This window comes from Ahaetulla prasina, chromosome 5 (assembly GCF_028640845.1).
Source record: "Ahaetulla prasina isolate Xishuangbanna chromosome 5, ASM2864084v1, whole genome shotgun sequence".
Taxonomy (NCBI): Eukaryota; Metazoa; Chordata; class Lepidosauria; order Squamata; family Colubridae; genus Ahaetulla; species Ahaetulla prasina.
Window position 1 is genome coordinate 139,254,647 of NC_080543.1, and position 113,109 is coordinate 139,367,755.

The 113,109-nt window shown below is 44.3% G+C and overlaps 2 protein-coding genes across 6 annotated transcripts; one reads left to right on the forward strand and one right to left on the reverse strand.

Annotated features, from left to right (window-relative positions):
• The first annotated feature begins 16,749 nt into the window (after nucleotides 1-16,749).
• DRGX (dorsal root ganglia homeobox) lies at nucleotides 16,750-40,107 on the forward strand. Its single transcript, XM_058186006.1, has 6 exons — nucleotides 16,750-16,783; nucleotides 18,541-18,638; nucleotides 18,743-18,844; nucleotides 21,939-22,111; nucleotides 23,943-24,055; nucleotides 39,836-40,107. Exons 1-6 carry the CDS (start codon nucleotides 16,750-16,752, stop codon nucleotides 40,105-40,107), a joined length of 792 nt encoding a protein of 263 aa, XP_058041989.1.
• Nucleotides 40,108-45,835: 5,728 nt separating this feature from the next.
• On the reverse strand, nucleotides 45,836-93,567 carry C5H10orf71 (chromosome 5 C10orf71 homolog). Of its 5 annotated transcripts, XM_058185718.1 has the most exons (5): nucleotides 93,092-93,567; nucleotides 88,674-88,799; nucleotides 73,997-74,179; nucleotides 67,302-67,456; nucleotides 45,836-52,337 (listed from the first exon to the last, which is right to left on the reverse strand). In XM_058185718.1, exon 5 carries the CDS (start codon nucleotides 52,200-52,202, stop codon nucleotides 47,940-47,942), a length of 4,263 nt encoding a protein of 1,420 aa, XP_058041701.1. In that variant the 5' UTR covers nucleotides 52,203-52,337; nucleotides 67,302-67,456; nucleotides 73,997-74,179; nucleotides 88,674-88,799; nucleotides 93,092-93,567; the 3' UTR covers nucleotides 45,836-47,939. The 5 variants fall into 5 exon arrangements, with proteins under 5 accessions (XP_058041701.1, XP_058041699.1, XP_058041702.1 ...); XM_058185716.1 differs by lacking the exons at nucleotides 73,997-74,179; nucleotides 88,674-88,799 and adding an exon at nucleotides 67,104-67,184; XM_058185719.1 differs by lacking the exon at nucleotides 88,674-88,799.
• Nucleotides 93,568-113,109: the final 19,542 nt, after the last annotated feature.

The following is a 113,109-nucleotide window of genomic DNA, read 5'->3' on the forward strand; positions in this document are numbered from 1 at the left end:
TGTAGTTTCAGGCCATCTTTTCCTTGGCCCTTTTCCCACCTTCTCAGTTGTGGCATCTAATGAATGATTCAAGCTCCCGAGTCGACCGGGAGAGTTTCTGCTGGCTCCTGGGTTGTGGACGCCTCTCCTTGCCGAAGTTTTTACCTAGCTGGGTTTGCCAGCCATTCACTCACTCTGTATGGCTACATGTCTCAAGCAAGTGGGCAGCCTACAAGACTTAGGCAGCACAATGGACAGTTGGCAGCTGAGGCAGGGCCGGCACATGACACGAAGTGCTGCAAAGGCTCCCTGGGGGGCGGCGGGGGCCTCCTGAATTGCACACCAGTTCTGTAAGGCCCCCCTCCAGGACAAGAGATGGGAGTCCTAGAACCCAAAGCCCTCCCACCTTACTAGGATTGAATGGCCCTGTTCTGCCCCATCCAGACCACTGCAGCCACCAGGCAGAACGGCCACAGCAAGACCCTGGAAGGCCCAGGGTGAAGATGGAAGGGGGCCCTCATCGGCACATTTAGCATCGCCATAAATACCATCAAGTTTTATTTAGAAGGATTTTTTTTACAAGAGGTAGCCTTTACCGGAGGGAACCTTAAAAAATGATTACGTTACATTCTCATTCAGTGCAGTAGTTTAAGCTGTAAACCTATAAAATACAACAAGCTTCTCTTCTTTTGATTCCAATTTTCCCTTAGCCACCTTCATATTAAGACTTACAGGAATTTTCTCCTCCAGGCAGATATGCGATGTTGAAGTCATTATCTTGATATGTTTTTCACCCACCTAAAGAAAATTCCAGAATGCCTGCTAAGAAAGCGGAAAAGAAAAGGAGACCACTCTCTCCTCTAGGCAGCCCTCTGCTTTTCTGTGCTGCGCAGATAAAATGAAGGCCCAGACAGAAGCCAGGCAGTTTTATCCCTGAGATTAGCGCTGCCAGTTAAATGACTTGGGACGGAGGTGATAGCAATTTTGAATGACACGACAGACGATTCGCATCTCTTTTCATCTTCATGCAGCTGGGGATTTGAGAATAACAAGGATTTCATTAAGAAAAGTCTTAGCTAAGTCACATAGATTTTGCAAAACGGGGACGAGCAGCAAGAAGTCTTCACATCTTGTGTTTGCAGGCATTCAGCTGAGGAAGATGAAGTGATACGCCTAAATGTTCTCTAATTCACTTTCTTTGGGGGTCTTCCTTTCTATTCTTATTTTATCAAATTTCTATATTGACCATCACACTTGTGTGCCTCTGGGTGGTTTACAGATAAACTAGTAAAATTACATATAAGCTATATAGTTAAAAACCAAGTTAGAAACAGATTAAAGTTAAAGAGAACAATTGCAAAGTTAAAAGGCAGAGGGAGTGCTTTCAGCCCACAAATGACACCCCCCTCCAGGGATGCGTGGTACTCTTGGACCCCTCAGGCCAATTGGCAGGGCCAGGTCTTTGCCCAGAGAGTGGGCACCTGCCTTCTGAATCTGACACAGCTCTTTCCAAAAAAGCATGAAATCCTGTATTATTGTGGTTGGTGACACAGTCACCCAGACTTTTGGAGTGAGAACCCTCGGTTGACAAGACAAGACGTCTAACGATGAAGCCTCCATAATGTTTATATTCAACTTACTGATAAGGTTCCCTGCCTCGGCGCACACACATTTAAACCTGAATAAGTTCCTGTTTTATGAAAATAAAAATAATAAAGGAAGGATGTAAATAACTGAAACACTCATCAAATGGTTCCTCCTGGATCCAAGGAGGCCTGCCACAGGATTTGGCCTTGAGCCCAAGCCGCCTCTATATTTGTATTAATGGCTTGAATGAAGGAGTAAAGAAATACCAGCCAAATCTGTTGCTGACCTAAAATTGGGTCTGATACAAGACAGAATTATTCAAAATTCCTTCAGTCGGTGAAAAATACCGGGTGCAAATAACAGGATTAAATTCAGTGGGGAAAAGGGTACAATTGTCCCTGAGGGAATCAAAAGGAAGCAGAGACTTCGGCTCGGGAGGCCTTACTCAGGAGCCTCCGTGAAAAGGCTCAGAAGCCGGGCGTGAGTCTACAGGGTGAAAACAGTGTGTAATCAAGGATAATGTGCAATTAACAATGGGGCCGTGTTTAATCAAGGATGATTTGTAATTGGCATCAATGGGATCAAATGTAATTAAGGACTGTATGTGACGAGAGTGTATTTACACGGCCAAGTCGGAGGAGAGAAGAAGAAGAGGAGGAAGGACTGGTTCAGCTGAAAGGCAAGAGGGGCCTGGAGACCCCCAGGGGCCGGAGGAGGAGGCTCTTCCCACCCACCAAGCCGACTGCGGTCATTTAAACCCTGCAAGGAAGGCTTCCAGCTCTGCATCACCACCACCACCCCCTTCCTTTTGTCCGAGTGGCCGTAGAGTTTGCCTTGTAAAGGGACTTAGTAGTGTGTGCAGTGCGGCCCCTGGAAATGGGTTTACGACTGCACAAGTAGTCCTCGGCTAATGACCACAGTGGAGGCCAGGATGCCTGTGGTTAAACAAGGTGGTTGTTAAGTGAGTCACTCCCAGGTTTATGATCTTTTTTGTCCTGGTTGTTAAGCGAATTCCATTTCCTTGTTGAAGGAAGTTGGCCAGGAAGGTTGCAAAGGACGGTTTCTTGAGCACCTCCCCACACACCCGGGGTGGAGGCTGCGGCTGCCCTAAAAACACCTGCGGGTGGCCCAGCGCTCCAAACTCTGATGAGGTGACTGCGGGGGATGCCGCAACAATTGTGAGGGCGAGTCACTTTTGTCAGTGCCCGTGGTACCTTTGAATACTAACGGTCACTAATCAATGGGTTGTAAGTTGAGGACTAGCTGTGCACACTTTGCTTTTAATTCTGTTGGACTCCAGTTCCTGTATTGGAACAGGGAAAAACACCTGATGTAACCGAGGAAGGATTGAATCCTGTCGTTCCTGGTGTTCTTCCCCCTGGATGTCCTCCAATGAAGTGTGTGAAATGTCAGATAAAATGTCACCCAGACAATGAGAAGTGGGACTTCTCGGAGGAGGCCCCTGTTTTATTTTGCCTTCTCGGTTTCTGGCTCTTCGGCCCACACGATCAGGCCCTCGGAAATCCAATCACAGCATTTGGAAAAGGAAGCCTGGCATTAAGGCGGTGAGGTGCCTGTGGCCTGGAGGAGACGGTAAGCAGGCCCTGTTTGCCTTTCGGTGAGCCTGGAGTTCGTTTAATGAAGGTTGGTTTGAAATACAGTCTAAGAGTTCCTTCAACAGGAACTATGACTTTACACCTTTAGGAAGTTAAATCTTTACACCTTTAGGAAGTGACTTTAAACTATAACAAGAACCTTTAGGAAGTGACTTTAGTGGGGTTTGCTTGGTTGTTTGAGGCGTGGCATCTGCAATTTGTGATATTTTATAATTAAATAGACTTACAGGTTCTGTTCCGGTAGGTGGCAATAATAGGGCTTATGGGCATCTTCCTTCACAAAAAAAATCGGAAGGGAATTAAAGGTGGATGAAACTTTCAGGATCGGTGCTGGGAGGCATGGCAGGTGCTTCTGATTTGTAACAGGAATTTGTTGGTGGGGTTCAAGAGAAGGAAAAGGGGAGAGTGACTGAGTCAAGTAAAATAACGAAATCTCTGGCCATGGTCCTGCCTGCCTCAATCCACTGTTCTCAGAAAAGTTACAGAATTGCTGCACCTGACGTATTCTTGATGTAATTTAAGGTTTCGTGAAAAGCTGAAACTCAGCACCAGATAGAGTTGCGGTGTGGAATGGCATTTCCGGAGAGTTATAAAAAACCCTTTCAAAATCTTTGCAGTAAACACTGCCTATATTTACTAGGACTGCAAGAAACTTTAATTCCGAGATTCAATTTAAAACCAATTTGGTTGAAGTTCTAAATTGAATCTGTTCTCCTAATTGAATTGGGAAGTCGAATTGAAGGCTGTATTAAAGGAGGTGCCCTCAATCCGAGTCAGTGATTGGGAAGGGTCTGGTCAACGTTTGTCAGTTATTTGGATCAAAGAATCAAATTAAATGCCTCCATTTTCCTAATTGATTTGAATGCTTAAATTGGATTAGATTGATGATCAACAATCAACAATTGGATTCAGATCGGAGCAAATTCATGCCTTCCAATATTTAATTACAGAGTAAGACTCCTCCCAAGTTGCTTTTTCCTAAAAGCTTAAGCATTAGGTGAATAATTCTGCTTTCTCAGTGCATCAGGAGCATCATATGTATAATTATTATGTTTAATAATCTTTTTGTGGATTCCTCCCCCTGTCTATCTTCCAACCAACTATTCTCTGCACTGCAATTCAGAAGAGGAGGTTTCAGGAGGACAGAAGATGTTAAGAGGAGAAAGTATTTCAAGAACTTCACAAAATTATGATGTATTTCTGGGTCAAACCGCCCAAACCTTCTTGATGTTGTCTATCTAGTTACATTTTTTTTCTGCCACAGGAGCATCTCTTATATCTTAAAATTAAGCAAAGTAGTATGATACAAGACTTGTCAGCTCACAAGTTAGTCCAGATAAGAAGTGAATCCAGAAGCACTAACTCTACCGTAAGGTTACAAGAATAGGATCTTAATGTACATCTGAACGTCCATCTCTCTCACGCTTGTCTTTGCAGCCCAAGAAACCAGGAAGGGTCCCTTCTGAAGTATTTGTCCTGCCCCATTCCTGCTGTGGTTCTTCTGCCTGTCTCCTAAGGCCCCATTCCCACATACCCTTACAGATCTGAAGCCGAGCTCTCTCCTCCTAATTGTATACTGCCTGCTGCTGCAGGAAGACACCCTATTAACAGTTGGTGAAAGGCAGCGTCCCTTCTTTCAGTTTAATTTCAGCCTGGTGGGGCTGTACAGCCAGCAGCAATGCTTCACAGCCCCATTCCAGGGGCTCATTAAGAACACAAGGTGTGAGGGGAGCAGCAAGATTTACCTTGACCTTCACCAGGGGTGAAATGCTCCCAGTTCAGACCGGATCAGTGATGGCAGCAGGGGGTTGTTGTTGTTTTTTTGCATTTATATCCCGCCCTTCTCCGAAGACTCAGGGCAGCTTACACTATGTCAAGCAATCGTCTTCATCCATTTGTATATTATATACAAAGTCAACTTATTGCCCCCAACAATCTGGCTCCTCATTTTACTTACCATAAAGGATGGAAGGCTGAGTCAACCTTGGGCCTGGTGGGACTTGAACCTGCAGTAATTGCAGGCAGCTGCTGTTAATAACAGACTGTCTTAGCAGTCTGAGCCACTCAAGGACCCACTCAAGGTTTGGAGTGCCGGTAGCAAAAATATGAGTTAAATGGGTCCCTGGGTTTAAAAGATAAAGGGAACCCCTCCCCCCCTTGATTTCTTCTCTTCAAGGTATAGATTAGACCAAAGTATGTTATTCTCTCTTCACACAGTTCTTCTATTTCAAAAACTATCCACGTGGCCATTCTTGGATAGCAATGATAGCATCCTTTGGCATCATCCATTCTTTGCTTCCAAGGCAAATGTGTTCATTTTTCTTATTAGTGTATCAATGGGATGAAAATTACTCAACATTCTGCTGATGTTGAAGATCTCTAACAGCATCTCCTCCTGAACTGAGATCTTCAGCATTTACCTGAATTGCTCTATTATTATTATTATTGTCTCTGAACCAGATCGGGAGGGGGGGGCATGAAGCAAAGCCCCCCCTCCCAAACTAATACAACCACTTTATACGTGTGGATCTTTGAATGTTGGTTTCCAGGGGAAGGGCCTTCTCTGTGGGGGCTCCCACCCTCTGGAACGAACTACCCCCCGGACTTCGTCAGCTTGCGGACCTTCGGACCTTCCGCCGCGGGCTTAAAACACACTTATTTAATTGCGCAGGACTGAGCTAGATTTTAAATTTATGGGTTTTAAATTGGGTTTTATTTCTATATTTTTAATTTTTGGGGCTTTTAGAATAAGTTTTTTAATTGTTTTTATATTGTATTTATGTGTTTATGTGTTTTTTAAGTGCCTGTAAACCGCCCTGAGTCCTTCGGGAGATAGGGCGGTATATAAATACGATCAAATAAATAAATAAATAAATAAATAAAATGACATAAAAATTAGACTTTTTAAAATCATTTGAGAGTGATATAATGACATAGAATGGCAGGTCTGGCTTCATGTACTGTACTTTAGTTTTGCTTCAGGTTTGCTAAAGCCTAAATTCCCAAGGTAATAAATGTCTGTCTTGGCAAAAAAACTTCCCTCTGCAGCAGTGCAGGGTGCTTCCTGCAACCGGCCTTTTTCCTTCTAGCGCAGGGCTGTCTAACTCAATTTCATTAAAGGCTGCATCACGGTTGTGTTTGCCCTCAGGGGGCTGGGGACCGTGGCCAGGGTGGGCCTGGCCAGCTCAATCATTGTTTTTGGCCGTGGTGACCTCCTGCAGCCCTCTGCCAGCAAAAACGGAGCTCGGTGAGCCACATGTGCCCCCCCTCCCAGCTCCAACTGCGCTGGCAGAGCCACCGTGGGCCGGTCCTTCACTGTTTCCAGGGCAGCCCAGTGGGCCAGATCTAAGCACCCCGTGGGCCTCATCAGGCCCTGGGTCTTGAGTTTGACACCCTGTTCTACGGTGGATTTTTACAGGGACTTCATTGTCTACTGCAAAGCTATGAGTAGAGGAATGAGGAAAATAGGTGCAATTAAGGTATAATACATGTTGATTATAAATATATTATTATAGAAGCACTTGCTTGCCCACTCTAGGCAAAATATTCACGGCCAAGTTCCAACCTTCAACAGCACACTGTAAATTACCATTTTTCCATGCACCACACAGCATCATCTCAATATGCCCCATTAAACACTAATAATTAAAACAAAATATATTGGAATTGTTTATCCTGAACTGTGTAAGGAAATGAAGTCCATAATAATGGTGGAGTGGGGTGAAAAACATTCCACCTAAATTTCCACCAGTCCAGCTATTTATAAGTTTCAGCAGGCTGGCTCTGCAGCCCAAGGAACAAAATAAAACAAGGTGATTAATTCACAGCCAAGTTCCAAGGAACAAACTCCTGCAAAGTGGAAGGAACCAGTTTGGAAGTTTTTAGGAAAGTGCAGATAGGAAAAATTAAAGAGGAAATACATTTTTTAAAATTGGGATAGAACATGACTAAAAAAGAAAAGGAAGAAGAGAACCAAAAACTTAGAAAATTGAAGGTGGTTGGGGGGAAATTCAAAAGGAAGGTGAGAGGTGACCTATTCGTTGGGGCTTTCTAATACATGGACATGGTAACGTGTCTTCTTTCCGGTTGGTATTTAGCTAACTCCGATAGGTTCACCCTTGTTAGAAACTTCATTTTCCTTTGGCTAATAAAACGGAGGCAGATATTCCAGGAAGGCCCTTTCCCCTTCTTTATTGAGCCTGGAGAGCTGTGGAAAGGTCACCGGAAGCTGCTCCAGGTGGGATTAGCCCAGCAGTGTCTTCCTTCCAAATAGCAATCCAGTGTCTTGGCTTGGCATTCAACTTCATTAGCAGCTCTGTCTTCTGTCTTTCTCATATTCTGGAACTATTTCGGTATGAGAAACCTATTTTTGGTCTAATGAATTGATTTAGCACAGTTTTTAATCCATTTTCCTTGGTAGGATTATCATCATGGAATAAATCTCTAACAGAATCCCTTTTCAGTTCCTTACTTTCCCCATTCTCTTCATTGCCATGTAAGTCAATTATTCCTATAAAAGCAAAATAAAGTCAATTGCAAGAACAAAAGCAGAGAACTCCAAAGGAGAATGGAGGGCACCTGTTTCAATTGCTGGCCAGGGCAAAATTCAGTCAGGATAATTATCACCATATTCCTCAAATGAAAAATCTCTAGAAATTACTGTAAATTGGGAAGAACGTGTTTCTATTATGCAACTAGCTGATTTAAAAAAAAAAACTTTGGTTTTTTTTGAAATCTATGTAAGTTGTCCAATGTGTTTTGTTATTTATTAACTTTAGACTGTACTGAAGATAAAGAGTTGTTTTTTTAAAAAAAGCCTGCTTAGCATATGCCAGCATTTTTGTAGAAGCTCTAGAAAGTAAAATATAGTTTCTTTCCTTTCTGTACAGTATAGGCGGTCCTTGACTGTGGTTGTAACCACAATAGAACCCAAAATTTATGTTGCTAAGCAAGACAGTTGCTAAGTAAGTTTTGCCCCATTTTACAACCTTTTTGTCGCATTTGTTAAATGAGTCACTTCAGTTAAGTTAATAACCTGGTTGTTCAGTGAATCCAGCCTCCCCATTGACTTTGCTCATCAGAAGGTCACAAAAGTGGATCATGTGACCTCGGGACACGACAACCATCATAAATATGAACCAGTTGCCAAGCATCCAAATTTTGATCACCTGACCCCGGGATGCTGTATAGGTTGTAACTGTGAAAAAGAGCCCTAAGCCCCTTTTTTCAGTGCCGTTGTAACTTTCAAAGGTCACTAAGTGAACAGTTGTAAGTCGAGGACTACCTATTGACTTGACTATTGGATTATAATTCCAAGGCAACGAGTGACACAGAATAATGTCTTGATCATAACTATCCCAGTTTAGTTTTATTTCAGTTGGATTCATTTAAAAAAAACCAAATTACCAACAACTTGTTTTTTCTTGGTGCAGATGGATCCTACGGGGCAGGTGAGGCTCTAGAGCTCCCCACGGATCCCCCAGAGGGCTCTCTGGCAAGGCAGACGAGCTCCGCCTGGTTCTCCTGCATCTCAGGCCCTTCGGCTGCGGAGCTCCTCCTCCTGCTAGAATAGAATAGAATAGAATAGAATAGAATAGAATAGAATAGAATAGAATAGAATAGAATAGGAATTTTTTATTAGCCAAATGTGATTGGACACACAAGGAATTTGTCTTGGTGCATACGCTCTCAGTGTACATAAAAGAAAAGATACCTTCATCAAGGTACAACACTTACAACACTTAATGATAGTCATAGGGTTCAAATTTAACACTTAATGATACAACACTTAATGATAGTCATAGGCTACAAATAAACAATCAGGAAACAATATCAGTATAAATTGTAAGGATACAAGCAACAAAGAGGAGGTTTTTCACCTTGGCTCCCAGTGGTTTCCGTTCTGCAAGGATGCATTGACTGCATCTCCTCCCCGTAACATCGTTAGGGATGGTCAATGGGATTGCAGCCTTTGGTGGCCTCTAACCCCAGGCTGAAAGGCTGCCCATTTGGCGGCTCCTCCATTGGTGGGAGGTGGTCAAGGCCTGGAGGCTTTGCTTGCTCAGTTTGGGCAATGTTGATTTTTTCTAGTTATGCTGAATGTTAGCACGGCATTACCTGAACGCAGCCAGTTCTGGATTCCATCTGGAGAGCATAATGGACAAAGGCTTCCATGCCGGCTGATGTGGGCCACTGAGAGAATGACAGCCCAAAAAAGGATTAAAACTGGTGGGTGGATCAAAACTAGACAGAAGCTGCTTAGAGCTGGTCACAATGGCTTTGTGCCTGTGGGCAGTTGGGATATTTCCACCACCTCTCTCAATTCAGAGAGAGAATGGAATGGACCTGTTTTCTATGATTTATTGCAGTCTATTATCTGATACAAATAACCAACGTATCAATTGGTCGTTATGAATATTTAATGAAATTTTATCACTTGGAGCTCCGCTTTCCATGCATCTGACAACCCTTATATTTTAGTATAGCTACAGCTCAGGGCATGAACAGCTGAGCTGAGGGCTAGCGGTGGGCAGTGTAGACGTTTCCCAACCTCAGCAACTTTAAGGCCGACTCTTGAAGCCCACCCTGCTCAAAGTCGCTAAGATCCAGAAACTCGGCTTTAGAGCCTTTCTTTCACAGAGGGGTTGTTATCTCTCCTATGAAGAGATCACTTGTCAGTCACCCGTGATCTCCTGGGGCATCCGGATCCTTTCAGAAAGATTCACAGAAAGGGAAACAGATTTAAAGAAAAGCGATGGCAGAGAGGCAAAGGAAGTTTTGCCTTGAGAGGAGAAAAAGGAGAGATAGGATAGGGGTGACAGGGATCATGGAATCCCTAAAGACAAAGGCCAGAAATGATCCCGGTTGTCCCACAGGGAGGAAAAAGAACAATGGAACAAAAGGACACATGAAAGCAAATAAACATTGAGAAAAGCTCCTTAATAATAAGGGCCATTTAATGGTAGCGCCCATTCCTTGGGAATAACCCTTTCATTTCAAGCACACATTGGAAAGACTTTTTAGGCAAATGAATAACTTCCAGGGGCTTCAGTTCCATGTCCAGAATGTCAGGATCCCCCTGACTCCAGGAGGATTCAATATTCCCTCAGGATATCAGTCCAAAATACAAAGGGGAGCCTAAGCCCACTGAATTTCTTTCCTGGGGGGTGGGGGTAGTGCCGTCACCCTGACCAAGGTTGAAAGCAGCACGGTAACTCTTCTTCACCTTGGCTTCTCTGCTTCCCTTCTTCTATTCCAATTTTCTTTTTCTTCTTATATTTGCACATTTCCCATTGATCTGCTCTTCATCTCCCCACCCCAGAAATCATTGCAGTAGTGCTCATTTGTCTCCTAATGGTTTATTTGATCAAGATTCCATTATTTTATTTTATCTTATATAAAGCCATATTTTTGTAGTCCACTTTACAGTCCATTTCCCCCCTCCCAAATTAGAGTTCTTTGATATAAAATAATAGTAAAAAAATCTTTAACTACATCATCCTAATAAAAATAATCCAATAAACATTTCCTAATAATACAAGAAATAAATTAAACTCAGTATCCAAAACTTGGATGCATCATCAATGCAGCAATAAATCAGGATCCTGAAGAACTGGATTGGGTAAGGAGGAAAGTCTCAGATGCCAGAGGGGAAGGAGAATGTTCCTGAATTCTTCCTCTTGATGAGAAGGTTATTCATGTTGTTTCATTTGAATAGAACAGAATAACAGAGTTGGAAGGGACCCTGGAGGTCTTCTAGTCCAACCGCCTGCTCAGGCAGGAGACCCTATACCATTTCAGACAAATGACTGTCCAGTCTCTTCTTGAAAACTTCTAGTGATGGAGCAGCCACAACTTCTAGAGGGAAACCGTTCAACTGATTAATTGTTCTCACAGGAAATTTCTCCTTAGTTTTAGGTTGCTTCTCTCCTTGATGAGTTTCCAATCCGTTGCTTCTTGTCCTGCCCTCAAGTGCTTTGGAGAATAGATGGACCCCTTCTTCTTTGGGGCAACCCCTCAGTTATTGGAACACTGCAATCATGTTCACCCCTAGTCCTTCTTTTCATTAAACTTGACCTACCTAATTCCAGCAACTGCTCTTCATATGTTTTAGATCATGGCCCCTAATCATCTTGGTTGCTCTTCTCTGCAGTTTTTCCAAAGTCTCAACATCTTTTTTATATTGTGGTGACATTTTCTTTTTGTGTGTGTATAAGTGTAGCATTGATGTCTCCCATTAATTGCTCTTAATGTTAGAAAGAATGCAATTTCTAGATTTTAACTGATTTTTCTTTGTGTCACTGAATTTCACAGCTAAATTTATTTGACAAACATTACTGATGAGTCTTACAGCATTCATTGTCTTGATACTAAAAGTGCCCCTGTTTTAGGAGTCATATACCAAAAAAACTGAGCCAGGACAACAGTTAAATTGCATTTTTTTACATTTCACAAAAGTTAAATATAGTCAGTATGATTGCTCTTCAATTATATTTTGAATAATTCTTCCTTCTGTCTTCATAGGTATTACATTTTGATGACTATATTTGGAGGTGGCAGAGTTTTCAAGTTTGTCCCTGATTCTGAAGCCATTTCCATTAATTCTATTGCAAGGGTGTTTGGGAGGACAGCCCTGGTGGCCGAGTCCTTTCAGATTGGTTCTGGCATAAATGCTACAGGTTTAGAATTTTTTTCTACAGTAAATGTGCAATAGCATGTTTACTCAGAAGAGATATCTCGGTATTTGATAAGTGAAGTTGATTAACCTTATTTTCTTCTTTTTTGCCCAATTCACTGCTGCCATCACCAATAACAATCAGGTGAGGTGGGCTTGTGATAGGGAGTAATTGACACAGAGGGGAATCCATAGTTGAGGAGGGTCTTTGGACTGTCTTCCAGTTGAGTTACAGTGCCTTCTCCTCCATGCCTTTTTCAATATATAGGTCTTACTCCAGATCATTTGAAGAAAATAATGGTGTGTGGATGTTTACAACAATAAAATAATCTTCCACTACTAAGGCTCCCTTGCTATCATGGTGACTTAGATTTCTTCTGCTGAGTGCATTCCTATATCTTCCCAAAATTTTAGATCTAAATAAATAGATGTAATAATACTTGGAGATGTGAAAAGGCTCATCTCTGACTCAGTGAGGGAACAAATATTTTGTCTGCCTGCTGCCTTTGATCCTGCCTTTCTTCCTAAGAGATGGAGGGTTCCCGAAAGCAAAGAAGAGTCAGGCAATAATTGCCAGGGGCACTTTAAATAAACACATTTTGTTTGCAACTGGGAACATTGTTTGGTCACTGTCCTCCCAGGAGAGGCTACAAGGTAGGCCACAATCAAGACTGCTCTTCTTCTGAAAATTAGCAGAAGCTGAGATACTAAGTGCAGGGAGCATTTTTATTCCAGTGGCTTCATTCTATTATGGCAATGCCTTACTTGGGTTACTGTCTCTTACATTTCAGCATCTCTTGGCTGAGATGAAAAAGAAAGTCATCCTCCCTACTTTAACCTGAAACCAAAGAATGTTGTGGGCTGGTGTTTTCTTCTTCTTCTTCTTCTTCTTCTTCTTCTTCTTCTTCTTCTTCTTCTTCTTCTTCTTCTTCTTCTTCTTCTTCTTCTTCTTCTTCTTCTTCTTCTTCTTCTTCTTCTTCTTCTTCTTCTTCTTCTTCTTCTTCTTCTTCTTCTTCTCCTCCTCCTCCTCCTCCTCCTCCTCCTCCTCCTCCTCCTCCTCCTCCTCCTTCTTCTTCTTCTTCAGGGCCGGACTTGTTCATCCCCGCTGGCCTACTGGCTCAAGGCCCGGCGGCTCTTTTTGGGGCGGGGAAGGGCGGTAGAGGGGGAGGGAGGAAGACGGGAGGAAGCGCCTCGCAGCCCCTCTGCCTCTCTCCAACCGCCATCCAGGGCACCCAGGAAGCGCACGTCACCCTGGCTGCGCTGTGTTTGGAGCTGGGCTGCTGGGGTCCCGCTTCTTCCCCTTCCTTTCCGCCGCCGCCCCGGAGCCCCCCAAGAGGTCTTTGGCGCTTTTAATTTGGGGACTTGTTCCATTCGTCATTAAAGCCCAGGCTGTTCAGGCAGAGGGTCATAAAGAATAAAACATAGGATTGATTCCTTCATTAAACTGATGATCCGTACATGAAGCCAATTAACATTATGAGTCTGGTGAACATCAAGTGTAAAAAAGGTTAGAGAAAATGAAGAACAGTCACCTTGGTCTTTAGAGAAAGAAAGAACATCTTTCTCTTATAAATTATAAGCGAGTCCAAGCGGGGCAAATCTGCAAATTTGACTAATTGGAAAATATATTTTACTGCGCACGAATCAGGATAAAATACAAATGCTTTGTTACTAGTTCTGGCGGTCAACGACGCTGCTAAATAATAGGAAAATAAAAGCCGCAATAAAAGCCCTAAATAATAGCCGTCGTAAACAATCCGCGTCTCCGCCAGACTCGATCGGCCGGCGACCGAGTCAGCAGCAGAAGAATCGGCCGGTCTCGTAACGAGACTTTGGAGCTTAGTTTGCGACTTCTGGGACCAGAGCGCCCCCCTCCCTCGGGAAGCCTCTTAATCATCCCGGCTGCAACGGCGCTCCCGGAGCCGAAGGCTTCGGAGGGGCCCCTTTGCAGCGCCCGAGGCAAGGGGTCCATTTGCCTGCCCCTCCCCACGCGCGCCCTGTCTTCTACCCATCAAGTTCAGCTGCGCCCCAACTGTTGCCGCACATTTTTTTGTCCCCGCTCTCGCTTCCCCTCCCTCTTCCCTCCGCCCCCGAGAGCAGGGGCCAAGGACTGGACAGGGAGCTGGGCCAAGCGGCCTGCGCGGAGACCGGGACTGGTTAGAGGAGCCCCCGCTCTCCACGCCCCCCCGACCGAATTGTTACAGTTTAGCAGACGCGGCGGGGGGACGCGACGTCCGAAAGGCGCTTTAACAGTGCCGGGTCCAGCGGAAGCTTCGTCTGGGGCAATTTGTCCCACAAGTCCTTGAGCGGAGAAGGGTCTCAAAGGCGCCTTGGGAAGGGCCGGGACCCCAAGCCGAGCCCTGGGTCGGCTCTCCAGAGGCGGGAAAGCGCCGGGATTCGTTCGGCCCCTTCGCGGCTAAGCCTTAATTCCGCCTGCCCGGAAGCCTCCCGCGGCTTCTGTCCTTGGTGCTGAATCCGGAGAGGGAGTGGGGAGGCTGCTGGGCCTCCCGCAGCCCCGCAGTTTGCAACCAGCTCGGAGAAGCTTCTCTGAAGGTCCCCCTCCGGGAGCCGATGGCTTTCCCTGGCCTAAACGTCCCGCCCGAGCCCGGGGCCCTAGCCAGGCCTCTTCCCGGAGGAGGCCAGCGGAGCCCCGCGCGGAATCCGCTCAACATGCGGCCCCTCCAAGCTGCGAGCCGCGAAGGGCAAAAGTGAGACGGGGAAGCGGACCAGGAATCCCTTCCTCGCCTCCCTCTGGACGGGAGCCCGCCCGGAGAGCGCCCCAAGGAAGTGATAGCATCCACCTGCCTCCGCCAGAGAAGGGACGGGAGCTTCTCTCCCTGGCAGGGGCGCCCGTCCAGGGAGGCATCGGGGAAAAGGAGCCCCAGGCTTTGCTGAGCCAAACGGGATCCGTTCTGACCGCCCCTCCCCCAATTCTGGCGGTGGTGATACAGAGGAGCCAGTTCTAGCCTAAACCACCTGCTACTTGTCGGGCGGCGAGTCAAGAGCAAAACTGTCTTTCTCGTTCAGTTTTTGTGGGAAGCTGCGAGGACAGAAACCGGCATCCAGGAGCAGTTCTAGCAAAAGCGGGGTGGGGGGGATTTCACGTCTAATTTTTTGGCTGCCCTCCGCCGATTCTGATTAAGAGAGTGGAAGGAAGAGCTGCTTCTCCTCCTCCTCCTCCTTCTTCATTTCCTAAGCCTCCCGAGTGTTAAATCTCGGCTTTCCGACGCCCCTGTCCTTCCTCTTCTCGTTCCGGGGTGAAAATTAGGCTTTAAATTCTGTGTTTCAGAATCCCGTTTTTTGCGGCACGTCTCGCCTTTCTAACTTTTCCGAAAGGGGATTGTTCCCAATCAAGGAGGCTAGTCAGATACATTTATCAACAGTTGTTTGACTTGCATCGTCTAATGCATCTTGAAAGGGTCAAAAAACCAACTTTATTTTCAGTGGTGCATAAATTAATTACATGCATTTAATAACCCAAATATCATTAGATCCCCTTTCACATCGTAAAGGCTTTGCGCCAGGGAAGCTCTTAATAGGGCGGGGGGCCATCAGCAGCCGTTATCTTGGTGTGCCGCTATTATGGAGCCTATTATGTCCCCCATCCCCTTCCCCCACTCCTCCGTTTGATGTCTTTTCATCCAATCCGGCGCCCCCCGAATTCACATGTTCAGCTGGAGGCTTCCGAGCCTCATTTTCACCCAGGCTTCGGGGTTGAGCCATCTCTCTCGCCGCCGAGTCTCCAATGCGTTTTAAAAGTAATTGCGGAAGGTCCCACCGCCTCTCATTTGCAGACGGGAAGCGAGCTTCAATCCGGAGACCCCTCGCTGCGAACAAAATCAAACCTCGCCACGGAAAGGAGGCGGCTCCTGGAAAGCCCACCGAATGGCCCATTAGCGCTCCCGGGAAGGAGCGCGCCAGCCAAGCACAAGTGCCAACGCCGACCCCCGCCAGGAAAGGGGTGGGGGCGGGCCGGGAGGGACCCGCGGGCCCTGGAGCCTCGTGCGCGTCGAAGAGGCCTGGGCTAGCATGGGGCGGCGGAATTGGCCTCCCTTCCCCTCCCCTCCCTCCCACGGCTGGTGCTCGGGGTGCTGACTGAGAAATGACGTCGGTCCCCCCCCCTCGCCACGCACCACGTGGGTCATTGGGAAGGCCCACTAGACCTATCCAAGTTCCTCACTCCTCGCACCGCCGGCAATAATCAGATTAAGGCCAATTACGCGTGAGATTATAAAAGCGAGTGCGGGGAGGCTGAGCGGGCTGGAAAGAGTTTCGCAAAGGCAGCTGCCCCTTGGCACGGCTCCGCCAAGGCCCGCGGCTGCCCCGACGCCGGCAGCTGCCGCCGCGCCTCTCCGCGCTGGTTAGTAGGGCCTTTTGGCCGGGTCCCTGCCTTGGCTGCATCCGGCAGCGCCGACGGAGCTGGGGCCCATTCCATTCGCCCACGAGGCCCGGGGCGCGGCTGGGGGGGGGGGGCTCTGTAGGAGGCGCTTCCCCTGGCCTCCGTTCTGGAAGAGCCTCAGGCTGGGAGGGCTGAAGCCGGATGGGCGGCGCCTCGGACTGCTCAGTTCAGCCGATCCCGGGCAGGTTAGAGAAGCCGTCGGGGCGAGAAGGCCAAGCCTTCCCCCGCCCCTCCTTTCCCCTGCTTCGGCTGTCGGGCCACTTTTTCCGGAACGAGGGCTTGGCAGAAGCAAGGCGGAACGGGCGCGAGGGGCAAGGAGCTGCGGGGAACGGGACTCCCTCTGCTGCCGGCGGGGTCCGTCCGCCTTGCCGAGCGCGCCTGGCCCGCAAGGAGCGGCGCCGTCCGGTGGGCCAACCTCCCTCGTTTGTTCCGCAGCTCCAGCCATTTCGGCCGCCGCCATCGCTGCCGCCTGCAGCGCCCATCCCGGGCCCGGCATGTTCTACTTCCATTGTCCCCCGCCGCTGGAGGGTGAGTGTTCGCGCGCAACCCCGACCGTAAGTAGGCGCGCAACTTTCTCGGGCGGCGGGCGGACGGGCTGGCGAAGCGCTCCTTGGCGGCAGCAGGGCGACAGCAGGCCGGGGCTGCGCTCAGGCTCCCGGGCTCAGAAGGAGGCTCGGCCGCGGCCGCTGAGGAGAAGCGAGTTGGGAAGCTCGGCCCGAGGGCGGCCTGGCGTTGGGGAAGCGAGACTGAACGGGACTCGCCTGCAGCTCCGGCCTGGCTCGCATGTGTCTGGCGGCCGGCGGCCCACCTGCTTCCGCCACAGCCGGAGAGCCGTGCGCGGGCGCTGAGAGGCCAAGCCCGGAGGCTCCTGCCGCCTCCTGCCGCCCAGATGCTCCCGCTTCGCCTGTAATCGGGAGGCGGCGGCGTTGGGGGCGGCTGGCCCGGGGGCGACATAAATCTGCCCTTCTGGAGAGGAGCCGGACCCGGGGAAGGGAGGGAGGCTTCCCGCGGGAGCAAGGCGAGCCCTCCGGCCTCTCTGGCTTTCTCTTCGCGGCAGAGGGACGGGAAATGGTCAGGGTGAAAACTCCTGCCAGCTCGGAAGCCTGGCGGGACAGCAAGGAAAGAGCAGGCGCCCCCCCCCTCTGTCCAGCCATCCCCTTCCAGCGCCTGCTCAGAAAATCCTCACAGGTAGGCAAGGTTGGCGGAGGTCTCCGGGAAGGGGGCTGCAATCCGGCTCTAAGCGCTTCGTCTCCAGAGAGGCGTCCGCTGGAGGAGGGAGTTTTCTCCTTGGAGGGGGCCAACGGCCCTTCTGTTGCTTCGGGACGGCGAGACCCGCGGAGAGAAGGGAGCGTCGGGGCTTGAGGCCAGCCCAGCCGCTCCTTCCGCTTAGATTTGGGGGAGCGAGCGGAGGCCGGACCGGCTGGGCAAATGCGAGCGGGGCCAGCTCTGCGGATTCCCGGAGCAGCTCTGTCCTGGGCCGTCTAAGCGGCCGTTTGGCGAGGCTTTCCCTCCTCCCCGCGGGACGCCTTTGGCCCAGGCCTTCTTCGCAGCCACCCTCGAGCGTCTGCAAAGGAGGCCGGAGGCCGCCCCGAGAATCCCTCCGCACCTTCGGCCGCTGCATGGACGGGAGCGGCGCCTCAAGGGGCGGACAGACCTTCGGGTCCCCTGGAAGAGGCGAAAGAAATCCGGCTCCTCCGCGGTTCGCAGGAGCACAGAACAGACGGGACGGGAGCTGCTCGGATGGGCCCTGCAGGGCATCGTCAGTCTCAACCGGTGCCGTTTCTCGGAACCCGGGCAACAGCCAGGCCCCCTGCGGGAAGTTCCTCTCTGCCTGTGGGATGGGTCGTCGGGGGCCAGGTGGCTTTCTCTCGCACGAAGTACAGGAGGGAGCGGCGCTGGCTTGGACAGGCGGTCCCGGGGCTTCCCTCTCTCCCAACCCGGCTCAAGAGCCGCGGCTCTGCTGAGGGGAAGGGACGTCGACCACCGCCCCAGGGCGTCCAGCCTGGCAGCTCGCCCCTCTCACCCGCGGGCCTTCCCAGTGGCCCTTCACTGGCTCCCCTTGCCCGAGGATCGGCCGCCCCCTCTGGGCCAGAGCGCAGCCCGTCTCGCGGAGCTCCGGCTTCCTTCGCGGGAGATTTCAGCCCTGCCGCCCCTTCCCAAAGGCGCCAACCGCGAAAGGCGAGGCTTCCCTGCCCGGGCCAGAGGCGTCCCGCTAAGTTACGAGCCTTGGAGCCCGACCGGGGCCCCTCGGGCCTCCCTCTGACCAACCCTTTCCCCTGGCTCAGGTGCCACGGCCTTCGGCGGGCCCTCCACGGCGGACTTCGAGGACGGCTTCCTCCGTCGGAAGCAGCGTCGGAACAGGACCACCTTCACGCTCCAGCAGGTACCGGCCCGCTCCATCCTTCCGCGCGCGGGCCGCGGGGGGCCAGGGTCAGTCGGGTGGCCGCCTGGGCGCCGTGCTTGACGGCACTGCTTGTCTCCCCGCAGCTGGAGGCGCTGGAGGCGGTCTTCGCCCAGACTCACTATCCGGACGTCTTCACTCGGGAAGAGCTGGCCATGAAGATCAACCTGACCGAGGCCCGCGTGCAGGTAAAGGAGCTTCGGCCTTTTCGCCTCCCGCTTCGGCCCCTTTTCCTCTCGCCTTCGCCTGCGAGGGGATCCATCGGCACATTTGGCCAAAGAAAATAAATGAAGCCGATCTGTCATTTTCACGATGCACTTTAATAACATCAACATAATGTGGAATATTAGATTAGGTTGATTAATCGGTCATTCATAATTAACCAGTGATAATGTTCTACACTAATTTGTCCGTGTCTCTGAGGCACTAAATTACATCAGCGCCCGTCCATTTCCGTGCATTGGAGGGGTGGGGGTGGGGGCGCGGGAGGGGCGGGGGTCCCCCGGGGAATGTGGGAGGGGGGCAGAGGCTCCCACTGCTCTAGCGAAGCTGCTGGCCGGTGAAGGTGACCGAATGAAAAAAGCCACTTGGCTTGATCTGAATGAAACGGGGCCCAAGAAGGCCTCTTCCTTTCTCGCCAAGCAAGGCTCTCTGGCTCCACTCGGTCCGGAACAAGCTTTAGCGGGAAGAGCCGGTCCATTTCTTGCACATCTGGGGTCCTCTGCTTCCATTCATCCTTTTTGGAAAAGGTGCGAATATTTTTTTTCACACCCAGAAGATACAGAGAAAACGGTGCTGTTTCTCTATTAATTCTGCCAGAAGTTTCCTTGCTTTTCCTCCTTTCTGGATGTCAGAACGAATGGAATGAATTAAAATAGAGCCACGTTTAGCAAAACGTGTCAGTGAGCAGCTTGTCGACTAGTGGAATTCCGCGTTGTTTTTTCGTTGGATTGGCTGCCTTTGGCTGCGATGGACCTGCCGGTTTCTCTCCTGGATGCACGCAGAAGCATTTCTATTAGTAACTAGCATGAAGTCCTTCTTAGGAGCCTCCCTCTGCAGAGACTTGGCGATGTCCTGGGCGACAGGCATAGGCTGAGGTTGTGTGCATGCTTCACTTTAAGTCCTGGGAGGATTTGTATCCGTTGGTTTCTGACTGTCCCGCTCTCAGAAAATCTGGGTGAACAGAAGGGCCCTGTGTCTTTCCAAGGGTCTGTGTGCCAAGCAAGGTATGAGGGGGGAGGAATTGCAGCGGGGGGTGGGGGGTGGGCAAGGGGGGAGAAAGGTTTCATTCATTCAGGTGGGTGGAGCAGAGTCTTACTAGCGAGGAAGCCACAGGTGCGTCCTTGCCTCTGGGTGCCTAATATCGTTTTTTTCCTTAGGGGAAACCAGTGATGGAATTGCAGCTGACACCAAGAACATGGCAGGAAACCCCCCCCCCCCCCGTTTCTTAGTCCAAAGTTCCAGAGTTTGGGTTGCCTCAGGCAGGAGTAGCCTTCCCTTTAAACCACCTGCTTCTGAGATCAAGGAGCCAAGGAGCCCCTTCAGTCCTGAACGCGACCCGTCCTCTGCCTGGGAAGAATTCTCCAGGAGACCCTGCTTTCCTTCCTTTCTTTTTTTGAGGCCAAAAGGGGTAATTTAGCCTTCTCCTTTCTAAGAACTCCTTTCGAGTTGAAAAGACAGAGCCTTGTTTAAAAGGGAGCTCCCGCCCCTTGACACCCATCTGGCTGTGCGGTCTCTCTCAGGGAGGACATCTCCACGTGCAAACAGACCCCGGAAGAGGGAACCAGGTGCTGAATAGCTCCACATCTGTGTGTGTGTGTGTGTGCGTGTGCACCCCCCACACCCCTCTTATTTAGCGAGAGCCAAGTTTTTTTTTTAATGCCCACATATGTTATTTATGGGGCTTTTCCTGCCTGCTGTTTTTGTCTTCTTTTTATGTAGGTGCTTGGGGTTAAGATTATGCAAAGATCTAATTGTAGGAAATATAATAGCTTGCCTCGCCTTCCCCTGGGTCATGTTAGTATCTCTTAAAACCCAATGGCTGAGGAGAGATAATGGAATTCACTGCAGTAAATTGGGGATTGTAAACAAATTATTTCTTCCATAATCAGATTACGCAACCATGATTATTAAATCTGAACATGAATCACTGGTCATGTGCAGGGAAATTAAACTGATTATTATTATTTGGACATTGAAATCTCCCTTTTGCCAGTACATGGGAGCTACGTTGGTTTGAAGTTTTCCCTCCCACCATTTTAGCAATTGGTGCCTAAAGACTGTGCTGCAAATTGAGATAAATGGGACAATTACGGAGCATTCAGAAGATCATAACTTCTCCCTGAAAGGTGCAAGGGCGAGATAGGGGTGGTGACAATTATAGCATTTAGCCTTGTTGTCGAGTCTTATGCAGGCAGACAATGGAGTTGGGGGTCTGCTTTCATGCTGGGACACCCGGAGAAGAAGCTCTGTTTATACTCTTGCCCTCCGCTCATTCAAATATGATTAATGCGCTGAAAGACCCTGCCTTAATCGAAGATGATGTTGTCAAACAAAAACTAAATACGAAAATAAACGACTTCATCAGGCCCTTTCTTCAGAAGCCGGCAAACTGTCATTGCAAAGTCATTAAAATATGATAATGAAAAATAGCTCAATTAAATGTTGTTATAGCTGTGACCTTCATTCAATTAAGGCACAAGGAAGTGTCTGCAATTGGCTTTGCGTTTAACTCCTAAATTTGGAATGCAGATAAAATCATTATTCAGCCTTTGCTGATACATGCAATTAAAAGCAGGCTAAATAAAAATGGAGTGATAATAAGAACAATGATACTCAGCACACTGTAATCATCTTTTAAATGGTGGGTTTCCTCGGCCTGTAACTAAGAAAGCCCCATTGCCACTAATAAAAGCAATAAAAGCACAACCAAGTTAAGCCAAGCTCTCAGTTTAAAATAATCACACTCCGATTTGTAGGACTGGTTCTTTTAGTAGAAAGGAATTCAAACTACATTTCAGCCTGCTTTTTGCAGACATTTTAAGTAATTTTGCAGTTGTGGTGACCTTATAATTGCATAGATACATGTACGTACATACAAGTATATCCAGATATGCTGTTTGTTTTTCTCCTATTCTTTGAAGACTAGAGCACATTAACATGACCTTTTCCTAGAACCTCAGCCTTCTTAGAAGATTGTCAAAAGAAGACAAATCCACATGTATGATTTTTTTTTTAATGTTCACACAAGGATCCTTGGTGTTTCTCTCCAACCTGATTCAGGTCTGGTTCCAGAACAGAAGAGCTAAATGGAGGAAAACAGAGAGAGGATCTTCTGATCAAGAAGGTTCTAAGGAGGCCGTGACAGAAGTGACACCCCCTGGAAGAAATTTAAGCTCCCCCTCCCCTGTTGACCAACCTAGGAATAAGAAGGAGAGCCTGGAGATTCAGCAGAGGTAAGCTTTGGCTTCTAGTTCCTCCTCTAGGCATGGCTACTACGCAGAGCATGAAAGGTGGGGAGCTGTCCAAGGTGCTTCTAGTCTTCCTTGGTCCCAAACATCAAATGAAATCTAACTGAGGTGCCAACTAATGTGAATGAATTGATGTCATGTAGTTTTAAAAGGAGGAGCATCTTATAACAGAGAAGATGTTCAGATGACTCCAACACAAGGTCATACTAAGTAGGCAACATTAATGAAGATAGAACTCTATTGTCTGCTTAGCTTTTTGGTCCTGGAAACATAGAAGAAATTGAAAAGAGCTTCTATGAAGCAAGAGAGTGAATAAGGACATGCAGTGATGCCTAGGGCAGCATTAATGCAAAGAAAGATCTAGACAGAAATGGAACGAGAAGTGGGGTGGGGGATTTGGGAGTTGTGCTCAGGAGGGGGTTTCCAAGCCCTTTCTCCAAGCACCAGGGATGGGTTCTCTCCTGGCTATCCTATAAGACGGCTTGCAGTTGTGGTTGCACAGAGGGAAGAAACTGATGAGGCTCAAAGTACTTTCTCATCCTTCCCATGTTTCTTCATGGGTGGAAAGTGGGAGGCAGGACCACTCCTCCTTCTTCTGTAATATCTTTTAAAGTTGAACTTAATTTTGTTTTCGTTGCTGTTGCTCACCTCCTGACAACAGCCTTCTGTTTCCTTACTTCCCTTGCCAACTGCACTTCTTAAGTCTCCTCATCTATGGTTCTCATAACTGCCATCTCAACTTTTGCGCAGTGCCCATGCCCGCCTCTCTGTCTGTCTTGGAGCATTTGGTGCCTTTGCCGTATCTGGAGGGCTTTCTATCAGCTCACCAAGGGGACAAATTGGATGGATACTTTATGCCCCATGGGAAGGTGCCAAATGCCTATAAAGTACATGGATGCCAAGAGAGGCAGCTGCCACAGGGCCTCATGTAGTTGTCCTAACATAAAAACGGTGGTTTTTACAGCTAATAACCGAGAAGAGATCAGAATGAAAAAATTGCATCTTTCACAGTTGACATAGAACAATAAGTTAATAATATTGCTTGACATAGTGTAAGCCGCCCTGAGTCTTTGGAGAAGGGCGGGATATAAATGCAAATAAAAAAAAAATACCCGTGCTGACTGGGGAATTATGGGAGTTGAAGTCCACAAATTTTAAAGTTGCCAAGTTTGGAGAGCCCTGCTCTAGCTCTCCTGTGCTACAGTTAAACTGCTCTTCCGGACATTTCAGGATGGGAATCTGTCATCCTGTAAATCCAATCCATTACTCCATGTCCCGCACTCTGGAGAAAGAGAGAGCCTCTTAGTAGATCCCCCTACAAAAATATAAATGGGCTGAAAAATTAAGCACTAGATTAGTAGCAACAAGCAACCCAAAGAGGAGGAATTAGCCAGTCATCTTCCAAAAGCTTAATGGAATTGGTAAGTTACCATTTGGCTTTGAAAGAGGCTTGCCTGAAAGTCCAGCTCTTGAAAAGGAGAACATGCCTGTCTGAAGTAATGGGACCTGCAGAAGAACTTAATGATTGGCTGTAAAGCCCAAGAGGAGACCTAATGGAGGCGCTCTGGTTCTGAGCCATTTAGCATTTAAAGGTCAACACTGACACCTTGAATGAAATTCCAACACACACTAGCAGGTGGCTGCTTTAGAACAGGTGTTCAAAGTAATGTGAGGGCCAACATCCGTCCAGGGCAGACAACCATTTCTCAGACTCTTGATGTTCCTGAAGGCGGAGAGATAATGCTGAGACGACAGTGAGTTGATCCATTCTTGAACTGCTTGCTTGTCATCTTCCCTCTCCCCTCCCCCACTACAGCCTCAGCAGAGCTGTTGGTCCTTCTGGATCCTTCTTCCCTTCCTGTCTGCCGGGGACCCTCCTCAATACGGCGACCTATGCCCAAGCCTTGTCCCAAGTAGCATCCCTCAAAGGTAAGAAAGTCTCCTCCGGCAATAAGAAGCAGCCGCCCCTTTGACTGAGCCGGAGTTCACTCGTTGAGTGCCAGGGAGTCGGCTGGGCTTCCTTGGCAGAGCTGGTGTTTTTGAACATCACGTTCTGACTTCATGGTTAAATGTTCAATTTTATTATTGTATGCTTGGGACCCAACTCTAAATGAAATTAAATTTTATTAATTTTTTAAGATGCAATCTTACTGGGAGGAGATACAATTAAAATAGATGGAACTATTCCTTCTGAGTCAACATTCATGCTGTTACTATATTTGGCTAAGTGCCTACAGATAAATGGGTTCTTGGAAACAGTGGCCTGATTTGAGGTGCAACCGGTTAAACCCCAAGCTGAAAAGGAGAAATCCTATAAAGTCTTGGGAGGACAATTCAAGTGTCCCACTGGGCTTAGAATTCTTAGACTATTGTTTAAAATGCGCAGGGAAAGGACAAGTATCAGTGCTGAATTGAAAAAACTGACCGGGCCACTCACTTCTTTAAAATTCATGTTCTACCTCAGATGTAGGGTCTCCTCCTCCTCTTCTTCCCTCTATACTATTCCAGACAAATTCTGTCCAAAGGCAAACTTATATACACATATAAAAAATGTATTTTGGTGATAAAAGTTCTCTGGCAGAGCTAATCTCCCTCTGCCCTGCTGCCCTCTCTTTGGGCAAAACTGAACATGCAGAAGGGCTGGGCTAGCAGAGCACAGGACCCGTGGCATCAAGAGAAACTTTGATTCAGTGAATCATTATTTTTTCCCCTCCTTGCCATGTTTCTGGGCATCTTTCCCCTGCCTCTTTCTTGCTTCTCTTCAAACTGTTTGAAAAATCACCTTTTTGTCATTCTTCTAAAGCAGCATTTCCCAACCCTGCTAATTTTCAGATGTTGGGACTTCAACTTCCGGAATATGCGTATGCCGGCTGGGGAATTCTGGGAACTGAGGTTCCCACAACTTAACATTGACAAGGGCTCTGAGGGGTTTCTCCCAGGAGCTTTATTTCCATCTTAGAATTCACCTGAATCCTTGCCTTTTCCCCTAGCAGGCTTGTACAATAGATTAGTCCCAAAGTCCTCAGTCTCACATAACCTCTGGATATTTTTTGAGTGGCTTCAGGTGGTTTTTTTGGCTAGTGTCAGACAGTTGGGGGAGGCCCCACTGACTCCTAATCTTTTCCCCTGTGGATAGTAGAGGGAAAAAAACAAAAGAAAGTTACAAAATAGAAACAGGGAACTATGGAGCAGCAGCATAAGAAAAGGAAAACAAAATTGAGAGAATTTGAAAGAAAATATGCTGGGAGAGAGGAAAAAATGATGATTTTTAATAGGAAAATGTTTCCTCCCACTCTGATGTTTCAAGAAAATGCTGCCGTTTGTTGAATGAAGGAAAATGTCCTTTGCGGCCGAAGAATAGCTTGCAAAAGATAGAGCTTCTCCGCTCCAGCAATGTTGAGCAGGGATTGCGGCCCCCACCCAGCCCCGGCTGGACAGGCTGGAGGAAGGGCCTGAAGGGAAATGCCCAGATTGGGGGGGGGGTGAAGCCTTAACAACTGTCTTCTTAAGTGGGACCAGAGGGAGCTTCCAGCTTGTTTTAATCAGGAGTGTTTTTCCCCTTGTTTGGTCGATGGAATAAATTGACCTTCTTGTTCCAAAAGTAGCAGAAAGACCATTTTTTTATGAAGGACCAAAAAACCCCCCAAAACCCATAGTCTTAGGGGTTTTTCTCTCTCTCCGTATTGCTGCCAGCTTAGCAACATTCTTGATTGACTTTAATGGAGCTGGGGTGAGGGGGCTGAAAGCTGCCCTCCATCGAAGCCCCTCCGGCTCCCTGAGTCTCCCACCGGCTGCTTCCCCTTTTTAGCCTGGCAAGTGCAGCAGGGGTTCGCCCTGGGGATGCCCCTTCCCTTATTTTATGTCAACAGCCTGCAACACTCTTAGCCACTTTTCTGTGGCTGAGGATGTGAGCTGTATCTTGGATGTAAAAACAGAGGTTTGCAGGGCCTCTTCAGGCCTCGACAGAATGACCGGAACGAGGGCTGCTGTTTCATGCACACTGTATTGTCGGGTTGCCATTTTAACTTCTTTTTATCATACTTTGTGGACAGCTCTGGAGTTCTGGATTTCCTGACTTGCCTTATTTGTTTTTATAATCCTTTGCACATATGATAGATATAGAAAAGAGCTACGTTTGCTCTAGGAAAGAGCTCACTTTTGGTCTCGATGCTTCCTGTATCAGGATGTGACATCAACAGTTTTACCGATAAACATTGGTTTATTAGTTAAAGGTTAGATTAAAGGCATTGCTAAAGTCTGATCAGCTGGGTAGTTGTTTGCATTAAAGTCACTTGTGGATTTGATTCCCTGTTATGCACCCTTTTTGCAAAATTAGAGGGTTTTTTACTTGTGTTCAGACAACGTACCCGCAAGGCATAAATATTCTGATTCAGAGATCTGCTTTCAATTTGAACACCTGACTTGAAATGGCAAAGCGTTAGATCAAATTGGACATGGCTGAATCAATCGAGGTCAGCCTGATCCCGTTGCCTCGGGTGCAGGACAGGTCCATCTGGACCGAGTCAGCTGGATTCAAATGATGTGGTTCAAATTGCCTTCATGAATGGGAGTAGGGAACTTCATCCAGGAAATTCTCTCTCTGGCCTCCAGTCTTGCTTTGGTGCACTCTGGGGATCGGAGTCCAAGCATCGAGTTCCAGGTCTGTAACTCTCCTTAGCTATGCTGGCTCCCTCTGACCATCAATAGACTTTGTTACTGCCCACAATGAGAGAGAAGCCTGGGATTTAGAGAGCGGCTGAATGATGGATGCCAGCAGTGCTAGGAGCTCATGCTGCTTCAAGCTCAAGTCTCTCTCTCTCCCTTTCTGGGTAAATAAATTAAAAGAAAAGTAGAACAGTGTGTGCACACAAGGAAGTCCCAGCATTATATCCATCCTGCGGTTTGTGGGCCCTGTGGCAGTGTACAGCCTTTGCATCAGCCTTCACATTGTACTACAGCAGGGAATGCAGCGTTTGATACCGGCCAGTGTGGCTTTGTAGGATCGTTGTTATCCAATATTGTCATAAAGAAAAAATGGAGAGAGGGATTCAGACGGCACTCTTAGCCAAAGTTTCCCAAAACTGATGCATATGGAACAAAGCTGGTACTTTTAAAATGTAAATATAGATGAAATGATGCTGCAGAGTTGCAGATATATTGCATTTATCTGGCATTTAGCCTGATTAAGCTGAGTGGTGTTTAGCCAGGCAACTTTAGGGGGCACTCGGGGGCCCTGGACCCTCATGGTCACGGGTGGGGGTGAGGATGGGGGCGGAGAGATGGAATCCTGTGGATGGGGCAGATGAGAAGCCGGAGCTGTGTTCAAATGTTGAATATTGAGAAAGAGTTTTAGAAGGCTCCAGAGGGTGAAGAACTCCATGGCCATTTTCCATTAGGTCAGGGCCAGGCCACAGATTCATACCTGTCCAGGAGTGGATTTGATCTTGTTTTAAAAGCTTCGCTTCTGTGGGAGTGGGCAGTCGAGAGCAGGTGGGGGAGGGGGGGGGTCCTGCTTAATCCTTCAACCATCTGCTCTTTCTCTAGGCAGAGGCCCATGGGACTTCCCTCACTGTAGAATGCAAACAGAAGATTTAATAAATGGGCTGCAATCCTTCACTTACTTAGCCACATGCTTTATTGAAAGGGGCTTTCCCCTCTAGAAGACAAGATGCCCTCCTCCTCCCTTGGTGACCATGCCCAGTTCGGGTTTCTCTTCCAAGCTGGGATTAGCCCAATCCTGCTTAGCTTCTGAGACCAGCCAAGGTGTCCAGGGCCACCATTTCAGGGGCATCTGAGCAATGGAGCAAACAAAATCATGATGGCAAATGTGCCTACACAAAGGTTCGCCCTTATGTTGTGTGTGTGTGTGTGTGTGTGTGTGTTCCTTTTTCTCTGTTGCAAAATGGCAGGAGGAATGCCAGTGAAAGTTGGAGCCCCGTGTGAAGTGGTTCAATCCTGTAGGAAGTGTGCATTGGGATCAAATTGCAAAAGGAATATAGGAAGGGAAAGCCTGAGAAAGTGTGCCAGTGCCTGCACCTTGCCCTGTGGGGATTCAAAAGCATGGAAGGCATGGGGAAGGGTCCTGGGGGTGGGGGTCAGCAAGCAAAGCGATGCCCCCTTTTCATATCCGAGACCGCCCATCTCCTCGTCTTAACAGTTGACGTCCTTTTGCATCCCTTCTATGACGTTGCTCCCCCTGGAAAGGACCAGCGTGGCAGAGACAGCAGGTTTGGGTGGATGTGTGGAGCCAAAGGCTTTGCTTTTCTTCACAAAGGGACAGACCCACGTCCACACTCTGCCAAGCAGAGTTGCTGTTGCCTCGACATTTCTCCGCTTCAGCCACTGGAAGACGTGTGGGCTTCAATTCCCAGAGTTCTCTGGCCAAGTGGGCTCCAACTCCACGTGCCCGGAGGTCACTGAGGCTGAGAAACTTTGTCTCACGCCCCTTGTTTTATTGATGCTCTAGGTAGAGACGTGGACTTAGCAGTATAAATGAGCAGGCTTAAAAGCGAGTGCCCAGCGCACTTCCTTAATGGACAGAGGCAATTCATTAATTGCAGAATCTTTAATGGAGGCCAACAGGAACCTTTGGTTTCTCAACTCTCAGAGAATCCCGCTCTCTTCACCTGGAGCAAATTCGAGGGCAAAGCAGAATTCCTTGCTCAGGGCATGACTTGCGCTGCCGTCCCCCCCTTCTCCCCCTCCCCCGTGGTGCTGCTCCCTTTCTTTTCGTGGCTGGTCCTGCCTGGGAAGAGCCTCCTCCTCCACCCCCCCCTCCACCATTGATGGGAAAGTAGCTTTTGCATTATACATCAAAGCAGCCACTGAGATCGATCAGGGCCATTCAGGGCTTGGGAGCTGCTGGGATTGCAGAAGGGCTGCTGTACGCTCAATTGTGGTGTTTCTGAGGGAGAGAAAGGGCTGAGCTGTAAATTACCCCGGATTAATAGAATTTGTCAACTCATCCGACTCTTTACAGGCAGGAATATCATGGGGGGCTCCGAGTGATTTTGGGCAGGCAAACCAAGCAGAAGGTTTTCTTCTGGACTGAGTCTTTATCATCTTCCCGCTGACGTCTCTTTGAAGGCAAATTTATGCCTTCAGAGAAAGGAAATATTTAGTGTTGGCAGTTGTTTCATGAATTCATAGGCCTTCCAGATGCTTTTCATTCACACTCCTTGCTGGTTAATTCAAAACATCTTTAGATCTTCATTATATTTTTGATCGTTATGGAGACACAGTTCTGAAGGGATCCATTTTTCCCAGCAAGTGCTGCTGCGAAAGTCTTTGTATCACAGGCTGCGTGTTCAGGAGTCCCGCTGGAACTACAGAGATATAGAAAGGGAAGTGGGGCCCGTTTAAAGAAACAGTATTTTATGAAGTGTGATGGCTCATCTTTTTGTTTTGTGAAAGAAAGTCAGTTATCATAGCTAGCTAATCCTACCAGAAGTGGAAGCAAATTATAAAAATAGGAAGCCACAAGATGGTTTTCTACATCACACTAAGCCAGCATGTGGCTGCTTTGATTGTGAACATCATGTTTCAACCCAGCTGTTTGAACAGCTGTGCAGCTTCTGGCTTAGTGCAGGCAGAAAAATTTCATTCAAATCAGCTGACTTAAACATGCTATATAAAATTTATAGCATAAAATTTATAATACAAAATTAAATTTTAATTAAAAATTAAAATTTATTTACATGCACATATTTAATTAAGTAAATAGTTGAACGCATTTTGGCCCAGAACTTTCCAGTTCTATATATTGATCTGCATTTCTTTAACTTGGTAGATTTTGTATATTTGGCAGCTACCTTCTTTTGGGTTTTTTAAAAAACATCTTTGCCTTATTTATTCTTTTGATGCAAAATAAAAAAGACACACACACACACACACACACAAAACGTTCAGCCACTTTTAAAAAGAATATGTTACAAATCTTGACATACTAAATGTTATTCACCAGTTGTCTGCTGTGCAGTTTTTTCATTCTGTAATCCCAGATTGAAGATCTGTAATATCCTTTCTACTTTTGACTAATTATCTTCTTTGTTATTCCCTTGCTTGATATTAATTCTTCATACAGTGATGCATTCCAGAGTTTCAGTACGTAATTCAAAAGTACACACACATCTTTGCAATACCATAAAATGTTTATGAATTTCAAACCAAAAAGGGATATTAGTTCAACAAGCTGATATCGTATGTTTTAAGTATTGTCTCATCCACATTGCCCTTCTACAAAATGGTACATTTCAGACATTCTCTGAAAAGTTCAGTAGAGATGGAAGCAGGGGTGGGATTCAGAAATTTTAGCAACCGATTCTCTGCCCGGTTGCTGGGTGGACATGGCCATGATGGGTGTGGCCTACTTGGCCTCCTGCACCAGGGAGGGGAGGGGACTCTTCACCCTCCCCAGGCTCTGGAGGCTTTCCTCAAGCCTCCGGGAGGGCGAAAACGTCCTCCCCCAGGCTCCGGTGGCCCTCCAGAGGCCGGAAATGGACCTGTTTTCAGACTTCCAGTAGGCCTGTTTTTTGCCCTCCCCAGGCTCTAGAGGCTTTCCTGGGTTCCGGAAGCCAACCAGATGCCGGAAACAAGCCTGTTTCCGGACTTCTGGAACTTCCAGTAGGCCCATATTTCGCCCTCTCAGAGCCTCCGCGCGGGCCCTGCACTTATCTGGCATCCAAAATGGGCTGTGTGGAGACTCCTGGGAAGGGAGAAGTGGGGTGGGTGGGGTCAGCCAGTCCTGGACAACTACCGGTTCGGCAAACCAGATTAGAATTAACATCCGGTTCACCTGAACCAGTCCAAACTGGCTGAATCCCACCCCTGCATGGAAGCTTTAGTTGAGTTCGTTACATAATATGCTTCATATTTTAAAAATGTATTGTCCTTAATTTACTTGTACGGAATAATTTATCACCTTATTCCAAAGTTTTAAAAGATAAATAATAATGTATATTATAAAAAGTTTGGATACAACTAAACCACGTTTCTATAGGAACCATAGATGTAGCCAAGGCTTCAGAGCCAAACTCCAATTCAGGAAGGTTTTAATAGAATGTACTGTTATTTGCAGTTTTAGTTCTTCCTGTAATATCCAAAGTGTTTTAAAAACCTGATTCACATTTCATTTCATCTTCAGTGCTGGCCATAGGTGGGAATGAAACAAGAAAGCCAGGAGTCAGAGAATGGTGGGGGTGGGGAAGAGTTTTTGATTACGGTTCTGACTCCTGAGTGGGTGAGCTCCTTGGAGCTCTGGATCTTGAGTGAAGGGAAGGTTGGGTGAGGGGCAGCAGAGTTGGGCCTAATTTAGCATTGCAGAAAATATCCCACTTGGGTGGAATAAGAGCTAATCTTGAGTGAGAAGTCAGATTTGGGAAACTGAGTTTTTCCTCTTGACTAGAAGGAAACATCACAGAAAATTTTCAGAATGGATGAAATTTCCAGGTAGAATGTGGGGAGATGGAACTGGGCCAATATCAGAAAAGGAAGTGGGGGGATTTGGAATTAAGTCTCCAGTGGATGTCTGTTTGCAATAAAGTGAGTGGCAAGTCCTTCTGCTATTACCCTGTGTGCCTGGTGTCAGATGGATAAATACAAGGCGGAGCAACCAGAATTAAATGGTTTTTTTCTAGTAGAGACACCCTGTGGTATGTGGAAGGAACCTGATCTTCTTTATATGATGTGGTTGTAATTGTTTGGGGCACATGATCCTATCACTGGCACGTTTGTGCGGCCAAGTGTTCAATTTCACAGTCCCTAAGCGTGATGGCAGGAGAACCTCTGATCGACTAGGAACTGAAGTGAAAATTGTGTCTTTTGCCATTCTTTTTTTTTTTTTTTAGTAAAAAAGTTTTATTTCATTTTCCAACAACCTATTCAATATACAGTCTCTTATTCAACATTAGTCATTAACTTTCATTTGTTACTTATTCGGACCTGCCCAGTTACCACTTCCTTCCTTAACAAACCTTTCCTCCTCCCTTCTCTACTTTCTTCTACTTTCTTCATCCTTCCTCTCCTTCGCTTTTCTACATCCTCTCCTCCTTCCCTACTCTTCTCTTCCACCCTTTCTAACCCTCTCTCTTTCCCCTTTCTTCTTCCTCTCCTTTCCCCTTTTCTACCTCTCTTTCCTACCTACTTTCTTCCTTCACTCTCCTCTCCTTTCCATTCCTTCTGAAATGGCAGCTGAGCAGCCCGATTTCATTTCAAATTATTTCTATTTCTTAATTACATATCTTCAATCATTCCTTTACATTGATCCTTCATCTCCCCTCTCCCCTTCCCTCCCTCCCTCCCACCCCCGAGACTTCCCAGAACAAAGTACAGGGTATAAGATTAACAATCATAAATTAAAATACAACATAAGTCATAATCCATAGTCACTCCTCTCTCTAAGACCTTAACTCCCCTTCCAGAAACAAAAAAGTACATTCTTCTTCCAGTCCATTATATATCAGTCCATTCCACTCCTAAAATCTTCAGAATCTTCCAATTAAATTAGTATTTCCAGTTCATCAATAAAATACATAGTTTTTAATATCCAATCTTCATCAGTTAACACCAAATATATATCAATCCATTCCACTCCTGAAGTCTTTTTTTTTTTTTTTACATTTATATCCCGCCCTTCTCCGAAGACTCAGGGCGGCTTACAGTGTATAAGGCAATAGTCTCATTCTATTTGTATATTTGCAAAGTCAACTTATTGCCCCCCCAACAATCTGGGTCCTCATTTTACCTACCTTATAAAGGATGGAAGACTGAGTCAACCTTGGGCCGGGCTTGAACCTGCAGTAATTGCAGGCTACTGTGTTCTAATAACAGGCTCCTTACAGCCTGAGCTATTCCGGCCCCTAAGTCTTCAGAATCTTATAGTTTTTAATATCCAATCTTCATCGATCAAGACCAAGACGATATTCCATCTTCCAGTATTCATCAGAAATTCTTTTATAATATACCTTTCTTCCTTAAACAGTCTCCCAAATATAATTCATATTTCCAGCTTAAATTCTTAAATTTTTATCCAATCTCCAAAAATAAACAATATTCTATCTTCTCATATCTTTAATATCACTTACATAAATCAAATAACATTGCTAATATTAATATTTCTTCAATTTACCTTACATCTGTCAAATAACATTATTAAAATTATAACTTATATCCAAAATATATCAATTATAACAATTAAATTCTATTTAACCAAATACCAACATTACATCCATAAATTTTTCTATCTGTCCTCCAAAAGTTAAACAATATTCCATCTTCCCATTCCTTTATACCTCACATATATTAAATAGTAACACCTTATACCCAAAATAAGTCAGTTGTAAAAATTAAACCCTATATATATATATATAAAAATACCATCAAAATCACATCTTAAGCATTCTCCTTCCCCTTGTCTTCTATCTTACACATTTTCCACCATCTGCTCACCAATCAGCTTAACATCTAACAATAAAGAATTTCCAATCTTTAATATATTGGTGTAAAAATCTCTTGTTTAAAAACTTATTAAGAAAAGATAAGCCTCCAAAAGTTCCTATAAAAAAAAAATCTATATTTGAAGTGAAGAAGTTTCCAAGATTTTAGTAGTTAGTTCTGTTTGCTTAAGAGCCATTCTTAAACTGTAAAATCTACCAAAAAGAGGGGAAAAAAATTCAATAAACTTTTCTTCTTAAACATTGTGATAAAGAAAAAGGTAAAAAGAAAAAAAAATCATTAACAGTTCTTATTCATTCCATTTAAAAAGTAGCTTGTTATGTTCTTCTCTTCCTTTGTCCTTTTATAGTTTCACTTTCCTTTGTATATTGCAAACGCCATTTTAAATCCACTCAAGTTGAAAGTTAGTTCAAAGGAAAGCTATTTAAGAGCTGAAGTTAAGATTTATTACTTGCAAATTCTTGCTAGTCCTCCTACTTTGTTCTGTCTGTGTTGAGTTCTCTTTAGAAATAAATCTTGGCACAGAGATGGTTGCGGCTTCTCGTTCTGTATAAACAGAAGCACCCTGGGCACGGAGCTTCATCAGGCTAAAGGGGAGCTCTCACCCTTCAATCCCCTGGTTAAATTCCAGGGGCTCCCGGGGAGCTCTACCCAAACCTGACCACTCTTCCCTCCCCCTTCTCCCGGGGGAGAGAATTCCAAACCGTTTGACAGCCCATTTACGCTGTCAGGGACGGTTTGACGAAACCCAGGGCAGACGATCCCAAAGGAACGTCCACGAAGCCTGCGTTGCCAGCGGAAGTCTCCATTCTTGAGAATGACTCTACAGTCCCTTCAGCTTCCCTCCGAAGAATTTGGCTTCATTTCCTAAGGATGACAGAGCGCTGATCAGAAGCAGCCTGCTTCACCTGGGATTCGGTTCGCTCTTAGGGAACAAAGCAGCATTTGGCTAACTAGCAATCCCGATGAAATAGGTGGGAACCAGTTTGCTTCCTGCCTCTCTATGCGTCACGTGGAAATTGTAAAGCCAGAAGGACTTGCCACTCAAAGCTCACCTTATCTCAAATTGCTTTAGGTCAGAAATGCAAAAATTCCATTGGTTCCTGAACCAGATGGGGGCCGGGATCCCAAACTCATCACTGTATACCCCCTTTAAAAACTCGCCCCACTAAAGCTTCTAGCACCCCTCTTGCCCCCTCTTACCCGCCCCCCCAGCCTTCCCATTTTTTCCTTTTTGAAAGCCAGAAAAGGATTCTATTGTCTTGCAGTTTTGCATCCCTGCCCCAAACTCTTAGGAAGGAGAACTGGGGCACCCGTGAGGTGCCTCTTAAAATCAAGAGCTGATCTGTTCTCCTTGAGTGGTAACTGTATAAATGGGATCTTTTGTGAACCAAACTATAATTCAAGTACGTCGAGTCAAAATGTGCTTTTGGCAGAAATGAGGCAGGACTAATTTAATTTTTCCTGTCAGTCTGTCTGTCGCAGATCAATTAAACTGTCAAGTGGATCAAATATTTCAGACTGTATTTATTACATTAAGTATTTATGTCTGAGCTCTGCCTTTCAAGCATGATGTAATATAGCAACAGTAGGTGCTCCAGATCAATTTTGCAGAATTTGCTCTAACCTAATGGAAAACTAATTGTGTATTTGTAATTTAGAATATAGGAGATGGCAGATTCTTGGAACGGATGAGCAAAGGCCCAGTTAAGAGACTGGGCCTCCAAATACATTTCCTTGCAAGTGTTCCTGGGTGTGTTGAGAAGTTTGGTAGAAGATCTGCCTGCTTATGAGGGGAGCCTCTCAGTTGGGGAGGAGGCATGTAGGAAACGGCCTGCTGGCTTGCAAAGTCATCTCTAGATTAGAGGTCCTAGCACTCTACTTTATGAATAATGTGAGGATATTTGGGATAAAGTTGGATTTTGGTTGTGTCTGTGGCATATTGGCCAGAAGAACCCAAGTGACGGCTTTGTTGCCTTATTCGTAGCAAGGAATGCTGCCTGTGACAAGGATATGACTGAAGCTGCTGGTCTCATTTTGTCTTAATTTAGTAAAACAAAGATTATGTGAACGTCTCAATTGACCAAGGCCGTGGTGGTGGGGGTCCATAGCTGTCAGTCCATCGGTTATAAGGCAATAATAAGAAAACAAAGTTAGGCTGTTATTCTCACCAAAGTGTGTATTTTGTGCGTGGGCTCCTTCAGGTGTGTTTATTTGAAGTGGCAGCACCTTACCAGGACAGCTGAGCTGTACTTATTGCATTATTTTAGTATCCCACTGGGCTTAAAAATGAAATACAAACATTGCTTAGGCTTTGCCTAACATGTGGTAGAATTTGATTTTCTGAATGATTTTCTTGTTTTTTTGTCCCATGTTAACAATTTTCTGAAGTGATACAATAGATCAAATTAACATGCTTTATAATCAGAAATCAACTCTCGAGAGTATCAAATGCATGTCAATAAAAGGCCTCAACACAGGCCAAAAGCAGCGCCTAGAAAGTGGCTGAAATGTGACCCTTCAAGCCAACCAGAGAGGAACCAGCGTTATTATGCCCAAGGGAGGGGAGGGCAGGTGACACATGGCTGCTGTAGCCCAGATGGGTTGGATTTGGGGGAGGAAAATATAGCAGTTCAAGTTGATGGTTGCAGGAGCAGAAGATTTTAAAGATTGGAAAAGCGACTGGTGTCCATATGTCGCTATTTTTCTTGCTCCCCTGTCTGCCTGCACTGAAAGGGACCCCCCCCCTGTTTTTTAGGATCCTCTCATGTACCATGGAAGTTAAAATATGGTATTGTGAGGACGCTGAGTCCCTAGTAGTAATCCTACAGAGCAGAACTGAGGGGTGGGCTCAGACCAAGTGCTACTAAAGCCATGGAAAGAATATATGGGATGTATTCGGAGGCTCACAGGAACTAGCAGGAGCAAAAATGAGGATGAAAAAGATTTAAACAAACCAGTTAAAGAATTAAAATGCATTGGTGAAGAAAGAAAAGAAAGTCCGCCTTAGCAAACCTACCTCTGATGGAAGTGACGTCAAGCAAAGTTGCGATTAGAGGTGTATCAGAAAGCAGCCCACTATGGAGAGAGTGCGCTCTTAGGATGTTAGATGAGGAAGGTAAGGTCAACCTGGCCAGACTCCCTGAGAACAGCACTCCTGGCCTCAGTGCCTAGAGGATATTCCTTGAGAATATCCAGAGAACATCTGGGTCTCAGCAATCCTTCTGTTCCTCTTTCTTGGTCTCCTTTGGACTGGCCAAGATTAAGCATCCGTTTCTTTTCATCCATCCAATTTGTTATTTAAATCGAAATTCAGACAACATACAGTATCCTAAATACTCTGATCGCTGAAGATGCTATCTATCTGTCTGAGTAGATCTGGTTTGTGTTGCTCAGGCAGCAGAATCTCTTTCTGTGATGATATTAACAGGTCTTTTTTTTAATGAAATGTGCAACCAGACACAAAATCTGCCATTACAAGGGCATTTAGTCCCAAGAGTGTTTGGGCATTAATACAAAAGTTTGCTGGGCTAGCACATGGAAAAGAAGTAGCTGATAAACAATGGGAAATTAAAATAATGGTAAATTCCCTGTCTAGTATATGCCAGAGGACAGAGCCCCACAGACCCACCACTGAGCCCACCAGATTCTTCCCCATTGTTTTGAAGATGGAGGAGGAGATTTTCTGCTTTGCGCGCAGGAAGACTCAGTTGGGAAGCCTCTGAAGAGGGGTTGACAGACTCCCCCAGTGTTGCCGTGGCTCAGCACAAGATGGCCAGGATTGAACCTGGAGGGCAGCTCAACAACTGTTATTATTATGAACAGTAGAACCGTTAAGGCCGATTCCCAAATTCAGATCTAGCGCCTATAGGCCTCTATGACGGCAATCTGGCCTTTCATTTCCTACACTCGCTTATGTGCCACAGGGGCCTGTGTACATTTTTTACATTTCAAATTTGGGAATTTGTAGCTACTAGCAGAATCCCAAAGGTATGTTGCTTCTTGGATGAGAAGCAAGACGTTTTCAAAGGGGAAAAAAACCCCATGGAAGTTCTTTTGGAAAAAGCACCTTTGGGTCAAGATGGCACCAAAACCAGGTGATTGAAGCCCCGCCCCTTTATAACTGTCATGACAAGAAGCAAGAGCTTCAGTTGCACAGCTGTGACCGCTGTGCCAAAGGCAGCTTTCTCCATTCCTTCAAAGCAAGATGGAGGGCAGCTTTGCCCCCCCTCTCCTGGCGCATCCCTTGATGCCATATACAGAAAACTGGACATTCACCCCCCCTCATAATCATCAGGCTCAACAGTTCCTAAAACATCTTAGCAGAAAGAGAGAGAGAGAGAGAGAAGGCAGTGAAGTTCTCCCGCTGGCTTTAGTGATCAGCTACATGAGCTCCGATACAAAGGGCTTAACCCTTCATTTAGCAAAGAATAGTTGGCTGATAGACCAAAAGGGCATCTGAAGAACAGGAAAAGAGACATGGAAAGACTCCCGTATTAGCACTTCCAAGACTGGAAGTTGTATAAGGAGATTTATTGGCACACCCCGGTGAAGCTATAGGAGAAGATCTCTTTTGTTCAACCCTATATAAAAGTAAGCCTACGTTTTGTGTAACCCAGTCTTATCCCGGGACTAATCTTCGTGAGGGACCAGGGCAAAGTCATTTGCTTGAGATCACTTTCCCAAAGTTGGAGGTTGACTTTGTTAGCCAGCCGAAGGGCCACCTCGGTCAGTGCTGAAAGGGAGATCAGGACTGAAGGCAAAGGGGCCTCTGGGCATTAAATCGGCCACAACCCACGTTGGCCTTGTCTTCGTGGAGCTACGCCCATGTTCTTCTCCAGAGACCAAAAGCTTTTCTGTAATTCAGTCCGTTAGAGATGAGACTCCATCCAGCACAGACTCCTTGTCTTGGGGATTCTCTCAGGGACTCCGGAAAGGTTTTTATGAGGCCTCCTTAAAACTCACGTCTCCCTCCTCAGTCCGCAAAAGAGGTTTAAATTCACCAAGCAAGATTTATGTTCCACCGTAATGGGTACAAATGTCTATTAAGGGATCATCAGTCTGTACTGTAGGTCTACATAAAAATGAAAAAGTTATTGCTAGAAGAGACCACGGCCTGCCACATCTTCTTCTTCCATGAATCCTTCAGAACAGCTCCTCTTATGTACTGGCTTTTATAGGTACCGTATATGTTTATATATATTCATTTACCATCTTAGTGCGGTTGGTGCCTGATGGTAATGCTTCCTCAGGGGATAGAAATTTCAGCCCTCCTTTTTCCAATTGTTTGTTTATGTACCTTGATGAAGGTATATTTTCTTTTATGTACATTGAGAGCATATGCACCAAGACAAATTCCTTGTGTGTCCAATCACACTTGGCCAATAAAAATTCTATTCTATTCTATTCTATTCTATTCTATTCTATTCTATTCTATTCTATTCTATTCTATTCTATTCTATTCTATTCTATTCTATTCTGTAGTTTTTTGTTTTGAAGTAAAATACATGCATTAGGCCAGTCGGATGCATAATTCACCTTTTTCCCTATTCCAAGAGAGAATGAAACGTTAAATGAATGTTTGTGTTGCCATTATTTATGAGTCTGAAACCAAATTCCAGCAGAGGAATCTTTGGCGTGTCCAAGGGCTTCCAAAATAGGGCTGGGAGTTAGATGTAGTATGTCCCCATCCTCTCCCTCTGCCCTTCTGCACTGGGGGGATTGCGTGCAAGTCACTCCCCTTCCTGCCCCTTTGCTACTCCTGTGGAAGCTGGATAGTTGGGAAGCTGAAGCAGCAATTCAGAAGATAGAACAACTTGGAGGTCTTCTAGTCCACCCTCTGCTTGAGCAGGAGACCCAATACCATTTCAGACAAATAGTTGTCCAGTCTCTTTTTGAAAGCCTCCAGTGATGGAGCACCCATTAACTTCTGGAGGCAAGCTGTTCCACTGGTTGATTGCTCTCACCATTTGGAAATTTCACCTTATGGTGAGAGATTAACTTACTTACTTCTTACTCTTTACTTCTGTCCTAATAAAATTCAGTGGAGAAATCTTGGACTCATGAACTTAAGGCATACTGTGGTTTATTATGAATACTTGTTGTTATTGATTTTTAACTAACATTTCTTCCATTTTAACACTGCTTCTTCTGGCTTGTATCTAGAGACGTGTGCTACGGGCTGAGTCTGCTCTACTCTCGCTTGTGATCCTTCTGGCAGCCGGTGGTTTTGTCTGTTCACCTTTTTCTCTCCCTCAGGTAGCCCTCTGTGCTCCTGCTGTGTCCCTGACCACATGGGCCTCTCCTTCCTCCCCACATACGGCTGTCAGAGCAACCGCACGGCTAGCGTGGCAGCCCTGCGCATGAAGGCACGGGAGCACTCGGAAGCCGTCCTACAGTCGGCCAACCTTCTGGCCTCCGGCAGCCCCAGCCCCAGCCCAGCCTCTGGGCCGAAGTCAACCTCTGAGAATGCCTTGGACAACAAGCCCCCCTTGACCATGGAGCACAAGGAAAGCGAGAAGAACGTTTGAGAGCCCACCTTCCACACACAGGGACCCCTCATGCCCTCCAAAGCCAAAATGAAGTCCAACTCCTTGGGTTGTTCTGCAACTGGGAGAAGACTCGGTTGCTGCAAATTAGCAAGATGTAGGCGCTCACTTGTTTTGGCCATCTCTGATCGATAGCTTCACTTCCCTTAGGTTCCTTATTGCTCTCAGTAAATCTGTCGGCACCTTCTGCTATTAGCTCTGTTGAAAGAAGATTTAGATCAGCGGATCTTCCCTATGGTGGAAGGCAGAAGGACATCTCCCAATGCCTCCTGTACGCGTAGCACCCGTCAGCCTCTTCATTAAGCAAAGGCATGTAGAAACATGCTGGCATCTCAGATGGCAGAACCTGAGATTATGAAAACATGATAATCATGGTTCAGGAGGCTTGAATGTGCCAATTGACCCAGGCACTTGGGCAATGATCGATAATGTGCAGAAAGGGAAGCCGAAATCACATACCTGCTAATAGGCTTAGCCTTATTCTACCGATGATACTGAATTTCTGCCCATGTCCAGGATAGAAGGAGCATACTGAGTCTGCATTATAGGAATCAGAGATACTTTCATGAAACATCTACCTTCCTTTAGAGCCACAAGGGCATCAGCGGTGGCATCTAGTAAGTGTCCAGCCAGTGAACATTTGGGTGATGACCCCAGCCCTTACATTTATAATTCAATCTTTTTGAAAGGTTTTATGGGTCGAGGGGCATTTTTTAAAAAAGTTTGCAACATTTGGAAAAACAAACACCTTAGGCCAGACTGTAAATTATATCTAATTTTGGGTTATTGGCAGTACAATTCTGTAGATGTATTTCCAGAAATAAGTTTCACTGAATTCAGTGGAGTTTCCTTCTAGGTAAATATCTGTAGGATTATAACCAAAAGTGTTTTGCAAATGAATCAGTTCTCAGATCCCCTCTTTGATGAAGAGGGATTGCTCTGTTCTCTTTGTGTGCTTCCCATATCAAGAATCCTTTTTCAATTCAATCTGATTCTTGCTGCGGCAAACTGTAAATTTCACACTAACATATCTAGTTCTGCCTCCAGATCACACTGAGAGGCTTAAGACAACCATCCTTCCTTCATTCCTTGTCTGCAGAGCAGGAGGAAGAAAAGCCACCAGAACCATCACTTTCAACCAAAGTTTGATTCATGATTGTAATTAATTAGAAGCTGTGGTGCTGCAGTTTTTCCAATTCCTGCCTTGTCCCAATTCCTCTCTGGCTGTCTTCTGAAACCAGTTGTGCTTACACACACACACACACACACACCCCTTTTTTGTAGGAGTCACCCATTAATGCGAAGGTGTGCTCCTCTTCTGCCCTGGCAAAGATCCCTGGCTGCCTGGAGGAGCTAATCGGGAGCCTGTGTGTTCACTTAGGGTGGCTTCGCACCTTAGCTACCCATCGCAAGTACAATTAGTGCCCTTCTAATTCCTAGGGCAGTTTAGAGTACAAAAAGCGGAAGTGTGTCTTATTGAGGGCACCTTTAACATGTAGAATTTTAGCCCTGGATATATATACCAGAGATGAAGAGACTCTATCCATAACGGAGATGTTTTCCCAACTGACAGGATACCTGTATTCCTTAAATAGCTTGGTGTCCCGAAAAGTGCCGAATATGTACGAACCACACACACAGAGCATTTCTCCGGGACAAAGGCAGAAGCATCATTCTCAGCTGTCTTCCTTAGGACGATGACAAACAGCCCTGTGGTGGTGTCTTTTTCCAGATGATGGGGCCAGCAATCCCACCTATCCCCCCACTCCTCAAACTACAAAAGGGTTATTTATTCTCTGTACACTTGATCCAGATTGACCTTTCTGTTGATCTCTCTGATTCCCTCGCATTCCCAAAAGAGAAGAGGCAGTAAACACAACTACCCCCCCTCCCCTCCCCTCCCCTCCCCTCCCCGCATTAGCCTGCAGCCAGGCTTCCAACTCCTCTTCACCTCCAGCCATCACGGCGGGTGCATTTATCTGAAGAGCCACGAGAGCTGCTCTTCCTGCCAACGGAGCTGTGCAAACAGTCCGGGAAGAAAGGGAACCCAACCCTGCCTCTTTCCGCCATCACCCCAATCACCACCACGAGATGCTCGGTTTTTAATCCTCTTTCTTTCCAAAAGTTCCGCCATCAAAACGGTTTGCCAAATAGAAGCAATTTTGCTTCCATTGCAGCATAATTACCGATCACTCAGGTGAATTTGCCCATTACATATACTGACTCTTCATTCTAATGGTTTGATTAAACTCATTTTTCCACCAGAAAGGTACATAAATAAGTGAACTGTTGAGCAAATTAAGAACACTTAACAGCATTGCATCTGAAAAGTAGTTATGCTGATTAAATTTTCTGTCCTTGAGGATTTTCAGGAAATTACTTTTGATCGTCAATAACACAATTAAGTAAACTACACACACATTAGCATGAATAATTGATAAGAAATTATGTATTACCACGAAGCACTGATTTAATAATTCATGGTGCGACACTCTAGTGACTGTGCAAAACTGGAGGCCATCACGAAGTCTGTCTGATGGAGCTGCAAAAGCTGCCTGGCAGATTCGCTGTATAATAATATGAAATACTCCGCATGATGGATTTTCTGTTGCTTTAATAAAAAAAAGTACACTCAGAAAAAAAAGGACTCCAAAGACAATTCTGTATTATTTGTAAGTCTGTTTTTCTCTCCGTTCCTCCCTGGCCTGGCTGATTTCATATAGATGTATGCAGGTGTGTGTGTGTGTAAGTTCACAGACAGAGCTGTGTGCCGCAGTCCTTCAGAGCTGCTCCAATGTGATCCTAAAGATCCATTGACCCAAACCACATAAACGATGGGACTTGTGCAGAATCTCAGCTGCATCCCTGTGAAGGAGAGGCTTCACAAAGAGAGGAGAAATATCGAGGGTAAATTGATTCAAGGCATATTTGAGTTTCCGTGTTCTGACAAACTATTAATCTAAGAAGGCAAGTTGGAAAATCTTCACTCTATCCGAATGAATTTCCGGTTTCGAATTGATTCACCCAGTCTTGGGCTGTTTGCTATAATTGACACTAATTCTCCAGGATCTCCGGCAGTGATTTATTTTCCATCTTTCCTCTGTGGGATCCTAGAAACATTAACCGAAGAAAACTTGTCTGGGACTAAGCTAAGCCATGTTTGTATGTTTGCATGTTTGTGGGTGTGCAACAATTACAAAAACGGGAAGGGGGGGGCAATGGTTTAGCTGACTGCCATCAGGTTGGTCCTAGCTAAAAACAATTGCTGTCATGTAGTTTTGGGCAGAAATACACCCAAACCTCTGCACCTGTAATAAACACACTGAACCGTCCCCAACAACCGTCTTCTGGCTGCATGGAATAAGTGTGTCCTGCGATCTCCTTCAGCTTTCCGAAGAAGAAAGATGACTAATTTATTAGTATGAAGAAGCGAGATTGCAGCGAAGGAAGGATTTTGGTTCAAGGTTTCGGCTATTGCAATCCTCTCGGCTTATCAGGATCAGAGCCAGGGATTTGATTTCTTTCACATGCAGATGATGCCCTCAATTTTATTTATTTATTGCTTCTGATTTCCTGATCTGAGTTCTCTCTCTCTCCCTCCCTCCCTCTCCCCCCACCACAGACAAATCTCCTTCTCATTAATAAATTAATAAGTCCAGGATTCAGAAGAGTATTTGAGTCGTATTATGACTGTACTTAGTCCGTGCTAGTGCTGGAATTAGATACAATCAATGCCTGAAGTCAGAAGCTCTCAGAACTTAAATGTTCAACCTGAGAGAAGAGAGAGAGAATAGACTGGGGAGGGAGGAGGAGAAGGAGGGAGGCACTTTTTCACCTTGACCCAGAAGAGGGAGGCAGGGCTTTGAACTGGAAGCAAGAGGGCAAAGGAGACTTTAAGGCTTGCTCATGGACATCATGATTCAGAGACGCTTCCTTGGCAGTGCTGCAGGTAATGTAACATGTAGTTTGACCCTGTGATCCCAACAGGTACAGATGGGAATTACATATTTCATCGTCGGTTCCATACGCCTAACTTTCTTTTCTAATTAAGTTAATTTGCTTTGTCATCTGAACCTGTTTCCCTGTTAATCCTTCTGCCTGTGAATTATTCTTTATTAAATTTCAGCATTCTCTTCCCACCAGAGACTCCCTCTCTTAAATGCAGCTGTAGCCCAAGGATCGATTTCTCCCACCGGCCCAGCAGAGTCTTGGCTCTCTGGAGGTCCTGCCCATAAGGCTGCAAATAAAGATGGAGTTGAACAGCGGGCAGCAGCCCCGGGCCATCCGGCTCACCACTTTGCCCTCCAGAATAGAAACTCCACATCGGGATTCAGTTCACACCATGATGAGCTTGGCTAACCATGGTTTAAAGAATAAATCACAATTTGTTGGAGTTGCATAACATGCTGAGCCATAGCTGTCCTCTTTTAGAGATCCCACTAAATTGAGCAAACCAGATTTTGGGTTAATGCGCTGTGTAAATTTAGTTTATGTTATATATAATATAACATTAAATTATAATTGCAGGTTATAATAAGGATTTATCGATGGCACTATCATATCTTCCCGTTACTCTGTTTTCCCACCTTTAATTTGTTCTACTACACATCTTCGTGAGTTAAGAAATTCTTTAAGACTCTAACATAACTGGCTGGAATATGGGGAAGATACAGAATAGCACAGACGCTGGCTAACTTAGAACAAATGGACTTTTATTAAATAACTAAAATGGGTTTGAAACAGGTTCATTTATTCCTGTAAATTATCTGTATCCACTCAGTTACTAGACTGTCCTGGCCCTAAAATTATTCCTAATCTTGACTGTTTGAAAGGAGGTTTCAAATATATAGTGGCAATCATATAGTTTTATCTGAACTGCTTTTTAGCTAGGTTTGACAAAGGATATGCTAATTTACTATAATTATTTTTAATAATTATTATAACATTATTTTTAATAATTTTAAAATGAAATGAAATTTAAAGGAATGCTTTGCCTTCCATAGAAGACCTGTCTATTGCACAGGTCAGAAGGAGGGCTGAGAGAAGATCTGCAGAGCCCTCACATCCTGGACATAAACGGTTTCAACTCCTCCCCTCAGGGTGGTGCTATAGGGCCACTGCATGCCCTATAAGACAAGTAGGCAGAGGGCAAGTTTCTTCCCTTTAGCCACCGCTCTGCTGGTTTCTAGCCTTAAGCTCTACTACACCGACTCAGATAATGGGAGATAATTTGAAAGCATCCAAACGCGAATAGATAAATAGGTACCCCTTTGGTGGGAAGGCAACAGTGTTCCATGCACCTTTGGCATAGAGCCATGCTGGTCACGTGACCACAGAAATGGTCTTTGGATAACGCAGGCTCCCTCGGCCAAGAAATGGAGATGAGCACCCGGCCCTGGAGTCAGACACAATTGGACAGGGGAACCCTTCACCCCCACTCCTGGCTTCTTCAGGAAGAATAATGAACTGAATGCAGGAACAGACGGTGGTGGTGGTGGGAACGTTGGAGATGGAGATGGGGTCACCATCTCCATCTCCTTCTTCTTCCTTCTCTACTTCTGGGTTGTCAGCCAGATGCAGGGTAACATATTACCTGCATCAGTTCTGCATCTTTGGTTTAAAGTCTATTTTACCCTGTTTCCATAAGCAACAAAACTAACTCTTAAAAATAAAATATGCTTTAATGATATTTTTAAAAAGTAATAGCCATATTGGGCACAAGAAATAAAAATCCCAATTCCATGGAGGCAATACTTTTATTTGGCTTATTGAAGTGTTATAAAATTTGCAAGTTTTTGAAATCCAAGAGCTTTTCACCAGGCAAGATTAGTCAAGAAAAAAGGCAGACAACTGAATGTAGCATTGCTCCATTTGTGAGAAGTCCTGACTGAGCTGTCTGTAGGCTCCCCTTTCTCCCATTGGAGCCTACGATGCCTCTGAGATCAGACCTTCCCTTTTGAAACTTAAAATAAGACATGTGTGCACACATGGAGCTCTCCCAACTTAATGTTTCCTAACAGCTAATAGATATCCAAAATATGATCTACAGCTTTGCTTTGCTGGGGACCAGATTCCTGCGGTGTTCTTCTTTCAAACAACAGAAGGAAAAGAGCAGCTTTTATAGTGTTAATCCTCCCTTACTCCCAAGCTCCTGAACGGCAGCATGCGCTAGTAAGATTCAAACTTGTTTCATCCCGAGACACTTGTATGGAGAATGCTAACTATTCCAGTTAGGTTTAGAAGCAAACTGAGATAATATTTGTGGATATCTTGATTTCACCGCCTGAGGAATCTCATACAGGAAATAAAGACTTGCATAGTTACAAACAAGATTTTCAGTGGGACAGTCAACACTACAAAAAAACACTATTTTTTTCAACTCAACTTTTCTGTTGTTTGAACATCTGGGATGTTCACATCCCAGAAATGTGGCCAACAATTAACGGAAGCTCTGAATGATTATAATGTGGGAGCACATCACAAGAGCTGATTTCAGTCAGGAGCCCCTACTCCCCCACCCCTATACCCAAAGGGACATTGCAGTCCATTCTAGCCTCTTGGAAACTGGCTTTCCTGATCCAGGTATAGGAAGGAGAGCAAACGGAGAGAAGTGGTAGAAGTTCAACAGAGAGAGTTTCAGTCCTCCAGTCCTGTTTCCTGAGATGTATCTTATCTCCATCTTTGGGGGGAAATTAGGCTGGTTAATTATATAAGGAATTTAAACAAGGACACGTGGCGGAGGGAGGAGTTTAATATTCTCCAGTCTTCTTTCCATCTTGCTAGTTTACCCCCTGGCAGAAAAATAATGGTTGCAAAATCTTCAGAGATTTGGGGAAGAAGGGGATTCTTTGGGTAGAAAAACTTAAGATCCAGTTCACAAGATGGTGATGTGAAATGGGCAATTCTAGAATTTTCCTGTGCCCGTATGTATGTGAGTTTACATAAAGTCTACATTAAAGTGACATAGTAGAATTTGTGGGTTTTATTTGCATAAAGTCTATTTTAAGGTGATACGATACAAGCTGTGGATTTCCAGTCTTAAAACAGCCAGAAACCTCACAACCGATTTTTGTCAATGGCCACCGTTAGGCTATTGAGGGCCCCCGTAGCTACCTGTAGCCCACTTCTGCTCTTCTTTCTTAATTTCCAGCTTCATCAGCAGAGGCTGACCATCTAGGGTCCTCCTGGAGTTTTAGATCAAAACCTATAAGATGGCAGATCATGGCCGCTCAAGGTGAGGGTACACAGAGGTTAGCTAGATCTATTACTTTGTCTGGTCTTTCTTTTTTTAAACAGTTTTGCAAATGTACAGATTTTTTTTTTTTAAATGCTAGTTTTTCTTCACCATTGTGTTGCCATCATAATAAGCAATGGAAAAATGTGGACATATTTCATTTCAAATATATTAACCAAATATAATTCAATCACTCAATTTCAAAATCTTATGTTATATTCCAATTCCTCTTCAAATAATATAAAACCTGATGTCTGAACTCAGAATTATGTTTTTGACCATGAATAACTGAGCCGTGAGGTATGACTTCAGATCGCTGCAACCCAACCCTTAGGTAGTCAGTATTTTTGTATTGTACATTAAATGTACAGAAAGGTCATTAATAGATTAGAATTGTTCAGAGTAAACAAAAAAGTGAATTTGCATTAATATATTTTCTTATTCTACATTTGATCTTTGCAAAAAGGCTGAGAAGTGATATTATTTTGTTATAATTGCTGTGCAAGTGGAAACCCTCACCATTTGTGCTTTCAGGTATGCATAGTAATTCTTCTAAAATAAGAGCAAACACCAAAGATTCTCACAAAATGCCTTCAACCGCAAACTCTTCGGCTGAACCCATCGAAACATTCTCTGTAGTAGCCAAGGTGCTCATATCCTTTCCAAAGTTTGAGGGGGATCCATCGACATTTTGGCTATGAATATCAAGCAGAGCTGAATCTGGGCAGGGTGGACCATCTAGAGATCCTGGAGAGGTGGCCTCCGGTTGTTCATCTGAAACCAGCCCTGAGGCCTTCGTAAACGTTTCAGAAAGCTGAGCTGATGATGGGAGGGCTGGAACAGAAGCCACTCTGGGCGGGAGAGTGCTGGGACCCCAGGCACAAGGAGAAAAGAACATTTCTGAAGAGGGTGTTTGAGACAAGTTCCTTTTGGAGGAAGGAACTGACACTTGGATATATCTACCACTTTCTGGGTCATAAAACATCTTTAACCGAAGAGGTAAATCTACCATAAAGTACTCCCCTGAATCTGGATCCTGGAGCAGCTTCCGCTGAGTGGCAGGCAAAGAGGGGGTGGGGCTGACGGAGAGCAGAGGTTGATGCTTTATCAGATCACATTTTGGGGCAGTCAAGAGAGAATCAGGGCAGACAAGAGACCGCAGAGATTGGACTGGTGTCAGGGATGAAGCATCTTCATTCTGGGCTAGATTTTCATCCTGAAGCTTTTTCTGTTGAGCTTCCATTTTTTTCCTCCTACTTGCCAGCTTCTTTGCCCTCCGTAATGCCTTTTCTGTCTTGGGTGGCACCGTTGGGGGTTTGGCTGTTGTCCTTCCCATTTGACCCACCAGCTGGAGTCTTTCATTCGTCCCCAAAGGACTGTCAGCATCTCCAGGGAGCTGACCCGTTTGTTCTGGATCAAATGTGGGTGTGGTGGAAGGTTGATCTAGTCTTCCTGTTGCTTTGTGTAGTGGATAATTTGCTGCTTTTTCAGTCTGCGATATGTTGACGTTTGCAGTTGTATCTGACAATAGACCAATGGAAGCTGATGGCACCACAGTATCTGACCTTGGACTTTGTAGGGCGGAATCTGCTGAATTACTCAATGGAGAAGATGTATATCCGAAGGCATCACTGGAAACAGGAGAACCAGCATAATTCTCTGCTACTATGAGGGACTTTCCCTCTTGGCTTATTATTTTTTTAATGCAAGGACCACCTCTTTGTCTAGTTAAGGCACGGTTCTTCATATAATGTATCCTTTCTCTTATAGGGGACCTTTCCTCACTTTGTCTTGGCTCACTTTCAAAGTCTAGATTTGGCTGAATGGCAGAACTGGACCTCAGTTTTCTAATTCTGATCTTCTCTTTGGAAATAGTTAATTTCTCAGGGCTTTTTAATTCTTTCTCTGGTAACACTGATAAACAATCAGTTTCTTCAGAATCTGCCATCATAGGAAAATGATCTAATCCTTCGCTAAAGCTATAATTTATTGTTAAGCCCCTGTTCCCTTGGAGGGACTCCCACCCGTCCTCCTCCTCCTCCTCCTCCGCATTCTTGGGATTCTCTTGGGCAATTGGAGTGGCTTCTTCACAGGACAAAGACCTGAGCAGAGGCAGCTTGATTGCTTTAGTCACAGGTGGCGACTTAAACGTGTTGTCTTTAATCACGAACAAAGTGGGCTTCAACACACTTGATAGAGTTGGGGTGAGGGGCTCTCCTGGCTTGCTTTCAGCTTCACGGTCTGTGCTGTTCCAGCCGTCTTTTTCCTTCTCCTCCAACACCACCTCTCGCAGGACATTCTCCTTTTCATTCTTCTCCTTGTCTGTTTCATCCATAGCAGAGTCACAGTTGCTAAGAAGGTGGCTATGCATATCTTTTTTCTTGGCTTTCTCTTTCTCTTTGCTACTTTGCTCTTCTCTTCCATCCATGTCGTTTTTCCTTCTCTGGCTCTCCTGGAGACAGGCTTTCTGGAAAAGCTGCATTAAAGAACAGGGTGTGTCATGAAATGGTTGGTCTGCCGTGGTAACAAAAGATTGCTCAGAAGAACTGGGGCTTCTTTTGTCCTTGTGGTCATTTCCAGCTGCATTAGAGGAGCAGGCCTGAGTTCCATGGTTGCTTGTCTTTTCTTCAGCTGGATAAAATAGATTTCTAGAAGCATCATCGGCATCTTGACCCAAAGTGACTTTTTTATATTTATGTTCCTGCACGACCTCTTGCTGTATGGCTGCCACATCTGTCAGGTGAGGTTTGGGTAAAGGAGCAGGTTGAGTTTTACTGTGTTCATGCACAGAAACCATCTCAACGTCCTCTGTGTATACGGAATTGCTTTGCTGCGAATGATTCTTATTTTGGTACTTTAAAATACCTGCCCTTGTCTTAGATAAGCTCAACAGTACATCATCACTGATAAAATTCTCATTTAAACTGGTGAAATTGTCCTTTTCCTGAATGTAATCCATTTGTTCAAATATATTAACTTTATCAGTACCACCAAGTATGTTTTTATTGCTATCATCCAATACACTGGTTGCCATAACAGTTGCTTTCAGATGGACCTGGTGGTCTTTCATCTTGCTTTTGTCTTCCAGGGCTCTCAGGAGAGGAGAGGGGCTGTAAGTGCTTTTCACACGCTTTCGGATGTCCTTCAAGTTAAATAGTAAACGTGGAGCTTTAGACTTGTAATCATTCTGAGAATAAAATGCCCTCTCCTCGGGTTCTTTGGTTGCTCCAGCTTCCAGTATGAATGGAGTCACCACTAGAAGCCGGTTTCCTGGTGATCCTTCATTCTTAGGCTTCAGCGGTGGGACCGGAGTCAAGAGGGCCGAGATGCTGAAGGAAGGATCAGACAAGATCACACCTGACTCGGGCACAGCTGTTTCGATCAAAGGGACGGCCTCGGGGGATTTTCTGTACGTGGAATCTTTTATTTCTAACACGTCGGCTGCTCTGACTTCTGCCAGTTTCATTCTACTGAGAGTAGTCTTTTGTTTCCTCCAAGGTGGTGGGCCACCATTTCCTACCCTAGGTGCAAATTCTGGCTTGGTGGTTTTCTCTGCTAGTTCAGTAATGTGTGGCCTTGCACTTTCCTGCGTATCAGTGCGGTGGAATGCTGCTTCTGGAGGGACAGAGACTTGAGGCAAAGGTGACAGGGGGACTGGTGCCTTGGACACTGGGACTGAGGGGGACATTCTTGGTGGGAAAGCTGTGCTAGATGTGGGGGAGGTTGCAGAAGGACCCTCGTACACAGGTGCAAGTCCCCGGGGTAACTGCTGTTGGGCAACTGTACATTTTGCATCAGCCGGTGAAGGAAAATATACCTCTGCCAGAGGCACCGAAGAGAGGGTGGCTTTGGAGAGAGACTTTGGCGAGGAGTCATCGGAGAAGCTTTCTTCTAGCATGAAGGCACCTATTGGTTTCGGCTCAGAAATGCAAGGCTTGTTAAAGAAAGGCGTTTCCTCAAAGTAACCGAGGCTGTCATCTGTGGGCATCGTCTCTCCCATTTCAATTATTTTTTTATGGTGTGCGTTCCATGACTCAAAAGCACTGTTTTCACTGTGGAGAAAGCTACTTTTCCTGGCAAATTCTTTCGCTTTCCCACTTCTGGTTTTCCCTGTCTTGTTAGAGATGCTGAACTTGGGTGTATTCGAAACGTTTGCCTGAGAAGGATGAGAGACAGGCAGGCTTTGATAGACCAGATCTATTTTGCTATATCCTTTGCGCTTATCGCTTGGATTTGCTTTGCTTGGAGATGGGTCGGGAAGTTCAGAGATCCCCTTTTGGATGTTTAAAATTCTTTTGTCACTCCAGAAAGCCATATTGTCTCCACATATTAATGGACATTCTGTCAAACTATTGTTGACTGGCTGCCTGGCTATCAGTAGTGAGACCTGATTGTCAACCTTATCAAAGGTCTTTATCAAAGAAGACACTTTTGAGATATGTGTACAGTTGTGCAGCTCAGACCGTGGCAAATCCAATTTTCTTCTTATGCTTGGGTTGACTATAGAACACTTTTTATCTTCATGAGTTTTGGAGTTAGTAGAAACTTTGGAAAGTAGGAATGTTGCGTGCTCCTTTTTTGATAGTTGCTTGTGGAAGTTGGTGTTTTTCCTGAGGGCATAATCCCAGGGGCCGTGAAAGAATTTGCTAGAGAACTGATGGGAGATGTTGGGTGGCCCCACAACAGGATCTACATCCGTGTAAGGGGTTTGAAGCTCAGCCACGCACAGACTTTTGAAAGCTCGGTCGGTGAGGCTGCAAACTTCTCTGTCGGCGTCATCCAGCAGACTTCCAATGCTGGAGGAGTCACTCTGCCCTTCTGCTTGTTTCTTATTCCCCTGCATGGTCCATAGGAGTCATTAATGAAATGGGTGGTTGACTTTTGGAGCTAGTGTTTCTTGAGCATTGTTCACAACTTGGGGTTAACTTTTCTTCAATAATCTGCAATTTTATATTCATTTCTCATAAGGAAGCACAGTCTGAAAATGGAACATATATAAGTTTACATTATTGCATTATAATACAATTCAATCCAATCACACATAAACCTTTTCTGTTTAATTTCCTATTGATCCCCAATTTAACCTGATATTCTAGAATTACTTGGTATTAAAATATTTATACATTATATATACTTAAAATAGTTTTGAACTAGAATAGCCCCCAGAAACATAATTAAGAGAGAAATCAAGAGCTTTTAAAAACAGTGCTTAAACTTTCATAACTCTCCTCCCTTTCTCCAAAAATTCTTTTTTAAATGTCAATTTTTCTTTTCCCCTCTGAAAACCAGAGTTGTATTGTTATTAGTCTACTTGGTTTGGCCTTGTAGAATCTTTCTCGTTTGGTTCAGCCATGGGGAGATCCCACAGGTGAAATTCAGCTGGTTCTCACCAGTTTACCCAAACCATTAGTAAATTGCTTAGGCAGTTCAGAGAACCGGTTAAAAATAAACTGCAAGAGAGGTTTTCTCTCTCTCTCTCTCTCTCTCTCCCTTCATTTAATAGTTCCACTTAACAGTTGCAGCTGAAATGCAGCCATACATCTGAATCAAGTCAATAAACAATGGAAACTGACAGGATTAGGGCAGGGAAACCCATCAATCACCCATCTAGGGATGGGATTAACCTCTTCCCTTTAGGAAGAAGGACAAGATTACAAACATCTTCATTAAAAAGAGTATTAAGTAACACTTCTGTGATCAGCTGATACTCCCTGGAGTTTCCCAAGACCTTTTATAGCTGCTACAGTATTGGCTACTTCTTGTTTCTTCCTGGGGGAAAAGATACAGGAGGGGACAATGATGCAGCTTGATCATACAGGCTGTGAATTTAATGCATGTATGGTCCAGCCAGTTGAGGGGCTCCTACAAAAATGAGGGAGTCATCTATTTTCCAAAGCACCAAAAGGCACAACAAGAAACAATGGATGGAAATTAACCAAAAAAAGAAGGACTAAGGAGAAATTTCCTAAGGGTGAGACCAGTCAACCAATGGAGTAGCTTGCCATCACTAGAGGCTTTCAAAAAGAGTGAGGGAAGTACACTCCAAAAGGACAGTGCCAGAAACCACTAAAACAATGCAGAAAACTTAAAACAGCCATTCCCCTTTTTAAAGAAAAGTCAACTCCAAAGCAAATGGAGCAGCTGAGAAGGAAACTAAGAGCAACTGCTCTAATTGAAAGCCTGGGCGTGCTGCCAAAAGCCATTAACCATTTCAATTCTTCCCTCACTCTTTTTGAAAGCCTCTAGTGATGGCAAGCTATTCCATTGGTTGACTGGTCTCACCCTTAGGAAATTTCTCCTTAGTCCTTCTTTCTTTGGTTAATTTCCATCCATTGTTTCTTGTTGTGCCTTTTGGTGCTTTGGAAAATAGATGGACTCTCTCATTTTTGTAGGAGCCCCTCAAATTTCCTGACAGAACAATTAATCAGTGGAACAACTTGCCTCCAGAAGTTGTAAATGCTCCAACACCGGAAGTTTTAAAGAAGAGATTGGATAATCATTTGTCTGAAGTGGTGTAGGGTTTCCTGCCTAAGCAGAGGGTTGTACTAGAAGACCTCCAAGGTCCTTTCCAACTCTGATATTCTATTCTATTCTAAATATTGGAACAGTGCTATTTTATTGTGAGTTGGACTAAGGAGAAATTTCCTAAGGTTGAGACCAATCAAACTGGCCACACCCGCCCAGTCCCATGACCCATTTCCCACAAAAAATACCAGGAGCCACAAAACATGGGTAGGTGTGGCTGGGGGGGATGTCATGTGACTTGGTGGGAGTGACATTGAGTTGGCCATGGCCACCCAGCCATGCCCAGCCACTCACATGACCATCAAGCCACACCCACCAAGCCACACCCACAGAACTGGTAGGGAAATTTTTTGAATTTCACCACTGGGAGAACCCCAGCGGGGTTGCAGAGCCCCGGATGGCCTTTGCAGGTTTCTATTTCTATTTTTATGCTATGGATTCTGTAATGACTCAACAATGATGATGCCATGTCTCCTTTGAATGTCCAATTGCCCCCAGATGCTTGGCCTCTTTCTTTGGGAAAAGTTATTTGTGATTGACATGCTCTGTGTATAATAGAAACCTCCATTCATGAGTCTGCGTAGTTTTGCACCTGAATTTGTTTTTCTTGCATAAAGTGTTCTGTCTTTAATTGTGTATTCTGGATAAGGTGTGGTGGTAAGATAAAGTTGCTGGGACTTGCTAGGAGTTGGGCTCTAATTTAGCAAGTCCATCCAGGTGAAAGAAAGCACGATCTTGAGTGATTGCCTGGGGCAAGTTTGACCCTGTATTTCCTGAAGAAATGGACAAGACACTGAAGTCTGCTAGGTGTCACCTGCTTACCCTCCCCCCACCTGGTTGGTGAACGCCAATCTACTGTTGGATCCAACTAGCTTGACCTGCATGGCCAAGAGAAGAAGGTAATACCACCAGCCTGGATGGAGGGAGGCAGAGTTGCCTCCTTCCTCAAAAGCCTTCGCTGCACTTTGTTTCATTTTAGTTTTTACAGTGGCACACAAACACATCCTTTAGAGGATCTTAAAACTTGGCTCTTTCCCACAGACATTGGGCTGGAGTGCATGTCTGAAACAACTGGTCTATTGTTAGTTTTTCAGATGTTTGTTTATTGTATTATCTATCACATTGATTAAAATGGAATCATGTGGGAAATGCAACGAGAATAAAACTTCATGTTTTCTGCAATGTCCTAAAATTTTGGGGAAAAGTTATTACATATATGAATTTGCCCGAGATATCAGGCTTAATATTTTTGACATCTACATTCTTTGGAACCAGGTACCTACCCTGGGTATGCTGGACAAGAGGAAGAGGATCTCGGGGAAGGGGGGGGCTTCCTGTTGCCCTTTAACACAGGAGAGATAAAATAATGGCCCCCAGTTCCTCAGTGGATCCAAGACCATCTGATGTTACTTTGACTTAAGAATGAGTTGGTTGCAGAGGTAGATTATATATAGATGATTACGGTTACTATAAATATGGCCATCCTTTATTGAAATTGAAATACCAAAATTATATTCATGCATAAGAAGTCCCTACAGGCGTAATTTTTATAATTGATTTCTCTTGCTTTCCTTTCTTTTTCCTTTTGTTATTCTTTTTCCTTTGTTCTGTTTTATAAAGGCAAAACAAACAAACATAAAAAGCCACCACGCCAACATGGGATGCATCGCGAATCTCCATTATCTCCTTTAATATTTAATTTGGTGTTAGAACCCCCGGAGTGTTTAATAAGATGAACTGGTGATGCCCAGGAAAAGCCCAGGCCAGCTTGAACTGGAATACAAATTGCCCCCCTATTCATGTGATACTTGGGTGCTTCTTAAAGAGATTATAAATTTTTTTGATATTTGTTGAAATTGTATAGTTATATGGGAAATATGCTAGGTATACAAAAATCAAACATTATGCCGATTGGCAATAAGGTTCCTAAAGATGTGAACTTTGTGTTTGTTCAAAATCTATTAAATAGTTATTATAATTCCTATGAATTATAATTTTAGAAGATAGAAACAATTTAAACTATGAAAAGAGACATTGAGAGATAGATGAAGATGCACCTATGCTTGTAGGAAAGGAAATATTAAAATATATGTCTGTCTCTGTATCTATATCAATTTTATTTGTTAATCACATTTATATAGTAACCTATCTCACAAAAAGTGACTCCGAGTGACTTTAATAAAATGACAAATACCTATAAATCATTATAAAAATATTTTCAGAACATTACTGGCTTGGTCCCACTTTAAATGTTTTTATCTGACCGGCCAATTAATGATTATTTTCTAATGGAAAGAGCAAAAGCAAGGACTTCTCTTTTCTGGCTAGCTTTGGTTTCAACTCCAGTAAGGGTAGAAATGCTGACTGGGAGTTGAAGTACACAAGTCTTCAGGTTGCCCTGGTTCAGATACGCCCCTCCCCACCACACCCCCACCGGGTCTAAGCAGTTACTGTCTTCAAGAGGAGGAGCTTTACAGGCAAGGCGATCAGTTCAGCCTTTCAATGGATTGCAAGACAATGGAGGGTGCAGACAGAAATAAGAACACAAATGGCTGTTGTCACATTTCAACATTGTATAGGCTCCCTTTGTGTGACATTTGTCTTTATTAAGAATAATCAATAATTGCTGATCTATTAATTTTTGCAATTTATCATTTCCACCCAAGTTCCATTCATTCTCATTCTCATCCTTCCCCATTAGTTTCATGTGCCCTCTTCCTATTGGACTTGTTTCCCATTATTTCAAAATACTCATTTTTAAAATTTTTAATTTTTTATATTTTAATTTTAAATATTACAGTGTAATTTCTCAACTTTACTTCACATTTGTCAATTGTGACTAAGGGTGAAGTACATGGTGCATTATTTCGTCTATTTGCTAAAATTCCTAATTATGCCTCAAATAAGTCTTAAGCAACTTGAAGATATGAGGACTTCAGCTCCCAGAATTCTTCAGTGACCATGGCTAAGGAATTCTGGGAGTTGAAGTCCACACATCCTCCGATTGCCCAGACTGAGAACCGCTGATCCAAGAACCTACATTTACTGGATTCCTCTCCTCCTCCCAGGACTTAGTCATGTTTTTGTTTACTTTCATGTACTTACATGAAAGTACTTACTTAAACTTCAGTACCTGCATTAAATCCCGATGTAATTTTTCTAATTCTAAACTAATAACATCTTGTTTCTCCCTATTTTCAAAATATTTTTGTTTTAAACAGGGATTGTTTAATTGTTAATTGGTTTATTAAACCAGTTAAATCAGTATTATTCTTTATCTGTCATTCATTATACATATGTGTTTATTAACCGCTGTTCTTTTACTTATATCATTCCTTTTATCCATCTGTTTATACCATCTTTTTCCCATCACTATATTAGTACTTGAAGGAACTCACAACCATTCTAACACTTTTCAGTGGTTTTAATGTTTCTTGCAATAATATAGCACATTTACAAGTGAATACACTATTGAAATAACCTGTCATTACCATTTCCTGGCTCTTTTTATTTCCTTAATCAAATTAAATTAAAAGTTGGCGATAGATCTAGTGCATAAAGTGATAGCATTGCTGTAACGAGAGAATAATCTGTATTTTGTTACTTATAAAACATTTTTATTGGATACTGCAGAGAATGTTTCACAATAATTTTTTTTTTTTTGTTTACATTTATACCCCGCCCTTCTCCGAAGACTCAGGGCGGCTTACAGTGTATAAGGCAATAGTCTCATTCTATTTGTATATTTTTACAAAGTCAACTTATTGCCCCCCCAACAATCTGGGTCCTCATTTTACCTACCTTATAAAGGATGGAAGGCTGAGTCAACCTTGGGCCGGGCTCGAACCTGCAGTAATTGCAGGCTACTGTGTTCTTAATAACAGGCTTTACCAGCGTGAGCTAAACCGGCCCAATCCTGCGCAGGCTGCACTGGCTACCTGTGGCCTTCCGGGTGCGCTTCAAAGTTTTGGTAACCACCTTCAAAGCGCTCCATGGCATAGGGCCGGGTTATTTACGGGACCGCCTACTGCTACCGGATACCTCTCACCGACCCGTGCGCTCTCACAGAGAGGGACTCCTCAGGGTGCCGTCAGCTAGGCAGTGTCGTCTGGCGACGCCCAGGGGAAGGGCCTTCTCTGTGGGGGCTCCCACCCTCTGGAACGAACTCCCCCCAGGACTCCATCAACTTCTGGACCTCCGTACCTTCCGTCGCGAGCTCAAGACACATTTATTCATCTGTGCAGGACTGGCTTAGATTTTAAATTTATAGGGGTTTTAAATTGGTTTTAATATTTATATTTCTATTTTTAATAATTGGGCATTAGAATAAGTTTTTTAATGTTTATTTTAATTTGTATATAAGTGTTTTATATGCCTGTGAACCGCCCTGAGTCCTTCGGGAGATAGGGCGGTATACAAATATGAATAATAAATAAATAAATAAATAAATAAATAAATGACTTTTCTTGCTACAGGAAATGGGGTGGGAATGTGAATGCTTACATATACCTCCTCTTTCTACATTTCACTCTGAATTTAAAAGGATTGCCAAAGTGACATTTTCATTTCTTTTCTCTGAGTTGTATCTCCTCTTAACTACAGAAGACAAAGTAGGCTGGGTTGAGAGAGAAGTGAACTTTTGTACAGGGAGGAGATTTTAAACTTGATTCTTCTGGCACCTTCACCCCTTAAGGAGTCTGGTTATAAATATACATACATCCCTTAATGTATTTATTTAAAGGCATTTCAACAATTATTTTTAAAAACAATACCCTGTATTTCTGTTTATTCCAACTTTGAAGGTAGCTTATAACTATAAAAATGCAGAGTATTAAAAAAACCAAAATTAATGCAGTTAAATGAATCATTAAAATAATCAGCAATTAATAGCTTGGTCTAAAAATATTGACAAATTCTGGATAAGTAGGAGTGAACCTTTCTCCCCAGGGGGAGCATGTTCCTATAGTTGAGAGTGAGGTGGGACAAGGCCCTTCTCCGTGACAGTTAAGCCTCGGATGAGGAGCATCTTGAGAGCAGGCTCTCCTGAAGATCTAACCAGGGAGGTTCATAGTGAGAGTGGCTTTCCCACAAATGAGCAGCTCCTGAGCCCTTTAGGGGACAATGCCAGCATCTTAAATTGGCCAGGTAAAAGTTGGTACCCAATGCCAATCTTTCATTGCAGGCCTTCTACAATTCCTGTTCCTTGTTCCATTCAGGAACATTTGCACTTTTTGCCCTGCCTTGTACTTGATGTCCCGCTGTAGGGCCCCCGTTTATATAAAGACACGGGTGCGGACACCTTGAACTCAGTGCCAAGAGGGATCCAGGAAGACTCCCAAAGTTCTGGAATATTTCTGGGCAAATGCAGCCCCATCCAGAAAAACTTCACCACAGACCCAAAGTGCAATGACCTCAGACTTGATTTAATTTGACTTGTACTCCTCAATTATCTCTCCTTACTGAGATCGGAAAATATTTCACTACTTGAAACAATTTAAAAATGATGTGATTTGTTTGCAAGAGACACATATAAAATTATCAGACCAAAAATATTTAGTTAATTCAAAATTGGGTAACCATTTTGTTGCATCAGCTTTGGAAAAGAAGCATGGAATTGTTGTATATATCAGGAAGGATATACCAGCTAAGCTAATTGAGGCAGATATTCAAGGAAGATTTATTGCTATTGAACTGGTGATAGATGCAAAAAAGACTTTGTTGATAGGTATTTATGCACCTAATCAGCAACAAGAAAAGTTTTACAAAATGTTACATGAGAGGTTGACCTCTGGGATTATAGTTCGTTTATTTTATTAGGAGACTGGAATGGAGTAATTGATACAAGAAGGGATAAGAGAACCTCCTCCAAGAAGATACCTATACATGCAAAATTACCAAAATCTTTTTGAAATGATGGAAGACTTTGAGTTTAGAGATATATGGAGGTTACGGAATCCAGATGAGAGAGATTTTACTTTTTTTTCTGATAGGCATCAATCTTTTTCACGCATTGATTTATTTTAATTTCTAATGACTTGCTTTCTAGGGTGAAGAAAACGAAGATATTTTCGAGGTGTTTAACTGACCATAGCCCAGTATGGATGGAATTATTACAAGGGAAAAAAGGTGGTAGAACATGGAGGTTGAATGAAAATCTGTTTAGATATGAGGATAATGTAACTTATTGTAAGAAACAGTTAAAAGAATTTTTTGATTTTAATATGTACAAAGGGACACCTATAGGAACTGTGTGGGAAGCGAGCAAAGCGTTTATAAGAGGGATATTGATTTATTTGGACAACAGGCAAAGGAATAATAAACAAAAGCAGCGTAGATATTTGGAAGAAGAAATTCAAAGGAAGCAACAGTTATTAATTCAAAACCCACAAGATCATAAACTTAAAGAGGCTATAAAAATATTACAGAGTCAATTTAATATGTTAATGGCAGACCAGGTGGCAACGAATATACAATATGCTAAACATAATACCTTTTGTAATGCAAATAAACCTGGGAGATGGTTGGCATATAATTTAAGGAAGAAACAGAAAGCACGTGTCATACAAAAAATAGAATATAAAGGTAAAGAGACATATCAACAGGATAAAATTAAAAGGCATTCTCAGAATTTTATACTGCACTATATGCAAAAGACAAAATATTGATAGGGACATTTATGATTATTTGAAAGATTATAAGGTGAATATTCTAACATTAGAACAGAGGAGGAGCTGAACCGGCCGATAGCTACTGGAGAAATAGTGGAGGCAATTAAACAATTAAAATGGGAAAACCCTGGTACAGATGGTCTTACAGCAACTTATTATAAAAACACAGGATGAAATATTAGGCCCACTTAAAGAATTATTTAATCAGATACAATTAGGAGTGGAATACCCCGTCATGGAAAACATCTTTTATTTCACTGATACCGAAGAGGAGCAAGACTGCTCTAAACCTGGTAACTATAGGCCGATTTCACTTTTAAATAATGATTATAAGATTTTTGTAAAAATAATAGCAAATAGATTAATGTTAGTTTTACAACAAAGAATTCATACTGATCAATCTGGTTTTATAAAAGGGAGGCAGATGAGGAATAATGTTAGACAGATTATTAATATATTGGAATATTTGGAAAAGAAGAATACTTCAGCAGCACTTATTTTTTGGATGCAGAGAAAGCCTTTGATCGATTGCATTGGGATTTTTTATTTAAATTAATAGAGAAAATGCAATTTGGAGACTGTTTTATTAGAATAATTAAAGCGATTTATGGAGAGCAAACAGCACAGATTATAGTAAATGGTAGTTTGACAGAAGTTATTAAGATTGCGAAAGGAACAAGACAGGGATGTCCCTTATCACCATTATTGTTTGTTTTGACTCTGGAACCATTATTAGATAAAATACGACGATTAATGGAAATAGAGGAATTAAGATTAGACAATATGAGTACAAAGTTAGAGCTTTTGCAGATGATGTAGTGGTTACGTTAATGAATCCTATAAATTCAAGTAGATTTTGTTGGAAGTAATTGATAAATATGGAAAGGTATCAGGATTTAAAATAAACCAGAAAAAAACAAAAGTGATAATTAAAAATATGTCTATACAACAGAAACAAAAACTAGAGGAAATGACAGGATTTGAGGTAGTAAAAAAGGTTAAATATTTAGGGGTCTATATTAGCTCATCGAACAAGAAACTTTATAAGAATAATTATGACTTGCTATGGCAAAAAGTTCAGAATGATATGAATGGCTGGAAGAAATTGCAGTTATCCCTATTGGGAAGGATTGCTATTAAAATGAATGTGTTACCTAGATTTTGTTTCTGTTCCAGATGATACCTATAATTAAAAAGGATAAAAATTTGGAAGATTGGCAGAGTGGGATTAATAAATTTATATGGCAGGGTAAAAAGGCGAGGTTAAAATGAAAATAATACAGGATTCACGGAAAGAGGTGGTTTAAGAATGCCTAATTTTAAACTATATTATGAAGCAGTAACCCTTTCAGTAATAAGTGACTGGTTTAACTTAACAGAGGAAAGAATTTTGAATATAGAAGGTTATGACTTGTTATATGGATGGCATGCGATTTATTTTATGGAAAAAAGTGGATAGGGCTTTTAAGAATCATGTGTTGAGAAGTGCTCTTTTGCGGGTCTGGAATAAATATTCCTATAAATTAGATTATAAGATTCCTATATGGGCGAGCCCTAGACATGCAATAGAGAATATAAATATAGAACAGAAACAGGAAATGATTACATATAAAGAACTTTTGTATGCTGAAGGAGGTAGATTGCAATTAAAATCATTACAGGTATTAAATGAAGAAGGGAGGAATTATACTTGGTTTCAATATGGGCAAATAAGTGCTAGATGGAAAGAAGATCAAAAAATTGGTATAATGCAAAGGAGGAAAATTTAATAAAGCAAATTAGAAATCAGACCCACGAGCATATAAAGAGATTGTATAATGTGTTGCTTGAAATAGATTCGGAAAAGGATTTGGTAAAGGATTGTATGATAAAATGGGCACAGAATATTCAGGAACCAATAATGTTGGAAACATGGGAGAAAATTTGGGTTAGAAATGTTAAGTTTACACAAGCACAGAATTTAAGGAAAATTTTATAAGATGTTTTATAGATGGCATTTAGATCCCAAAAAATTATCATGTATGTATCCTAATATCCAAGCGAAATGTTGGAGGTGTGATTGTGATGATGCTACATATTTTCATATTTGGTGGACTTGCAAGAAAATTAAGGTCTTTTGGATAAGAATTTGGTGGATTATTCAAAATGTACTGAAGAAGAAGATAAAGTTCCTGCCACAATTTTTCCTTTTGGGAATTATAATGGATTGTACAGGGATTGAGACTAAACTGATTTTGAACTTAATAACAGCAGCAAGACTGTTGATTGGACAATACTGGAAGAAAGAAGAGATACCTACAATAGAAGAATGGATATTGAAAGTTATTAACTTGGCTGAGATGGCTAAAATCTCAGCGTCTTTAAAAGACAATACGCAGGAAAGAATTTTAATTGAATGGAAAAAATGGATTGATTATCTACAAAACAGATATCAGATTAAGAAATATCAGATTGCCTTTGAATAATTAGAAAGTTATTTTATGTAATGGGGAGGGGGTTGGGAGACGAAAAGCTTTGGATGTGGTTATTTGGATTGGACTTTACCTTGTGATTGACCCGGGAAGCCGGGGGTGGGGGAGGGAGGGGGGTGTTTTGTTTTGTTTTTTTTTTTGGGAGGGAGGGGGAAAAAAGGGGGAAAATGTTTTTGTTTTTTTTAAAACTCTTTCAATAAAAAAAAAAAAAAAAAAATACTCATTTTTAAAATTTTTAATTTTTTATATTTTAATTTTAAATATTACAGTGTAATTTCTCAACTTTACTTCACATTTGTCAATTGTGACTAAGGGTGAAGTACATGGTGCATTATTTCGTCTATTTGCTAAAATTCCTAATTATGCCTCAAATAAGTCTTAAGCAACTTGAAGATATGAGGACTTCAGCTCCCAGAATTCTTCAGTGACCATGGCTAAGGAATTCTGGGAGTTGAAGTCCACACATCCTCCGATTGCCCAGACTGAGAACCGCTGATCCAAGAACCTACATTTACTGGATTCCTCTCCTCCTCCCAGGACTTAGTCATGTTTTTGTTTACTTTCATGTACTTACATGAAAGTACTTACTAAACTTCAGTACCTGCATTAAATCGATGTAATTTTTCTAATTCTAAACTAATAACATCTTGTTTCTCCCTATTTTCAAAATATTTTTGTTTTAAACAGGGATTGTTTAATTGTTAATTGGTTTATTAAACCAGTTAAATCAGTATTATTCTTTATCTGTCATTCATTATACATATGTGTTTATTAACCGCTGTTCTTTTACTTATATCATTCCTTTTATCCATCTGTTTATACCATCTTTTTCCCATCACTATATTAATACTTGAAGGAACTCACAACCATTCTAACACTTTTCAGTGGTTTTAATGTTTCTTGCAATAATATAGCACATTTACAAGTGAATACACTATTGAAATAACCTGTCATTACCATTTCCTGGCTCTTTTTATTTCCTTAATCAAGTTAAATTAAAAGTTGGCGATAGATCTAGTGCATAAAGTGATAGCATTGCTGTAACGAGAGAATAATCTGTATTTTGTTACTTATAAAACATTTTTATTGGATACTGCAGAGAATGTTTCACAATAATTTTTTTTTTTGTTTACATTTTATACCCCGCCTTCTCCGAAGACTCAGGCGGCTTACAGTGTATAAGGCAATAGTCTCATTCTATTTGTATATTTTACAAAGTCAAATTATTGCCCCCAACAATCTGGGTCCTCATTTTACTTACCTTATAAATGATGGAAGGCTGAGTCAACCTTGGGCCGGCACGAACCTGCAGTAATTGCAGGCTACTGTGTTCTTAATAACAGGCTTTACCAGCGTGAGCTAAACCGCCCAATCCTGCGAGGCTGCACTGGCTACCTGTGGCCTTCGGGTGCGCTTCAAAGTTTTGGTAACCACCTTCAAAGCGCCCATGGCATAGGGCCGGGTTATTTACGGGACCGCCTACTGCTACCGGATACCTCTCACCGACCCGTGCGCTCTCACAGAGAGGGACTCTCAGGGTGCCGTCAGCTAGGCAGTGTTGCCTGGCGACGCCCAGGGAAGGGCCTTCTGTGGGGGCTCCCACCCTCTGGAACGAACTCCCCCCAGGACTCCATCAACTTCTGGACCTCCGTACCTTCCGTCGCGAGCTCAAGACACATTTATTCATCTGTGCAGGACTGGCTTAGATTTTAAATTTATAGGGGTTTTAAATTGGTTTTAATATTTATATTTCTATTTTTAATAATTGGGCATTAGAATAAGTTTTTTAATGTTTATTTTAATTTGTATATAAGTGTTTTATATGCCTGTGAACCGCCCTGAGTCCTTCGGGAAATAGGGCGGTATACAAATATGAATAATAAATAAATAAATAAATAAATAAATGACTTTTCTTGCTACAGGAAATGGGGTGGGAATGTGAATGCTTACATATACCTCCTCTTTCTACATTTCACTCTGAATTTAAAAGGATTGCCAAAGTGACATTTTCATTTCTTTTCTCTGAGTTGTATCTCCTCTTAACTACAGAAGACAAAGTAGGCTGGGTTGAGAGAGAAGTGAACTTTTGTACAGGGAGGAGATTTTAAACTTGATTCTTCTGGCACCTTCACCCCTTAAGGAGTCTGGTTATAAATATACATACATCCCTTAATGTATTTATTTAAAGGCATTTCAACAATTATTTTTAAAAACAATACCCTGTATTTCTGTTTATTCCAACTTTGAAGGTAGCTTATAACTATAAAAATGCAGAGTATTAAAAAAACCAAAATTAATGCAGTTAAATGAATCATTAAAATAATCAGCAATTAATAGCTTGGTCTAAAAATATTGACAAATTCTGGATAAGTAGGAGTGAACCTTTCTCCCCAGGGGGAGCATGTTCCTATAGTTGAGAGTGAGGTGGGACAAGGCCCTTCTCCGTGACAGTTAAGCCTCGGATGAGGAGCATCTTGAGAGCAGGCTCTCCTGAAGATCTAACCAGGGAGGTTCATAGTGAGAGTGGCTTTCCCACAAATGAGCAGCTCCTGAGCCCTTTAGGGGACAATGCCAGCATCTTAAATTGGCCAGGTAAAAGTTGGTACCCAATGCCAATCTTTCATTGCAGGCCTTCTACAATTCCTGTTCCTTGTTCCATTCAGGAACATTTGCACTTTTTGCCCTGCCTTGTACTTGATGTCCCGCTGTAGGGCCCCCGTTTATATAAAGACACGGGTGCGGACACCTTCGAACTCAGTGCCAAGAGGGGATCCAGGAAGACTCCCAAAGTTCTGGAATATTTCTGGGCAAATGCAGCCCCATCCAGAAAAAACTTCACCACAGACCCAAAGTGCAATGACCTCAGACTTGATTTAATTTGACTTGTACTCCCTCAATTATCTCTCCTTACTGAGATCGGAAAATATTTAAAGATATTGACGGTGTCTTTAGAGTTGGGCAGCAGGGAGCAGCAGAGCTCAATGTCCTAAGCTTGATGGCTTCATACTCCAAGTTCTGAATTATCTCCCTCAGCAGTTCCTGGCTGTGTTATGGAGCACAGAAGAAGACAATGACCTGGACATTAAACAGTGGACCTCTGGCACCACCTCCTGGGGAAGTCCCAACAGGAAGGGCAAAAGAGGGACTCAGCCTGGAAAGATGAGAGGGCACTGAAAGCTGCTGAGAGGTTGAGAAGAACCATCGAGTCATCCACCAAACAATCACTTTATCCTGAACAAAACCTTGCTTGAAATTGGCCCAGAGACATGCAGATGTACCTGGACCTAAGAGGTCACCCCTTTCTCAGTCAGTTTACTCCAAAACACTTAATACTAGCTTTTAATTAGAAGGAACTTCCAATTTCATGCATAGCACATTTACATATGGAATATTGTATACGGTGGCCACCCTTGAAAAAGGGTATAATAGAGCAGGGAAAATTGCAGCAGAGGCCTGAGAAAATGATCAGGGGCCCCAACAGTTTCTCTAGGAGGCCTCTTTAGCTTGGACCGAAAGCACCTGGCTGGGGACGTGACTGGGGTGGGTGGGGAATAAAATCAGGTATGGCAAAGATGAAGAGAAATAAAACCAGGGCCAGGAGCCGTTCTGGTGATGAAGAACTGAGAGGAGTATTTGAACAGATTGGAGGTGCGGAGGGAGAAGAATTCTTTGGGTGAGCTATTTCAAAGTTACTCTGGCTTTGTCCTTTGAGATTTTCTGAGCAGTTTGTCTAACCTGCTTTTGGGACCATGCTTGAAGGGATCATTCTGACACTTATGATGCCATGACTTTGGCCTCGAAATTCTTTGCAACAAAAGAATGTAATTGTTATCTGGCATAGAACATACGACTGTGACATATTTCCCCCCTTATTACTAATCAGGATAGGCTTAATGAAATGTCCTGTACTCTTTATTCGTATGTCTGGATGTTTTGTTGGATACAGCAAACATGTGCTGGATGGGAATCACACCCAATTCCTAAGCTGGTTTTCGGCCAAGACCAAAGCTGGTAGTAGGAAAGTTTAATAGGAAAAACTGCTAAAATTAATTTCTATAATTGAAAATTAATCTTGCCCACCATGAATTGCTCAGTGCATTTGCTTTGCCATCTGCTTGAAAATGATCCCTGCAGTGAAGGGTTCCTTCCTCGCTTGCCTGCCTAGGAGAAGATCATAGATCAACTTAGCATATTGTTGGGAGAACCCGCCAGTTACCTACAAACTGAGAACTTACAGTTTCCTAGGTAATGTTATGATTCTACCCAGGTTGTTCTTACCTGTTGTGTTAACAGACCCTGTGGAAGTTTTGATCTTCTTGTATTCTGAGTGCCCCTTTGAGGCTCACCAGTAAAGATGAGTGGAAATTATTTTGGGGGAAAGCTTTTCCAAGCTACATATTTCATTATGTTCCGTAGATCCTTTCAGTCTGCAACTGAATAAACAAAGAAAAGAAATAGATGAAGTTGTAGGAAATAAAGACTTGTTATTAAACATACCTTCATTCTTCTTCTCATCCTGCTTTGATTGCCAGCATCTGCCTCGTCTGTTTTCTTAAGTTGTCAATGTGTCTAAGCTTCTTTTTTAAAGCCAGAGATACTCAAAGGAAGCCACTTTTACATAAAAGTCCCATTAACTGTTTTGCAAAGCAACATGGCCACCACAGGAAGCCACAGAGGATGTAGCCATGTCTCTTGCTTTGGCCTGCATCGGTCCCTAGGTCTCCATAAATGGCTGCAAAAGCCAGAGCTTCCTACCCAGCTGCAGTGTTCCCTTCTTAAATGCTCTGAGCCTGGCAAAGTTTGGGAAAGGGCCATGTGAGAAGGTGTTGTGTGGGAGCTGTGGACTGCTGAGTTGAGAATTAGGCCCAGAGGGACAAGAGACTGGAGACCACCTGCACGGCAATTGCATCACCTGGGAGTCTTATCAATCACCCTATAATTAATTCATTCTTTTTTTAAAAGGATCTCTCCCTTTTTTTAAAAAAAAGAGGAGGAGGAAGAAGCGGGAGGGAAGAAGGAAGGAGGAGGAGAAATAACAGAAAAGAAACCAGGGATCCATAAGAGTTTTTCTGTGTTTTGGGGAGGTTTTTCATTTCTAGAAAACCTAGTAAAAGGTAAATTGGAAACCACAGAGACATCAGGAGTGAGAAGTTCATGGTGCCTGCCAGGCATCCCCCTGCAAAGGCTCCCTGCCCAGGCCTTGCCCCATGCTCCATCCAGGTCCGTCTCGGTTATGGCCATAGACCAGCTCAGAGGCGCTGCATACAGGCCCTCAACACCAATCGCATCTTCTGCACAGGTAAAAGAAATGACCCACCAGGGGCTGCTGATCAGGTTGCAGAGCTCTTTCAGTTTTGGGAAAGTTTGAGGGTGCTCCTTGAAGGCTTGGATGGCTGGGCAGAGAGCTTAGAGGTGGGGACCATGCTAGGCAGGCCTGGTCTGGGTTAGGCAAATCTGATTGGGAAAGCTAGATCTGCTCCAGCAGGCCCCATGTCTGTTCCGCCATGAGAGGACAACATGCAGGATTTTGGTTTCACAGGAGGTGGAGACATCCACTGTAGCTACTTGATGTTTGGGGAGGGGGACATTATAGCTGTCCATCTCTGGGGTAGGAAAGGTGAAGGATCAGGGCATCAACCCTCCATCCTTCATTAGGCAGCCTCCTTTTCCTGGCCAAGGGATTTTCAGCCAGAAAATCCTCCCACTGTTTCACCTTCCTTCTGGATCTCTCACTGATTGGTTGCGATGGACTCTGCTTCTACAGAAACCGTAAATGAAACTCATATGACTGTATAAACAGAGAAACAGGTGAACATTGTGGTCTGACCTCTTGGCCCATCTTCATCCTGCATTTTTGTTTCTGATGCTTCTGAGATACTTGCATGTGAGACCCATTGGTTGGGCACTGAACGGGGGGTCCCCTTGTAGAGATGTGCCCACCGGGTTTCCGAGCATTTCATCAGCAGAGGGCCCAAGGTAGGGGTGAAGGGGTGGCAGTTGTTATTAAGGAGAGTCTAGAGCCAAGGGAGGCCACTGTACCTCAGATAGCCGGTTGTGAATCCCTTTATGTGAAATGGGGGCGTAGGATGCAGGTGGCTTGTTGATCACGTACCTGGCTCCTTGCTGCGTGACAACAACCCTGCCCGAGCTGCTTGAGGTGATAGCCGGGATGGCAGTTGATACCCCTAGGCTCATGGTCATGGGGGATTTCAACTTGCCATCGGCCGGCGTGTCGTCAATGGCAGCCCGGGAGTTCATGGCCTCCATGACGGCCATGGACCTGACCCAATTAGTTGACGGCCCCACCCACGTTGGGGGAAGCACACTGGATCTGATTTTTGTCTCTGGACAGTGGTTGAATGATCTGGAAGTAGGAGAATTAGTCATCGAACCTTTGTCATGGTCAGATCATTTTCTCCTTCGTCTGGACTTTCGGACCATCACTCAACACCACAGGGAGACAGGGCCAATGCGTTGGTTCCGTCCCAGGCGACTGATGGACCCGGAGAGGTTCCTGACGGAGTTTGGGCCGCTCCCTGGTGATCTGGCCCACGGCTCAGCCGAGGAGCTTGTCGCGACCTGGGAACAGGCTGCAGCAGGCGCTTTGGACCGTGTCATGCCTTTGCGGCCTCTGACCCGGCGTAGGTCTCAACCGGCTCCCTGGTTTTCCGAGGAGCTGAGGGAGATGAAACGCTGGAAAAGACGCCTAGAGAGTGTGTGGAGGTCCAGCCATTCTGAAGCTGACCGAACACTAGTTAGGTCTTATATTCAGACCTACCTAGTGGCATTGAGGGAGGCCAAGCGGGCCTATGTTTCTACCCTCATTGCATCAGCAGATAATCGCCCGGCCTCCCTGTTTAGGGTGACTCGCTCTCTTCTTCATCAGGAGGGGTGCAATGATTCCTTACAGGGTTGTGCTGAGGATTTTAGCAAGTATCTGTACGATAAAATCACTCAGCTCCGGGACGGTTTGGACCAAAATTGGGTAGTTTCAGGCGAGGTGACGGAGGCTAGTCTTGTTGAGACCATCTGGGAGGAGTTTGATCCTGTGGCTCCTGAGGACATGGACAGGTTGCTGGGGCAGCTGAATACCACCACATGTTTATTGGACCCGTGTCCCTCCTGGTTGGTGCTGGCCACTCGGGAGGTTACACGAGGCTGGCTCCAGGGAATTGTTAACGCTTCCTTGAGGGAGGGTGTTGTTCCCACCGCCTTGAAAGAGGCGGTGGTGAGGCCCCTCCTCAAGAAGCCCTCCCTGGACCCAGCTGTTTTGGGAAATTACCGTCCAGTCTCCAACCTTCGCTTTGTGGTGAAGGTTGTTGAGAGTGTGGTGGCACATCAGTTACCCCAGTACCTGGATGAATCTGTCTATCTAGACCCGTTCCAGTCCAGTTTCTGACCCGGGTACAGCACAGAGACGGCTTTGGTCACGTTGGTGGATGACCTCTGGAGGGCTCGGGACAGGGGTTATTCCTCTGCCCTGGTCCTCCTAGATCTCTTAGTGGCTTTTGATACCATTGACCATGGTATCCTGCTGCGACGGTTGGGGAGTTTAGGAGTGGGAGGCACTGTTTTTCGGTGGTTCTCGTCCTATCTCTCTGACCAATCACAGACGGTGTTGGCAGGGAGGCAGAGATCGACCGCAAGGCGCTTCCTGTGTGGGGTGCCACAGGGGTCGGTCCTCTTGCCTCTCCTGTTCAACATCTACATGAAGCTGCTGGGTGAGGTCATCAGTGGTTTTGGGGTGAGTTATCAACTGTACGCGGATGACACCCAGCTGTACATTTCCACCCCTGACCACCCCAATGAAGCTGTTGAAGTGTTGTCTCGGTGTTTGGAGGCCGTGCGGGTCTGGATGGGGAGAAACAGGCTCAAGCTCAACCCCTCCAAGACTGAGTGGCTGTGGATGCCGGCATCCCGGTACAGTCAGCTGCAACCACTGCTGACTGTTGGGGGCAAATCATTGGCCCCAATGGAGAGGGTGCTCAATCTGGGCATTCTCCTGGATGGACGGTTGTCTTTTGAAGATCATTTGGTGACTGTCTCCAGGAGAGCTTTTTACCAGGTACGCCTGGTTCGCCAGTTGCGCCCCTTTCTAGACCGGGATTCCCTATGCACGGTCACTCATGCCCTCGTCACTTCTCGCCTGGACTACTGCAATGCTCTCTACATGGGGCTCCTCTTGAGGAGCACCCGGAGGCTCGTTGGCCCAGGATGCAGCTGCGCGGGTGATAGAGGGAGCCACTCGTGGCTCTCATATAACACCTCTCCTGCGCAAGCTGCACTGGCTGCCTGTGGTCTTCCGGGTGCACTTCAGGGTGTTGGTTATCACCTTTAAAGCGCTCCATGGCTTAGGAACGGGATATCTCCGGGACCGCCTTCTGTTACCATTTGCCTCCCACCAACCAGTGCGCGCCCATAGAGAGGGTCTCCTCAGGGTGCCGTCAGCCAAACAATTTTAGCTGGCGACCCCCAGGGGGAGAGCCTTTTCTGTGGGGGCACCTACTCTCTGGAATGAGCTTCCTCCTGGACTTCCGGACCTCCGGACCTTTCGCCGCCAGCTGAAGACGTATTTATTCTTCCGAGCAGGACTGGCATAAAACGGGTTTTGAATTGGATTTTAAATGGGGTTTTATATTATGTATTTTATAATTTAAATTATTGGCCATGTAGAATAAGTTTTTTAAATTGATTTTTATTGTATTGTATTGTACTGTATTTTATCTGGCTGTTAACCGCCCTGAGTCCTTCGGGAGAAGGGCGGTATAAAAATTAAAATATTGTTGTTGTTGTTGTTGTTGTTATTATTATTATTATTATTATTATTATTATTATTATTATTATTTTTATTATTTTTATTATTATTATTATTATTATTATTATTATTATTATTATTATTATTATTATTATTATTATTATTATTATTATTATTATTATTATTATTATTATCCACAAGTCAATTTTCTTGATCATAGTTCATGGACGCATGCATGCAGTTGGTGCAGGAATCATTGCTAGCAACGGCTGCTGTGGGAAATGACCTTATTAATTCGGGTGAAACTTTAGACCCCAGAACCTTTCACTAAATTCACTAAACCAGCCCAGCTCTTCTCAGGCTTCTGCATGTCAAAAATACTGATCTAAGGGGGAAAAAAATCTCACTGACAGTCTATACGGATGGGTCAACATTCTTTGCCTCTTGATCACATGGAAGTTGGAGGCAAATCGCTGAAATGGAAATAAGAGAGCATCCTGGTTGAATTTACAATTCAAGCATGAGTTGGGGCCATTTGCCCCAGGGCTGTGGAAGAGGCTCCTTGGATGGATCCTGTTTCTAAGCTGCATGTAATAATACACGGTGTGTGACGGCTGATCATTTTAAAGCTTAGGAGGGCTTAAGAATACACAAGAGGATACATAAAAGCCAGATCGTCTTATCCACAACACTGGAGAAAAAGAAGCACAGATGCTCTCCGGAACAATCGTCACAAAGTCCATCCAGCAGCTCTTTGGCCAATCACATTCTCTGCCTCTCCAAATTCCTTCAACGGAGTGGTTGTTGGGGGAAAATATTGAGGTCCTGAAGGACAGGCAGAATATAAATCTAACAAATAAATCAATACAATATTGGTAAACAGCCCCAAAAGAGACATTGTCATCTCACTTCAGGGAACACAAATATCCTTCTCAAAACTCTCAAGTTCTTCTTGTTACCTCTGAGTTGAATTATCATAATAACAGAGTTGGAAGGGACCTTGGAGGTCTTCTAGTCCAACCCCCTGCCCAGGCAGGAAACCCTACACTATTTCAGACAAATGGTTATCCAACATTTTCTTAAAAATTTCCAGTGTTGGAGCATTCACAACCTTTGCAGGCAAGTCGTTCCACTTACTAATTGTTCTAACTGTCAGGAAATTTCTCCTTAGTCCTAAGTTGCTTCTCTCTTTGATTAGTTTCCACTCATTGCTCCTTGTTCTACCCTCAGGTGCTTTGGAGAATAGTTTGACTCCCTCTTCTTTGTGGCAACCCCTGAGATATTGGAACACTGCTATCATGTCTCCCCTAGTCCTTCTTTTCATTAAACTAGACATACCGAGCTCCGTTCTTCATATGTTTTAGCCTCCAGTCCCCTAATCATCTTTGTTGCTCTTCTCTGCACTCTTTCTAGAGTCTCAACATCTTTTTTACATCGTGGCGACCAAAACTGAATGCAGTATTCCAAGTGTGGCCTTACCAAGGCATTATAAAATGGTATTAACAATTCACGTGTTCTCGATTCTATCCCTCTGTTTATGCAGTCCAGAACTGTGTTGGCTTTTTTGGCAGCTGCTGCACATTGCTGGCTCATATCTAAATGGTTGTTCTAGGACTCAAAGATCCCTCTCACAGTTACTACTATTGAGCAAGGTACCACATATATGGTACTTGTGCATTTTGGGTTTTTTGCCTAAATGTAGAACCTTACTTTTTTCACTGTTGAATTTCATTTTATTAGATAGCGCCCAATGTTCAAATCTGTCAAGATCCTTCTGTATCTTGAGCCTATCTTCTGGAGTGCTGGCTATTCCTGCCAGCTTGGTGTCATCTGCAAATTTGATGAGTTCCCCATATATCCCCTCGTCCAAATCACTGATGAAGATGTTGAAGAGTACTGGGCCTAAAACAGAGCCTTGGGGTACTCCACTGCATACTTCCCTCCCTGTGGATGTAGTTCCATTGAGGACTACACATTGAGTGCGGTTGGTCAGCCAGTTACGATTTCATCTGGTGGTGCTGCTGTCTAACCCACAATTTTCTATTTTACCTAGTAGTAGGTTATGGTCTACTTTATCAAATGCTTTACTGAAGTCCAAGTATATTATATCGACAGCATTCCTCTGGTCCACTAATTTTGTCACTTTGTCCAAGAATGCAATAAGATTAGTCTGACATGATCTGTTTTTGACAAACCCATGTTGGCTTTTGGTTATTACTTTGTTTGCTTCTAGGTGTTCGGTGATTCGTTGCTTGATTATCTTTTCCAGAATCTTCCCCGGTATTGAGGTCAGGCTGATAGGTCTGTAGATTCCTGGATCTGTTTTTTTTTTCCTTTTTTGAAGATGGGAACTACATCAGCTCTTTTCCAGTCCTCTGGCAGCTCCCCTGTGCTCCAGGATCTTTTTTTTTTTTTTTTTGTAAAAAAGTTTTATTTTTACAATCATGTCAAACAATTCATTCACAGTTATATACATTTAGTCGGGCCTGCCCAGTCACCACCCCCCTTTTTAACACTCCCCTCTTCTAACTTCTTTTACTATCCAAACCTTCCTCTCCTTCTCTTATCTACATCCTCTCCTCCCTCCACCCTACACCTTCCTTCTCCCTCTTCTACCCCTCTTCCTTCCTCTTCTCCTCTTTCCTACCTCCTACTCTCTCTTTTCTCCCTCCCCACCGTTCTAAAATGGTAACTGGGCAGACCCGACCCTACATTAATTATATTTATACATCTTCAATAATCCCTGTACATTAACCATCACTCCATCTCTAGCCTCCCAATTCCCCTCCCCCTTACCCCCCCCCCCCCCTTCCCCGGACAAAAAGCAGGGTGTCAAAACAAACAAACATAATCTAAAATAATTCCTAAATTATAATCTCTAGTCTCTCCACACTTAATCACACTCTCAATTCCCCTCTCCTTCAGAAATATATCTAATACAAAATATTTCCTAAATTTACTCATATGCTATTCGATATTTTTTTATCTGATACTTATTTTGAATATAGTCAATCCACATTTTCCATTCTAAAATATATTTTTGTTGTGTATAGTCTTTCAAATAAGCAGAGATTTTGCCATTCTGCCAGATTTGATACTTTAAGTGTCCATTCTTCAATTGTAGGTAATTCTTCTTTCTTCCAATATTGAGCAATCAAAAGTCTTGCTGTTATTAAGTTCAAAATCAATTTAGTCTCTATAACTGTACAGTCCATAATTATTCCTAGTAAAAGAACTGCGGAGTAAACTTAATCTTCTTTTCAAAATATTCTGCATAATCCACCATACTTTAATCCAAAATGCTTTAACTTTTTTACAAGTCCACCATATATGGTAATAAGTGGCATCTTCACAATCGCATCTCCAACATTTAGCCTGTACATTAGGATACATACATGACAATTTTTTTGGGTCTATATGCCATCTATAAAACATCTTATAAAAATTTTCTCTCATATTTTGCGCTTGTGTAAATTTAACATTCCTCACCCAAATTCTTTCCCAAGTTTCCAACATTATTGGTTGCTGAAAATTTTGTGCCCACTTAATCATACAATCCTTAACCAATTCAGTCTCTGAGTCTATTTCTACTAATACATTATACAACCTCTTAATATGCTGTTGGCCTTGATCTCTCATTTGTTTTAACAAATTATCCTCAATTTGCCTAACACCTATTTTTTGATCTAATTTCCATCTAGCTTGTAATTGTCCATATTGGAACCATGTATAATTTTTCCCTTCTTCCCCCATCTTTTCTCTAGATTTTAATTGTAATTCCCCCTTTTCCATACAAAGAAGTTCTTTATAGGTAACTACCTCCATCTTTTGATATATATTTATATTTTCTATCATGTGTCTCGGGATTGCCCATATTGGAATCTTTCCATCTAATTTATATTGATATTTCCTCCAAACCCTCAATAATGCATTTCTAATTATACATGACTTCCTGTTTGGCACCATAGGTGATGGCGGTGATCTTTACGATCACCAACCTCTGGATTATGTGGAATCGCTAGGACATCTTAAATCTGCTGCCCAGCGGTTCGAAAAATCCTCTCTTCGGGAGAAGAAGAGATGGTGAGCTGAGGGCAGAGGTTGAATTTCCCTAAAGCCCCTGAGAAAAAAGGGGTTTGAAGGGTTAAGTTCCCTCCAGTAACCCAAAGTGCTCCAGATCCGAGGATTTTTCTGCTTTGGCGGAACCAATCACCACGACCAAACACCGAGATTTATTTTGGACAATAAAGGATTATACCGGACAGAACGAAAGTGGGAGAACTTTATGCAAGTAGCCAAGCCAATTCCCTGTTATTTTGTAACAAGCTTGAAAACAGCAAGAAAATGGAGCCGAATTGTTAACAAGTTAACCAGTGGAAAGCGAAAGTGATACTTTTAGCGTTTGCTGGTAAATTGCATGTTATTTGCTACTACTTCAACTCTTTAACTCTTTGCTGCCTAGAATCTAGGGGAGATTTTCTTTTTAAATATTGCTTTAAAAGACTGTGTTTCTCAGAGGTTAAGAAGATTTAAAGTGAATGTGCTCCAGGATCTTTGAAAGATATAGTTCAGTGGTTCTGAGATCTCATCTGCCAGTTCCTTCAGAACCTTGGGGTGTGATCCATCCGGTCCTGGTGATTTGAACTCGTCTAGGATAGACAGGTGTTCACTTACTATTGTTCCCCTATTTTAACTTGTGTTCCTAATCTGTTTTTTTGTGGTGCTGTTTTTGATAGGTTGGATTGTTTTTTCCTTTTGTGTAAAGACAGGTGCAAAAAAAATGAGTTAAGTAGATCTGCTTTCTCCCTGTTGCTTGTCACCTTCTTGCCACTTTCTCCTAGCAATGGGCCAATAGTTTCCTTGACTTTTTTCTTGTTTTTAATATGTTGGAAGAAGCTTTTTTTGTTATTTTTTACTTTTGTCACTAGCCTTTGTTCATTGTGAGACTTAGCTTTCCTCACTTTATCTTTACAGGCTCAGGCTATTTGCTGATATTCTGCCTTAGTTATTTGCCCCTCTTTCCACTTTTTATACTTGTCCTTTTTGTCTTTCAATTTGTCAGATAGTTCTTTTTTTTTTAATTCAAAAAGTTTTACAGAATTTTTTTCCCCCTCCCCTCCCTTCACAACCCCCCCCGACTTCCTGGAACGAGCACAAGGTATAGTTAAAAATAAAACAAACATATGCTAAAAAAAATTTCGTCCCAACTTAATTATACCCCTACAATCATCAATTCCTAACTTCCCCCAAAAACAAACAAAAATAATACATCATAATCATTCAAAAACAATCTGATAACTCTTAATATGATATCTACTTTGAATATAGTCAATCCATTTTTTCCATTCCTTTAAGTATCTTTCTTGCGTATTGTTTTTCAAAAAGGCTGATATCTTCGCCATCTCAGCCAAATTGGCAACTTTCAATATCCATTCTTCTATTGTAGGTAGTTCTTTTTTCTTAATTTGTCAGATAGTTCTTTATGCATCCATGCTGGTTTCTTTTGAGATCTATTACTTTTCTTCTTCATTGGTATTGTGCTAGACTGGGCTTTTATAATCTCACTTTTCAAAATTTCCCAAGCTTCTTGAGTTGTTTTCCCCTTGAGGATTCTCATCCATGGAATCCTTCTCAAGCTTTCTCTAAGTTTATTGAAATTAGCTCTCTTAAAGTCCAAGACTCTAGTTTGACTTTATTCTACTACTTGTGTTTGCATAATGTTGAATTACAATATTGCGTGATCACTTGCCCCCAAGGTTCCTGTAGCTTCAACACCTTCTATTATTTCATCTCTGTTAGTGAGAATTAAGTCCAATATGGCTGATCCCCTTGTTCCCTTCTCTACTTTTTGGGAAACAAAGTTGTCTGCTAGGTTGGTTAAGAACCTGTTGGATCTTCCACTTGGGGCAGAGTTTGTCTCCCAGTTGATGTCAGGGTAGTTAAAATCCCCCATTACTACTGTGATGTGCTTCTTACATACCTTAGTTAGCTGGCTAGCAAAAAGTTCATCTACTTCCTCTGTTTGGTTGGGTGGCCTATAGTATAGACCTATGGCAATATCATTTCCCCCCCACTTTAATATTGACTCAAATGCATTCAAGATAATTTTCCTCATTGTTGTGCTCTATTTCTATAGAGATGTAGTTATTTCTTATATATAGTGCAACTCCGCCTTCTCTTTTATTTGATCTATTTCTTTTAAATAATTTATATCCCTCCAGCTGTATGTTCCATTTGTGGGTTTCATCCCACCAAGCTTCCGTAATGGCAACAATATCATATCTGCCCTCATTTACTTGAATTTCTAATTCCTCACACTCTGTGCATTGGTGTATAGACATTTGAGTCCATTTTGATTGACCTTGTGTTTACTGTCTACATAACCTGTGTTGTGCCTGACTGCCCCTACTTTCTTGCCACCTGTTTGATTTAGTGCACATGGTATAGCACTCATTATTAAATGCTTGGTTTTGCTTGATAGCAGGACTGATAATCTTACCCACACAGACATCTATGTTAAATGCACTGATGACCCTATTAATTTTAAAGTTTTCTTTCTAGATAAACTCACAGTACTGAAAATATTATACAGATGATTTGGAAATGTATCTCCATTAAGGTTTCTTTTTGGAGAATTGTGTGCCAAATTAGACCTGCAGAAAAAATAATTGCTACCAACCTGCCTTCCATTGAGGACCTCTATACTGCACGAGTCAAAAAGCGAGCTGGGAAAATATTTACAGAGCCCTCGCATTCTGGACATAAACTGTTTCAACTCCTACCCACAAAACGACTCTATAGAGCTCTGCACACCAGAACAACTATACACAAGAACAGTTTTTCCTGGACGCCATCACTCTGTTAAACAAATAATTCCCTCAACACTGTCAAACTAGTTATTAAGTCTGCATTACTATTAATCTTCTCATCGTTCCCATCAGCCATCTCCTCCCACTTATGACTGTATGTTGCTGGTATCCTTACGATTTATATTGACTGTTCCCTAATATGATTTGATTGCTTATTTGTTCCCTATGACTATCATTAAGTGTTGTACCTTATGATTTTTGACGAATGTATCTTTCCTTTTATGTACACTGAGAGTGTATTCACCAAGACAAATTCCTTGTGTATCCAATCACACTTGGCCAATAAAGAATTCTATTCTATTCTATTCTATTCTATCCTATTCTATTCTAAATCTTAATTGTTGTTCCTGGGAGGCTCAGGTTGGTTCTCTCTTTTGCGAGCTTCTTATCCTGCCCTCTCAGGTGCTTTGACTCCCTCTTTTCTGTGACAGCCCCTCAAGTATTGGAAAGTTGTTCTCATGTCCTCCCTAAGTCTTCTCTTCAGTAGGGTAGACATTCCCAGTTCCCTGAACCGGGCATTATTCAATTTAGCCTCCAGGCCCTTTATCATCTTTGGACTCTTCTCTGCACATTTTCCCAAGGTCTTGGCATCTTTTTGACCACTCAAGCGTCTTGACCTCTCGAGGTTCATGGAACATTTAAGCCCCAACCACTCCGAATATTTCCCAAGAGGAGTTTTCAGCAGATGTAACTGGGATGAAGACCACCTCCTACCCTCACCCGTTTTGCTTTCTGCTCTCTGTTCCCCAGTGTAGACTTTCCACGGTGATCAAAGCTGTCTGCTCGGTCATATTCACTTTAGACTTTTGCCTCCAGCACTTTAGACATCTGCCAGCCAGTTTCCCTGCCCGAACTTACTCAGTGAACCAGTGACCTGTGAGCTTGATAAGCTGGCAGAGGCTACCCTGCAGCAAAGGAGGCTGGGAACATGGGAAAACTGGAAATCCCAATCTGGCCCCAAGGTCTCAAAGGGGAGATTGGCACAACAGAAACCAACCCACCAGAAAATTCTGGAATTCCACCAACTCCAGAAGACCTGACCTCAAAGCCACGCCAAAGCTCCTGTGGGAATGGCTTAGGGTTAAATCAACCTTTCTAACCTAATCAGGTGGTGATCCATCCATGACAGAGAATCAGTTCCGGTCCCTCAACAGAGGTTTGTCAGTTAAAAGACCAGGTGCAGAGAATAATAGCCAGAAGACATGGTTGCCATGACCACCACGGCAGCTCTAGGGAGACTGGACCCAGTGTGACTCTGAACCCCATCTCTGAAACCAGTTCCACCAGTTCAGGTAATGAAACTGCTGGATATAGTACAGTGTATAGTAAACCTCCAGATCTGTCTAGTGATGGGTGGAATCTCACCAAGGACAGGGAGGTCTCTCATCCCCTTCTCATCTCTGCTCCTGAATGCATAAAATCTATCATGTCTTCTGTATTCCAATTCTTGCATTAACTATATTTGCGTACATATCTGAAATGTTTGCCTTTCATATCCTTCAGGTACAGAACTTTCTTTGGAACCAGCTGTTTGAGATCAAAAAGTGAAACAATTTGCACCTGGTTCTTCCACACCCAATTTAATCACTATGACATTTTTGTTTTTCTAACACATTTTTCAATAAAAATGGGAAATGCTGACTAGCAGAATATGACAAATCTTGCTAATCGAAACAGGGGACTTGAAAACTTCATGCTTAGCCATTTTGGGTATCTTCACTTGGTGAACACATGAAATGTGATTGATGGAAATTATGCTTCGTGTGCTATAATTATTTTTCTTAACACCTGATATACCCTGGATATAGAGTAGAAGGTCAGTCTGCAGCACCTTGGCAAGGCTGCTGGCAATGACATGGCTGGGACAGGGATCTGAGGATCTCTGTGACAACTTAAATCTACTGTGGGCACAGCCCTCCCCATCTAGTAGGAGGTAGACATCTTGGCTAGGGTTGCATTGTGTAGACATCTTGGCTAGGGTTACAGCTAGGTAAAAATAAATCTCCACTCCACTTGACCCTTAAACTCTGACCACTGTCACTCCTTTTAGGTAAATAGTCCTGACTTATGAACGACCCAAGGCAGAACGTAGGTTGGGGTGGTGTCTGTGTGTAGATCTGGCTCACAGATTGTACACAGTGGGGCTGCTATGCCAGAAAATTTAATACTTTGAAAACAAATCAATGTGTAGTTTCTGGATGTCACACTGCCTTTTCTCTGCTGTATTTCAATCGTTGACTTTCACCTGGCGGATTGAAAATAAACCCTTAAAGATGAAATAAATTCCTTTTGAGAAATTGGGGACTTTTTATTCCCTGCCTCCTTATTCAGGGCTGGGGGTTGAGAGGAAGAAAACCACCCTAACCCACCCACCCGCATCATGATGGGAGAGAGCACTTGGCTCAGCACCTTGCCTGCCCTTCGTTTCTCAGCCGCTTCCTCTTTCTTCCCAGTCACATGACTTGGAGTAGAGCAAATTTAAAGAGATTGAAAGAATTCCTGCGGTCCTGCTCTGCTTGCTTTTCCTATCTTATCACATGCAAAGTAACTGTGTCCCACAAGCCAATACTCCTCAGTGGGCTTGATGGCCAACATCTCAGCTTATGCCCAGCAGTGTTTTCTGGTCAAGAGAAATGAGAATAATGGCAGAGGTAGCGAGGTTTGCAATGGCATGTTGCGCAATACAACAGCAGTTCACAAGCATCAAATTTCTTTTTTCTCCACTTAGTTGGTAGTACAGTCATTTCAAATTTTGTGTATTTTTGAGCAAAAATGGTTTTCTGGAGGCCTAAAGGATGAAGGCGCCAACCATGGCCCACTCTTCAAGGTCCCAGAATAAACAGACTCCCTTCCTGTCTTCAAAAGTAACTCCACATTTTAATTTAAACAAGGAACACACAAGGGAGAGAAGGGCAAAGCACAGCGAGGGTGGCAGCAGCTCTGCTCTTCTTGAGAAGCCAGAATTGCGGCCTTCACCCACCCTTGCACAGCCCTGGGCCGCATTTTCCTTTCTCAAGCCTGGTTCACATTTCCCTCCCGCCAGCCATAAAGTTCTTTTTGCGTGGGATATCCAACGTTTACTTCGATTCCATTTCCTTTTAACCTGAACTCAGACTCCTGATTAAGCGAGTGCAGCAATGGCTCAGCCTTCCATAATATGTCTTCATTTACAAAGATTTGAGTTACAGCTGGTCATGCAAGTGTCCAACTGGACAGGGGAGTGGGGGTCATGGCTGGTATGATTGGCATTCAAATACCCCACCCTAGAGCAACAAGAATCTTTGTTTTTTGAAAAGAGAGTGAGTGTGGAAAGGAGGAGTGGTTGATTAGAAAGCAAGAGGGGCCCTGAGGATCAGGGACCCTTTTCTGCAGATCTGTCGGAGAGCAGCAATTCAACCTTCCCTGCAGTGTATGCGGCCAGAGAATCATTGCCTATTGGCTCAGAAATGAGTGGCCGTCATTGGCCAATAGATGATTGCTGCTATATAAGTAGCAGCTGTGAGTGAAGTTGGTTTGTTCGGTAATATTGCCTTATTTTTACTTGCTGTTAGTTTGTTGTTAATAAAGGATTATTGCTAACCGTCAAGCCTCCATTCCCTTCTTCATTCTTTGAATGAAGCGCTGGCGACGAGGATGGGATTCCTGAGGCGACGGTTGAGTACTGGTTACGGTAAGGGAGTTTATTTATACTCTATCCTTGTCAATCCACATTGCTCCATGGCGACTAAGATATCTTTCGCTCCATATAACCCGGTCTACGAGATGTGGGACGCGTATGTTGAGCAATTTGACTGTTATCTCTTAGCCAACGATTTCACCGAGCTCTCAGGAGATAGGAAACGCGCCCATTTCCTGAATGCCTGTGGTCCACAAATATTTGCAATGGCCAGAGCTCTGTTGGCTCCTCAATCGGTTTCCGCGGTGCCTTGGGCCACCTTGATGGGCACATTGCGAGCTCATTATGCGCCAGCTCCTTCGCGCATTTCCAGACGGTTTACCTTTCTCCAGAGGGTTCAAATGGACGGGGAGTCCATAAACTCGTACATGGCTTCTCTCCGGACCGCTGCTATAGAGTGTGAGTTCCCTAACTTGGATGACTCCCTTCTTGAACAGTTGGTGTGCTGCGTGAGGAGTTTGAGATTGCAACGCCGTCTTTTATCTAGAATGGACATTACCCTCCAGTCTGCCTTGGATGAGGCACGTGCCTATGAAATGTCAGAGAAGTCATCGGCGGAGATGCATAGGGCTCCGGCCATGCACGCGGTGGCCCACTCTGCTTCTATTCACCATGACGATGTTCTCTCCGATGAATTCGAGGGTGAGGAAGATGAGGTGGGTCGCCTCCGAGTAGCCCCGGGAACCAAGCGGCCAACAGAGCGGAAACCACAGACGGCGCCTTTCCTGGGATGCGGAGAGAATCACCCTCGCTCGTTGTGTCGCTTCAAAACTGCAGTTTGCCGCAAATGCGGCAAACGGGGACATCTGGCTAGGGTTTGTCGTTCCACCCCACTGGACAATATTCCATCGGGTCCTCGTCCAGCTAGATGATTCCAGAGAGGTCCTCCTGTGTCCCAAGATGATTGCTTCACTGTGAACCGTGGAAACACCAACCCTGCAGTGTCGATCAGCCAGGCTTCGACTGGCTCCAACAAGAAAATTTTTCTTACTATCAAGTTGGAGGGGGTGCCCTGTAAAATGGAGGTGGACCCAGGCTCTTCTAAATCTATTATTGCCTGGAACACCTTACAAAAGATAGCTCCAAGCTTCACTGAAAGTCAATTGACTGCCTGTACCACCAGGCTGAAGGACTATCAAGAGAATGATATTCCCATTCTTGGAGGTGCCCGCCTTCGGGTGGAGAAAGGTTGCCTCCCATTGCTTGTAGTTAAGGGTGACCTACCCAGCTTATTGGGGTTGGATTGGTTCTCAGCATTGGGCCTTAACATCACAGGCATTCATTCTACCACCACAGATGGGTTCGAGGTCCTGATGTCTGAGTTTGCTGAGGTATTTGCTGATTCCCTGGGTCAATATAAGGGCAACCCTATCTCTCTAAACCTTGATTCCCAGGTGTCTCCTATTAGGCTTAAGCCTTGACGGGTGCCTTTTGCGCCTGCCGGGGTGCACGAACCTGTGTGAGTTTGCAAGCGGTAACAGTATCGCTCACAGTAGCACCCTTTGCTTCCCGTCCCGCTGGGCCCACGGACCACCTCACCCGTGACAACTTTCAGAGGCGGGGCTTCCCCGGCCAGCACTCCGGGGAGTTGAAGAAGTCCACGTGTCTCCAAGTTACCAAGGCTGGAAAAGCAAATTTTGCCCTGGACAAAAGAGCCAGTTTCTTATGTCCCAAACAAGCAGGAGGGAAAAGCCCCTTCTGGCCTTCCTGCACTCTCTCACCCACCCACCCAGGCGTCCCCAAGGATGGCGGGGAGGGGAGCACAAGAGCCTGGCTGGAGTGGGAAAAGTGGCGGTGGCAGAGCAGAAGGGTGGCCAAGAGGCTGCGGGCTCTGGGCGAGACAGGGAAGGGAAGGGAAGGGGCCAAAGCGCCACGCAGGACAGGTGGCACCCAGGGACTCCCTTGGCCCAGAAAACAGCAGCAGCCGCTCCCCTCCAGCCATGAGGCCATGGGGGGGCAGGCTCTCCACTTCCATTCGGATTAACGGGGTAAGTGAGGCCCCCGCCACCGAAACCGGTTCTGCGCCACTTGGAAAGAAGAAGGTTGCAGGGGGGGGTGTAGTAGGCTGAGGCGCCTGGAGAACAGGCGTCCCCAACTTTCTGGCCACAGGGGGCTCCGGCTTAACTGGCCGCTTTCTTCTGGGGGAGGCTTGGAAGTTCGGGGACCGAACTAGACGACCTCCAAGGTCCCTTCGAGGTCTCTGTGAGTCCAAGGAGAGCCGAGTCGGCAGGCGGGCCAGGTGAGGGAAGCGAGGACTGGGCGGCTGCAAGACACGAGAGCCGGTCTCGGAAGGTCCCGGGACGAGCTGGGTTCGGAGCCGCCTGCGAGCAGACCCCAGGAGGCATCTCCCCCGCGTGGAAGGGTCTTGGCGAGAAAAACCTGCCCGAGAGTTTTCTTGTCTGACCTCAAAGTCTTCGGGTGATGAGAGACTCCGCCATTCTACTTCAACCGGGACAGAATTGGGGGCAGGGCGTGGAAACAACACCCCTAGAAGAATTTTAACCCTCCCTCGGAGCAGCCTTCAGTTTCTTCTCATCGAGGAGGTGGTGATGGAGCCAGACTCTCCCTCTGCCCCTGACCGGAATGGTGGTGTCCTGTCCAGGTAGATTCCACACCTGGAGCTGTGAAGAAAAGCCCACTGAGTGGGTGGGCGGGAGAAAAGGGGAAGGAAGAAGTATTTACAATAGATCAAGAGGCTGATAGTTACTTCAAGAGAGAGAGAATCAGAATAAAAGAAGATGCAAAAAATACTAAAATATTAGAGTGGATTTCTTGTAATTAAACAAAAAGTTGGAGAAATCTGTTGATGATCTAGGCATTTTGGGAACAGCTGACATGAGTGCAATATTTTATAATACTGACAGTCCTTGTTCAACAACCACAGGATGACAACTAGGTCATTAAGCAAAGTAGTCACTAAGTTGCTAAAAGAAACGGGTGTTTTTTTTTTAGATTGCACTTACCAAGAGATCAATTGATACCATTTATTATAGTCCTGATGTTATTTCAGTCCTGACGTTTAAGTGTCACCAGGAGAATGAAAGTGGCACAGCACAGAGGGAGGGCAGCTGAAAGAAGCAGAGGTCACAGAGCAAGAGAGGGGTGGGCTTGAGAGGCAGAGACCAAATAACGGAACAAACCTGGGTTGTAAGAAAAGCCCCAGCCTCACCTCCAGGTCTGTCATGGAATCACATGGCACAGAAAGAAAAGGATGAAGGTAGAAAAAGAAAATTCCTGAGACTATGATGAGATTAAAAAAAATATTTTTTAAAATTTGCATTTATATCCCGCCCTTCTCCGAAGACTCAGGGCGGCTTACACTATGTTAAGCAAAATGGAGGATAACCAAAGAAAATGACTGTGTAATTTAAGAAAAGACAAAATTACGTAGAGGACATCAAACTGGCCAATATATGGAAGACAAGGCTCCAAAGAAGCTTGGTGTGCTGAAGTGCACAGACCAGAAGTGCATTGATGATGTTACCTAGTTGGGTGATAAAATGCCTGCGAGCAAAGAACCAAACTTGGAGAGCCATACGGACTCCATAGCTCAACCCTGAGCTACAGAGATATGTGGCTGGTCAATCTGATTTCTTGTTGTTGTTGTTGTTAGTTGTGAAGTCGTGTCCGACCCATCGCGACCCCATGGACAACATTCCTCCAGGCCTTCCTGTCCTCTACCATCCTCTGGAGTCCATTTAAACTCATGCCTACTGCTTCAGTGACTCCATCCAGCCACCTCGTTCTCTGTCGTCCCATTCTTCTTTTGCCCTCAATCTTTCCCAGCATTAGGCTCTTCTCCAGTGAGTCCTTCTTTCTCATTAGGTGGCCAAAGTATTTCAGTTTCATCTTCAGGATCTGGCCTTCTAAAGAGCAGTCAGGGTTGATCTCCTCTAGAACTGACTTGTTTGTTCGCCTTGCAGTCCAAGGGACTCGCAGGAGTCTTCTCCAGCACCAGAGTTCAAAGGCCTCAATTCTTTGGCGCTCAGCCTTTCTTATGGTCCAACCTTCACAGCCATACATTGCAACTGGGAAAACCATAGCTTTGACTATACGCACTTTGGTTGGCAGGGTGATGTTTCTGCTTTTTAGTACGCTGTCTAGATTTGCCAGAGCTTTCCTCCCCAGGAGCAAGCGTCTTTTAATTTCTTGGCTGCAGTCCCCATCTGCGGTAATCTTGGAGCCCAGGAAAATAAAATCTGTCACTACCTCCATTTCTTCACCATCTATCTGCCAGGAATTGAAAGGGACGGATGCCATGATTTTTGTTTTCTTAATGTTGAGTTTCAAGCCAACTTTTGCACTCTCCTCCATCACCCGCATCAAGAGACTCTTTAGTTCGTCTTCGCTTTCTGCCATTAGAGTGGTATCATCTGCATATCTGAGGTTGTTGATATTTCTTCCGGCAATCTTAATTCCAATTTTCGATTCATCTAGTCCCGCCTTTCTCATGATGTGTTCTGCATATAAGTTAAATAGGCAGGGTGATAGTATACAGCCTTGCCGGACTCCTTTCCCAATTTTGAACCAATCAGTGGTTCCGTGTCCAGTTCTCACTGTGGCTTCTTGACCCGCATATAGGTTTCTCAAGAGACAAATAAGATGGTCTGGTACTCCCATCTCTTTAAGAACTTGCCACAATTTGTTGAGATCCACACAATCAAAGGCTTTAGCATAGTCAATGAAGCAGAAGTAGATGTTTTTCTGGAACTCCCTAGCTTTCTCCATGATCCAGCGTATGTTGGCAATTTGATCTCTAGTTTCTCTGCCTCTATGAAATCCTGCTTGTACTTCTGGTAGTTCTCGATCCACACACTGTTGGAGCCTAGCTTGTAGGATTTTAAGCATAACCTTGCTAGCATGTGAAATGCGTGCAATGGTGCGATAGTTTGAACATTCTTTGGCATTGCCTTTCTTTGGAACTGAAATGTAAACTGATCTTTTCCAATCCTGTGTCCATTGTTGAGTTTTCCAAATTTGCTGGCAAATTGGGTGTAGCACTTTTACTGCTTCGTCTTTTAAGATTTTGAATAGCTCAGCTGGAATACTGTCTCCTCCACTAGCTTTGTTGTTGCTCAGATTTCCTAAGGCCCATTTGATTTCACATTCTAGGATGTCTGGCTCAAGGTTAGTGACCACCCCATCGTGGTTATCAGGGATGTTAAGCTCATTCTTGTATAGTTCTTCTGTGTAATTTTGCCACCTCTTCTTAATCTCTCCTGCCTCTGTTAGGTCCCTGACATTTTGGTCCTTTATCATGCCCACCTTTGCATGAAATGTTCCCTTCATATCTCCAATTTTCTTGAATAGATCTCTGGTCCTCCCTATTCTATTGTTTTCTTTTATTTCTTTGCACTGTTCATTTAAGAATGCATTCTTATCTCTTCTAGCTATTCTCTGGAATTCTTCATTCAACTGGGTGTATCTTTCTCTTTCTCCCTTGCCTTTCGCTTCCCTTCTTTCCTCAGCTATTATTTGCAGAGCTTCCTCAGACAGCCATTTTGCTTTCTTGCATTTCTTTTTCTTTGGAATGGTTTTAGTTGCTACCTCTTGTACAAATGTGTACTCTTGTACCTCTTGTGATTTCTTAGGGCTGGCTGAATTTGTGTCAGTTTTGCTCTTTTTCTACAGCCCCCTGCAGTTCTGGCCAATATGAGCAAAAATACTGATACTTTAAGTGACAATTAGCCAAGCAAAATAGGGAAGAAGCAGTTCCAGCTGTCTTCAGGACAAAGAGCAGGAGATCACCAGCAAGCAACCACCCTCAAAGAAGATGAGGTAAGGCGCAAACCCAATCTGGACCCTTTTTTCCATCTGTGGCCACAGGGGGCGCCTGTATTTTCTTCTGCATCATGAAATAAGATGCGTCTATGTCAGGTGGGCTTCCCCCCCAGAAGTCTTCCATCGGGATATGTGCAGGTCAAGGTAGAGGCTCACAGGAGACCTCTCTGTGCACGTGTGCACTTCTTCTCTCTCTTAGTGTTGCGTTTGTGTTTTTTGTGCATGGTGTATGCCAAGCACAGAGTGACACAGGGGAAGGAGGCTTGGAACAGGAGAGTTCAACTGCTTCTCCCATGGGGGTCTTGGAGAAATAATGTCCTTCACAGCCTCCTCAACAAATGCATTTTCAAACTCCAATTTTTGGGGGGCAATTAAACACATGGAGAAAAATGGGTCCCATTCTCTTCAGCTTTTTGACAGCAATTCTGCTGATGGACAGTCCTGAGTTTCATTACGCAGTTTCTTTTGAATTGAAAATAATAAATGGCTTCCCCACCATTTTTCCTTATCGCTTGTAGGATTTTAAAAAAACCATTGGCTGGGCTAAAAAAATGGAGAGGACAACCTACCTGTTGACCACAGTAACAACTACCTGCAACATTGTCTGGGACAACCTCCAACATGACAAACCAACATCATGGTTAGAATGGCCTGCAATGTCACCTTGCAAACTCTTGTTCTCTCAGTGGGAGCCTCTGTCAATGAAAATGAAATTCTGTAACCTGGATCAGAAAGTTCTTCCCAGGAAGCAGATAAAAAACTAGGATTTTCGATATTGTTCTGATCTCTGCCTACATTCATATGACACCCTGAACTACAAAATAGCCAGATACATTTCATCTTAGTTATGTAAAAACTCAGCCCTCTTGGTCATTTATGACTTAAATGTTTCTTGTGGATCTTGAGTATTGAATTAATTGAATAAACAATGGTTTAATTGTTAGCATGGCCTGTAACATAATTTACTCCTTGCACTTTATGCTCTAGAGATTTAAAAACTGAAAATTTAAACTGAAAATTTGCTTAATAGATAGAATCAGTGTTGAAAAATAACATAGCCCATAGGAAACCTTTAACATCGTTAAGACATCGTTAAGACATCTTTCACTCTGGCTGTGATCATAGTCAACAACTGAGAATCAGAAGTCTGTCTGTGTGTGTGTGTGTGTGTGTGTGTGTGTATGAAAAGTTACACAGAGAAATGAGCACATTCCAACTTCCATGCCTGCACAACACATCATTAACCTTAATCTGCTAACTTCTCAAAAGGGGAAATGTGTGCAGAACCAGAACTGAGGAAAGGGGGGTTTGAAAAGGGAGGTGGCAAGAAAAGCTCTACCCTGCTGTATTTTAGGAAAATAAGTGAAACAAGATGAGTGGAGAGAAGGACCAGTGCAAGTTGGAAAAAGTGAAAGAGTGCAGATGGTTCTTTATTCTATAGAGCTGCCGGTTAGAAAGGTGTAGAAAGATAGTGCGGAGCTGGACAATCACAAAGAAAAGAGGTTCTGATGGAGACCCAGGAAAGTCCCATGCTGTTGAATGTACGGAAAGTAGCTTAGTAATTTAGGGCAGGAGGCAAAACACTCCAAGGAAGAAGATCTCAAGTCTGGTAGAACATAGTTTATTGACTGCAAGCGCAATGCGTTCCAAGCAGATCTAATCAACGTGTTTTAGCTGGTGAGGACGGTGTCCTTCTGGGGGAATTCTGGGCCAACGTCCGAGGCAAATCCAAGTGAGTTTGTTTGCTCTGTGAAACAAGGACTCTCTTCCCAGGGCCGTCTCACCCTTGAGTGCAGCCACCAAGGAGGACCAGGCATTTTCCACTGGGATGTGGACATCGCCTACTAGGGAGCTAATCTCGGTCCTTATGGGCGCGGCAGGTGGTCTGTAAAACTTCTTTTGTTTCATTTAATTTGTTCTTAAAGCCAGCTCTTTGATATTTTAAGATTGTTCTGTTCTGCTTTAAATTGGTAGTTTTGAGATGGTTCTTAAAATTGTATATGGCCTTGGGGGATGAAAGGCAATTAAAATATTTTATTCAGTACTTTTTATTTGTCTCAGTCCTACTCTCTTCATTTATTGCTGTTATAAACCTTTACTTGGTTTTCTCTGGTGTTAGCCAAACTTAAAGATTTGCATGTCCAACTCTGTTGATTAGATACCTCTTAGAGTACCAACACAAACAAACAAAAAGCCCCAGCCACAACCTCAAGTGCAGTTTGCAGTGTTTAAATTCAGGGGCACGGTGAGATTTCTCTGGGGGCTGCAGGGTGCCTCCCTCTCTCCCTCCCTCCTTTGTCTTTCACTCTGTATGGAACATCCTTCCTTCGCAGGTCAGGAAGTCCTCCAGAGCCAGCTTCACTCCACCATCCTATTCTGAAAGCTTGGGTGTGGATGAACCCTTGAGGGAAGGGTGGCTTTAAGGCAGCATGGCACTTTTGAGTTGTTGGAGCTTATCCATCCTTTATCTTCCTCATTTAAAAGTAAAATACGAATGATACTTCCTTCATGAAGTATCAGCAGATGAGTCAAGACCATTCGAGACAATGATGAATCCGCATACAGACAGGAGATTGAACTTCCACCTCTTACAATACTAGACAACACAGCATCAACAGTAGAGACCTTCAAATTTCTAGGTTCTACCATATCACAAGATCTAAAATGGACAGCTAACATCAAAAACGTCATCAAAAAAGCATAACAAAAAATGTTCTTTCTGCGCCAACTCAGAAAGCACAAACTGCCCAAGGAGCTGCTGATCCAATTCTACAAAGGAATTATTGAGTCTGTCATCTGCACCTCTATAACTGTCTGGTTTGGTTCTGCAACCCAACAAGACAGACACAAACTTCAGAGGATAATTAGAACTTATGACTGTAACCTCGTTGCTGGTATCCTTAAGATTTATATTGACTGTTTCTCTATGACTATCATTAAGTGTTGTACCTTATGATTCTTGATGAATGTATCTTTCTTTTATGTACACCAACAGCTTATGCACCAAGACAAATTCCTTGTGTGTCCAATCACACTTGGACAATAAAGAATTCTATTCTATTCTATTCTATTCTATTCTATTCTATTCTATTCTATTCTATTCTATTCTATTCTATGAATGACATAAGGACAGATACTTCAAGGATTTTCTCAACTGTGAGGACAGAGATCTAGGCATCCTAGTCAGTGGTAGGTTGCTACCGGTTCTCCCCGGTTCTTGTGAACCAGTAGTAAAAATTTTGAGTAGTTTGGAGAACCGGTAAATACCACCTCTGCCTGGCCTTGCCCCCAATCTATTCGCTGCCTCCCAACTCCCAGCTGATCGGCTAGAACGAAAAAAATCCAGGCTCACTTGTCAAAGAAGAGGGAAAAAACCCCAAGACACCGTCGCTTTAAATTGAGAAGCCAAGAAGCCTCCCAACTGATTGGCTACAATGAAAAAATCAGGACTCGCTTCTCAGCCAGGAGATCACTTGGCAAAAAAGAAGAAGGGGGGTGGGGAGACGAAACTGCTAGAAGGAGGTTTTTTACTTGGAGAAGCGAAGTGACATTCAGCAGTTCATTTCTGGGTCAGCTGAACAACAAACTGGATAAGAGGAGAGATTCTTATATGGTTCTATGTTTTTGAAGTTTTGGGGTTTGTGCAACATGGGCTTTGTGTTTCTAAAAAGGTTTGGGCAATTTCCATTGTGAAATATCCTGTCTTGAACGAGTTTTCTGCCTGCTTGTAAATGGAGCCAAACTTCCGTCAGCTGTTTCTTAATCTGTGCAATAACATCAAGTCCATTTGTAGATAGACTTAAACAGGCCATAAATGCAGGGAATAAATCATGATAAAAGTTCATTAAGGAAAAAATATTCATCTAATTATAAATTAATAGTGTATTGTTCTTGAGAGGCTGGAGGTAAACTTTCTTGGGATTGGAGTTTCCTCCCACTGAGCACCCACAAAGGGTCCCATTTGACAGGCAACAGGAGTTTGTGCCTCGTTGCTTTTCAGAGATGCTTCCCCTGGTGATGCTGGCTGGGGAAGGGTGGCAGAACCCACTAGAAAGTCTGCCGGGGACTGTGAGCAGGAGGGGCACAAGAAGGAAGGACTTGCTTGAGGGCCCATGGGTTCATGGCTGAGGTACAAGCAAGGGCAAAGGACTCCGTGGGTCTTTGGCCTGAGCAGAAGGGCCCTGGGCTGGATTAGATTCAGTGAACTGACAAAAGCCCCAAGGGGTGTATTTAGTTAGGTGGGGATACAGTCGCAAGAAAATACAGTATCTCCATTTTCAGTTAGTTTATTTTGCCCTAAATAAAGCAATTCATGTGGCTGTACATGAGTATCTTTTATATACCCATGTTTATGAACAATATTAGTGCGTTTAATGTTTTACAGAGCATTTTTCAAAACCATGAGAAATTGCTCATTTACTTCTATATTAAACAGTTTCAGGACATAACTAAGTAAAATCATTGACAATTGGATTTAACCTATTCAACCTATTGAGAATTCTTTTACTGATATGTGATAATTAACAGTCTCATAATTTTTTTCCTTCACATTATTAGTGAATTAGAGTATTTAAGTGAAAATAAGTTTCTGTTCTGACAAAAATATGTGTCAAATAAGTCCCTCGGCCTCAGAGATAAACAGCATTTAGGACAGGACACTAAATAAAATATATTTTAATAAACTGAAGAGTCAGCTCTATACATGCTTTTGAGAAATAGGTTCTCTGAACTCCAAGATCCCAAGTGGCCATGCGTAGATCTATTTACCAGTACTTGGCTTAATTGGAGGAAAAATGCAGATGGAAAATTAAAGTTTTGGTGCTGTTGAGAGAGTGAAATTATATAGATAAGGATAATTCAGAGGTATAGTCCTACCTAAAAAACATAAGATGGTTTTTATTCTGTATTCCATTATAGGCGTTCATATTATTCTTGTGAGCGCAGCCGCTCAACTCACACCTGATTCTCCATGCTTGCTTTGTCTTACCTTTGGTGTCCAGGTTTCTTAAAATCAGGGCCCGAAGAACATGGTGCTGCCTTCAGCCAATCCAATTTTCCCAGGCAGGTTCAATTTCTCCGTAGTTTGCTTAACCACGACACTTCCTGTAATTTATATCCTTGGAGGGTTCTTTCTTTTGAGCAGGAAGGAGAGCTGTGATAGTAAAAGTTACAGGAGCCAAACCTTTCCCTGCCAAGATCTGCCCAAATAGGCAAAAAGGAGCTGAACGAGAATCCCAAAGTGTCTGTAAAACGCACTTAAATCTCTCTTAGGCAAGTAGAAACCTGGTGGGGGAGAGTGGGGTGGGAGAGCAAAGCTACGTAGGAGAAGAACCACGCAGTGTCGAGTAACAGGCAGCTTCTCATGGGCTATTTTTACCTCCAGCTTGGCTACTGGCAGTGCTTCAAACAAAACTGAGGGACAGAAGACGACGTTCGGTGACTGGCCAGAGCCCAGTCAGAGGGCTGATTCAGATTATAATCCCCGCATTTTCATACCGTTAGCCACAGCTTGAAAAGGGTTGAATGAAAGTCACCATGAAAAATAATGACCAAAGATGTGCTCGTGACTTATACACATGATTGTCTTCATGGTGACAGTTCATAAATAGCGCATTTCATCACTGGGGCTGGACAGACGCAGGTCATGCTTCTTCTCAAAGGGAAGAGGGGGCCCCTCCCCTCCCCCCTCCCCTGCTCCGAGAGCCAATAGAAGCAGAACAGTCCATGACCCAGACAAGTAAACACTGGGTTCCAATTTTAGTAATACAATAAAATATTTGTTAACTGGCAGACAAGTGTGTGCCACTGAGTACTGCTTTGTTATTAAAAAGATTCGTAGGGAGATACACAATAAGGGGGGCTGTGAACTGGGAGTCAAAGGGAAGCCCCTCTTCCTCTGAGCAATAAGGGGACATTCTTATATGGATCCGATGACCTTGTGTCAGTCCTATAGCATTTGTCATGTGCCTCTAGAGTTGCCTCTTTCATGCCACAGAGTGACAAGAAGAAAAACAACAACTGACGAAGGAGGATCCAGCTCGCAGCATCAAAACTTTGAAGGCAGCAGATGTAATTAAAGCTGGTGTTTTCAGCCCAAGTCACCTCTGTACATGAGTGTAGAATCTGCAGGAGGCCTTGGACAGTCTGGTCTTTAAAGGCCGAGGGAGCCAGAGTGGCTGGCCAGATCCTTGCATATTCAGAATTAGGGGCCCTCAAGTGGAGTCTGCTTCTGAAAGCAAAGTGAGAAGAACCGAACCATTGCTCTTCCTTGTCTTTATAGCAACACCCTTATTCAGATGGAGCCATTGGTACAAAAATTCTGCCTATCGCCAAAATACCCTTCTGAGACCCGGGAGAACCAAGAAAGCCCCCCAAAGCCCAGATGACTCCGTGGGTTTCTCACCCTTGTTGAATACCGAGCTACTTTATTTAAGAGGTCCAGCTCCCCATGTTCCATCTACACCAATGGGAATTCAACAGTAGATACTATTGTATGATTTGATTTGCCTTTGTATTTGTTTCAGATGTAGAAAGTGAATCTGCTGGATAAACAAAGGATTAATGTAGAGCAAAATTCTGATCTCACAAAAGCTTGATATTGTCTCCATTTTATTTTATTATTTACAGTATTTTGCTACTGTCTGCATTTCTATCCCGCCACAATAGAAATGACTCTTGGTGGCTTAGCTAGAATTTTGCTCAGGTGGGATGAAAAAGTATTTGGATCCTTGAAGAATATTAACATCAATGCTGTATCCCAGAGACCAGGTGCATGACTTGCAGAGCAGAATGTGGTGCTAGAGCATAAACAGTTTCCCAAGACAGAAGTGATGGCCCGGCTGTTCCTGGGAAGGTCCCGAGAGGCAGTTCTTTGTTCTGCACCAGAGGGAGGGCTGAGGCAGGACCCTAATCTATCTCTGTACTCCTGAGCAGATTTGTGCCAAAGGATCAGGGGCAGCCTGGGACATCCCTGAGAATCTCCATTTTGAGAACCATGATCACAGTACTTTTCAGCTGCTGAGAGGATAAAGACTGTGGCAGATGATAGACTCAACAGGCTTATCATGCTGTTGATTGAGAAATGGAGGACTAAGTAATCTCACACTTCAGTCGAGGTGCCATTGTGCCGTTTGTGAGACCAGAAGAGCTTGGATCTCTTTTCTGCACAGAAGAGATTGCAAGAAGATCCTTCCTGATTCTGAACGATTCAGAGCCTTAGGCCAGGCTCTCAAAGCAAATGAGCTTGGCTTCCCTCAGCCTCAGCCACAGGCAACCCATGAGCAATTACGCTGTTCTTTAAAAACACACACACACAGTATTGTGAACATGACAATCCTGGAATGCAATGCTGATATAAGTATCTTTTTAAAGGCCTAACGGCAAACTATCAGTAACCCTCAGGCAACTGGACACACCAGTGATGTGCTTTTCCCAAGGCTTCCATGCTTTCGCTGGGCCGGCCAGTCAGATACCCTTTCGAAGCCACCGAGGACTTGGCATGGAGCTTGTTCACAAGGTTTGAGAAAGGAAGTGTGGTCAGCGAAACGGTGGGAATATCCCATGGCGTCGGAGGCAAGCCAGAACAGCAGCTTCCCTCTTGAAGAGCCTGGTTCTGGATCAATCCCAGGAAGGCCTGCCTGCTTCCCATCACCAAGGGCAAGGGCAGGCTACCAAACAGTGAAGGTGATGCATCCAAAGCTAATCCCATCGGGAGCCATTAGGAGTCTTCACTGAAATGCCTCCTCTTGGTTTAGAAGGTAGAATTACTCCTACTATAATGACACCGGCAATAATTTTCCACAGGGCTCAGAGCAGCGGTAAAATCTGGCTGGATCTATCTGGCTTGCGTGAACTGGTAACACCATCGGCGGGAGGCTCCACCCACCCACCGGGATGTCATTATGTATCATCTTTGACCCTCTGTGCATGCGCAGAAGAGGCGCTCCCACATGCTCCCGTTCCTGAACCGGTAATGAAGGTAAGTGGATTTCACCGCTGGCTCAGAGCATGTTTGTGTATGCCATGTTTCCTCGAAAATAAGAGCCTGTCTTATATTTTATTGAACCCTGAAATAAGCGCTTGGCCTTATTCCCATACGCTCAAAAGCCCGATTGGGCTTATTATCAGGGGATGTCTTATTTTGGGGAAAACAGGGTATCATAATTTATATTTCAAAAGTCACCCAACCTCTTGACATCTCTGGTTGACATATAAACTTAAAGCCAGAGAAATAGAAGACAAGAAGACAAAAAAAGAAGATGGTCATCTTAGTGGAACAGACATAAAGGAACCCCCCTCCACACCCACCCACCCCAGGAACTCAAGCCGGCCTGGAGTCTGCAGACCAAGCCAGGACCCCAAGGCTCAACAAAAGGAAAGCAGGGTTGGCTGAAACACCAGGCTACTTCTATGACTCAGATGGAATCAGGCTTCCTGGGTCCCATCAGGGGATGCTCACTGGGTGAGATCCAAGTCGTGCTGACTGTGGGATCAGAGCAGAAACAACAGGGCCCCCTCAAATAATCAGCCCTCTGGCATTTAGAGTTTTGTAGGTGATAATCCACCACGAATTTCACCCAGGAGCTTATTGTGCAGTTTGCAAAGCGGAGACATTACATCAGCAGCCCATAGCAGGTGTCCTTAAATGCCATTATCACTTTCTCAGCCAGCTGAGGCTTCAAAACAGTCTTCACGGGCAGCCACACCTGCAGTGCGTTGCAGTAGTCCATACATGAAATAGCCAAGGCATGAATGATGAGTGAGATTTCAGCCCTCCCCTCTGCCCTCCCCCCAAATTCAGGAATACTGTAGATGTAATAAGGACTCCAGATTAATCTGTGCCAAGGCCTTTGTGGCTACATTCTCTCCCCATTCGGAACCAGAGCTGGAAAGCTCCATCTAGACACCCCCCCCCCTCCAGGCTTCCCTGACTGCCTCTGTTCTGGTCAGCCAGGAGTCGGGATACACAGTTGAGCATCATCAGCCCATCAGTGATGATAGCTGACCCCATGCCAGCCCATGACCTCATCCCACGGCCTCGCACAGACAGTCAGCAGGAGGGGTGGGAAGCGGAAGTGAAAAAAGAGCCTTCTCAGCCCTAATTCAGATGCTCCAGGAAAGCGCCCATCTTCGACTTGGGTCCAGCTCCGGCTGAAGGGCCAGTGCAGAGCCTGAGCCTGAAAGAGCAGCTGGTCTTGAGGGAACCATCAGGCACAGGGAGGTTCAGGCCCAAAGGGAAAGCTCAGCTAGGAGACAGGCAGGCCTCGTGGGAAATAAAGGAGGCGGATTCTCTGCAGAGGGCCAGTCTGAGCTTCAATCTGAGCTTGGAGGCTGCCCACAGGGCTCTGCTTCTTCCAGCGGTCGTTGCTGAAGGCTATATCTGTACTCCACCTCCCGACCTTGCCTGCGTATTTGATAACAGTTATTCCCCTGAATTCCAGGCAGGCTCTCGGCTTCTGGACTGTTTCTGGAATTCTTTCGGATTTCTCTTTATGGAACACTTACAAGAAATCCTGATTTATTTTAAGACGACGACCCTGATACGTAATTATGAGCTGGTTTCACTGTGGACAGTGTGCAAAATATTGAATTCCTTGAGACTTTTATTCAGCTAGTTGGTACAACAGGTGGAGAGAAAGATTAAGATTTAGACAAGGACTTTAGCCAGATGGAAACAAATTAGAGTGACTTTCACCATACATTATAGTTCTCTGTTTTAGGAGTTTTGGATATTGTGTTAAATCTAGCATTTTGAAATATGTAATCATACAGATGTGGTCCTCCCCCCCCCCCCGTCAGTATAAATTCTGTAAAGGGAACACAATGCATCACAATTCATAGGTGCAGGTGGCCTAAAGGAGAGCAGAAACCCAGATCAAAATGTGGCCCTTTACATCATTGTGACAAAAATCAAAGCCAAACTGAAACCAGAGCCAAACCGTGTTATTGATGGTTTAAGAAAATGACATCCATTAGATCTCAGTAAATCTTGTGTTGTAATTTTTCTCTATGTAAAGTAATTTATCATAATGGGTAAACATTGAAGAAATGTGGGTATGTCCCTATGTGCCTTTGAGCCAGCGTCCCTGCAGCTTTCTTGGCAAGCTTTTCCAGAACGGGCTTGCCATTGCCTGCTTCCTAAGGCTGAGAGAGGGTGACTGGCCCAAGCTCACCCAGCTGGCTTTGATGCCTAAAGTGGGACTCGAACTCCTCGTGTTGTGTTTTCTGGCCTGACACCATAACCACTATTCCAAAATGGCTCTCTTACTGAATATTGAAGATGCTTTTCTAGAAAATATAGGTATCGCCTTTTAACACAAAAGATAGTGTGTACCAATCTGGTGTGCATGTGTACTACACAATAGAAACAACACAGAGATTTAAAATTACAGAAGAAATAAAAAACTTCACTTTGGAAACCATCTTACACCATGTGATAAAAATATTTTAAATTAGGTAAATGACACTTTTATTTTAAGCCTCTTTCTTCATGGAAAATCCTGTTGAAAGCCACCCACAGAGAGACGCAGCAACCAGGCTCCAAAGATGTCTGTAGCCTTTTTCCTCTGGTCTGAAACGGCAGCCAGGGAGAAGGAGGCTATAATTGGAGCCAAACACGTTGGCTATTTCCCCAGGGTCCACTTGACAAGCAACCACTGCGCAGATTGTTGTCATGATGGACGTACCCATCTGTGTTCTGGTCAGAGGCAGACAGCCATGACCAAGAACTTCGCAAGAATGTCCACTCTTATGGCAGAGACAAACTATGGGCTGTTTCCTCCTCCAGCCATCCTACTCTGGAGTGTAGAATTGTAAGCCTGGCAGGGACCATTTCAAACCAAAGCTGTTCTTTAAAAGCATTACTTTTAGAATTTTAGCATTGTTTTGTTTTTTTACTTTTTTTGCCATTACCTTTTTAAGCATTACTTTTAGATCCCCCCAGAGGAGGCTCTGTCCTGTAAGATTTCCTTATTAAATTAATGGGGTCTTTCAGCTCACATTTGCACATCAGCAAAGGCATGTTGGGTAGAGAGAAGCAGAAAGCAGCAATCATTTTCAGGGATCTGGACACTGGACCCCAATATTTTGTTTGATTTTTTAAAAAATAAAACCAACTGCATCACACTTTAGCTCATGTTTAACTTGTGGTCCACAAGAATACTGAGATCTTTGGATCCTATAATTGCACATTGTATATAAATAATTCCTTTTGTGTGTCCCAAATTTTTCCAGCATTCCACATATCTTTTTCCTAATGTGCATTATTTAAAGCTACTTGGCCATCTCCATAAAGCCGCCGCGAGTTAAGCTGAACTGGAGAGTGACTTTGTTAATAAGATATAAGGAGTAATAACAATTTTTGCCAAATGATCTCTCTTTATTTTGGAAAAGGAAGAGTGCTCCAAAATAATTTGTTTCTGGAACCATCAGCAGTTTCAACTTTTCTTCTAAATCTTAGACTGGTAGAGTAAGCCTCTGCAAAGCCTCAGTTCTCACAAACCATTGAGCAGTCAGTCTGTTCCACCAGCCAAATTCGCTTGTCTCTCCTGCTCCTTGGCTGCTCTTGGGGAACTTGGCAGCCGCCTCCAGAGACTCCCCCCAGTCAGCAGGGTCCCCGTTGCTTTATGGCGCCTATCTGCAGCTAAACCACAGGAGGGAAACCATTTGACTTCAGGAGATCCCTAGCAGGGATAACAGGATAAGTTTGCTTCATTTAATTGCCTCCATTTTTAACTTAAACTTCAGATTAAAAAATTATTCCAACACTTGGGCAAAAGGGAGTAGGACTTGCTCAAACTGTCAAGAATTCATCAGCCTCCATCCGTCCGTTCTCGAAGTCTCCTCAAGGGTCCCTGCGCTCACGTGAACAGTGATTTGAGTCTTTCCCTCCATGGTCACCCATGACGGAGGATGGGTTAGCCCAGTCTGGTCCATGGGAAACCCTTTTTCAACCCCCAGCAAAACCCCCAGCAAAACTGACCACCCAGCTTCTTAGATTTTTTTGGTAAAATTACTTGGACTTCGGTGGGTCCTGCAACCTTTACGCTACAGGTTCGACGTCTGGGCTTTCTCTCTCTTTAGCTTCAGTACTATGATGGAAACCTCAGTAATGTATGCAGAATTTGTGGTTCTCCAAATAACGAAATTCCCCCGGATGAAACTTTTCTGGACTTTGGAATAGACACCTGTGTGACTTTTGCTTCCATGCGGTTTGTAAAACTGAAGTTTTTGTGGCTGCAATGTTATTCAGGTTTATTCAAGAGTAAGTCACATTGTTCCAGTTCCCCCATCAAGAGCAAATCTATGAAAAGTAAAAATATTAGTTGTCTACATTGATCAGCAGAAAGTTTTCCTAGAGAGTTTTGAAACTAGAATGACAGGAGTAAACCACAAGATTCAATATATTACAACATGAGATATTTTAAGGTTTAGTGGTGATCCAAAACAGTTATTTTAAGAGATTCCAGATTTGCCTTAAAGGTTGAAAGCCAATGGCATTTTTACTGCTAGCCAGTTATGTGTTTTTCTAAAAGACAGCTTTATTTTTATTCCTGCCAGTCAGCTGTCCATGTGCACTGTTAAATTAATAAAAAACCATATGTACCATTATTTTGGAAGAGATGGCATGAATGTTTTAAAACTTTTCTTTGTTTTGCAAGAGTTCTGTAACAGAAGCTATGCTAGAATGCTAAAAAAAATGATTTTAATGCATATTTGTGAAACAATGTAGGAAAAAGCAAGTTCTTCCTTTCTTATTCCCTTGTAGGAAGAGAATGCTAAATAAGAGAATTCCAGCTGTGTAACAGGAATGTTACAATGGGTTATACAAGTCATTAATATTGCAATGAAAACTAATTAAACCTAGAGCTATGAAGAAGAACTCAACAGAGATTTGACTATTGGAAACGCAGGATTAGAGGGCCTTTATAAAACTTCATTTTAGCCCTTGGAGTAGAATTGCAAACAGAATAACATAACCGACTTGATTTAAAAGAAATTCAGTGCAGGCCATTCCTGGGGCTTTGCTCTCCTCATGTGGAGGATTTGCCCAGCTTCCAACCCCTCTGCCACCCCCACCCCGTTGTGTTGACTTTCTGGGTATGCACAACAGGACACTCAAGTCTGAGGACAGAGATCTTTGTTCCACCAACGGTCCCAGGTGAGCATTCAGAGGGTCCGACCACCCCACCCCAACCGCTCACCCCCGTCTAGAAAATCTGGCCTGAGAAGTCCTGAGGAGGGTGGAGCAGCCACAGTGGCAGAGGCGACGGGGCTCAGCCCAGCAGCATCTTTGCCCCCCTAAGAAGGATGATCCCAGAGGTGGCCCTATAGAAAAAAGAAGAGGCTTAAATAGGTTGAAGTCTCCCTTTCGGGTCACTTTCCCTCGGAGGGTCCCGCCCAGGCTGCACCTGTTGAGGTGATGCTGCCCTTCAGCTTTGGGAAGCAAGAAGGAGTGGCAGCAGCTGCCCCTGTTGGCACAGCCACCCTCCTGCCTCCCTCCTCTCAGCCTTGGGCAGATCAGGTGGGCCTCCGGATTCTGGGTGGGCGTGGCGGCTTCAGCTATTTGGAGGGAGCGTCATGGCCAGCTGCAGAGCGGGTGGGCGGGGCCTGGCCTTTGCCCCTGCACCTGTCAGCACCTCCTCCTCCTGCTGGTTGGCCCAGATCCCAACAAGGCCTCTCATAAAATCACTGAGAGAGCAGCACCTTCTGATTTACTCCTAGACTTTTATTTACACGTTTATCCCACAAAGCTGCCCACATTTATTTTTAAAAAATTGTCAATGATGTAGATCAAGATTGACTTCTAAATGGACAGGCACTGCCCACCTGTCAGCCTCCAATGCCCACTCACATCTGCCTCCAATGATGCCATTATGAATCACTCCACCCTAAGGGGTCTTCAAAAGACATTTTTATTATACAGACAAACTCCAAGTTTGGATTCTTCAAAATAGCAGTTACTGTTGTCTCTCATCGCAACCTCCATTGGAGCAGTTCGGGGGCTGAGGGTGGGGGTGGTTTCAAAGGTTTTATGGATATGCCTCAGGTAATTTCTAACCTTCCCGAAAAGGGAAGGTGCAGCACCAAGGACTTGATGGGTTGAGGAACTTGTGCCACTTTTGAACCGGCATGGGAAGAGCCTGTGAGAAGAGAAATGAGCAAACGGTCTGGCTGGAGAGGTGGAAACCAGGCCAGAGGAAAGAGGCAAAGCAGAAAGAGGGCCCAGCCCTTGGAAGGGCAAACAGCCACAGTCAGTGACTCTTCCTGGTTGCTTCAGTCCTGCTCGCCCCCCAGGAACAACAGCCCTGCTCCCCAAGACTTCTAGGCCACTTCCCAGACTTTGAAGTGTGTATCAGTGAAAAAAAAGGGGCACAAAGGAATGGCACAATTAAAATATTGGGTGGTCTAAACTCATGTTTGCTTCTCTTCCCCTTTAGCAACAGATGTGTCATATTTCCAAAACAAAAACCTTTCCCTCTCGCGTGCTGCATGGCTCCTGAAAGGAAAGGCATTTAAAATCTTTCCCATGAGACTCAGAGGAAAATGCCCTTTGGTGTTGACGGCCTGATCCAAGGCCAGTTACTCGGAATTTAGCACACTGCTGAGAGTTTGGAAGACTTGAAGTGAGACAAAAGACAATCCAGTTCCCAGCGTCTTCATTCTGAGAGAGAAAGACAGAGAGAGAGAAGGACTTTCCCAGCCCAGGAGAGGCGGTTGCTCTTCTCACTGGCCAGGGAAGCTCTCGGGTTACAGTCTGCAGAGCCAGCACCTCAACTGTCTTCTGGGGACTGTCCTTGGACAGAGGAAACCTGATCTAAATCTAGACAGCTGTAACCACACGGATCCCAGCTGACAAGCAGTAGGCTAGAAGGGGAGGGGAACCCACCGCCCAATGATCTCCACTGGCTCTCGGGTTTTTTTCAACTATATCACAGCATTCTTTCATTTCTAACCCTTTGAAGTTAGAAGGCCTTTTGGGTAAGAACCCCACATCATGTTTTCAACTAATTGATTGGCTCACTGTTGGACAAAAGGCTGCCTTGTGTAACCTGAGTTATGGTTATTCATGAACAAACAATACTGACTAAAATGCCAACTCTATGATTCTAGGATTGCAGTCCCTAACAAGCGCCCCCCAGAGGATACTTCCTGCCTCCTGGGCATCTCGTTTAAGGTGCAATTTGCATCTTTCCACCTCCAGCAAGTGAACCAGATCCAAATGCAGGCGGGACTCCCCCAAATGGAACGTGACCTAAGTGGAAGCATCAAAGTGTGAATCCCTTGCTCCCCATTTCCTGACCCAAAGCCTATTAAGCTACTGGTTCGATTAGAGCCCAGGCATACGTGTGGGCCCCCAGGTACAGCGGAAGTGACTAAGATGCTGCAATCATGTATGTGTTTTCCTTGTACTTCGTGTAGTAGCTGTTGAAATTATGAAAAAAAATCAGGGAATTTAAATAATACTATGCAGAGAAAAAGGGGATGCGGTGGCTCAGGGGCTAGGACGTTGAGTTGTCGATCGAAAGGTCGACAGCTCAGCGGTTCGAATCCCTAGTCCTGTTGTGCCTCGTCCGCTTTCCCCGCAGCCGGGCCCGTCTTATCTGCTTCCGAACGCTGAGGAATGTCCTAGCATGCCTCCCGGCCCCAGCCCTGGCTCCATGCCCAGACAGGCTGAGGAGGAAGAAGTGCCTCCAGCCCCCAGCTCTGGCTCCATGCCCAGGCAAATGGAGCAACTAGACCCCTCCCCCTTCCCCACAGCATGTGAGCCTGAGGAAGGTCAATTACCAACAGCTACAGACTGGAGTACCCTCGCTTCAGGGGAATTGATAGGCGGCGGCAACAGAAGGAAGGGAGGGGCAGGCCTGGATAAGTGCTGAGTCATGGAGCCACACCCCATGGCCTATATAAAGGATCTGCTTTCTGGCATTCTCTGAGTCAGGCAAAGTCTACCTTATCTTGCTGAAGTCACTTTCTAGTCTCCTGCCTGCCTTGAGAACTTTGCTAGGACTTTGGCAGAGCTGCAGAGGCACGCCTGATTCGGATTTCCCTGACCCGGCCATCAGCGGAGGAATGGGACACGACAAGTGCTGCCGTGTAACAGGGTGAGCTCCCGTTACTTGTCCCAGTTTCTGCCAACCTAGCAGTTTTGAAAGCACGTAAAAATGCAAGTAGAAAAAATAGGGACCACCTTTGGTGGGAAGGTAACAGTGTTCCATGCGCCTTTGGAGTTGAGTCATGCTGGCCACATGACCACGGAGACGTCTTCAGACAGCGCTGGCTCTTTGGCTTTGAAACGGAGATGAGCACCGCCCCCTAGAGTCGGCAATGACTAGCACGTATGTGCGAGGAGAACCTTTACCTTTACCTATGCAGAGAAAAGTATTTTATTGGGTATTGGATTTCCTAGTCTCATCTACCCAGGTGGGGCTGGCAAAGGCTTCAAGTGTGAAGACTTGGCAGAGAGGGATGCCCACTGGTGCCAATGGGAGATCATGTTTTTTCTGCTGTGAGTGGCTGTAGCTGGGAGGCTACACCCTTTAGACAACATTAGACAAATAACATTAGACAAATAAATAGAGGCATCCAATCTTGGTCACAAGCAGAGGGTTCATAAACCAAAATATGAGATCCGAGTTCTATATTTAGATGCAGGTCTCTGTCTCTTTGCTCATTTTCCTCTTATAATACAATTTTGTGGAACAACTTGGGAGTTATGAGGCTTAGTCCTAAAACTGGTCTCGATATTAATGGAAGCTTTGCCCTGGCTGGAAGATGCCTTTCCATCAGCTTTTGCCTTCTTTCTGTCCCTCCCAATTATGCTCTTTGTGTGGTAAGGAAACAAAGGCCAAAACCCAAGGATCCCTTCCGTCTGTGGAAAGGTTCTGGGGTTGCTCTGCTCCCTGAACCTTTGCACAGCCCAACTCCCCAGCCAGCAGCAGGATATATATTTGCAATTAATTCTAGTTTTACCTTCACTCTGTAAATTCGAGCGAATGGTGCTGGATTTATTTGTGGTCAGAACAGCCAGCCTCTCTCTGGGGACCTTCTCTTGGTGAAAGAGGCCAGCAGTAATTTTCAGCCATGAGTAATTGTGCATAATATAGTCCTAAATGATTTTTCTACTGTAATTTCATTAGAGTTTAGAAATTTAATTAGATTTTGAATCGCTCTGAAATAAAGTAGCGAAGTACCCAGAGACTAAGAGCAGTGGTTATATTGTCTTTTGAGGCCAGAATTCTTGCTCTCAAATTGGCATGTGTTCATTAGGAGGAACTTTGTAGAACTTTGTGATATATTGTTGTCTTCCAGAATGGACTCCGAATAGGCCTTCGGAGAGCATTAGAGGAACACACAATTATTATGCACTCTCTTCTTGATGTTTAAGATCATCCTCTTACATGCACTTAATAAAAATATGCTTCCAAAGTTGAGAGAGAAACTGTGGAGACAGAAAAGCTGCTCTTTAAGTGCCCCTATGCTCTTCCGCCTTTATTAGTCACCCCAGTATTCACACATGATGTTCCAAGGAGGAATTCTTTGCTTCGCTTTAATGATGAGGTAGGTTTATAGTTCCTTTTATTACTGCAACGTACGAAGTTTCATGGCAGTTGAAATTAGAGGCTTCTGAAACTTCCCGGTGTCCCTTTTGCCCAAGGCAGGGGAAATATTTCTCTTCCCAACTGTAGCCATCAGGTAAATGAAGGCTCAGATCAGGGCTGGGGGCTGGCAAGAAGGCTGGCAGCAGGAAAGTTCTCTGCGTTTTGAGCTTGCCACGGGATACTCTCCCTTCCTTTGAAATAGGCGTCTATAACCATTGACTGTTGATAAGAGCCCTGGTAGTGCAGTGGATAGAATGCAGCATTGCAGGCTAACTCCCCACTGCCAGAAGTTTGATCCTGACTGGCTCAAGGTTGACTCAGCTTTCCATCCTTCTGGAGGTCAGTAAAAAGAGGACCCAGATTGTTGGGGGCAAGAGGCTGACTCTGTAAGCCCCTTAGAGTGGGCTGCAGAGCTCTGTGGAGTGGTATAGAAGTCTAAAGGCTACTTCTATTAACAGAATTTGTTTTCCATAAAACCTGGGTTTGTTTCCGTGGTAGGGAGGCAAGGGGCATTATTTCTTTGCTAATGTCCACCCAAGGTTTGAAGGAAGTGTGGTGGCAACATTACAGGAAGAACAGTCCTAAGATCTGATTATTTGGTGACCTTTTCTAGTCAATGTGTTGAATCTGTGCAAATTGGCAACAATTCAGTCCTGCCACGCAGTGAGGAGGAATCGCTGGAATCCATAATGATGGGTCAAGGGCCGGAGTTGCGCCTTCAGTTACTTGCCCGTAATCCACACACACCCACATTCCCACCTTACGTTGGACCACACTTGAAGAACACTGAGGACCTGGAAAGGGTGTAAGGAAGAACCAGAAGGGGCTCGGAGGCTGACTCCTATGAAGAGCAGTTAAAGGGACTGGGTCTGTTTAGCCTGAAGAAGAGAAGGCTACGGGGACACACCAATAGCAACCTTCCAAGACATGAAGGACCGCCATAGATCAGTGCACATTCTGAAGCCCAAATGTGCTCTTCCTACAGTTCATGAAAGACTGAAATGGTGGTTATGTTGTCTTGTCAATGCATCCTGTGTCCTTTTTGCCCTTTGTTTGATGACAGTAGAGGTTGGTCTGCATAAATGATAGACATACATGCCTCCTATTGTATATCCTTGGAACACTAAACACAAAGCTCAAGATGGGCATGTAAGAAGTAGAGACTGAACACAAAGTTCAAGAGAAAAGAACAGAAACACTCCCGGTGAGTGAGGATGATCAGAAAAGAAAATATTGAAACTCAGGGCCAATGGAGGAGAACCAGGCCATCCCAGGCTGAAAGGGTGGCTTGGCTAAAGTTCCCACAAGAGTAGGCAGAGCTGTCCCTTGCCTAACTTGACCTTTCAGGCTGACATTTAGGCCAGGGATGCTTAGATACAATTCTTGCGGATGAATTGAAATTTGGTTTAGCAAGTCTTTAATTTTGCAATCCTACAAAGTTCTTATGATTAAAGCTATAGCTCAGGCATAATTGCTACTTTATTTGGGTAACAATAAGCAAGAATGGAAAATGTGCTCACAATTCTGATGGTGTCGTGCTTTGGGCTCTGTGGCAAAAGGGGCTGTGGAGCACCCAGAAGTACCTTTGATTTGGGAAGCACGGAAACAGGAGCTCCAACCTTGGCTTAATCATGCCAGAATGAGGTGTTCCCCCCCCCTCTATAATACCATGCAGTGACTCCTGCTTCCCACCTATAGTTCTTGCCAACTTAACCTACTTGGCCACTTTGGGGTTTCATCTGGAGAGAATTTACAAACGCTCATCTTTACTCAAACAGCTTTTGGTCCTGCAGGCCAAATCAGTTTGCTTGTCCAGGCTGCGAAACTTGCTAAGCAGGCTTTAAACAACAGAATTAGATGATCCATTGTTTGCCCAGAACCTGCCACAAGGCAGGCCAGTGATGGGAACTGAGGCCTTCTGGACCCCAACATGAAGTGCAGCAGACCGACTGCCCAGCACTCTTGGAGCTGGCAAAATTAAGAAGACATTTTGGTGTGGAGCACAGAAAAGAGAGATGGAGGTTGCTTTTGTGATAGACCAGAGTAGGTTTAGGACCAGGTTGGGAGCTTCTCTCCTCATGCCAGCTCAAGCAGGAAGTGTGGAAGAGCCTTGGATCATCAATGAAGCAATCTGTGCTTCCACAACAAGGCAATAGTACTCTCTAATCAATCAATCAATCAATCATCCACTTTATAAATTGAGGCCAAAGAAATAGTTGAGCCAACCTACCTTGCACACATTGGGAAGGACAGTCAATTATAAAGATCCTCCTTCCTGCCTGGAGACCTCCTTCCTCATGGGGCCCAACTTATAGAATAGAATAGAATAGAATAGAATAGAATAGAATAGAATAGAATTGAATTGAATTGAATTGAATTGAATTGAATTTTTATTGGCCAGGTGTGATTGGACACACAAGGAATTTGTCTTGGTGCCTATGCTCTCAGTGTACATAAAAGAAAAGATACCTTCATCAAGATACAACATTTACAACACAAATGAATGATAATCATAGGGTACAAATAAGCAATCAGGAACAATCAATATCAGTATAAATCATAAGGATTACCAGCAATAAAGTCATACAGTCATAAGTGGAAAGAGATTGGTGATGGGAACAATGAGAAGATTAATAGTAGTGCAGATTTAGTAAATAGTTTGACAGAGTTGAGGGAATTATTTGTTTAGCAGAGTGATGGCCTTCAGGAAAAAACTGTTCTTGTATCTAGTTGTTCTGGTGTGCAGTGCTCTATAGTGTCGCTAAAGGGCACGTGCCCTCATCCTGACCCTGACCCAGACTGAAAGTTTGTGCCCTCTTTGGCAGGCCACTTCAGCAGTCTGACCAGCACCGTCCGACACATCCATTCCTAGAAACAAGTAACCTGCAGCCACTCTTCCCTGTCCTCCCTCCCTCTGAGGAAGCTTATGCTGCAGTCCTGCTGAAGCTTCTCTCTCGTATGCTCTCTCTCTCTCTCTCTCTCTCTCTCTCTCTCTCTCTCTCTGTCTCTCTGTCTCTCTCTCTGTCTCTCTCTCTCTCTCACACACACACACACACACACACTTCTTTTGGATGATGCTAGGCAGAAATATGGGTAAATCTGTGTGTTCCCAGGATAATGTTGCAGGATCCACTCTGGGTCAGTCACCGGGACCAGAGGTTTAGTCTTCTGAGCTTTCGACTCATGCTGGAGCCCATCCTCAGGGAACTTCTCTCCAGCAGAGGGTGGGTTTTCGGTAAATCTGGGTACACAGAGAAATGAATGATAGTAGAGATCAAACTAGGCAGCGATTTTGAGGCTCTAGTTGGAAGAGGAAAGACAGGACTTCTTTGCTGACCTTCCAAGAGAACTGAGTGGAGTTGTTCTGTTTGATACATGTCCAAAAAGGGTTTCAAAATTCTATTTTGAACAGGAACATTGTGAATTAGGATAAGAATTTCTGGAATTCCTTCCAACCTCTTTACCAGCTTTGAACCCATCTGGTACATGCAATGAAATTACGACTTGCATCTGCGAAGCTGTGTGTTTGCTCTTTTCTTGTATCTGTGTATATTTACATGTGTGGATCCCAAGGATTGTATGTTCCACAGCAGCTGCCATCCCCCGCTGCCTGCCCTCTGTACTGTGCACCCCACCCCCAATCTGTGACTTGTGATCGTCACTTGCCTGTCAGTGCTATTGGCACTCACCACAACACCCTCAATCCCACCCTCCAGGTATCAACCAGGCTTCGGTTGATAGGAGTACCACGTACACCCTTTAAGGATGCTGTGCTCCTGGTGTCATTGAGCCCTCATGGGCAAAAGCTTTCTAAAACGGTCTTAAAGAATGAAGCTTATTTTAACCAGGTTGCCTTAATATGGTCTCTGAGAGCCCAGGGACCAGAAACACTGAAGAAAAAGACAAATTTGGTCAACTGTTAAAAAAAAAAAAGGCACCAGACTTCGCATTGGTGAAGACTACATTGGTGATCTCTAAACAAAAGGACAGAATTTTAACTTCTGCTTCTTGGGCCCGAATGCCTTGAAGTCCAAAAGACTTAGAGCTGAACTCTGAGGATATCAAGTCTTGCAAGAGTACAAACTTGTAGAGAAGCTGGGTGATGACCTTGGCCAGGAAAACATTGCAAGCTGCAGGGATAAAGCGGACTCCTTTCCAATGGAAAAATCTCAGAATAGCTGTGGAGTTACACCGAGCAACACTTGCCAGATATAAAAACCTTCTCCAAAATCTAGAACAGCCCTCCAAGGTATTTATAAGCACATACTTGTTCCATAGCATTCCCATTAATTTGCCAATTATGAAAGTTAGGATGCTTATAGGCAAATACTAGGACTTTAGGTTTTCTAACATTTTATTCCTAGTTTTTCCTTTGAACAGAAGGCGGCCAAAGCTCTCAGGACCCTTCTCAATCCCACCTGAGAGAGAGCGTGGTATGAAATTCAGATGAAATGTATTCCTATTCATATGAGGTTCCTGGAACTCCTTGGCCTGCAGCGTGTGTGACACCACAAGATCAGCCCGAGGGGGCCTGGATCAATGGGCTGATAGGTGGAAATTAAAAAGAAGAGGTGCCACAATACATCCTTGGCTCACCCACCTCTGTCCAGAGAGCTGCCCAGAGGGGGCACCTGACTCTCATGGTGGAACGGGGGGGGCTGTGGGGTGGGGGGGAGTTGGGGGTGGACAGGGCAGCCCCTCTGGAGCCCACAATCTCCATAGTCATTCTGAGGTGACCAGATCTCTTCTTGGGCCTCTCCAGGGTTTCACCAGTGAAATGAGGCCCTTAACCTCTGATGTAGATGGACATGGGAGCCAGTCAGGGGAAATGTTGTCACTTCTCTCTTATGAAAATACTCTGGACACCGCAGGGAATTCATTCGGTAGGCTGAATCCAAACCTCTACCTTAAGGAAGCCTTTCAGCTGCAAGATCTCCGGGAGACCCATTGTGGTGTGACAATGAGAGCTTGATGAGAGCTTAAGAATACAAAACAATTTCCCTTTCAAACAGGGAAAGCCCCCTTTAAATCCTAGAGCAGTGGTTCCCAACCAGTGTGCCGCGGCACTAAGGGGTGCCGTGAGATCTTTTGAGGGTGCCGGGAACTTTTGAGCTACGGAGATTTTAAATATCTATTTCCTTATAAGGGTGCCGGGAACTTTTGAAAGGCTTTCCAAGGGTGCCTCAAACAAGAAAAGGTTGTGCCTCAAACAAGAAAAGGTTGGGAACCACTGTCCTAGAGGCTCAGCAGCAAAAGCGGCAGCTTCCGTAGGAAAGGAATCCCACTCATAAGACAAGGTCTCCATTAATGCTTCAACACCAAATCATCCAGGAATTGACCAAATTAGGTAGAAACAAGTCACCAAAAGTTTGAATTGATTAAATTAGCCACCTGATTGTCTAATCTCCCCATCTCTTTCCCGGCTTCCTTGTGAAACTGACAAACTATCTACAGACCAGCAGCAGGAAACTCCTGACGATGATAGGATTAGGTTGGCTATCTTGTACTAAATACAGTGAATATAATCTTGTATCAAACAGGGCAAATGTAACCAACCAAAGATAAAGACTAGCTTGTGAAAGAAATCACATAAGTCAACCACTTATAAATGACAAAGAAACATTTTGTGCAAAGGTCTTGATTTGAACCCCTGTCCCAAGCCAGGGCTCCCTGTTTCCGCAGAGGGAAGCAGCCGAACGTCCTCCTTCTTGCCTGGCTTAGGGGCCCCTGGGGCCCACAAAAGCAGAGCCCAGCTGAGGATAACAGTGAGGCTGATGAGCCAGAAAGCGGCAGACTGTGAGGCACAAAGCCAGCCATGTGACCTTGGGCCAGTCCCATCCTTTCAGCCCCAGGAAGGAGGTAACGGCCAATCATTTGGGAAAAATCTTGCCCAGAAAAATGACAGGGACCATTTCAGGCAGTCAGCAGGCACCAAAAACTGATTTGATGGCCCAAATAAATAAACAACCAAGGAAGCACCTTAGCAGCTGCAGTTCAACTGCTCTGTCCTTTTCCTTTGATTTTAGAAGGGCTTTCTGGCTCCTCTTTTGCTGCAACAGCAATTTCAATACACTGGAGATCAGTTAACCTGGGGGGGGGGGGGAGGAAAGGATCTTTTTGTACGATAATAAAATCTGTGACAAACCAAGGTGAGGCTCTAACACAGCAGAGACCATGAGGATTTTCCAAGAGGAGCTTGAAGAATAAGGGAAGAGGAATTCTTTTTGAATGAAGCAAGTTTTAAATCTGTGTCTTCCAACTGGGCAACCAACATTTCTAAAATATTAATCTCATTTTAAAAGACTACAGCCAGTTCATTGACTGTCCCTGCATCTTTGCTTTTGGAATGGGGCTGCAGCAGCAAATCGATTGCGGGGTTGGTTGCACAATCAGCCAGATGTTCAGGATAGATTTGGCTTTTTTTGTCCGCCTTTGGAGTCCTTCCCAAGGATCTGGGAGAGGCAGATGTTTGATGGTGTAATAGGATGTACAGCTGCCTTTCACAATTGACCGAGGGGGATGTTGTCAAGGCCAAAGGTGTTCAAGTGGTGTTCCAGTTGTTCTGAGATTGCACCCAAAGCGCCTATTATTCTTGGTACTATCTTTGCTTTCTTTTGCCTTCTACTTTCATTTGCAGCTCTTCCTTCACAACAAAAGCAGGCAGGGTGATCCAAACTCTTCCCCCTGGGTTTCCTTAGCATCCCTCCCTCCGTTCTCTCTTCCAGATGAATATGGTCTAGCCTGAGAAAAGCATCTCCCACATCTAATGGCATCCTGCATAATTTGGTGAGTCAGCCATTTGTTTAAGTGTGGAGTTAATGGGCCCTCCTGCCAGATTTCAACTGAATGCTGGAAAGAGCCCAGTCCAAAACAGAGCAGGCCTCTTGCCATGATGAGAAACACATGTTTGTGCAGTTGCTGAAACAAACTCTCTGACTGCAACTTTTACTCCCATTCTTTCTTTCTATAATGCTTTCCTACTCTGAAGTAGCATTAAGTAATTTATTTTAAAGCATGTTCCAGATTTTTAAGAAAGTATTTATTTATTTATTTTTTATTTTATTCAATTTTTATACCGCCCTTCTCCCAAAGGACTCAGGGCGGTGTACAGCCATGTAAAAAATCACAATATAAACATTAAAAGAAATTAAAACAAACATATTATAAAGTGGCCGAATTTAAAACCATTTAAAACATTAAAATATAAATAACCCCAATAAAATTTTAAGCCAATCCCGCTTGAATAAATAGGTGCGTTTTCAGCTCACGGCGAAAGGTCCGAAGATCAGGCACTTGACGTAACCCAGGGGGAAGCTCATTCCAGAGCGTAGGAGTTCCCACAGAGAAGGCCCTACCCCTGCCGACATTGTTTGGCGGACGGCACCCTGAGAAGGCCCTCTCTGTG

Coding starts and splice junctions, on each gene's coding strand:
- DRGX (XM_058186006.1), top strand. CDS start 16,750: ATGTTCTACTTCCATTGTCCCCCGCCGCTGGAGG. Junction 18,639..18,742: donor CCACCTTCACGCTCCAGCAG/GTACCGGCCCGC, acceptor GTCTCCCCGCAG/CTGGAGGCGCTGGAGGCGGT. Junction 18,845..21,938: donor TGACCGAGGCCCGCGTGCAG/GTAAAGGAGCTT, acceptor AACCTGATTCAG/GTCTGGTTCCAGAACAGAAG.
- C5H10orf71 (XM_058185715.1), bottom strand. CDS start 52,202: ATGCAGGGGAATAAGAAACAAGCAGAAGGGCAGAGTGACTCCTCCAGC.